Genomic DNA, 115,747 nt, shown 5'->3' with positions numbered 1-115,747 from the left:
CGCTTTAATAGGGTGTAGCACATAACCACAATTTATTGATTGATTGATTGATTTGCCTGTTTACTCCCCCCCCCCCCCCCCCCCCTTTTTTTTATTGAGATGAAAAAACTCACGAATAACTTTAAACTAGCACATAAATAAATAAATAAATAAAGGCAAAACTTTTCTTTGTTCATCTGGGGCGCAAAATCGGCGACGCTGAGCTTTGTCGTGCTCCTCCGAGATGGGAGTGCTGATTCTCCCGAGACTCTGCAGTGCGCCACAGCGCTGCGCCTCTGGTGCTGCAGATTGCGTGAGAAGCGGAGCTGCCGTCCAAAGGGGAGGGTCTCGGTCTTCTGGACAATCCTAAATCTGCTTGGTCAAGTCACGCGAAGGCAACAGCCTCTGGAAAAGACACAAGGGTTTTAAACTTGCAGAACAAAGAGCGCAGACACTTTTTTTCTCCACCCTGCTTGGGCACGAAGGTGCACATATTTGCGCGCTATAGCTTCTGTAAATGCGAGGATCTTGGGGCTTTGGAGTCATGCAATCTGTCACTCAGGCTTCATTCACTGCAGTCATGTAACACCGTGGGGCCATTCCGAACTGCCACACAGGCGAGAATCCACCTAAAGCAGGCAAAGAAAGTTACGAAAACTGAAACTTAGGAACAAGGTGAACCAGTCACCCTTTCTGTCACGCAGCAGGTCCCAGAGGTTTTGCAAGGATAAGAACAAGGTGGATGGAGTTTCTGGGCAAAACTATTAATTCATTTTAACAAAAGAGGTCACTGCAGTAAAAAGGGCTTTTAGATCTGTGATCATGTGTGGTAATCTTCAAATATCTTCTTTAATATGTAAAGAAACGTAACTGCACAATGATCTGCTGAAGTTAATTTTCTTATTACAATGAAGTAGCTCTATTTTTATTCACAAATATGTCAAATTTTTTAATAGCCTTACATACTGGTTGTACCAATATATTTTATATCATTATCGTAACACCATAAATAAATTATAAAACAGGTTTATAATGCAGTTATGGAGAGAAAAGATTATGTTTACCTTGCATTAAAACCTTACAAATGCCATACAGTTGCAAGATTTTGCCAAGCTGAGTGAGTGGGTAAGGAAGTAACAGAAACACATCTTTCAGCAGTGTCAGAGTTCAACAATATGAAAAGAATAAATATTAACTTTAATGCAGTCCAGTGAACCTAAGTAAATCCAAAATCTGGAACAGCATTGGAGTATCCCTTTGGCATTATATACACCACTTGAAGTGTTTCCGAATCAAATGGATCACGTTTCAATTGTTGCATTTGTAAGTTGTGTGATGGGTGTCAATAAGCCCCAGGGATAAAACTGAACCCGATTTGAGATGAATGCGACTGAGATTGTGTGCGGACCGCCTGACATGGGAGCTTTTACAGAGAATACTGTGTTTACAGTGGCTGCAGGAGTGTGTGTCACATCAAAAATGGTGAGCAGTATTCAACAACTGTAAATGCCACAAACTTGGGGAGCAGGTGAGGAAAGATGTGGGAGCATTGATGTGAGTGACAGGAGAGTTGCTGTGGTGAGGTGCACATTCTTAACAGGATTAAAGAGATTATTTGCTACAACAGGAAGCCATCAGCTGTGCTACTGTATAGATACTAAGCTGTGTGTACAAATGACCAAAGAGATCACAGTGATAGGCTGTACATTGGCCTGAAGGTGCTTGGTCTAAGTTTGCAAATGTGTCCATTTCAGAGAAGTAGGACTGGGAGTAGAAAAAACAAGAAAAAAAATGTTTTGCCCTCAGCCATATACCTCTTAAAGAATTCTTGGACATAAAAGCTGGTGTAATGACTGTGAAGGTTGGTAAGTTTCTACTCACGCAAAGGTTGTCACGCACACACCTTGAGAGCAGGTGTGTACTGCCTAAGTGTGTGATCGTGGTTCTTTGCATACCAGTGCTGTGAGGAGGCTGGTTTTTTTCTGTGTGTTAGTTTCGTGATTTAGAATCAGCTGAGAAATAAAGCACACCACTCTGGTTCTTATAATGCTATAATTTGTTTTTTTTTTTTAAAACTCTATAAAATAATAATGATGAATGATATTTATTAGATGATAATAATCCACACGAACGACTACAATCATACAATACTTGCTTAAACCATCCGATAATCAGTCAACCCAATTTTTGCTGCATAAAACAGTGGAGGTATACCTGGTCTAGGATAGCTGTACTGACAGCTGTACAGTACCTCCAGGGAAATAAAACAGAAAATAGGAATTTCCCTTCAATGGTCTTAAAGGAAGAATCATGTTTAATTCTTATCACCTTTGTCTGTGGAGTTTCCCTTGTAACTCTTGTCAACAACAGGTCTCTTTTTCATGGGTCTATTGATTAGTTATGGCACCTGTTTTGTGTTGCTCTTACATTAAATTGTGGCTCATTAGCTGATTTTGAAAATTTTGCCCCAACTTGAGCAACACATACAATAATATTCTAAATCTTAGTGTATTCAACAATTGCGAGTCAAGCCCCGGGGCTTTACATTTCCCATGTCTTTCATCACCATTTCTTTTTTTCATCTTTGGAAAGATTCTTTTTGAGCCACATCAGAGGATGCAATCATTTTCATTTTCACAGAAGTACTTCTCTTGATTAGTAACCTGAGTTTCATGTGTGAAATCACTGTGTGCCCTTCTAATGCTTATTCAGCTTCTCCTTTAATTGTGAATTCAAAAGGTAAACCTCAAAGTAACACAAATGTACAGCACGTTTACTATAAATGAGACCAAAGCCCGACCAGTAGGACATCAGCAAACAGGCTCCTGGCCTTGCGTGTGCCCCATCGAGCAAAACTTAATAGGATTATTTTGGGCTGCAGGTCATGACACCACACAGGAATGTTGCCTATGAGCTAATACACATATGCCGCATAGGTATTAATATGAAGCTAAACCTGTAAGTTTGCATCAAACACTCCACAGGCTAGCATGAGCCATATTTATGGATTAGCTCATGCCTCACATAACTGCATTTATGCTTTATCATATCATCTGTTGCATTTGATATGATCAAAGGTCTTCAGCTAATATGACAGCTTAATAATGTAGAGAAGAATTCCCGCTCAACTTCTCTTAACAACATAATAAAACACAAAGCATGCTTACCTGTGTGTTTAATGAACATACAATGTACCATTCTTTGCTGTACGCAAGGTGTAAAAGTTATTTTTGTCACATTAGATTTTAGTCTACAGCTCCCCTGCGCATGTTAAATGTTTATGACTATCTATTGAGCAATGCATCATATTTGATTAGGTAAGTAGCTTATTTATTACACAGTGTTTTATTTATTTAGGGTCTTTGTTTTAGTTACAGATCCCATTTGATTTTTTTCCACTGTATTTTAGGGACGTGTGTATCATGACATTTGTAATTTGGAGACTGGAAAGAAATTTTTTTAAAATGAAATTACATACACTTGTCAAGTGAAAAGTGAAGATTAATATTCCACCACTATTCTGAATGTGAGAATGTTCTGATTTTGATACAGGTCAGTTAAAGAGTGACCCTGCTGTCACCCAGTGAAATTGCTGTTTTATCAAAAACCCAAGCCAAGCAACTAAACATGCATAATATGTCCTTTGGTGCTGAACACACCACTGTTCTGTTTGAAAGGATGGTAAGATTTATGTAAATGCAAAAATAGCAGGAAAAGTGGTGGTGGACTTATTTTGAAACCTAATGCTTTTGTTTCACTTTGTTTTAACTTTAAGTTTAAGCACTACATAATACTTGATTATGTTTAGAATCCTGGTTTGAGTTAACAACATGCCCACAGATCATAACTCTGCATGTTAAAATGATACTTAAGGCTTCTTAGTTCATTAAAATGTGCTCACATGAGGTCCTGAACAAATGCCCAGTTTGGATAAGTTTTTGAATAAGTTGCTGCAGTCAGAGGAACTGTTAGTGTAACAACTTTGACAAAAAAATCAGCGATTATAGCCAAGGAATGAGGTTTTGCTTAGAGGTGATAAATCTTATTTGAAATACAGTATTTTCTGATTAGCACATATTATATATACCAGTATTACTCAGGTTTTAGGAACATTCACTAAACATGGACACGACACATTAGGAAAATGCATATGGATTTGTCACTGCAGTAATTTCGCAATATATGGCCTCCTTCCCATTTTCACCATCACCCCTGTATGCTACACAAAAACAAACTAGCCAACATTTTGGAAGGCTGGCACTAATATGCTCACCAAAAACAAAAAACAAAAACATATTAAATGCTGTAAGGGGAAACCCTAAACATAATGAAAAGCTGGGATATCTGCAGGGTCGTGCGCCTGCTGCACTTCATCAAACAGTAATTTCATTAACCTCATATTTAAATGTGAATTTTTTGTCTGCACAATTTTAAAAGTGAAAAGTGTCGTTTTTTTTTAGCATTGAATGTGAAAATATTGGGATTAGGTTTTATGTCATGTTCTTGCAATATAAAACAATTCGCCTGAATGACACAACAATATGACTTTTGGTACCAGCACAAATGTGAACTGAATAAACAGAACAGCTAGGAAATGGTGGTGGTGAAATGTTGTTGTTTTTGGTTGATTTGAATTACACACTGTAGAGCACACAGTGCAGTTGTCTTGTAATTCCGACCTTTTTTGTGAAATACACCAAATTCACCAGATTTTCAGGGTTGATCTTACAATAAATGTATCCAATGTACACTCTGTTCATTGTATTTATAATCAGTGTTAAACTGATGTTAAAGTTTAACATTCAAAGCTCTAAGAACTGAAAACATATATCTCACTTATAAAAATCTATAGTACTAAGTGTTCTCTTTCTTTAAAGTGATCTTAGGACAGTTCAGAAGTGATAAAACTACATTTTATCTAAAGGCCAATGACTAGAGCAAGTGATTACACCATTTTAGAGGACACAAAGTCAGTTTAATCTTTTAGGTCAAAAAAAGAAGGCAGAACCAAAAGATAACATGTCAGGGAGGTCATTGAAATGTGCTGTCTTTCACACGCAACCATAAACACTTTGCATTGTCCCTAAGGGAAAAAAAAAAAAACTTTTCACACGAATTGTGTGCGTCTGTGTTTGCATGCCGAGGAGGCAAATATTTTATGTGAGTAATGGTGAGGAGGTGGTGTGTGTGTGTGTGTGGGGAGGGGGCTGCTGGATCACCTTCCCTTCCTCACCAGGCGTAAATACCGCATTAGTAACTGAGCTAATGGTTGATGATGTCCCCTCCCTCCTATCCCCATAACTCTCCTCTGTCCTTATGCAAGACGGTATACTGGCGAGTTGTGGCAGGAACAATAGTTGCGTGCGGAAATATCTCGGTCATTCATCTTTCTGTCACCTCTTCCTGAGCGGAGCACGAAGGTGTCATAACTGAAGGAACAGGCAAAGAGAGAGAGCGATCATAAAGAAAAAAAAAAAAGCTTGAGATCGCGTGTCTGGGTTGAGTTATGACCCGCGCTGCAAAAAGTAAACAAAAGCAGAGCATAAAAAAAGAGAAGCCTAAAACTAAACAAATAAATACACACACACGCACAAATATGTATATATAAACTTGCCCCCACCTGGCCCTGAATGATCTGAATTGAATCAGATAAAGATAGAAAGTAGTCTGGTAGACTCTTTTGCACCACCACCACACACACGACACAAATGACAGCAAATGATCATTGCATACTTCCATGAACTTAGTCCCTGGATCCAGAAACATATTTGGATGTGAATCAGTTAATTATATTCTGCTGAGGTAACCTAGATGATATCTTCCATTTTTTCCCTATTTCAATTTGATATGTAATTAGATTTGATGGGAAATATAAAATTCTGCCTTTTCTTACAATGGTAAATAATCTTTGCAGAAATTCCTGAATCCAGATCAAGTCCAGATTGACTCCAAATCGGTTCTAAGAAGACCTAACCCCCAACTAATAATGTATTCATGCAAATACATACATAACATTTTGAGTAATCCTGCAAACAAACAAGCAAAATCAACAGCATAACCTCCTTCTTGGCGGTATCAATATGCAATATGCATAAAAAAGACAAAAAAGAGTCGCTGAATGTTGCAAGCTTTGTATTGTGTTAGTTTTGTTGGTTATGGAATATCTGCTGACTGACTGATTGCTGTAGCTGAAAAAGAGTAAATGAGCTTTGGGGTCATGACACTGTAAGTGTCTAGTCCTGGCCTGATGCTGGCGCCTAGGTTAAAAAAAAATCTCCAGCTTCATGCAAGAAAATATTCAAGGCTCCTTGAGTCAATACCATTAACATTGTCTATGCAAAATGTAAAGGGACTTTACATGGTGTCAAACCCACTGCAAACTATGACAGCCAATTAGACTGTAAGCCTGTTTTCAGGCTCTAATTACTGCTCTGATAAATGGACCGTGTACTATTCCTTTACCACTAAACAATCATCAATAGCACTTTTGTACATGTGGCACCACTGCTGAAGGTCCTCCCCGTTTTCTGTTTGTTTGTTTATTTTTGTTTTTTTCTGTAGGATAAACAGTGTATAGGTTTCTTTTGCAATTGTTAGCTGATCTTCGTTTCTATTTTTTTTTTTTTTTTTTTTTTTGTCTATGGAGAAATAAGATATGGTTAAGCTTGGCACGCAAAGCAAGTCACGCATGACACAATTTAACCTCTTCTGCCCCGTTCACACACAAACGCGAACGCAAGCACACATACACAATGCCCCCACCATAACCTTCATTCTTTCTGCAGTACAAACCAACGGCCTGTCAACGAGCCGATCGTCTACAGGTTAAACCAAAGATCGCGATTTTAAGAGGTTTCACTCTGCTTTATTTTAAAGAACTGACCCGAGTAGTGGCTTGTATTGAAATTTCACCTATTGTATTCACGTCGATGACAAATATATTTACGGAAACTGTTGTGGATAACCATACGCACCGAACTGGGTCTTTTATATTTAACAAAAGTATAAAGACTTGATGAAATGAATGATAGTTCATTTTGGTTAAATTTAAATAAAAAGTAAAAAAACAACAACAAAAACTTCAAAATACTTTTTTATTATTGTTATTAATAAAGTCAGAAAACGCCCAGATAACTTCCACTAGTACTTCTTAGCACGTTGGATTTGACACGAGGAAAACAGTAAGAAAAAATAAACTAGCAGAAGTTCAGGCCTAAATGTTGCGGCCAGGAAACTAAATATTTTCTTCCTGAGTGAGTGCTCCCTCGATAGACGATCTGCGGGTTAATCATTGTGCATTGCGTGCAGACTGTGTTTGCTCGGACAGAGCCAAGGGTCGGGAGGTTGTGTACAGAAAGAGCTGAGGGAGGTATCCTTCACCCTTCTCTATCATAACAATCATCGGCCGTTTTTTTAGACAGCACGCAAAGTTGTGCAAAAAACGGGAAAGAAAAGTTTGCATTTGTGCAATCATGGAGCGATTATGCATTTGTAGCCAGCTAGATATCCTTTGCAGTGCATAATGTCCTTTTCAGAAGCAGTGCAGCCCTGCACAAGTTAAAACAAAATCTGGAAGAAAAATTAATAATAAACTATACTGAGAATGCATCTAATGAGTCACACATCAGATCCTTATAATACAAAATGTCCCATATCATAATTTTTTTCAGTCATTCACAGTATTAATGTAGATTATGATTAAATAAAGTGACAGTTGTGCTCTGGGGTAACCCAGGTACACTGACCAATGTAAATTCACCTGCAGAGCAAAACTGAAGAGCAATGAAACATTTTTTGATGACGATTGAGTCCATTAGAATATGACAGCTTTTACTAAACCTGCCAGTTTGCTATAACTGTCCCAAAATCTGTTTGTGAAAAGGGCTACCACATTCTTTAGCAGCTTTAGGGACAAAGAAAGAACTTACTAGATGATGATTAAATTTCTGATTTGCTAGTGGGACTAAAGAGACTGGCAAACTTAATCATGAGCCAAAAGCCAAACAGGCCACGTCCTTATAACTGCACTTTTATTTATTTTTTTATATCAGTAGAACCTGATTGCTTGGGTCTTCTCTTAGTCGCAAAATCTATGTTCTCCAGGCACCGGAGAACATAGATTTTATAGAGATGAGTGAAGTACATGTTTAAGTCAACCACTGCTATCAGCCCCAAGTAAACAATCATCTTATAAAGCCCACCTTGTTTTCATGTGGCTCACGAATTAACCGTGCATGTACTGCCAGAAAAGGGTGCTGCCACGTCCTTTGTACATTGTACTTTGAACACTTGACTGTTTTCTTTATTTTAGTTATTTTGTTTGTTTTGACTGTTTTCTGCACCCCAAAGTCTTTTCCAGAATTGTTTTTACTATCAGCATAACCTAAAATAACTTAAAGCATATTGCTGTTCTTCTGCACTACGCTTTAATTCTGTGGTGAGAAACCGTCACATTAAAATGTCTTGATATTTGTTATTTATTTATACATAGTGATTTCTCTCAGAATTCAAGTTTGTGCAAATCCAAAGAGATGAATAATTTCTTCATTTGAAGAAGCTCTGGTTTTTGCAGGTACACTTGTAGCACTGAGACTATTGTGTGCCAAACTTTATCTCCTTAATCAGTTTTCTTTGCCATCAGTTAATCATTTGTGCATGCCAAGGCTCAGACATACTGGTTTCATTACACGTGGTGGGAAAAAGGAGGCTGGATGACAACACTGTGGCTGATAGTGCTGACTTAGCCGGTGGGCAGTGGTATTAATTACACAGCCACCAGCCCGTTTTTGTACCAGAGGGAATAGGTTTAATTGTGTGCATTGTAAAGCACTCCAATATCTGATCTTCCTCTGTCTCAACATGCTCTTTTATGCACTGCAGTAAGTGACAAGAAGAAAGATAAGAATAAGGACTGACAAATCTGGCCAGTGGCTTTGTGAGTGTGTTTGTACGTTGGCATTTATGCATGCACATGCAGCTATAGCTGACAGGGTCAGACTGTGAGCAGTTATTTTTATCTTACATGCAGGGATGACATGTGAGGTGTGTTGGTACAGTTGTAAAACATGAAAATGAGCAATCCAGGAAGAGATAGATACTGACAGTGCTGACAGTGCCAGCTTGTGTTTGTCGTGCTGGCGTGTGTGATAAGTGAGGGCAGTAATCCTTCAGATTGTTAGCTCACAAGCTTCATACAGCAGGAGACCAAAGATGGCGTTCATGAAACTGGAATGCTAAAGAGACACAACAGAAAGTACAGAAGAAACTGCCACACCTAGCTTATGTATATATCACAATGCTTGTGAGCGTGTTATTTGCTGCTGCAGGTATGTGTGAAGGTATGGTAGATGTCAGTGGTGTGAAAATGACAGAGAGAAGAATCTAGATACTTGTTGCCAATGGGTGTAACCTGTCTTAAATAAATAAATGTTGATTTCTGCAGGGCAACAAGGATTGCCATCCACCCATAACAGCATCTTACAAACACCATAACAAAGCTTTGACTTTCTTCTGTAGATCTCTTTTAAAAAAAAAAAAAAAAGTTATAAATTAGAGACGAAGGAAATGCTACTGATATAATATGACATGTGATGAGTCTGCGCTCCAAATGAGGTTACAAATACATCTGCCAACAGCCCATTACCCTGCCTGTCGGATTAGAAATTATTCTGTTTTGATGTCAAGCCAGTTTTCCAAATGTAATTTGTGAGCAAATAAAAACCCTTTCTATTACACATTTGTAATGTCAGACTGAACAGCTTTGATGTTGCACAAAAATTGTTCCCTATAGTTTAGTTACAAACTTGCTTGAAGCATTTAACAAACACATTTTGTTGTATTAACTTGTAGGTTTAATCTCAACTCAAGAACAATGAAATTCAAAATTATTATTTCCACAGATTCCTGCTTATATTTGTTACATTACAAGAGATTTGAATATGCTTTAGTGTCCTGAGGTCAGAACCTTTTAACTTCCATCCTACAAACTGGCTGGGCAAAATCTTGCAAGTAAAGTACTGTGCAAAAGTCTTGAGGCACCCCTCATTTCTTTAGATTTGCTTCCAAGGAGCCAGAGAGAAAGTCTGACAACTTGGAAGCAAATTAAAGTGGTCTTGGACAATGGTTATCCAGGCTATCTTAAGGCCTTAAAAAGTCTTTCTTTATATGTTGTCTGCTTTTTCGCTGATTTTGCGGTCCAGTCTCTGTGCCTGTCTCCAGTCTTTTTCACAGTGGTGTGGAAAAGTGTTTGCCTTCTTCCTGAATTCCTGTTTCTTTTTTGTACATTTGTTAAAAGCCTACATGACCCTGTGTGAAAAGGTGACGGCCACCTAAACCTAATAACTGGTTCAGCCACCTTAGCAGCAACAACTGCAATCAAGGATTTGAGACACAGGCGATGAGTATTTACAGCAGTAGGGGAGGAATTTTGGCACATAGCGAGCCTTCCAGGTCCTGAGACAGCCCCAGATCATCACACTACCATCACCATATTGGTACTGTTGGTATGATGTTCCTTTTCTGAAATGCTGTGTTACTTTTACCCTAGACACACACCTTCCTTTTGTCTTGTCAGTCCACAAAACATTTTCCTAAAAGTATTGGGGATCATCAGGATGTTTTCTGGCAACACTGAGATGAGCCTTTATATGCTGTCATGTGACCCAGGGTCAAAAGAGATTGAGCTCAACTGCTCAATACTGAATACTGGATAAATAAAATAAATTAAAGTAAATATGGTTAAGTTAACCAGTTTAATAGATCAGAATATAGAATAACAGGGATTCTAATAAGCCTATAGAGTCTGATCCTAGTGTGTGTGGGTGCATGTGCATGTGTATGTGGTGCAGGATGGTGGTGAAGGTGACACACTGGAGCCACTAACCTCAGAGAATGCCTCACTTACAAAATGACTGACTGGATTTAATACAAGATTTCATAAAATAAATACAATTAAATAAATGGTGTTTAGCACAGAGTTTTAAAAAGTAAAGGTATTCCTCTGTATTTGAATTGAAACAGGATTATTTTACATAAATGTTTATGTAAAAATATGTGCTAAAGACAAATCCAGCTGCAGTAGAATTACATAAACTGAATAAAACATGAAGTGAATTATATCCATATGTGACTGAGTGTTTAAATGTGATGTGAATGTTAAGAATAGCAAAGAAAATGTAATGAAGTGATTTTAAAGTTTAATATTTTTGTTAAATCTTATGTAAGTCAGATAGATAGAGAGGGATAGGCAAGGTGTGGGTGGACATCAGATGATTAAATGCCAGCAACTTGATTGGATGGCAAAAATGTGAAGATGTGACGTCCAGTAAAGGAAGGGGGAGAAAGGGAGAGCAGTTGTAAAAGTGGGGTGTAAAAGAGATTTGGGGTTCTTCCCTTTTGTCTTCTGCGAGATGACCAGTTCAGAAGACTGGATCTAAGAGGTTCACAGCTGAAAAGTCCAGCAGAGGCTCTAGAGGGGGAACCAAAGTCCAACCTGTGAACCTGTGAATTGATTTTGGAATTTTTGGCTTTTCAGCTTCTCATTTTTGCCATGTTAGATGGTTAATTCAAAGGATTTTGATTTACATCATACTTCCACTGAATGCTCAGCTGTTTTCCTATTGGGCGATTATCATCAACTTGGAACATAAAGATAAGTGCATCTTTGGATCTAACTGTGCCCATCCTTTCTCTAACCTCCCTCCACTAAAGATAAGAACAAACTCAGCATTAGCTCAGAGTAGGTAAATTAAATGAGTATAGTTTAAGTGATTTGATTATTGATTTTTACTATTTGATTTAAGATTTGGCTTTGCTCTTGCTAAATTTCTTTAGAAAGAAAGTGTACTTTACTGATCCCCGTGGGGAAATTCCCCTCTGCATTTAACCCATTCACTCAGTGAAGCAGTGGGCAGCCATTGGGCGCCCAGGGAGCAGTGTGTAGGGACGGTACCTTGCTCAGGGGTACCTCAGGGTAGCCGTTCAGGGGAAATCAAACCCCCGACCTTCCGATCATGGGGCCACCACTCTACCTACTGAGCTATCCCTGCCCCCTTTTTAATAAATCTTAATAAAATTTCCTGCAATTAAAGTCCAAATTTTGGACTTTCTCTTTTTAGCCTTTTATGAAACCGTAAAGGCAGAAGTCTGAATATTATTCTTTATTAGTGCAAATAGCTCTTACAGGTTACCCTAGCATAATAAAACAATCTTTCCTTGGAGCCTGCTGCCCAGGCTACTAAAATCATCCCAGAAATAACAAGTGCCCCAATCAACAGGAGAGCTACCTGTTACAACTGATAGGCTTTGACCTGCAAGGATACTCAGGTTGCTTCACATCAGGGTTAGCAGGGAAGACACCTGGATGACATTACATGGGCTCCAGACTCCAGCATTATCTACTGGGTAAGCATCAGGGATTAGTATTTATACAGGAACTGAACTTCCTGTATAAGGATTTTTTTGTGAGCTTAACCAAACAGTTTTTGGATACTGAACCCAAGACTCTGAGAAGTCAACAGCTGGCATATGTAGATCCATCGGGGCAATAAAAGGAAAGATGTTCTTGCATGGGTGTGGTGCCAACTATGTAGTTGCTTTAGTTTCTTGCTCACAAAGGTAGGTGAGTGTGCAGGTATGCTACTTTGCATTCCAGTTCCCGTAGCATGACTCATGTATTTTCTTTCAAGCAATCAGTGGTAAGGACCAGCACACATGTTGGGGAGATATTTTGCATAAACATAGGTAGAAGTGGCTGCAGCAATCTGTTTTTTTAAATAATGATCTATATTGAGGCTAAAAATTTGGTAAATAAAGATGACAGAGTTCGACCTAAAGTAATGTAAAGTTTTTTTTTTTATCTCTGTGTGAGATCGAATTTCCAGTTATTAAAGTATATGCTTCAGATCTTCTTGGTTTATTCAGTGTTATTGAGTTCCTGGCTCCACATAAGAAAGTCAGACACTGCTAGACACATGAATGAAAACCTTTTTGTGGGTGACAGCTTCTTGAAAAGAAAGTTTCCTGCTGAGGACAAGTTTCTTTTAAGTTTACAACAGAGAAGAACTCTGGTGGTATGAACATGAGAGCTGTGTACTCAGTTTGACTTTGAGTCTTGTTGAAGTCTAAGAACAAAGCCTGAGAGGAGAGTTGTATGTGTATGTGTTGGGAGTGGGAGTGTCCTTTTGTAAATGACTTAGCATTTTTTTTTTTAGGTTGTGAATATTTCACCCTAAATTCTGACGAATTACACGAACTACTCAATAAGTCTTCAGCTATATTATGAAATGCTACGAGTCAGAACACAGACATGCTGGATATCTTTTTTTTTGTCCAGTCACTAACTAAATGTTATTGAATGTTGTTATGTTATGCCATGTTATTTGTCAGCACCACAAACACGATCAACTGGTTCAGTTAGACACTCCAGTTAGCTGAAGGAAGGCCTTCACAAAATTTCTCCTTAAAAGTTGTGAATTTAAATATGGGAAATAAATGGAACGCTAACGTTTTTGGTACTCCTGTGTTGACTTTATTTATTGAAATCTGGAGATTGTTTAATTACCAAATACAAACGTACATTTGTCTTCATCTGTTGCTGTATGTTGTGTTCTAGTTAGAAAATGTTACATGTTAAACAACAATTGACTGTCTGCATGGATTTCCGATGGCAATGGTCTGCTAGTATAACTACAGAAAACCACAAAGAACCATTCACTGTGATACAAATGTGAATCTGGTCTTCATTTAGAATAGAATAGAATAGAATAGAATTCAACTTTATTGTCATTGCACATGTCACAGGTACAAGGCAACGAAATGCATTTAAATTTTACATCAGCACTGTGTAAATATTTGAGCAGAATATATGAGGTTAAGCTTCTTTAGCAAAACATATCAGTATCAACAATACACAGCAATCACCCTTAGGTCATAGAGCTGAGTCAACAGTGTGTCAGCAGTGATTCAAAGTTATGCAACAAAGGAATGTGAACATAACAAAGAATGAAGTTGTATTACAGTAACCAAGAGCTCAATACAAAACATTATAGTTTTCTCACCGCAAGGAAGTCGTTCTCTTAATGCAGCTCTCAAAACAGTGAAGGCATTTTTCCTAACACAGACTCACCTGTGCAAAACACACTACAACAATCAGAACTTTTTTCATATACGTCAAAACATGAAAAGTCAATCACTCACTCCAACTCTGTGATGAATGAATTAAAACCAATCATTGTGGTTTTAAGACAACAAATTGATTTTTTAGTTTTTATCAAAATCTCATTGACTTTGAGTACTGCAAAAAAGCAGGCGTAATGTAGAGTAAAAAGTATTCAGACACAAAAATGAAGTGTGAATGATCCATTTGAACATTTTTAAAACTGCTGAAATGGAGGAAAGCAATATGACACTTGTGAACTACATGCATCAGGAAACAGACAAATCTGAGCCATAGCATAAACTACTGTATAGTCCAGTCACACTAGATACAGTCAGCAGCTGCTTTATAAGTTATGCTTGTTCAACAGCTCATTAATGCAAATATCTAATCAACTTATCACGAGTCAGCAATTCAAAGCATGTAGGCATGCATACATGGTCAAGACAGCGTGCTGAGGATCAGACCGAACATCAGGAAATCAGGTGACTGAAAGTGGAATGATTGTTGGTCTACGTGTTTGAAAGAAAGAAAGAATATTCTGACAGCATGGGTTTTCTTTCCTTTGCTGAGTATACTATTATGAGTCAAGAAGGAAATGCCACTGTGCTGTAAGGATAAACTAAAGAAAGAGACATAATGAAACGCCCTCACAGCCAGTTGATGTTTCCTGATTTTTGTGATGTACTATAAAACAAAACTCCTTTTCAACTGTCTGTCAAACGTTTTTTCTCAGAGGAAATTTTCCTTCCTTCTTTCCCTTTGACAGTATCTCTCAAAGCATAGCATAGGATGTGCAGATTAAACCTAGCTCAATCTATCCATGAAGCTAAATGATGCAATGAGTTAAACTGCAGGAATGTCTTAAAGATCTCAAAGACGTCGATGACCTCTCATTTACTCTTCTAAATACAGGTAAAAATGAGCTTTTTATACTTAGCCCGAAAAATTGCATGCAACCAGATACTTACTCTATATAGCATTTCCTTGGCCTGCAGGAATACTGTGAGGAATCTTGGTGTTTTCTTCGATCAGGATATGTCCTAAAAAAATATGTATGACTCCATTGTTTAAAGTATCTCTCTAGAAACATCCTGAGTGATACTGAAAAACTTGTTTGTCATTTTGCTGCTTCTAGGCTGGCTCCATGCCAAACAAATTAAAAATCCTTCTCCTCACATACAAGGCCTTGAATATTCCAGCCATATCTTATCTCAAGGACCTCATAGTACCATATCCCTGGCTCTCTTTCATAGTGTGTGTGTGTGTTTGTCCTGTTTTCCTCCAGTCACCCCAACCAATTGCGGCAGATGGCTGCCCCTCCAAGAGCCTGGTTCTGGTGGAGGTTTTTTTCCTGTTAAAAGGAAGCTTTTCCTTTCCACTGTCACCAAGTGCTTGCTCACATGGGGTTGTTTGACTGTTGGGGTTTTCTTTGTATTATCGTAGGAGTTTTACCTTACAATACAAAGCGCCCGTCAAGCACATTAACCAGTTAAATAATCTAACAACAGGATCTGTTGCATCTTAAGATGTTGAGGTCTAGAATGTGTACACACTCAACTCTTGTTGATAACGTCAGTGTCCTCACTGATTTCAGGGGAAGTTTTTAATCCTTCTCATATTGTGTTCTCAAACAAATGGAACTTGTTCTGATATACTCACAGGGCTAAAGGATTTTGTGATCACAAGTCACTGATGAAGTGAAGATCATAACCCTTGTCTATGTGCAAATATGGACAAACTCCAGATATTTATTGAACTCTGCCTGACAGCTTTGGGCTTTTACCAGTCAATCAATATTGTGATGTCAATGCTTTGCAGTCTTTTTGCATTTTTTCAGGTGTGTCTTGTTTTTCTGGTTTGTATTTTTTTAAATAAAATTTTCATTTTTTATTTCATTTTAAATTAATTGCTTTGAGTTATTTTTAGTTTTTATGAGTTTCACACAGTTTCACTTGAGTTAGATATTTGATTTTGAAGGCCTGTGACACACAGTCATAATATCTAAATCTCAGGTGACATACTGTATGTACCAAGACGTCCTGCCTGACAAACTCTAAAGATAAATGCATTTGTTGCATATTTTCTAAAATGCCCTTTTATTAGTTTATTCATTTTTTTATTTATTAAAGCTAACTGCATTTTATTTAGTGGTCGTTTTTAGTTTAGTTTTACCTAATTATAATTACCTTCAGCTGATGTAACAGTGTGTAACATTTCCTTTTTTTTAAGCAAAAATTGTTTCATTGCTTGAGAGTTAAAAACCCCCACAAATTGGCATTTTAGTCATCCTAGACCTGTATTTTTCTATCAAAGTATTTTAAAGTGCTGTTAAACCAAATCTAAACATCAGGTCATGGGGAAGCTGAATGAGCTTTTTCAGGTTTTGCCTTCTTTCACAGTTTTTTTTTTATTTTTATTGCTTACACATTTAAAGATAAAGCAACAGTGCTGATATAAATGTAACAGTGCTTGACATGTAACTGGAGACCAAATGGGAATTTGGCAAGGCAGTGTTAGTTTTCAAACATTCAAAGACATGCTCACAATTATCTGTATTCACTCGGATTAATGTTAGAGCTAGGTCTGCTTGATTATTGGGCGAGTTGGGAGGTCGCCTTGTAATCGGAAGGTTCGAGCCCCGGCTTGGACAGTCTCGGTCGTTGTGTCCTTGGGCAAGACACTTCACCCGTTGCCTACTGGTGGTGGTCAGAGGGCCCGATGGCGCCAGTGTCCGGCAGCCTCGCCTCTGTCAGTGCGCCCCAGGGCGGCTGTGGCTACAATGTAGCTTGCCATCACCAGTGTGTGAATGGGTGGATGACTGAATATGTAAAGCGCTTTGGGGACCTTAGGGACTAGTAAAGTGCTATACAAATACAAGCCATTTTACCATTTATTACTGTTTAATTATTACCCCCCCCACACACACACACACATTGTCTTTTTTTTTTTTACACAGAGCTCTCAAGTTCACATCATCATTTTTATATTTGTATGATTATGTCAGTGGATGAGTTTAATATTCATTTGAATTCCACTTCAGATGTTCTCAGATTGAACAAGTCGTTGCATGTTGATTATAAAGTTGGAGACCATTGCCTGCAAGGGTAATGCAAGCAATTGTCAAAACTATTGGATGTTTTAATAGATGTTTCTTAACATTTGGCACATGTAAAAAGGAAATGCTACAGAAAAACATGCCCCTGGCCAACATTTGTGTAAAAAGCTGTTACAACCTGTGGCTCATAAATAACTACTGAAAAAAAATCTGACTCTGCTCTCCACGCCACTTTCCAGCCAGTTCCAGGCAGCTGCTGTCTAAGCAAGATCTTTGTTATGGTGGGAGTCGTTTCGTAACACTAGTGGTGTCTGCACATTGTTTGCCAAGCTCTAATTGAATTATCACCCCCTTTTCCAAAGCAGGCCACTTGGAAATTCCACCATTATAGATACCAATATCATGCGCTAAAATCCTGCCTGCCTAGGCCAAAAACAACACTTTGTGATGCTGTGCGTGTCAGTGCCTATGTGTGTGTGGTTGTGGTCTGCACCAGTGTCAGCAAGATAACTGGCTTTGCGTGTATCAGCCTCGACAATCAAAGTGATTTGTACTGAGATTGAATGCTCCAGGTGTCTGAAGCAAATCTTTTACCCACATCAGTGCCATCAGTTGATTTAATGGTTTGTTGACATGCCATCACGGTTCTCACTTTTATGCAACACATTATTGGGAAGCAGATGTAGTTCAACTGACTTTGAAAGCTGCAGCAGCACTGTTGACAGGAGGTGTTACAACTTGCATTTGTTTTGAAGAATGTGACGACTGTGGGAACACACTTCATTAAAGGAATATTTTTATTATTTTTTTAAACCATGACGTGAGCCACTGTGTAATGCTGCTATTAAGGAGCTGTCAGGGAAGTAATTGACAGGGGATTGAAAACTGGCAGCTGTGAGAAGGTTTTCCAAACATTAATCAGTGTTCTTCAGATGCTTATAAACACTAGTGACAGTGTGAAAAAGGCTAATAGATGTTATGATGAATTGAAGCTGAAGTACTGCATGTGCTCGTGTTTATACTAATTTAGGAAATTAACTGAACAGAGCAAGAAAGACTCTGGAACAACTTGTTCAGAGTCTGATTGGGGAATAATAATTTTCTGCACATACCATGAGAAAAATGAGCATTTGGTCAAAGTCCAGGTTGCTAATGCAGAACACATTTTGCACGAGAACATCTAAAGTAATGTAAAAATGCCTGTTTTTAAGGGACCGCCGTTTAACCTCAGCATGTTAAGAGGGCTCGCTAAGCTTGAGTCTGTAATCTTTAAAAACAGTAGAGGCTTTATGTATCCATGGTAATATTATAACACATACACTGTGTGGATATTGTTTTTACAATTTTTTATAAATTAGTGTGAAAATGAAAATCACTAAAATGACCATTTAAAGGTAATTTTTTAAACACACATCTACATCCCACTTCTGGTTTGGCAGAATCTGCAGATGCAGCTTGTAGCAATGCTCATGCAAATTCAGACCACACACCATTACCTCCACAGGCATGCTGAAATGATCTGTATGTAAACATGCCATGTTTTTTCTTGCAGTTTCAGTACAAAACTATCCAAGGCCTAAAAACTCTGTTTGCATTAGGAGTGTGTGTGTGTTATTTTGATAGTCTTGTGTCTCCTGTGCTTTGTATCGGCTTTTACTTCCCCTGTCTCATTTCCTGATTTGTTGCAGCTGTCTTCCTTGGTGTTTCCCATCTTCCTAATTATCTGGTGTGTATTTAAATTCTCAGCTTCCGTATGCTCTTTGTTGTGTCCTCTCTTGCAGTTTTTTTTTCTTTTTGAGTAGTTGTTGATTTGGTTTCCTTGTTCCTGTACCTGCATTATTTTGTATTATGATTAAAGGACATGGGAAGTAAGTAATGAAACTGCTTGCAAGTTTATTTCTTACTTTCCAAGTCCTGTGTTCCTGCCTGCATGCCAGAATGGCAGGCAGGAGTCTGACCTCATAATTAGTTTGTGGGTTACTATGTTTTTTGTCTGTTGTTTTTTCTGTTGTTGTTGTTGTTGTTGTTGTTGTTGTTTTTTTGTTTTTTTTTTTAACCCTGCAGTAGTTTTATGATTTAAGCTTTCTTTGTGTATTAAAGTCACCAGTGACCATCTTTGGACAAAGGGTGGAGTGCTTATTATCAGCTTGTATTAGCAAGGTGCATCCAAAGCATTCCACAGACAACTTCTAATCGATGCTAACAATTAAACAATCTGATAAAATCATGGAAAAGCAGCCTTTGATTTGCAGCCATTTGCAGCTTAATTTTTCAGCATCAGAGGTTTGTGCTTGGTCTAAAACTATGTGAGTGTGAGTGAACAAGCAAATGGTGTAGGTGTAAACCATGGTCTTGAACTTGGAGTTGGTGATTCTCATTCTTGCTGCTTCACACTTGGCAGCAAACTGCTGGAGGTCACCAACACTCCGATTCAGGGATGAGTTACTGCCCCAAGTTAGAGGAGTTCAAGTATCTTGTGATCTTGTTCATGAGTAAAGGGCGAGTTGATGCGAGATTGGCAGATGGATTGGGGCAGCATGTGCTGGTACCAAGGTGTCAATTTACAGGTCAGTCTATGTTCCTAACCTCACCTGTAGTCACGAGCTCTGGGTAGTGACTGAAAAATTAGGTTGCAGATAAGCAGCAAAAATGTGTTCATAACTGAGCTCTCACTTAGAAACAGTGCGAAGAGCTCTGTGCTTCAAGAGGGACATGGAGTAGAGTCGCTACTCCTCCACATCAAAAGGCGACAGTCGAGGTGTTTCGGGTATTGACTATGATGCCTCCTGGACGCCTCCTAGGTGAGGTGTTCTGGGCATGTCCTACTGGGAGGAGGCCCCGGGGCACACCCACGACTTACTGGAGAGATTACATCTCTTGGCTGGCTTGGGAACATCTCTAGAAGAGTTAGCTGGGGTGAGGGAAGTTTAGGCTTCTCTGCTCAGACTATGACCCGAACCCAGATAAGCGGCAAAATAGATGGATGGACACTCATGAAAAGATTTTCCACATAGTCACTCAGTGGCATATATGTTTACACCTGTCATTTAAAATTTACATGCCTCTAAGCACGTAAAATGAAAAAAAAAAAAAACATGCTGTAAAAGTGTCATTGCCACAGGCAAGATGGGGAGATCAACCAAAAAGATAAAGGTGTTGTCCTCACGCAAGCAACTCTGCAACCAGAGGCAACACTCTTTTTTTTTTCCTTTTCTCTAAAAACAAGAGAGAGCAAGAGAGAGAGAGCACTGAACTTGCTCATCCGGTTTTTCACACTCTTCACTCTACAGCGTGCATGCGAACGGCTTGTAAATAACAGAGGAAACCAAGGTGTATAGAGAGCAAGTGCCTCAGGGCAGGGGAGTTTACACAGTGTGTTGCCATTAATCCGCCCTCTCAGATTTTTCTATCCAATTCTGCCATAATGATGCCAATCAACGGGAACTTTCCTGTGAAGCTAAGTAAAAGATCTTGGCAACTCTTTTATATGCATTCCTCACACATGTGATATTGTTTCTGTGCTAAACCATCCAGGAGACACTACTGTGGAGAATCAAATCAAGCATGTCTCATTCTCATGGCAAATTAATCATGCTTTTATAACACTGAAAAGCACTTTCTACATTGATACTGGGCTGCATTTATATAGTGCGTTTATCAAGTCTTTTCAGCTACTTGAAATACTTTTTATAGTACAAGTTAGACCAGGGGTGGGCAATTCCAGGCCTCGAGGGCCGGTGTCCTGCAGGTTTTAGATCTCACCTTGGGTCAACACACCTGAATCACATGATTAGTTCGTTACCAGGCCTCTGGAGAACTTCAGGACATGTTGAGGAGGTAATTTAGCCATTTAAATCAGCTGTGTTGGTTCAAGGACACGTCTAAAACCTGCAGGGACACCGGCCCTCGAGGCCTGGAGTAGCCCACCCCTGAGTTAGACTCAACGATTCACACACGGTAGTTATTCTATATACTATCACACACAAACAGAAACACCATAAAGCATGGTTTTTATGATGCCCATAATGTCCACATGGTGCATTGGAGAGGATTTTGCGGTTTGGTATTTTGGCAAAGGACATGATGACATTGTGATTAAGAGAGAATGAGATCTAACCACAAACCTTCAATTTAGTATATGACCCTATTGCATTTGCAAACATTTATCTAAACACCAAAGTTCTGTGAGCTTACATTTGTACTTCATCGAAAATGGCAAAGAAATCCTAATGAACATCAGAACCAATCCAGTGTGTAGACAGCTTCTTTTCACAGGATGACAAAATAGCCACTGTTGTAATGTCAGGTCATGATTAAGGGATCAGTGGCCACTCAAACAGACACCTGCAGGACAACAGATAATACATACTGATCATGGGATTGGTGGCTTGCTTTTGACACAGCTAATAGGTTCATTACTCATCAGACAAGCTCAAATTCTCAGGCCTCTTAACAGCTCCATTATGAAAAGAATGATAGAAGTCGGCCTTCATTCGGAAGAGGGTGTGCCCAGAGACAAGGACTGGAAGAGGAACAGGCTTCAGAGAGTAAACTAGGGTGCTTAGTACTTGGCCTCAGGCACGTACCTAAGATTTAAGAATGAGTTAGCGTGTCAAGATAGCGTGTCTTGCAGCAGACCACGCCTGCACCTGTCAGGTGTTCTGTGGCATGCCTAAGTTTCGTGAGGGAGCTCTTGTGTGCGTGTCTGCATGTAATATGTGTTTGTTCGCCTTCTTCTTGTTGCACGTAGCTGAATACCACAACGATGATGGGCACTTGTGATTTACCTAGCTCTTGGAATAGGTACAGATCCCTAGAAACAACAAAATATTTATCAAGAAGTGCAGTGGTTTCACCTGCCAGGCCATCTAGCATCCTCACCCTTTTGCTGACACATGAAATCTGGTTAAAGATGCCAAGATTTTTGCATCAAATACCTGAATCATCTTTGTCTGTCTTGGTGTGTTCTCTGGAGTTGCACTGACTTTGTTACAACATGCTCTTAGGTTCAGCATTGTTATATTTTTTGGGTCACTTTTTAAAAATTGTATAATTTATATTTAAAGCAGAAATTATTATAATATTGTAGGCAATACCTGTAGGATGCTGCCATAAAGTATAAATTACCCCAGATGTGCAGGTAAAAGTTGCTTTTACATGCCTCTTCCTCTTAAAATACACTTTCTGTCATAAAGGTTTTAACAAAAGGTAAAAAAAAATGTAGCTCTTCCTAAAAGCTTTTCAAACCAACTTCCTTGAGTTCATTGTTAATTTTGCTATTGCCAGTTTTGGACGAGTAGTTTATTGGATTAAAGTGCTGACATACAATGAAAACAGTAATGTTATGGAGTTGCAAACCAAAGCAATGTGCTGAAAGACACTTTAAAGCTCTGTGGAGCTTAGGCAAAATTTCAAATTAAGTGTAGCCTTGCTAGTATAAGCAGCATTTTTGTAAACTAGTCACATGATGCATTATGAATATAAAAATATTCATTCAAGTCTATTTAATTCAATTTTATTTTTTTAGAGCTAAATAGCAAAAACATCCGATTCAAATTGCTTAATATTTTAAGGCAACTTTTAAGTTTGCGTTCTTATAACAATGGAAGTAGAAGGGCTGATTTTTGTAATTGATTTTTAATGTTTTTGTGTGTTTTGCCCAGCTACTGATTGAAATTTGCCTCCACTCCAAATAGCCATTGGCTGATTATCATTTGGACAAACAACATGAATTAAACACGTTAAATGTATATATACATTATATATTTATATGAGAGAAATATTTGTGTTTGTGTTACCTAGTGGCCATGCAGCAAGTGAAAAACATAATCGCAAACAACAAGATTCTGGGTTTGACCCAACTTCTCCGCAGCTTCTTTTGCAGGTCCTCTGGGCTCATCTTTCTCACACAGGGTTCACTTAGCAGAATTACAGTCTAGTTTGTCTAGTAGAATGGATTTTCTATAGATGTGATTGTATGTGTTTCAGATCTCTAATCACCTGTGACCTGGATGGTCTACTTACATGCATGCATATTCTTGGATACTATGGGAGAAAAAACCAATGAATGAATGAATAAACACAGAGACTGAGAAGAGGTGAGTGGAAAAGAAATGCTCACCATTTACATGCACAAACTGGATTCTGTCAGATATGATTCAAACCACTACAGTGCAGCTCCTTTAATGCCAGAGTTATAGTCTTTGAAGTGAAATATTGTGGTCAAAGCTATCGAATGCTGCACCGAGGTCTCACAGGACAATTGCTCCACTGTGTTTTACAAGTGCTGTAGAAAGATGTCGTGTTTTCTCCTCGCTCTTTATTTGCCATCATTTTGGTACAGGCTGATCTCTCCATAGAATGATGCAACAGAAGTGGACCACTTTTTTTTTGATGATTTTTGGCAACATCTTTGCCTGAGGCTCATTTGTACCTTGTTGTGAACACTTTTTCTCAATAAACTTCTCTGCATGACAGACTTGAATAGAATAGCTCTTTACTGTGACTGCACATGTACAATGAAATAATGTTGTTTTTTGTTGTTTTTTTTTCCAGAATCCGATTATTAAGTGATGACGTGACGAATCCTACTTCCGGGCCTAAAGTAGTCGGCTTTTGTGTTGTTAACATATTTAATGCTTTGTATTTTCTTCTATTTAATCTCAAAAAGCTCCTAAAAAAAAAGTCAGTGATCACTGTTGACCTCCCCCGGCTTTTATTACCGCTAATCATTTATTTAAGCTCAGTTTTTAAAACCTTACAATGTAACTACAGCACAGCCCATGCAGCAGTATATGAATGACTAACCTCGTATTGTGGATGGATTATCTCAGTTGTTCTCCTGGCTGAAGTTTGGTCCTTTTACAGCATCCTGCCATGCGATTACATTTGTTCTTGACCACCGAGAACACTCACGTTAACTTTTATCGAGTGGAAAAAAGTTAGCTTGTTTATATTAGGCTAACATAGCTGTGTCGCTAGCGGTCACGTAGCACATCATTATATACCAGCTAGCCAAACTTCAGTAACCCTACAAACGTCACTGCTGTTTAGTTTTCTGTCTTCATTTATGTTGGAAGTGATAAGAAAGCTGTACGTTTTAATTTGTTTCCAAAACCCCGCAGTCAGGACATGCTATATTGTATTTAGGTGGAAGCTAGCGAGCTAACTTCCTGCTAACTTCTAACTCCGTTAAATGTCATAAATTCCGTTTTCATGGATGCCTGGATGTTAAACTCAGTTGTTACACCTGGTAGAGCAGAACGCTGATCATTTTAGTGAAGATGAAAGACTTAAGACAGTTTTTAACTCTCAGTAATGCCACAGTGATCATTTGATATATGGACCTGCAGCAGAGTTTAGGCCCAGACACAGCTAGTGACGTCAGACTGAACGATCGGATTGAAATGTAGATAATAATATGCTTAAATCCTGGAGAGTGTTCTTCACTTACAGTACCTGGATGTCGAGACAGTTTTTTTTAATCACAGAAATGAAGCCATGATCACCCACCACTGTTGTCTTCTACAGACTTTTGGCAGTTTTTTATTTAACTAATCCCAATTTTCTTGCCATGCCTCCAGTAGACTTTTTTTGTTGTTGTTTGTTTTTAGAGAAGGATTAGGATAAGGATTCTATATAATGAAATTATTCTGAATGAACTGTCTTATCACATATGGGTCCTTGTGGCTATCATTACTCAGGGGTTAATGCAATATTTATGTTCCTCCCCTTGAACCGAAGCCCATATGCATCATATAACTGTAGCTGTGGTTTTTGACCATGGGTAGGATGACTGTGCCAGTGTCCCACAATTTATAGTCCTAAGCATATTTCCTGAAAAGATCTGCATAGTTTACTTTTTGTCACAGTCTGGCTGAGGCAGACTGTATATGTTTGCAAGAGATGACTTAAACGCAGACCAAAAACTGAACGTGACGTGGATTTAACAAAAAACAAGCCGTTTATTGAGGCTAGGAAACAAGGTACAAGCAAAGGGCATGGGTGAAACTAAACAATAACCTAAACTGGGTGAACTAAAACTAAACATGGTGAACTGACATGGATACCTGAAGTTGTGACGTGGATGAGCAGACGACCTGACAAGGAATGACTGAAGACACACGGACTAAATACACACAGGATAATGAGGGAAATGGAAACACATGGGGAAACAGCTGACACACATGAACATAACAACGTCACAAGGGGAGAGTAAACTAAAAACATTGACCATAGGAACACAGGACCCCTTCAGAATAAAACAGGAAACGCAGACATGACAACCTGAACTTGACAATGTAAGACACAGACATGAAACACATGAAGGGCAAGGGAGACTTAACAGGGGTTGGAAGACACAAGGGGAATCTAATAACAAATGAACTAGAAAAGCTAATGAGCTTAATCATATACTATAAACATCAAAATAAACTAAAACTCAAAACACTGGGTCATAAGACCCAAGATCGTGACACTTTTATCTAAGGCTGGTATCTGACTCTTCTGTCTTTCGCTACGTGGTTGTTTCATGGGTAACAAAGAAGAGATGAATGATAAATGTGGAGCTATGCTGACTTTCTGCTGAACCCTGCACAATTCTGAAGCTATTTTTATACCTTTTGTGAAAAGGAGTTTACTTATCCTACTCTGCTATTTTTTTTTGTTTTTTTGCTGTTGTTGTTTTTGGGTTTTTTGGTTTTTACATTTACAGCATTAAACTAAATCTCAGGTACCTGGTAATAGAATAAATGCGTGTACCATATTAGAACATGAACAAAGAAAAAAGAAGTATAGACCAGCAAGTCTACATACAACACTTAAATTAGAATGAAATTCTAAGTCCAAAATATGGACTGACAAATAATTTTTTGAAATGTGCAAATCACACATATGGTGATGGCTGTTTGCCCCTTGACCTTTGCTTTCTACTGGGGAGTCACATCCTCTGGATAGTCATATAAAGACACCCCAATCCTCCTTTTTCTGACAACAGAAAATGTTTGAGTCATTTTAGCATACAGCACATAACCCATTTCCATCAAAATGTCACAAACAACATCAATTTTAAGAACTGTCTCAATATACCTAGCTTGATTTTATGGTGTCACAAAAAAATGGGAAAAGAGAGAAATGAGGACATGAAACAAAGGATCTGGCACTGGACGCAAACCGGGGATGTTGTGGTTCATTGTCAGGTCACCAGGCTGCCCCACATTTTAATGTTTATATTGGTGCACATGTATATTTCCTTCTATGGTGGATTATATAACCTTAATAATCAAAATCTTAACATTTATTTCTTTTTTTCCCTTTTTTTTCTTTCACAAAATAGTTTTTGCATCTTGGTGTTATTCTGGACTGTGTAACGGGAGTTACTACATGTAGAAAATCATCTTACAGTTTGGGGAATACCAGAATTGAATCTCTAAAATGCTTTTCTGGTCTTTTGATTTACTAGGTTACTGGGAGACCATCTTTGGCTCTTGATACGCATATCAAACAAATGATATTAAAACATGGTATTTCACAAAAAGGGATCATATTAACTCTATTAACTTTCTACGTTGCATACTGAAACACACATCCATTTGCATCTCCAGAATCAGCCGAAGTTTACACACGCTTCTCTCACTCAACTGTTTGAAGTGACAGCCCTGCCGTGCATGAGGTGTATTTATGGATAGCCCATAGTGTGCCAGCACGGAAATTCCTCTCATTCTAGGAAACATCTGGCCAAATTTTATCTCTTGTATCTTTAGTCTCATCTGAAGATGCCAGCAAATAGTTACACAATTCTACTAACTGTAGAACATCAGTGGAGTCTGGCATCCCAACAGCATGGACTGAGAATACTTCTAAGGTCTGTTATTATAACATGGGTTGGTAGAGATATGAGTATAAGAGCAGTCTTAAAGGAGATCTCAGGTATACATTCATATGAAACCCACTTAGATTTTATCTTGCATGCTTGCCAGAGTAAGGAAATAAAAGCTCACGTGAATTAGAACGCAAGTCAATGTAAAATATTAAAATGTAAAATAAGGAAGAGCCCGTTTTTGTTGATCTTCTGTGATGGAGGAGACAAATCTATTGTGAGTGATGGTATGTGAACTTCATGCATCAAGATGCACTCTGGTGACCTTGCCTCTACTGTCCTCTACAGGCTGAGAAAGAGGCTTCCAATTGCATGACAAGCGGTGAAGGAAATGAGATAATCTCTTTCAGTCTCCTGCCTTTCTCTTACTGACATGGTTCTTAAATTGTTTCATGTTGTTTTTCCTGATCCCGTTTGCACGGCAGGGGGTGGAGCTGTTAAGTGAGAAGTCTGTCACGAAGTGAAACACACACACACACACGTAACAGACACTGATATATGTGTGTGTGTGTGTAAATGCATATATATTAAAAAAAAGTTTTTTAAATATATATATATATATATATATATATATATATATATATATATATATATATATATGTATATATATATATATAAATAATATGTGTGGTGAACCAGATCACAGCACAAATCAAACATATTTCACAATCTCTTAAGTTGTGGGGTGCACAAGCTCAAACAGGCCCTCGCTGTCAGCCTGCACTCTATAATTATCCCTACAGCTCTGTACCCCAAGACATTTCACCTCTGACCTCTAATTGTTACACCTTTCATAATAACATGCAGCCACGCGATGGTTCAACAGTCAGCGCTGAACATAATGATGAGCACCAGCCTGTACATGAATGCTAGGATAATTCATGTATGCTCAGAAACATGGAGAAATATAAACACCTTCTAAGTATGTGATGGTTTGGTGGCAGGGCCCTTTGATCAGGTAAGTAAAAACCTGGGTGGGATTCACAAAGCAAATTAAAGAACGCAACGCTTTGCTTTGAGAAAGCACCATCTGAGAATTAGCACCCTCTGCTGGTGGCACTGAATAAATCCACACTTGGTTTGAAAGTCAGAATCATCTTTATTTGGCCAAGTTTGTGCACACAAGCAGGGAATTTGAGTCTGGCTATACTCTTTTTAGTGGTGAGTAGTTAGTGCACTATGTCTCAGAAGGTTTCTGGATTTCAAACTACTGTTGGCTGGGTCTTTCTTTGTGAGTTGTGCTTGTGTCCGTTTTTCACAATTACTCAAGCTTGCTTTTTCAGTGCAGCAACAGTGCATGTTAGAGTTGGAATTGGTATGAGTGTAGTCTGTTTTTTACCCAGTGTCATCTGGGACAGGCTCCAACCCCCTTGGGACATAAATTGGAAAAGTGTGAGTATGAGTGGGCTATAAATTTGGCAATTGCTATTAATCGATTTATGGCACAAAAACCCTCAGGTTGTCTTTTCAAACTGAATTAGTGATTATTATGTTATTATTAGTATTATTATTATTATTATTATTATTATACACATTTATTCAGCACCAAAATCATCCAGATGAAAATACTAGAGTCTCAAATTAGTTTACTGAGTTTTCCATTGTAATGTACTTATAGTGGACACATTTTAAACTGTGTTCATATTTTCATATGGGGAGGATAAATCCTGATAGCGATGCTCCTGGTTGCTCCTAGCAACCTTGTTAAAACATTTTTCATATAAAAATTTTATTATGCTGAACTGAAGTAAAATAGACCATTTAGGGCGATTATTAGCTGTTTTATATTTGTGTATATATTATTGCTCTGTGTAATTTGAGAATTCTGCATAGTGTGCTGTTTCTAGAGTTAGAGCTCCTGGCTCTACTCTTTTGGGACCTCTTGGGCTTTAATTTCCACATCTGCTTTATTTTGTTGTGCTCCTTCTTCCTGATGTTGCTGTCCACTGATATTGTCTAGGAAATTATCAGTCCTTTAGCACATAAACACAGTATAGTGATCAGTATAAGGTGAAGAAAGCTGCTTCTGGTCAGATGGAAAAAAACACACAAACACAAAAGAGTGGATTTGGCAAAATGAAATGGCTGGCGGTGGACAGATGTAAGGGTATCAATGGTTACAATAAACAGCATGAATGTTGTGTCACAAGACACGATAAGATGACTGATCAGTTTCTTTTCACTAACTCATCTACCAAGGCATTTTAGAGAGTATAGCAGCTGTGGCAGTTTGTCTTATAACAACAGCTGTAATCTCGACATTTTGACTTTACTCTCAAAATAATCAGTAATATATATGTTTTTTAACATGGCTCTCATTCTCCTCTGTAACTTTTGCTACATGCTTTGTTGAAAACCAACTAATTATTACATCTTTTGAAACTGATGGACAACAAATTCAAATTGAAAACTACAAAATAACTACATTAAGACAAACCTTGACAAGCACTCAGTTTAGCCTTTTCATAATTTACTTAAAAAAATAAAATAAAATAGAATAAAATGAAATAAAATAAAATAAAATAAAATAAAATAAATGACCAGCCGTCTTCTTGTCTGTCTTGCTGGCTCATCCTCCAATTTTAAAAGATGTTCAACATTCTTCTTGAACATGTTCATAATGAACCCATTAAACAAGTGAGTTTAAAGATTATTATGTGTCCATTTTTTACTTTTTAAAATCATTTACATCACTTCATATTATTTCTAAGTGGTACATATCAGGTGATTTCTATGTGTTAAATGTTTTTTCTATTAAAATTGATCTTCTTTAATTTTAATTTTAACAATACCATACTCATATATCTTTATTTTCTGAAGACCCCCTCAGAGGTTAGCTGCACAGTCAGTGTTCATGGCTGGATGCCACAGGCAGGTGCTGAGGAGGGTAACAGCGCAGGGCCTGGGTCCTCATACCAGTGCCCTGGAGGCAAACTGTGAGTGGCACAGCAGAGCTTTCGTGAACAGACTCAGAAACAGGAAGAGATGTAGACGATAAAGTCGGTCGTTTGAAGTGGTTCTGCTCAGAGGCACAGCTCAGAGACTCAGACATAAAGGCTCACGCGGCATGTCCTGCACGCACACCCTTCACTCTCACATCCACTTGAAAGGCAGCAAAACAGCGCTTGCAGTGGTCAAAGCATCAGATTTCAAAATTTAGGTTGCTCTCTTTTACTGTCTGTACCATTGTTGAGAGTTCAAGCAAGGCTCATCCCAGCCATAAGTTTAATAATTATGTACACGCTAACATTTTGACCGCCAGCATCCGTTATCCTCTAAGCAAAGAGTCAGGATTGATATGTTGTTTGCTGGGATCAAGTAATTGTTACTCTGAGGTGGACGTTAGAGGTCAGGTATTAAGCATGTGATCTCCTTTTCCAGAGCCCCACTCTACAAAATCTGCTTCCCCGCTGTTATGAGGAGGACTGTCCAGAGAGATTCCCCGCTGCTCCCCAAACACCTTCTCTTGCAGTTCGATTATGTCATTTCGGATGTCAGCCATCATTAGCAAAAGAAAGTCAAAGGAGCCAGGTGGACCCTAGAGACAGGCGAGAAATTGATTGGTTAGTTAATTAATTGTGCACGTGCAGCCTGAAAATGAAGGAAAAGCTGAAAGCCCCCGAAACAGTGCAGCTCCTTGAATGGTCACTAAATCATTACTCCAAATGTCAGTTAGCCCCCATAACTAGTTTACCCTTTACATCACAGCTGTAAGCTCACTCTTTTAAATTTATTCTAGACTTAAATATATGGGGTTGCAGCCACAAAGGGATTTAGCAAGTAGCTGTCTGCTAGTATTTACCACCTTTTGCCCATGTTTGTGGCATTTGTTCCTTTTAAAACATGTTCAGTGAAATTATCTGATGAATAATGTGGACTAATATTACAACAGACTCTCCAAAAAGTCTGTGTTCCAGTTTTCATGGTACATTTTTGCATGTTATTTTTATGCTACATTGCACTTATTAGCAGGTACTGAGTGTTTGACTGATGCACACTTAAGGTGTATGGATGCAGCTTGTTAACCAACCTTGCCAGACTTTGTTTTTTTAACCCTCTTATCCAAATATGATCACTTCTAGCACCTAAAACGCTTAGACTAAAGCTTTACACCAGGGCTACGTAAACAAGTAGGTGATTTCACAGTGGCTATGCCTATCATTGATATAGTGTGTTATAATCCATACATCTATAATGACTTACAGGTGGGCCTCTGGGACCTGGAGCTCCTCTGTCACCCTGTAGATGAGAAACAGCACGCACTGATTGAGTTTTAACCTTTTAAACTGTATTCAGCTTGCTTGCTTCCATGGACAATAAGACTCATAACAGGGTGTACTGTAGCTTCATGCATGGGAAGAGCATCAGTGGTGAGTTTAAATGTCAGAATGGTGAGACGAGGTATAAGAAACAGTTAAAAAACAAAAAACCGTAATAAATGTTGTTAAGTTTGCTTTTCAGAGCAGGGTCTATTAAGAGTGCATTTGAAATGTGTGAGCCAGACACAGACAGGCACAAGATGGCGACTGGCGATGGTGACACAAAAGCATACAAAGACACATAAGCAAAATAAAGTTGCTATAACAACCTTTAATCCATCTCTTCCTGGCGCCCCGGGTGGTCCCTGTATAAACGATTGAGAGATGGGTTTAAGAACAGCAGGTTTTCTTTTAATCACAGCAACAGTTACCTGCTTAAACTATTATCATACAGTTCATCTATTCATCTTTGAGCTACCTCTTTCCACTGATGCAGTACTGGTGTCTGACACAGAACAGATTTTTTTCAAGGCAAAGCAAGTTTGCTAGTTCCAAGTAGTGATTACTGATATCAGTGACTATTGGAGGCTCTGCTGCAAAAAAAAAGACTCATAAATTGCAGGTACAGTCTTCAGATTCATAGTGAATAGCAACTTATGCTGCCAACATTACTTGTAGGATTTGGTTGCTAATCCGCTGGAAATGGATTAATAATACGTCTCTACATAAATCAAGACAGAACTGGATGCGTCTCAGCACCAGTCATGTCACTGCGCCAGTGGAAAAGTGATTGAAGTGGGAGGTAAAGCCTGTAAGAACACCTAAATTATGGTGCCAGTTTCTTTCCTTACCACTGCCCCCCTGCGGCCTCTCTTTATGTGCTTTAGGTCAGGCTCTGGACCCATAGGTCCCATGTCTCCCCGAGGGCCAGGAGGTCCAGGAGGGCCCCTCTCCCCAAGGTCACCTCTCATTCCAGGTTGCCCTGGGTGTCCTGGTAGAGACAGAAGAAAAATATAGTAACCTTTAAGAGCGAACATCATCTGTTCAGAACATTTCATTTGATTATTTTCCAGTAAATCTATTAGGTAAATAGCCAAAATATTCTCCACTGTAATACAGTGTCTGTAACTAGAGGTGGATCTGTCTCTAGGATTTCCATCAGTTTCATATTACCTGGGACGCCAGGAGCTCCTGGAGGGCCAGGAAGACCAGAAAGGCATGGGCCATCAGGTTTTTTTCCTGCTCGTCCCAGACTTGGTTTATTACTGCTGTTGGCCAAGCCAGGTACCTTCAAAAGAATAGAAGAAAGTTGAAACTAAAATGAATTTAAAGGTCAGATGTGTGGTCCAACACAGTTTGACTGTGTGAACAATTGAATAATTTCTTTAACATCCTCAGTTTTTTATGCAACTATTAAGTCTTGCTCACTTTTTAGCCATCATCATTTACAATAAATGGTCTGATTGACTGACTGAAAGAGTTCATGCTTGAATGCTTGATTCAGTCATTTGGTTTAACTGCTGTTACATAGAGATGTTACCTGGTTGGGTGAGTGTGTATTTCCCAGCTTGAGTTTCAGCTGCAGTAAACTATTTTTCATGTTCATAAAATCTTGACAGGTGAATGAGCAGGTACCAGAACTCATCAAGGTATCTGACTTCCCTGATGAGCTCACTGCAACAAAAAAGCAAGGAAATAAAATTCTCAAACTGTACTGCATGCTGTTAAGTTAAATAACAGAAGAAAGAAGTTCAGTCAATTTTTTTGAATTCATATGAGTTTAAATACCACCACAAGCAGTACTGTAATTGTAATTGTAATTACTGTAATTGATTTTTGTTTTCGTGTTCTTACTTTTTTTCTTTGTCTCTCTTTTATGTCTGTCTCTTAACTTCCATTTTTCCACTGTCCACATTTTTCATGGTTATTTCCTTCTGTATTTTGCCTTCACCTGTGTCTGATCTCCATCTTTTCAACCCTGGGTTTATATCTTCCTGTCTTCCCTCTATCAGTTGCCAGTGTGTTTGCTCTGTGTTTGTTTTTCCTGTTGTAACTCATGCTCCTGTTTTTGGTTTGGTTTTATTTTCATTCTTTAACCTTGTGTTTCTTTCTTTTAAAAAAAAAGTTTTTGATGTTTTTTGCATCACCTAATAAAATGGGTTCTTGTCATTTACTTTCCTGGCTTTGCATCCTAAGTTTGTCATGCATCTACTCACAGTTGCAGTTATTCAAACAACCTTCTTCTGTTCAACCTCACATAAAATCTCACATCTATCTTTGTTATAACATAATCTGCCCTACCACCAGCTGGAAGCGATATCTTATTTAAAACAGCCAAAGGCCTAAAAGAATCTGCTACAAGTTCTGTTTACTAGGGGTGCAACGATACACAAAATTCACGGTTCGGTTCGGTTCGATACTTTGGTGTCATGGTTCGATATTTTTTCGATACAAAAAAATGTTCATGCCTTTTTAATTTGTCATTTATTAAATTTATAAATATATATTTTAACTCAAAAGTACAGTTTTTAAATTTAATGTTGCTGAAACAAAAGTAATTAAAAAAATGAATATATCTCAGGGCTCTCAAAATTTCAAAATCCCTGGTAGCCCTTCGGGCAGGGACTCTTCAGTTTTTGGTAGCCCAAAATAAATGTAAGTAGCCCGAATAAAAAAAGAGAGCAATTTTTTGATTGATGTTTTGTTTCCTTTACAATATTATACATTAAAGTATAATATTGTAAAGGAAACAAAACATTAATCAAAAAATTGTTGAAAAACACATTACAACATTGTATAAAAATTACAATCATCAACTCAAATACTTGGTTCTAATTGAACAGAAATTTCTATGAACTTGTAAGAACTGTGTAGGACATGAATCCGTCTGTGTCAGATCCTGAATTTGAAATTTCCACTGAAGTCACGGGTAAGAGACAAGTGGAACCAAGATCGAGGCCATTTGCTTTTTGAAGTTTGCAAAGACTGCTAAATTGTGCCAGTGGTAGTTCACTCTTTGCAACATAGTACGCTGTTCTAAACAGATTTTTCAGGTTTATTTTTAGTATGTTATTTGCAATTGGTGTTTGTTCTGGGAAAGATATTGCAGACTGAGCAATAATGCATTTCTTGCATTTCTCATGGGTTCTAATGGGGGCCTTTCTTAAAATGACTGGTCCCAGTAACAAAGGCGCTTGTCGACTCAGAAATCGAGAGAAAACCAACAACACACCCGGCAGAACATTATGTTATTTACACGGGTGCACATAAGTGGTCCGCATGTGCGCATTCGCTGTCAAAATAAAAGACGCGCACCAGATAAGAAGTTGCAACGCGCGTTTGCGTCCATATAAAAAGCACTGTTTTTGTCCGCTAGAGTGGGATTTTCACGGCACATTCCGCACCACATCTCTGTGCGTTCATCATTTGTTTGAAGCCAGCTCACCTCCTGCAACCACTTTTCCGAGAATACGTGCTTCTTTTGTAGTTCGGACTCCTTCTGACATTTGTTTGGAGGTGGAGGAACACCAAAGTAATTGCTTAAAGGAGCTTCTTCAACATCTTTAAGAGTTCTAAACAAATGTCTGTCCTCCTCCAGAAAATCTTATGTATGCAAACACGCGTTGCAACTTCATATCTTGTGCGCGTTTTTTTTTTTTTTTTTTTTGACAGCGAATGCGCACCTGCGGACCACTTATGTGCAGCCCCGGTTATATAGCTCGTCATATTGCAGCCACAGAAATTCTTTTGTCCATGAAACCATAAAGCTGCACTTTCTTTTTGCCTTATAGGCTGATTTGTCATAACTTTTCCGTTTTGTGGTAAACTTTTCTTTGGCTGTCACTTCTTCACCCTGACCTCTCTTATTTGGCTCAGCAGAACTAAAATATATATCCTGCTACTTATACACACACACACACATACACACACATAACGGTCAGTGATTCTCTGCGCGATCAACCTCTCATATGTTTAAGCTTGTTGCGGGAGATTTCACTTGTCATGTTTGCATAGTAAGCTAACGATTGATAAGACAATGTCAGAGGAATTGGTGCACAAATTATCATCACTCACCAATCAGTACTGTCGCTCTCTATACACAATTCCGCGATTGCAAAGTGAAAACAAAAAACAAGCGCAAATTCAAACGCGATTTCAATATGTCACATACTGACAGTGGCTCACCGATGCCAATGACATAATTACCCAGCTACATTTCCGAAAGAATGCAAAAGCATTGACATATATTTTTCCTTCCTACAATAGCCCGACGGGCAGGGCAGAGAGATTTTGGACTGGAAAAATCGCTAGCCCCGGGACGTCGGGCTAGCAATTTTGCAAGCCCTGTATCTGATTGAGGAATCACTCATCTTTGGAAAAGAGAGTTTATTACAGAGAAATGGCTCTTTCCAAAATAAAAGCTATACTATACGCTTCTTCTGGGCTATATTCTCAGCAGCATATTGTAGCGGGTCAGGGCTGTTCGGGGTTCTGTTTGTACAGTTATGTTTTGTTTATGTTGCCATAGTGACAGGTGACGCCCTCTCGCTGCCACGGTGTGTCCTTCCGGGGTCAGAGGGCGCCCTGTGTGTTGTTGTTGTTGTTGCTGTGCGGTTGCCGCGCTGAGCAGTTAGCTAGCGGCAGTGTTCTTCTGCAGATGTCAATAAACGGCTGTGCTCCCTGGCTAGCTCACGGGAAACAAGACCAAACGACACCTCCGTCTCCTCGTTGTCTGTGCTCGCCACATTGGTGTCAGAAGTGGGATGATGGTGGCACCCCATGTTCTAACCAGAGTGACTTTCCCCCCGCCGGTCGTGACCGGCCGGTGCGCCAAAAGAAGGCACCTGGACATTTGCAGGACTTTGTGTGGGGTAATGGGGTCGTCGGGGACGACTGACCCCTTAGGTGGGGGCTATGTAGAGGGTCAGGGCTGGTCGGGGTTCTGTTTGTACAGTTATGTTTTGTTTATGTTGCCATAGTGACGGGTGACGCCCTCTCGCTGCGACGGTGTGTCCTTCCGGGGTCAGAGGGCGCCCTGTGTGTTGTAGTTGTTGTTGTTGCTGTTGCCGCGCTGAGCAGTTAGCTAGCGGCAGTGTTCTTCTGCAGATGTCAATAAACGGCTGTGCTCCCTGGCTAGCTCACGGGAAGCAAGACCAAACGATACCTCCGTCTCCTCCTTGTCTGAGCTCGCCACAATATTAAACATATCAGGTCCCCATAAGGAGAATCATGTGCTAACGGCTGTCTAAATGACTCGGGTAAAGTTTGTAGCATGCATGCTTGTTGTTTTTGTCTGCTTCCACTTGTCTTTGCACTAGGATGATGTCGGCGTAAATGTGCAGTCATATTCGTTGTGTTCCCACTAGTGCTGTCAGCGTTAATCTCGTTGAAATGACGTTAACGCCACAACACGGCAAATCTCCGTTAACCAGCTACCCCTGATCGCCCTGTGCATGGGGCGCTAACACACTAGCTCCCACCCATGTAATTGAGCATTGCGTGGCACATCCAACATACTGTTTTACTTTAGTCCATGATGCGCTTACTTTCAGGGTCATACGTCACATGAAAACCAAAATAATTCCAAACGCAAGATCTGAATGAGGGTGGGGGAGGTTCAATTTGCCATGTTGCAAGGAGAGCTTAACTTCTGTCTCGCTAGCTTGCCCTGCGCTCTTCCTTCTGGCAATGCTGTCTGTGTTGAACGCTCAGTGGATCTGCGCTCGACAGTGCAGCCTAGGCGGAGTAGTCAAACGCAGATTCACTGAGCGCTCAACACAGACAGCATTGTCAGAAGGAAAGTTGATAAAATAAATTACAAATTTTGTATTGTTCGATACATATGCATACCGAACCGAAAGCACTGTTACGAACGGTTCAATATCGATACGAATATCGTTGCACCCCTACTGTTTACAGCGATCAATTTATTTATAAGCACATTTGAAAACAACAAAGGTTGACCAAAGCGCTCTACAACTAAAATGAACGAAACAGAGCAGGAAAAATAGAAGACAAACATGAAAAAAACCCATAAAGCTCAAAATGATGCGATGATGAGTTACAGTGGCACAGAAACTTACAGTTGTGTATGGGGATGCAAGAGCGTTGATCCGATGCAAGTATGTAACCACTGCGACAGCGACACTCAAAGCTGCCCACTGTGTTCACACACTCGTGGTCACACAGACTGCTGCCTGGGGCCTCACACTCATCAATGTCTGCATATTTTTGTGTGATAGAGACAGAAAGGGGAAGAAAGTAGTAAAGATAAAGTTAGTTTACAGTAAATCTCAAGTAAAATTTGAATGTTTAATTCCTACACTTACACATAGTAATTTCTGTCCATTTGTGTGTTTTCAGGTTAATCTTTTATTGTAGAATTTGAAAGATGAAAGTCACTTTGAGGTGTTAAATGTAATTAAGAGCTTTTTAGAATTACTTTTCCAGGTCCTGGTCTAAGCCCAGAAAGCTGATGGTAATAGAGAGAAAATGTTTTGCTGCACAAAACCACAAGAGGGAGCTATTTCACCTGTTTAGTTCCAAACCACACTTGTTACTTAGATCACTTTCAAGAATAAAGACGTGTGGTGCAGTGAATGACAAATAGCCTATGCAAAAGCATAGTTAATTGTTTTTTCCCAGAGATACTGATAATGAAAACTGACCCAGGCAGTATGGAGATTTGTGGTTGCGGTGTCTTTCTCGGTCAAAGCGATATCCAGGATAGCACGTGCAGACAACTCGTCCAAAGTTATCAGTGCACTGCTGCTCGCAAGGTGACGCAGCACACACATCCACACCTATAAAGAGGAGTGTGGTGTGAGCATTTTATACAGCTTCATTACTGCTTTGTTTCATTCATAGAGTTTCAGAACAAGTAAAGAAACATCTCAAAAAGGGTTTACACATATCACAGTAGGATGGGTGTAACACAAGCAAAACATTTACAAAGTAATGTACAAAGTTTCCATACAAGCCATTTCACTCTGCATGGCTTTATTCAGTTTCATTAAGTTCATGCTTTACAGTATCTAATCACAATGAATGTTGGAGTTTATATACGCCACTGCAACCTAGAGTTGCTTGCTTGTTATTCTGCTGTTTATATGTATTTCCCCATCGTGGGAGGGGCTGTCAAAGCAGAGACACCCAGACCTCCCTCTCCCCAAACACCTCCTTCAGCTCTTCTAAGGGTGAAACAAGGAAACCAGGCACGAGACGTAATGTCTCCAGTATGTCCCGGGTATGCTCCAGGGTCTCCTCCTGGTAGAACATATCCAAAACACTTCATCTAAGAGGCACCCAGGAACCACCTCAACTGGCTCCATATAATGTGATAGAGTAGCAGCTCTCCTCTGAGCTCCTCCTGAATGACTGAGCCTTTAACCCAATCTTTAAGCCTGCGACTAGTCACACTAAGTCTAGGATTTCATCTAATAAGTGCATTGTCAGATTTTCAACAGAGTAGTTCATGTCGTAGTTAGTATAGAATATAACTGAAATCCTACAGCAGCCTGCATTAAACTTGTGTGCTATTAGGCCAAAGGAACCATTAAACTGAAACATTAAAATGCAGTTATTTGATCTCTTCTCTGGGTTTCTGTGCCTCACTTATAGCCTCTGGCTGGGGCTGTAAGCACCACAGCATTTGGAGATTTTAATGGCATGTCAAACAAAGTTAAGCACTGATTTATTTTTGTTTATATACTTTGTTATAATTTTATTGTTGCTCAAGTTGACTCAAGTTCAAATTTTAACCTGCTGTAAGAAACATACTACAGATATGATCATATCTATTGTCTATCTTCAGTCTCTCCTTATATATCAGCTATTCACAAATAATTTAGGGAAGCATTCGTTCTTCATGGGGTCATGGAAGAACAGCACCGTCTAGTGTCTGATGCTAATTACTGTTACCATCTGGAAGCACAGGATTACAGTTTTAGAAAGAAACGAAATTGTTTAGCAATGCTTTTCACCAGCCCGTGAGATCATGGCCATGAAAGCTGACAACTTTCACAAGAATCAGATGTTTGTTATGAAAAATCACAGTTGTCAGTTGTCTTTGCCAAGACATATTATTTTTTATGTGCCGTTTGTTTCAGGTGACTGAAGTGTACAAGCTGTATGAAAGGACTGCTAAACTGACAAAGGTGTTCCACATTATGTTTTGTACAGTTTGGTGTGTTTATAAACTGCCTTCGAGGAAAACAAAATTGCATCAGATTTGAAACATGTGGATCCAGATGTGAGAGTTTATGAGCAAAACTTATGCGATGGAGCAAATGGTTTACCTACTTTCAGGTATGCACTGGCCCATCACAAATCTGAATCCTTTACAGCACTTCCTCCTGAAAGAAGAAAAGGAGAATATTCAACGCCAATTTCAGATCAGCTGGGAAAGCCATTTTATTTTATTTTTTTTATACATGAGAAGAGTGATACCGCCGTTATATGTTTGATAAATAAAAAGCCGTACCCAGATGTTGATTTGCTCGGAGAGAAACAGAAAACCCCCATATGTAATAAAAAGTCTGCAAACCAGCACTTCTACAGTCAAACCAAATGTTTCAGTTGATGTTGACTTTGTTACATATTGGATCACGTAATCAGACAATTACAGAGTGGTAAATGAAACAGCAAAAACAGGATAACTGCTGTGATGAATCTGCATTTTAACTGTGTAGCGCATTGCACTGATGAAAAACAGGCCTGCATGATGCACTTTTCTATATAAATGTGATTTGTTGCCCATCAAGTAGAAATGGCTGTTTTAATTAGTAAAGAGCCAAGAAGCAAAATCTGCTTAGTAGAGTCAAAAAATCTTTGCTTCAGAGAGCAGTAATTAAATTGAATAATTTCAGCACTGCAGTTTTATAAGTTTGTTGCTGTTCACGTGAACTTTGTAAAATAAAAAATATTTGGAAAGTGTACACCGCGAGCCAACTGTTGTAGTATTTAAACAGTGTATAAGTGTATAAGTGCAGCTGAAGATAAACGTGAGGACAACAATGACATCCTGCCACCCTCACTGACAACTAACACATCATCATTTAGAGCAGCGGTCCCCAACCTTTTTTTGCACCACGGACCGGTTTATGCCCGACAATATTTTCATGGACCGGCCTTTAAGGTGTTGCGGATAAATACAACAAAATAAAACTAGTACCGGTACCGAAAAAAAGAAGATTTATTCATAACACACGTGAAAAGACCCAGGAAAACCGAGTAAACGATAAAAACGATAACAAAATAACGCTGAAAACCGATAAAAACCCTGAAAACTATACATTTCACACCTGAGACTCAACTCTCGCGGCCCGGTACCAAACGACTCACGGACCGGTACCGGTCTAAGGCCCGGGGGTTGGGGACCGCTGATTTAGAGGAAGGTATTCAGCACTAGCAGCAGCAAAACACTAAAAAGTAAAGAGCAGCTTATTTTATATGCATTATTAACCTGCATCAAAACAGTATTGGAAATGAGAGAGGCCATCCTTTACAAATAATAGTAGACTTAGAGTCAACTAACTAACTATTGCAATAATAAATAAACCCAAGAACTCGAGTTCATTTTGGCAATCTGCTGACAAATGAGCTAGTTGCTCATTTGTCAGCAGGTCATCAAAGCTGCCTGAGGGCTACTGGTCTGTTTCTCAGTTTCACTACAGTTTTAAAAAAGTAGGTAAAAACAAGCTACAGTTACTTCTTATTCTGAATTTTAGTCACAGTACTTAAACTATGAATTCATTAAAAAAAAAAAAAAAAAAAACCAACTTGTTTACAGTCTACTTTTGTGATGTAAACTCCTAAAGTCTTGTAGATGCATTTTTCCCTAAGTCAGCATTGCACAAAAATAATTGGGCAAGAAATTTTCTCACACTTGATTTAGGGTGTTTGGAAATGACAGTCGTTCAGCAATCCCACAACAATCCACCACATGTTACAAGCATCACAGCTGGAAAAAAACAGAGGAAATGGCTCAGAATTTCTAGCAGCACAGCATGCAACAAATATCACACATGCATGCTTGAAAAAACACAGATGAATTCCCAACTCCTATCCTGAAAACTGCAAGCTGTTACCGGAGGGGATTTAGCATGCTGCTTCAGTCAAGGTCCCCTCAAGACAATAAGTTGCTTTTATTTTCTTCCAGCCTCCATGCAGTGTAACCTTAAATCACTATGAGATCCCCCTCCCTCTCTTGAATGAAAAATAACCTATAAAATAGCGAGGCCAGCCTAAACTGATGAGATCCAGATGAGAGTGGCTTTAATCTGCAGCCTGTAGCGTGGAGTGTTGAGAGGGATGTATAAAGCCAGGCTCTGAGCTGAGGTGGAGAAAGGAAAGTGAATACTGAGATGAAGATTGTCACTCATTGCATCAGTCAGTCAATCCATCAATCAATCACTCAGTCAGTGATCCAAGTTGGGCTAATGTGATGCAGATGTACGTCTGAGCAGGAGGGTTTCTTGGATTTATATCGTTGGCATGACAGCAGCTAAAAAGATTATTTAGCTTGAAGATTAAAGTAGATCTGGTTCTGATCAACTTTAGAACAGCTGTAATTTAGGACTACACATATGGCTTAACGACCCTATTTATTTGTTTCAGCAACCCATGGGTTTGTAAAAGTAGAGGAAAACATGGTGCATAACCAAAGAAAAGAAATGGCCCAGTGCATGCATAAAACTACACACACCCCTCTATGCTCTTTTTTCTTTCTCACCCTGAAAACTTATCTGAAATCTTGTGACTCCTTCACTTTCTCTTCTTGAAACAATTTAATAATTCTTGAACTGCTACAGTATGAAGCAACGTGTTATGTAAGCCACTGTTTTTCTCTCCTCTGCTACGTTCTTCCTTCTTGTCTTGATCATTTTTCATTCACGTGCGCTCCTTCTCTCTCATTGGTTGTGCATGTTGACGATCACATATTGAAAGCCAGAGGTGTAGAGTGTCTGGTTCACCACCACCGCAGATTCAGCTTTAATCCTGAGCTGTTTTTGCAGGTTTGTTTTGTTAGCTATTAGCTGAGTTACCAGAAGACATGTTTTTGGTTGTGGTGTTAATCATTGACTGTTGAGTCTTTTTTATTTTAGGACAGAAGGCAGAATCCAAAGAAGCAGCACTTGGCTGGTTCAAGACCTTCTCTCTCATTTGTTTGTTTTGGCCAGGGCTTCCATCTCCCTTATTTGTGTTCGGTTTTTGCATCATTAAATTTGCTTTGAACTCCCAACAGCTCGTGGCTTCTCATAGTTTATGGGTTCCTCTGAGCCAGTAATTTAGGGACCGTAACAGCCACTCTGAACTTTACATGTATGGCTTTGACGCAATGCACACTTTCACCCTGTTTGCAAATGTTTTTCCCTTGAATTTTAGCCAAGCTGTTCATATTCCCCACAGGGTAAAATCCTGGAACACTTCCTACCTGACAAACTAATTGCATTCCCATAAGCATCGACTGCTTACTGCTTTTAGTGCTAATTAGGCAATAATAACACGTTAAGACAATAAAACCAATAGCCCAACATCAGTTTTGTTCTCGTCCTTTTTTAAAGACCAACTTTGAACTCAAATTAGACTAAACAATCACATTGCTTGACAATTTTTGCTGATGAAATTGTGAGTTGTGTGTGCAACTCTTTTAACATAAGTCACCCATAACACCCTTCTCTGTGCAGATGTGTATACACAAATATGCATAAGGCTGTAGAAGTGTAATTCCAGTGTCTGCTCATTTCAACAACAAACCAAAACAACTGACAAATGTGTGCTGTGTCATGAGTCATCTTAATATAACAGGGAAAAAAAGGTGTCATAAATATAAGAAAGTGTTCATAAAATTAGTCATAAACACAGTGGCATGCAAAGGTCTGGACACATAAGACGCAACTTAGCAAAGAATTAATTCCATAATTGATATAGAGACACTTTGATACTAGAAGCAAGTTTGGAAGGAATAAAATAAAATAGTTTCACCAATAAGATGATACCTAAAATGCTACAAGCCAAACACGCTGGCTTGTTTCTGCATGGTGTTCAGTGGGTCCTTAAAAAAAAGAGAAAACGGTGCAAATGGAGGACAAAAGGAGAAGTGGCAAGCCTATAAAAGAACCAACTAAAGAAGATGAACAGTACCTGAAAGTCCTAACCTTAAGAAATAGGAAAAGGAAATCCAGATAAGACCTGAGACAGGACCTGAGAGCTGCATCTGGCCTTTCAGCTGATCCTTCTATTGCCCAACAAAACCTCATCAGAAACGGTCTCACTGGAAGGGTGCAGACCAGGGGAAGGCAGGGGTATGCAAAAAATATAGAATAACTGGAGGTAAAATGAGTAGCAACTTGTCTTATGGACCGATGAATCCAAATGTGACATTTTGGGGTCAAATCCTTGTCAAAATGTGCAGAAGAGGTTGGTAGAGAAGTACAACAGTAATTGTCTACAGCCATCTGTAAAACATGGTGGCGGCTCTCCCCTGGTTTGGAGCTGCATTGTCAAAATGTTTGGAATTAGAAATGCGGAAAAGTATCATCAGATTTTCATTCGCCATGCAATACCATCTGGAAAGCATCTGATAGGCAACAGGTTCATTTTTCAGCACGGCAATGATCCTAAACACACTGCCAATCCAGTAAAAGCTTAGCTGGATAGAAAAACACACAGTGGAATACTACCAGTCATCGACTGGGCTGCTTGGAGCCTGGACCTCAACATTATTGAAGCAGTGTGGGATCATCTTGACAAAGAACAGAACAAAAGTCAGCCAACATCCAAAGAAGAGCTTTGAAATGTCCTTCAAGAAGCTTGGAGAACCATTCCTGAAGACCATTTAAAAAATTACAATAAAGCTTGTTCAAAAGAATTCACGCTGTTGAAGAATAAAGGTGGCCATATTGACTTTCAGGGTTGTTAGAATTGTAAAAACTCTGTTGGTGACTTATATACTCTGTTTCCATGTATGATTGCACATATGCTGCAGCAAGAGTACTGACAGGGACTAGAAAGAGAGAGCATATTTCTCCTATACTGGCTTCCCTTCTTTGGCTATTAAATCCAGATTTAATTCAAAACCCTGCTCCTCACATACAATGTCTTAAATAATCAGGCCCCATCTTATCTTAATGACCTTATAGTACCATATCACCCCATTAGAACGCTTCAGTCTTGCACTGCAGGCTTCCTTGTTGTTCCTACAGTATTTAAATGTAGAATGGGAGGCAGAGCCTTCAGTTTTCAGGCCCCGCTTCTGTGGAACCAGCTTCCAGTTTGAAGACAGATCTCTACTTTTAAGATCAGGCTTAAAACTTTCCTTGCTAAAGCATATAGTTAGGGCTGGATCAGGTGACCCTGAATAATAATAATAATACTAATAATAATAATACTAATAATAATAATAATACTACTACTACTACTACTACTACTACTACTACTACTACTACTAATAATAATAATAATAATAATAATGGATTGGATTTATATAGCGCTTTTCAAGGCACCCAAAGCACTTTACAATTCCATTATTCATTCACTCTCACATTCACACACTGGTGGAGGCAAGCTACAGTTGTAGCCACAGCTACCCTGGGGCAGACTGACAGAAGCGAGGCTGCCATATCGCGCCATCGGCCCCTCTGACCAACACCAGTAGGCGGTAGGGTAAAGTGTCTTGCCCAAGGACACAACGACCAGGACAGAGAGCCCGGGGGTCGAACCCGGGGTTACAGATGCGCTTCAAAACCTTGTGCGCCACGGTTGCCCCTAAGTCCGAATCCTCTCTTAGTTATGCTGCAAAAGGTGTATGTTGCTGGGGGATTCCCATAATGCATTGAGTATTTCTTCTTCACTCACCTTTCTCACTCACAATGTGTTAATAGACCTCTCTGCATTGAATCGTGCTTGTTATTAATCTCTGGCTCTCTTCCACAGCATGTCTTTTGTCCTGTCTTCCTTCTCCCTGAGCCTGGTTCTGCTTCAGGTTTCTTCCTGTTAAAAGGGAGTTTTTTCTTCCCGCTGTCGCCAAAGTGCTTGCTCATTGGGGGTTATATGATTGTTAGGTTTTTCTCTGTATGTAGGGTCTACCTTACAATATAAAGCGCCTTGAGGCAAATGTTGTTGTGACTTGGTTCTGTTAAATAAAATAAAATTGAATTGAATAGTTCTCTGTAAAATAATAAAAAAGAAACCTAGGGGTAGCTCAAGTACTGTGTCCTTTATATTTTATCTAATGGTATGTCTTTAAATTTCATTTTTTGCACATTGTTTACCTGCTTGTAAGTATATTTGACTATGCTAATTTAATTCCAGAACAAAACATATTTTCATGATAATAGTGCTGATAATATGTAAAGTACAGTTGAGCTTTTAAAATGTTGGCAGAACACTTCACAAGTACTTGTTGAATGGCCTAAGATGTTCATAAACCCTCTATCTCCTGTGGAGATAAACAGTGTTTGAACTTCTCTACCAAGCCCTTGTTTGTCAGTCTTCACCGAAGCATATCCATCACCTTTGATGTGTGTGTTGTATTTGAGGAGTTATGATACAAATGTGTAGAGAAAAAACAAATCTGAATGGTAACAGAATCTGGTCAGCAATAGTGAATACTAACTGAACTCACTGCACATCTGTAAACTGTACATACATAAGCAGCATGTCAGTCTGAGCAGCTCTCCCCTGGGTGTCTCTGGTGGGTGGGACAGTGGAGGCTGAGGCGTCTGGACAAGAAGTTGAGGGTGGAGGAAGAAGTGACCCGTGTGTTTTTGTTTTGGAATGTGAAAGTATGTCGGTCAGCATGACACAGCCTCTAAAACACACCCCATTAAACTGGAATCAGTCTGAGCTTTGTGTGTGTGAATGTAAAGGTTTGTGCGCTGGGAATCTGAGTGTGTTTCTCATTCTCTTCATTATATATAATAGTTTTAGAAGTTGTAGTGTAATTTTGTTGGCAAGAAATGTTTTATATTGGCACCAAATATTAGCAATTAGTGTCATTTAATTAAAAGAAAAAATGTCGGGATCTGCCTGCCAAAAGTCAGACATTGTTAAGCATGCATGCTCATGTCTGTGAGAATATAGAATACATGTGTATATATGGTCTTATGTGCAGGAGAGTCTGTGTGAGGGCTTGGATGCCATCCAGTAATCTTGCAGCCTTTTAATGTCAGTCAGGATTTATAAGCGAACCAAACGATGATGTTAGCAAGCACCCTCTCCGCTTTTTTTCCATGTCCTCTCAGTGCACTTTGCTTCACTCTCCTTATATTCAATCCGTGATTTGAAACACGTCAATTTATATTCAGCCCGTCCTATCAGCATTACTACTTGTTGACATAATCTGTCTCGCTCTCTCATCTGCTCAGACTGACATGATGCTGGCCTCCTGTTGCTCTCCAGCCAAGAAACCTGATGAGGTGTCTACCTTTTCCATCTTCATTTCACGCAGATGAATATTGTTCCATCCTCCATAAGACTTGCTGAGGCCAGGAATGGTCACAACCTTTTACAACAACCTTTAAACTGCGGTGTCAATAAGGACCAGCTGTTTGCTGAACTTCAAATGATGCTTCTTTTCCCCCACAGATACTATGAAGAAACCATTAAGGGGACACAACAACTTCCCAAAGAATGTAACTTAACACAAAGTGTCCCATTTTAACAAATCCTTTTGTCCAGAGTAGGAAGCAACAGTGTCCACATGTATGGACTATTTGGACCTCAAAAAATGAATCCTGTCAACTTTAGTAATATTCTCAATGTTCCTTTAGCCCTACAAAAAGCAGCTAAATGCAATGACAGAGGTCACTAAGACATCAACAGCACATTAACCGTCATGATCATCCAACAACTTTCTCAAACATTAATCAAAGTTATGGCCACGTGAAGCTGACCAACAAATAGAGACATATTTTCACATGCAGCCAATTTAGAATCAAAAATTAAACTAACAAATATCTCTTTGGACAGTGGGAGAAAACATGGAAAGGCTCCAGCTGACCAGTAGGTTAGAAGCCAGAAACCTCTTGCTGTGAGGTGACAGTGCTAGAAAAATGATACCTGAAAACTCCTGGGCTTCCTACTACCTGATCACCAACAGCATGCTCGTGTGCTAAAATAAGATGGTAAAAAATAAAACTGCCAAACATGTTCATGTGGGCATTGTTACAGGCATTGCTAAAGTGTGGAAATATTGTGGATCTATATTTGCAGAGTACTGTTTATATGTGATAGTTTATCTCTTTACTGTGATAGGAGCTGTGCCAGTTAGAGCCACTTGCCTGCAGCACACAAGAGTTCAGTTTTGGCCCCTTTCAGCTTCCTAGAATTTTATAACACTTTGAAAAAGACAGCAGCATTATAAGCACATCGTACTACGGTGGCCCTGAGAGTCCAAACGGACTGCAACTTAAGAAAACACCAGCAATAAGAAAAATGCTGCAAAAGCACACAAAGCACAATGGAAATGGGAAAAACGACAACGGAAATAGGAAAAAACACAAGGGAAGTGTTTCTGGGGAGACAATAACCTGACGGACCAGTTGCAGGAACCCAAAACATGGTAGGCGTGTTTTATCATGATTCATATAATACTGATGACGTATTTCTAGGCTAATAGTTAGGCTAACACACTTACCTCTCATCTTTTCTTTCCTCACAAAACCAATAGATCCTCCTCTTCTTTTAAGTGTCTTCCAGCGCAATTCTTAGCATATTTTGGTTCCTGCAACTGGTCCGTCGGGTTATCTCCCCAGAAACACTTCCCTTGTGCTTTTGAAAATCTGTTTTTTTTTTTCCCATTTGTGTTTTGTTTGCTTTGTAACCTTAGTAGATCAAAATATGGACCTACAGTACCTGTAATTGCCAATAAGTATTATTACTTGTATCCCATAAAGCACACAAATACAAATGAAAGTACAGTTTCATAATTTTCTTAAGAAATAGCAAATAGCTTTTCTTCAAGTGTTTTCTTCTTCCAGTGTGTGAATGTGTGTGTGAATGGGTGGATGATTGTGTATAGTGTAAAGCGCTTTGGGGTCCTTAGGACCAAGTAAAGCGCTATACAAATACAGACCATTTACCATTTACCATTCTTAACAGTCATAAACAATGAATCTACTAAAACAAATAAGCAGCCACAACACTGCAGTGTTGAAAAGATTTTTAATGAAAGCTAGGAATAAACTGATCAGTTTTCCACTGTTATTGTGTTGGATAGAAAAGTTTATATTAAAGGTGCAGCATGATTTGGATGTTTATGTTTTCATTATCTGTTCTGCCCTATGAAGTTAGCTTACAGGAACCCATGGCCTTGTTACGACCCCGGTTCACCCACAACTCACTAACAGGCCTACATGTACTGCTTCGTGTTAGCTGGCCTACGCTACTGACATTTCTGGCTCTCCAAGTCTACAATAAAATATAAACACTTTATCTTGTAATTAGTAGTATTAAGAAAATACATGGGTGATAGAGAGGTCTGGACAGGATTTGGGCAGCCTCTTTTGGCTTTTGTTGATATACTGTCAGTGCGGATGTAATTAACTGTGACAGCTGGCTGCTGTTTTTGACAGCTTGTGTATCTAGAGGACAATTAATTACCACACACAAATCATTGGAATTCGATTGGGCACTACATGGTTTGTGCTTATCCAATAAAAGACCTTGATTAATGATCTGTGATTGATACTCACACATCCTGCAGACAAGATTCCCCAAATTCTTGTTAATTTTGGGAGGTTAAAAGAGAGCAATGCAAAATCTATTAAAAAAAAATAATGACTCAACGGTGTCTGTTGATAGTTTAGCTTTGTTTAAATGTTTAAATGCAACCTCCAGGAAGTCATAAGTTCTCCATATTATAGCATACAAACTTTGGTTCTGTCCATCTTCTCCAAACAGTCAATTTTGCTGCGGGTGGCTGACCCGTCAGCTTCCTGCCCAGCATGGGGTACAGGCAGGGCCATGTAGGATCCCAGCCTGCTGTGGGAGCTGTTGCCAAAACCAGCATGGCGGCATTGGAAGAAACTCGAGGACAGTTTCCAGAGGCAGGCCTTGCGGTAGATCATTTTACACTGAAGATTATGTACTTTAGCAAGGGGTCTCCTTCCAAGAGGGGAATGTTCATTGTTATGTTTTTAAATCCGACAGTACCTTGATTTATTTTTGCATTTACAGGCGGGAAAGTTCTGCAGAGGATATTACTTGTAGCACATAGAGAGAACAGTGGTCCCGACAGTAGGTCAGTGCGTGTATGACACTTACCATGAATATTGCTCCAGTCACTGTGCATTACAACTGCCTTTCATTTAACTGAGTGCTATTGTTTTGCAGAGTTTATACAGGGAAGAATGGGTAATAGGTCTTAGCATTGTCTTTGGAAATGAGTCTTATCTTATTTCCCATATCTTGCCTCAAGGTGCCAAGATATGTGATGAACTGAGGCAGATGTTAAGATGTGGCAGGAAATATCAAGAAATAAAAATAAAGGAGGTGGACATTGATAAGAGGTTTAAAGACAGGGACGAAGGTTTTTGTTGGTTTAGAGTTCTCCCTCTTGGGACTCTTGTTGGAGGAACACAGGAAGTGGAGCTCAGTGAAGGTCAACAGCCCCTTGACATACTAGGACAAGAGACTGTTAATGTGTGAATATACGTGTGTACATCTTGTCATTTTGATGGATGCTGCTTACTGATGTGGCATATATGTGTCACAACTGTGTTACAACATGTGCATCAGCTGTGATGTAAATGATTTATTTGCTCAACAAGTCTCACAGTCGCAGGCAGTTCAGTAACTTGGCCGGCTGTGGTGGGTACAACGATGTGATGATGAATTACACTGAAGCACATTAGCACAGTGAGACTGAACAACAGAGCACAATTTTGGAAGGAAGCCACATTTATCTTTAAGTCTTTATATATATATGTTCTTCTGAGAGTCGCTATTGTCCATTTTCTCTGTTGAGATTTGTAATTTTCTTTTCAATGTGTTGCTAGTCTTCTTGTGGTTCAACTCTTTGAAGAAAATTTTATAAGGTGTTCTTTCCATAAGCCCTTTGTGTGGGTTTTTAAATCTGCACTGAAAGCACATTCATAGTACACAAGTTCATACTTTTCTACCCATTGTTCCACATCACAACTGAGACATCAAGACAATTCCAACTACTTGTCCTTCAGAAATATTCCCAGGATCTCTGTCTCCACAAATTAAACAAAACCCGTCCTTACGTCAGCTTCCCCCTAAAGGTGTGATGGTGTTGTCCACATCACAAGTACATCTCTTAGTGTTAGTGTATAATTGTATGTGTGTGTTCTTTTCAACTCGTGTAAGTATACACATGTGAAGGTGTTGAGCACGAGCACATCCTCTCTGTTTATTTGCTCTGCCAGCCCACTTCCAGGACCCAGGCCTCAGGGGAACCATCAGATCTCTGGTCTAACAGAGGACGCTTTGACAGGGAGCCCAGGAGGCCTGAGCCACTTCCACCAGAGTGCAGTCTGACCTGCACTTCTCCTCCCCTGTGTTATGCCTCACCTCTCCCCATTTGCCACGATTTCTCCTGCCTTCCTCCTGCCCTGACTCACTTTAAAAAAAAAAAAAACCTCTTAAACTCTTCCCTTAATTTTTCACTATACAATTTCTTAACAACAGAGTAACAGCAGCAAACTCTTAATTCTATGCAAAGGAAAACATGCTTGCTGGAATTTGTGAAACAATTCCTAAACCAGACCCCTTACGTCTTGTTTGCACTTTGTGCCATCATACAGAAAACCTCAGACCACAGACGAGTTGGTCAGCTTAACCTGACAATGTCATTGTGATATTTTGTAAATGGTGTTTTGTCATGCATGATTTCCTGGAAAACTGCTTGCCTGAATTTCATGATTCATTTTCAAATTTCATGGCAGATTGTTAAACTAAGGACTGTGGTTTTAATTCAAAACAAAATTGGTTAGTAAGTGCCCATTTGTTAAAGGACTGGGACACTTATGAGGCAATGTGGGATTTTTGCTTCATTTTGCTGGGGGAAAAATTTCATGTAAAAAAGTTTGCTTCAGTCATTCAGATTTCCCTACCTCTTATTCTCATGTCATTTCAGAGCAGCCACTTGTGCCTGAACTCATTTGCTTTGTCTTCCAGCCTTTTATTGTAGCAGAACTTAAAACTGAAATTTACCTACAGAAAGGTCATGCTGTGAGACAACGCTGCTAATTATTCCACCACCACCGCACCACCCATCAGCCTATTGTCAGAGCCATGAGAAATTGTAATGAAGACCCTAGAATACAAAAAGTACTCTTACCCAACCTGTAAAATATAATAAAAACAAAGCAAAGTACTGATAATCACTTTTCCTCTGTTCAAATCCCAAAGTCAAGCTAAGCCATAATCCTAGCAGGTCAGCTGATATCAGTGGTATCAGTGGTAGCCTTCATCAGCTGATGCCTTTCTATCTAGCATATCATTTTATAATTATGTTCATCCAAAATAATTAAATTTTATATCTATAACAGTTAGTTATGAAATAAGCTGAGCTGCCCTGTCCACAGCTGCTGTGTACCTACATGCTGCTTTGTGGCCCACCACAACTCTTTTCATATTGTGACACATTTATTAAGTATCATACTTGTTGTCACGGATACCTACTCTGTTCTGTGCTTGGGGTTTGCTCTCACTACAGCCTGATTTCCATGTGTGCACAATGACGGGTATCCAAGAGTGGGGCCAAACTTCCAAATGTAAATTCATTCAGATGGAAATAACAATCATGTGACTAACACATGACACTTTTTCTCAAATGTGGTGATATGTGTATATATCTGAGCTCCACGTTCAGCAAACACGGCACTTGTTCAAACAAACTGGCAGCAACAAATAGTATATATATCTACAAATATTTTTGCCTCCTTTCCCAGCAAAAAAGCAATAAATGTTAAATATTAAATGCATCAGACTTCAGGGCCAGAAAAAAATGACCTTCTTTTTCATCTGGAAATGATGACAGACACTGAACAGCAAGTCATTTTTTGCCAAAAACACAAGATAAAATCACCACATATTTGAAATCTATGTAAATGTCTGAAGGGGGAAAAAAGCAAAATTTAATAAAGTGATGTGACAGCAGTTGAAAAACAACTTTCAGCTTGGCTTAAAATCTCAATAAATGACTTTTCCAGGCTCTGGGAAAGTTTTACCTCCATAAGCATCAAAAGATGAAAAATGTAAAAAATAATAACCCACCTTGTTGCAGCTCAAATGATCTCTGCATCAGTTTTATGCATAACTCTTTTACAATGTTGGCAGCCATAATCACCATTCTTAAAACATCAGCTGTTAACTCTTAAATTATCTTAAAACAAAATGAACAGAGCAAAGCAATTTCCAGTCATTTGGACTCTGCTTGTTGGAGTTTGAATCAGAACAGCACTGTACCTGACTAAGGGCTGAGACTGAGAAAGCCTCATCACTTGATGAGAGTGTCTCAGAGCTCTGCCTGTGGTCTCTGGCCTTTGTGACCCTGTCGTGGCTCAGTGTCTCTGCAGGAATGTGGCATCTCTGACCCGCTGAGCTGCTTTTCTGTGACAGACACATGTATGATCTGCTTTGTCCAAGTCTACAGGGACATGAAAGTATTTGGCATTTTACCTGACATGAAAAAAGAGCTTGAATGGAGAACACATGGGGAAGGAGATGAAGAGGACTTGACAAATTACATGTTTATGCATGTTTATAGCTATATTTCTATGGAGGCATTTCAGAGTAAATGTTTAAAATGCTGCCAAAAGCAAAATGTAAATATAAAAAAATCTTGTTTTTTTTTGCTTCTTGGTTAAATTTGAATCAAGAGGTTTCTGACTCGTAAGCAGAGCCAGACAGGAAAGCACATACACCTTAAATAGTAAATGATTGATCACCATTGATATTCTATAACAGCTAAACACGTCTATCCCTCTAATTGGCAACAATTTTACAGTTGGAGTTTCAGTGTTTGTAGCAGCTGTAATGTTTCAGACCTCAAAAAGTCTTTGATTTACTCACTGGCCCACTGATACCAGATGTTAGTGCCTCTTTCCCACATCACGAAGGCATCTTGGGAGACCACAAGAAATATTGTCATTTACCAAACCGATGTGTTTCCATCACATTACTCACTGTATCATATTTTGGCTTAGCATACTGGCAGAAATTTAGGTGAATGAAAATCCAGCAGTGGACTGGCAAACTCAGACTAGTGCTTTATGTGTGACAAAGAGAGAGACGCTATCAAAAGTAACACTTATTTTTTTTTGTATGGATACTATTTACTTTAACATATTAATATGGAAGTAAAACACTGAGATGAAAATAAGTGTAAGAAAGAGTGGTGGGCATTCTGAGAGAAGGGCAACCAGGGACCAAAGAGGAATGGCTAAGTGCGAGATAAGGGTGAGGGAGCAGCTAAACATTGAGGTCAACCTAACGACAGACCCCTCATAATGATGTGTCTGGTTGAGTTTACATGCCAGACAGGAAAAAGCTGCTTCTTAAGGAGGACCTTTTACTAAAAATCTCACAAGAGACTAAAAGTAATGAACTGATAAAACCAAAAAGTTCTTCCAGATCTTCTAAATGGCCTCACGACTTCGTTGATCTTGGAAAACTTTGAAGGCATTGCAAGATTTATCACTGTTTTTATCTGCAGCTCCCCAGTTGTTGAATTCCACACCCCCACCATTCCCTATATTAATTTTTTGCTGCACAATACACGTTTCATGCACACAGGCACATGCACACAGCTGGGCTTGTCGAATTCAGACAATACCACAACAACAATGTCGTTCCGGTCTGTTATCAATTGGCTGGTGATTTGTTTTGTTGAGGTATTAATAGTGACAGGGTGGCCATAAAAGGGCAGAACAGAGCTAATCTAGAGCAGATTGTTTGCCAAAAAACAGCCATTGTGCTTGTCCAGAGGGCCGTTCAGGTGTGCGCTAATCAGAAAAAGATGGAATATGATTAGTGGAGTTTTTGGGGAGGTCCAACTCTGGTCTAAAGCCTTCCAAAGACAAGTATGCCTCCATTAAACACAGGAAGCATAACTTCGAAAAATCATAAAAGGTTTTTTTTCTGACAAAAGGTGTTTCTCATTGTAATGAAACATAGGTATAGGTATACAGCTTCATAGAAAAAAATTATTTGCCGACTCCAAGTGTGAGAAAAATGAACAGGTTAATGTTCCCTCAGCTTGGGGTTTGTTGATCGTAATCCAAAGTACACAGACAGAAAACGCCAAAGGGAGAAAAGTGAGTGATAGTTTGAATAGGTTGCCTCTGCGGACTCCTGGATGCAATGCAAACAACCTCTAAGAGGATCGAATTCAGTCCACTATTTTTTTCCACTTGATGAGAGTTTCTCTGAGATATTAAGAGCTTGAGGGTAAATTTGACCTTATCTAATGTGTGATGTGGACTGCGCTGAGCTGTCAGTACCTTTCTTTCAGTATAAAAATCCCCAGAAATCACACATATACTCTGTAGGTATCAAATATGTGCACACATATGTTTACGGTTTAGCTCATTTTGTCCCACTCATTGAAACTATACATCTATGTACAAACTAAGACAACATTTACCCTTATGGACACACGCTCACCAGCATAAAGGATGATCTCATTTATGGGCACCTGTACACACAATCATTCAAAGGCAGCTACTCACATAAAAGTATCAAATGTAGTGATATTCAATCCAGAGATCTACGAAGCACACGTGCACACAGAGGGATGCATATGTTCCTTATTACTGTACCTGTTTTAGAGTGAAATTAAATCACCTCCTTCCATTCTTCAGTCAGGGGGTTTCCTGCTGTTTGACATGACGGATTTTAGCACCTAATTTCACTGTTTACTGTTTTTCCATTTTTGTATTAATTCTGTCACTAAAAGACAAGGCTGCCGGGCCTGCTGGTGAAATATAAGTTATTCTGTGATTGATGATTAAAGCATGTACAAACAGCACATTCATCATGAAAACAGAAAATAAATATAGCAATCAGTTTCAATAAGGTCTTTAGGGAATCCTTTGGAGAAAGGATGAAACTCCCTTAGTTGCCTCAAAAATGGCACATTTCAACTCAACTGAGAAACACTGAGTTTCTTTTCTTTCTTTTTCTTTTTTCTTTCTTTTTTTTTTAAGCAACATGTTTTTATAGCTTGTTTTATGGCTTGTAAGCAGAGGGAACCACTGCATGCAGTTCCTTGTAGGTCTTTAGATACAAGCCACACACATCATAATGTAGCACTCAGAAGAGAGAAAACATATGGGCATGCCCACACATACACTCCTGCTTCTCATCACCTGCTACAGAGAGCAGCTTTCTTTACAACCATGCACAGCTGATGCGTCTTGCCTGTTTTTTTTCTTCATCGCCACATTTGTTTTACACGTGCTATCGTCGCCACTGCAGGAAATTATAGAAAAGAAAGGTTAAAACTTTTAAACATGTCTTTTAGTTCTTCTTTGCCTGGATTACTGTTAGGAGCAGTTTGTATTTGATTTCCTTCTATCAATATTCACAGCACTTTAGGCAAGAATGTGAGTTTTAGCTCTTCTTGTGACATGGGATTATCATTTTATCATCACACACAATATAGATGTTTCTTCTGTGTGGATGAGTTTTCCGGTTTCTATTTTCATACACCAGTTTTAATTCTACTAACCAATCATGTCTGAGAAGGCTCGAGCATGACAAACACTGCATTGCCAAAATGCAATCTCAATCTCTGAAGATGTTTTAGGTTTTTATTATCTCGGACCTGGAAATGTACCGCTTTCACTGGAAGACCTGAGAGCCGCTGTCCACAGACAATAGCTGAAGGCTTGCCAAATGTATATGTCTGATTTATATGTCTAGAGGAAGTAAAACAAATGCAAAAAACAATACCCTGTCAAAGTAAACATAAAGCACATTTATGGCTAAATTGTATTTAGATGCGTTTCAGGCCTTAGGTACAAAGTGGACTCTGGCGTAACTGAACAGAAATACACTAAATTAAACACAAATGTGAAAATGCCAATTCAATGTTCTTTTTATTCAGTTATACATGAATAAAATATCAAGAATTAGCTCCATCAAGATAAAGAGTTAGTTGTGCCCGTTCTATTGTCAAGTGCTATTGAATCATTTTAAAGGAGTCGAATAAGAACAACTATATAATTAAATAAAACAGCTGTGCAACTTATACTGATTACAAACGTCACATCTGTTTCATGTATAAGTTTACATGCTGTTCATCAGTCCACAATGATCAGGTTATGCTGTCTGTTGCCATATTCCATGACTTTTTCCACCTTTCTTTGCCTTTAATGATGAATGAACTGTTACTCAGGTTTTTGAAAATGCATAAATTAAAAATGTGTCCAAAAATAAATGCATGGAAAAACACATGCTTTATAGGTATTCTGGTGATGACTTTTCTTCGCATCCTCCAGTTCTTTCATCTAGACTTCCCTCTGTCTCATTTCTGTTTTAACATGTCGGTGTCCCTGTTTTCCTCAGTCTGACATCTTGTGAAGTTCCCTCTACATTCAACACAAATCAGCTTGCATGCTCTCCATGAGTATGCTTCATCACCACAACCTGGATGACTGATGTTATTAAAAAATAGTGACAAGTCAGAACATATATGACATGTATACTGCTTAGTGTTAACAGGGGTCCCAATTTGTTATCTCTCTCCCCCACATATTTACATAATGCCCCCAGATTTGCAAGACTACAAAAACCTTTGTGGTATCTGAAATCTCTAACGTTTCTAATGCTTCTGATCCAATAAGGGAAACTGAAAAGTTGGGAATGGAGGGATAGTGGATAGATAGAAGGGGTAAGGACCCTTAGAGAGGAAGTAGAAACTGAGAAAATATGTGATAAATGTGATAAAAGGAAACAGGAGACAGTATGATAAAATGTTAGGGAGGAAGGACACAGGAAGGTTGAAAGAAAAAAACAAAGCATGACGGGCCAGAATGGATGGATGTGTCAAGGGATAACATGAGGAGTAGATAAAAAATAGAAAAAGTTCAAGTGACAGTAATGGATTCAGAGTGTGATGAATGAAAGAAAAGAGTTTGAAATGAGAGTGAATGTCATGTGGATGTGAGCAGAGCAGAGGTGATGTCCTCCTAAGGGAACATCTCATTCACCCAGAGCGACCCGTCAGCAGAGCCTCACTCAGCACTCCACCACATGTAGTCATCTAGGTGGGAAGCCAGCTACAGGAGAGAAAGGAAAAACACACAGCACAACCTGCCTGCACGCTCTGATTTCCACTTTCTGATCTTTTTATAGACCTTTACAGGCGAATCCCCCACTGAGGCGAACTCTCCAACTGCCAGTGCGCAGCTTTCTTCCATATGGATCAAAAAGATGCCTCTCTTTCCAAAGTCACACAACACCTCCTTTACTTTTCTTTCTTTTTTTGTCATCTTGGCACCTTTCTTTAGCTCTCCCTGCTGTGCATGTTTTTGTTTCTTTTTAGTCATACATTTGCATTAATAAGGGATATACTGGTTGCTTATGGACCAGCACGAAATGCAAATGGTTGTTTTATAACGACTACTGCAAAATTGTGTTTTTCTCCAGATTTTATCATAATTACACAAGCTACAATTTATGTCAAAATAAATTTGTTAAATATGGGCAAAATCTGGGTAAAATATTGCATATCACTGCATTAATCTTCCTTACATAAACAAAGAAATCTCTTTCTAAACTCCAAGGCTGAAAAAAAGTGAAAACTACATAATGGACGTTTCCTGAATGGATGGTTTCTTGAACACTTGGCATAGCATCAAGCCAAAACTGGGCAGGAAAAACAGTTTGGGGGGATCATGAGTCTCTTCTTGTTCTTTTTACTGCTCTTTCCCAAGTTTCTGGAGTTTTCTTTGTGCAAAATGTCAACTTGCTATCAAAGAAACATGCACGCAGAGGCTGTTATATAACTTATCTAAGTTATTTAAATTGATGAATGCATGTTGGGTGAATGCCAGTAGTAGCATGCCAAATTATATTAGTTCTCATGTCGTGAGTGCCATTTCAAAATTTGCTTGATGACTCATTTCCGTTGTTTGTGTTTTGCTGTTGATTTTTTTTTTAACAACTAGTGATTTCAGTACTTTTTCAATATACATTTTATTCCAACTAAGCCTTCAAGCTACCCCATTTAATATCACTAAGTATCTAAGAATGTGAAGAGTCCCTTTAGGATTCAGAGCTGAGGCAAAAGCCAAATCTAATGCAATAAATCCAAAGGAGAAGAGAGGGAGTTTAAGACACTGACATAACACAAGGTGTCACAGAGCAAAGTTCACACAAAGAGACACACAAGGATCACCATCATCACAATCTATCAGCCTCTCAATGAGTTAATCAATCACCTCAGCATGTCAATCAGTCAGTCAACAAATTGGTCAGTCAGTTAGACATTGAATGATTTGGTCTATATGAACTTTGAAGTTAGGGAGTCATTCACCCGGAAATAAGTGTTAGTTCAGTTTTTACTGCTGAAACTTTACACGCACTCCTCACTCAGCGGGACTGTGACACCAGAGACGTTCCCTTGTGGCCTCATCTTACCCTTTCCCAGGACACAAAGGTCCTAAGAGGTGAAATTATCAGGACAGAAGCAAAGGCTGCTGGGTCAAATCAAGAGCGACTAAAGTGTTTCCTGTCACACTTAGTTCTTTTTCCCTAAAGAGATCAGCCGTTATCATTTTTGACAAGGACAAAGACGGGACCAGTTTCTCAACACTAACACAACACTAACATATCTGGTTAGCACAAAAACTGTCAAAGCTGTGTAATCACATTCTCTTCAAACCAGCATCTAACATGTAAAAAAACTTGTTGTTTATTACATTTGACCTGACCTCTACCCCAGCATTAATACTGAGGCTACTAGACGGAGGCCTGGCTTGTGTCTCCCCAGAGCAAAGCAGAGCTCAACTAGAAAGAGGGAAGCTGGAGAGTGGAGATGGAGATGGAGTCCAGGCATGGAGGTGAGTCAGACTCCGTCGGGTCCCAGAAATGAACACTTTAAATGTTTCTGGGTGACACATAGGGCGGCTGTGGGTGGAGGGGGTTGTGTTTGGACTTGGTGCTTGGGAAGGAATCTATGCCTCTTACTGAGCACTTTGAAAGTTTCCATACATGTAAATATTTTCACCTCATCTGTTCTGACCAAAAGATATAGAAAGTAAAAGAAACATGCTGAACTTTTGTTTAGCAGGATGTTCTAATTGTGCTATAAATATACATACACTGTGGCATGACCTTTAAAACCACTGCTATCCACTCTTCAAGCATTTCGTGACAGGACTACATGTCTGCTACAGAATATGATTACAAGAACGGGAATCATCTGGGAAACATAAATGACATGTGTACCAATCTTTCTAGGAGATGTTTAAATATTCCTCTACATAGCTGAAAACGTTGACTGGCTGGTGGCACAAGATGAACAGTCAGGTACACGGCAGAGGGTGTTACCCAAGCAGTGCTCAGTTTCATGGTAATCAAATCAACAGTTACGGGGATATTTTAGTCTGGACCAACGAACTGAAATAACCTGCTATCAAATTGACTTTAGAGCCACATCACTGTGTAGTTAAAACCAAACTTGGACGGATCATTCTTTCCTTAATAAAATGGATTTTCTGCACAGAAATGTATTGTTTAAAATCAAAAGAGAAACTCTGGCCAAAACTGCTTTTTGGAAACTGCATACAGCTTTCATCTGATATGAAATGCATTTGAATGCCAGGTACTGCAGTCGGCATGCAATCACAGAGGCAAAACAGCAGGATTATTGAAGGAAGGAAGCAGTTGTGGTTAGAAATTTAAGGATGAATTAAACTAAACCTCATAATGTTAAAGCTTGTATTATACCTTTGACCAGTGGAGCGCTTCAGCATGTGTGTTCCTTCACTTCTAGCCTAAACATAGGCAAACATCATATTAAATACAGTTAACAGGTCATTTATACAGGGGTTAACGTTAGAACATACATTTGCCAGTAATATTCTGGCCTGCTTTTAGATCCTCCATGCTGACTTGAAGTGAGGACCGCGAGTGAAGAATTACCTCTATGGACGATTTTCAGACAAACAGAAAAGACGAATAGTGAAGGTGAAGGAAAAAATGTGTGGAAAGGCTCAAGATCGTAGTGATATCAGAGACCCCGCAAAGAAGCTTTAGAGGGAAAAATTCAGCCAACATGACCAAGGACTTTGTGACTCACACCTGAGATATTCCTGGAACCAAAGTCAGGGAATGATTGCAAATGCAGTCAACTGCACAGCATTTACTGACTTTAGAAATTCCTCCCACATATGGCTACAACTTTCTAATGTTGTCAAATAAAATAATATGTAAAGCTGCAGTTCTTTCTTCAATAGCCACTGAATTCAGTAATTCTCTCTAAATATAGTAGTAATTTTACTGATGGTGACAGAACATGCTGTTTTCAGCGCAATAGTAAAACCCAGAATCAAATATTCTTTCTACAAGAAATGTGCATAGAGTTGTGAAGAGAGTCTCATGCTTATGACGATGTGACGCTTTTGGCTGAGCTGTTGTCTTAACTAGCTGTACACTTTGTTTCAGTGGATAGTAATAATAATAGTTCTAATTATTAGCAATGCTAAGTCATCTTGTTCCAGTGTATTTAACTGAAGGCAAACTTCTCTGCACCTGATTTCCTGATTTCCTGAACTCACACTACAACAAATGAAATAGACAAAAAGTTTGTTATGGGTTGAACTTTTAAGCCTCATTGAACACAGAAATCTGGTAAAAGTACTACGTTTATCATGCTATTCTATGTCTTACTGAGCACTTTCACACACTGCTTTTATTCTATTCTCACAGACATCAGTGGATGTTTTAGAGAAAATTTGTGGTTCTTACCCAAAACTTTGACATGCAGACTGGCGTAGCTGGAGACTGAACCAATGACCCTCCAAATGAAGGAGAACTCACTCTACCTAGCCACAGCCACCAATTGCAAAGGAAATGTCCACATCCTCTCTATACTTGAAAAAACCATTATGTTATCCTACAGTCTGTAAATTAATCCCAAAGATGAATACCGCTTAAGAACTTCTCGGATATGATGGAATAAAAAACTATAATGATCCCGTTGGGAGGGATGGATCATTGTAACAACAAAAGTAGCATAAAGTATGGAAACAATTAGGATCAACCATGTCTCCCTAACATTTATCACCATCCCCTACTTTGCATACTGTAGCATGATGTTATGGGTGTTATCTACTGCAGTAATGAGCCCTGCAGGGTATTTAAACTAGAAAATGTCAATCATGTGAAAAAATTTGTTTATAGTTTAGTGGAGCACATCAGTCTTCCATCTGACTCCACAGCTGAGAGCGCTTAAAGCACGAGGGCAGAAAATTAACTCCCATCATCATAAACCTGCAGTAATTGCCAACACAGACAATACAGAGACAATTCATACATTCTCATGTATAAACATGCAAACTGGCACTCACACTCACTCAGAAACAGGGTACAAATCATGTACATTTGGCTTGGCCAGGCTGAAATTTGACCACCAGTGAAGACAGAATAAGAACACAAAGTGGGTAGAACAATAGAAATGCAGAAATTGAGCTGATTCATCTTCATTGCTGTGAAAGCCACAGTGGCGAGGGGACATGCGGTCTTTGTTTAGATGGTGAGTTTAGTTCTGCACAACACCAGGAATCCCCCCTGAGACCGAGACATGTCATTTACATTTCAGGCATTCAACTAACATTAAGGCAGATGGAATACAGCAGAGGAAGGCAACACCAAAGCTGAGATAATCAGCGAAATAAACATTGACAGCAACCACTTGCAATACATGGTGAGTCAGAGCTTCATTGTGCTGACAACAGTTTGGACTAATTTGTATTTATTTAATGAATGCAATACCAGATTCATAAGCGAATGTCCAATATTTGTGAAATATGACTGTCAAACATTAAAAGATCCTTTTCATAAAAGTGAAACAGCTCGTGGTAAGAGCAACCATGATTTAAATTCCATAATTTCCTTTGCTGTTTTCACAGCAACTAAGCTCATTTTCTTTGGAAGGTGTGAATTTTTCCAAACGCCTAACATGTCTTCTTCAATAAAAGCTATAGAAATAGCACATATTCCCAGATTATTTGAATATGAGAGACCAGTGCCAGGTAAAGAAATACAATCCCTGAGAACCAGAAATTCCTGGAAAATGTACAGCCTGTCTGGACACTGCAATGCTGCGGGTTTAGATTAGACTGTCAAACTGACCCGGTGTGGGTCACATACAATTGAAAGACTTCAATTGTCCACTTATGGCTTAGCCACGACAACTCAGCATGGCAGGCCTGTCAATCTGTGGGTTTCTTTACATGTACAGAGGTCATGTGAGGTTATAATATAAACTATTTTCAGCAGAATTGCATTTGGTATTCTACGGAGGTCTTTGTAAAGAGAGGGAGTCAGCATTGTCGCCTCAGAATAGTGTAGGCTTTCTCACTCAAGGCTATGACAAAATACTGTAAGATTGTGGATGGAACCTGCGTTTTGTCTCACATATTAGATTAATCAGTGATTTGACATCGCCCAACATTCCAACATGTATCATCCTTCTGGAAGACTAGGGCAGATGCATGGTTTTGCTTAACCAGAAAGACTATCATGAAACAATTTTGTCACTGCTCAGTGACAAAAATACTCATGACCCTGTGAAATGAGACCCAGGTAGTGGTTACCGGAAGAGGGTGATATATTGTCTGAAGTAGTCAGAACAAGAAAATGCTATTAACCCAGGGAAAGCTACGCCAAGTCTGTATAGTTTACCAAAGATACATAAACAGGGTGTACCTTTAAGACCAATTGTCTGTATGATCAATTCAATCACCTATAGCATCTCAAAGTTTCTGGCTTTGATCCTCAACCCGTTGGTAGGTAGCTATAAACACCACATCAAGAACACCCTGGTTTTGTTGAGAAGGTAAGAGATGTTATTATGGAGGATGTTACATCTCTCTTCACTTGTGTTCCAGTCACTGAAGCAGTGGTGGTAATTCGTAAGAGATTACAAGATAACTCTAATCTCAGCAACAGGACCACTCTCAGCATTGACCGAGTGTGTTTGCTTTTGGAACTGTGTCTTCATTCTACATATTTCACATACAATGGTCAGTAATACAGGCCGATGGGTCTGCCATGGGTTCCCCAGTTTCACCCGTTGTGGCCAACGTGTACATGCAAGAAGTGGAAAACAGGACTCTGTTATCCTACCCTGGAACACCACCAAGTCAGTGGTTCAGGAATGTCGATGACACCTGGGTGAAAATCAAATGTGAGGACGTAACACAACTCACTGATCACATTAACTCGGTGGACAACACATCAAGTTCACCAAGCAGGAGATGGTAAGTGGCAGAGTAGCCTTCTTAGACTGAGAGATTTCCATGAGTAATTGGGGACGTTTAAAAGTTGTAAAATGTGTACCGTAAACCTGCGCATACACATCAGTATTCAAGGTTTGACTCTTGTTGCGGTTATCCCAGCTGGACATTTGTCAAAGCTGGGAAGGCGCCTAAAGAAAGCTCCAGGTGACCATTGATCAATGACAATTGACCATTGATCAGTTGACATTGATCAATGGTCTTTGTCAGTGGTTGTTGATCAATGGTCTTAATAATTTGCATATTAATGGTTATGAAACTGACCTCACAACCCATTGTTTGCCAGTGGTGCCTTTTTCCGTTATTGTGCAAATATACTGTTTATAAGTTGGGGAAACCTGCAGTCAGCTGAGACTGAAGAAGTCACTTGATTGACAAAATGTTTCTCCCACTGAAAACATTACGTCCACATGAACAGAATCAACTTTTGGGGATTACAGGGGTGTGTCCTGCCTTTTGGCTTGTGACTGCTGAACAAGACTCCAGTTTCTAAACAACCCTAATTGAATTAACAAGATGGATGGATGGATTAATGGAAGGGCAGATAGATACAATAGAATGATTTTCCTAGGATTCTATACGACCAAGCATTTTTGCAACCAGAGGGGCTGCCCCTTGCTGACCATTTAAGAATATAACTAAAGAGTGGCTGTATCCACCCTGCATATAGAGTTTATGCCCCATCATCAAAAGGGCAATTTTCCAAAAGCTTATCTCTATCCCAATTAATAGGTTGCCAGTCTATGGCTGAGTAAACAGAGAGAGATAAACTAAAATATATGCACACATAGGACCAATTTTAAATCACCAGTTAATATAACAGAGACCTTTAAACTCCACACAGAAGGGCCCCAGTCATCCAGCAAATTCAAACCCAGGACCTTAATGCTGCGAGGAGGTAGTACTAACTACTGCAATACCATAAAGCTGTGAAATAAAGCAACAACGAAATAACACTGTGACTTCCCAAACTGCATTGTCATTGAGCATGCCCATAACTAAAAATACCCAGGATAATTTAGACAGTTAGGTTTAAATGCTCCAAATTATTTGTAATTGTCTTCCTTATTATAGTGATGGCCAATTAAGATGTCATGTGTGTAGCTCTTCATCAGCATGCTGTAATATTTTAGTTGATTAAATGATTTATTCTTATCTTGTAACAATTGCACATTTGCTAACTCGGATATATAAAAAAGTGCATGTTCTGTATTATCTGCCCAGATATACCACTTTGGCTATAGCACATGCTAATTCAATGCAGGTTCCTCCTGATGTTGCTCACATGTGTAAAATAATATAAAAAGCAATAAAACAACAGGATTCATGAGTGACTGAGCCAAACAAGACCTCACACAATTGAAGTTGCCACTTTATCTGCTCCATTTATCCCTTTTAGGGAATAAATCTGGCTCTAATGCATGTTATCAGTACAAGAGGGATACACTGCAGTTCTTTGACCTTAAGCCTTTTAGAACATGTTCATTCATCACAATACTAGCCACTGCAAGCTTGACTGGTCAAGTCCAGTAGATGGTGACAAAAAATAAGAGAGAGTAAAAGCCAGTTGCACTAAAATTGATGTTGCTCATGGATAAGTCTGACACACAGAGCAGCAGTAACTAACAGTAATTGTCTAGAGAAATGTGCTGGATAAAATCCAGACGATTGATAAATCTATGACGGACGATGAAAAACAAATATGCGAGTCTCATGAAGTACCTCTTTTAATACAGATGAATACGTGGTGTGGCACTCATCAGTTATGTCTGGACAACATACAGCCTACGCTAAAACAGAATTGAACGTCATATATTATATACACAATGAACCAATCTGGTTTCCCCCTGAAGTCATCTGTGAAATCTTTTTGATCCAGGTCTGTGCTGAACAGAGAACAAAGAAAAGCATGGCAAGGAAAATACAACCTCATCTAATCCACCTCCTCCAGCACCACAGATCTCTCATAGAGCCAGAAATTAAACAAGACACAGAGCCTGTTACAGTCTAACCTTGAAAGCAAACAGATCACATGGTCTGGCCTCACACCAGACCTGGTGCCTCATTTATTAAAAGATATTCTTACACCAACAAGCAAACCTCAGCCAAAGTTTGGCTTCAGACAAAACTTATCTCGGTGTCAGCATTAGTGATCCATGTTAACGTTTTCATGTTGTGTGTGATGTATCAGGAGGTGAAAGTCTTATAAAGTACCATAATGTCTGCATAACCTTTGTTTCAAAACACACAGAATACAATGTCAAACATTTTCTGGAGATTATGAGTAATAAAGAAAAAGCACGAGAGAGGGGCCAGTTACTTCAGGTAATATTTCATAACTTTAGAGGATTGCTCCACACTATATCCCTCTAATCTTTGTTCAACTTTACTTGACTTTGTACATATTACATAAAAACTGCCTTTATTAAATGCTGATTCAATAGCTCAACCAAATTTGGTGTTGTTAATTAAAGAGGTTTTTGTCCTTCTCTATGTATAGTATAATAAAAATAGCTAATCACTTCACAGACTGTTTCTACTTTTTAGGTTAAAATACAGGCCTTACTCCCAGGGGAAGGGGGATTCTTTCCCGAAATGTTTTAGCTTTGGACCCAAACTCAAGTTCTGTTTTATTGTCACAGGGCCAGGAGAGTGGAAATCATCTCCGTGCTGATGGAAACTTCAGGGAAAACAACGTTAGTGTTGCTAAACACTGAAATTATACATTCTCTAGCACTTATCAAAGAGAATCAACAACACAAGTTAAAAAAAAAAAAAAAAGAATGTTCTGAAAGGTTATCTGACACGTTTATCTTCACCGAGGATCGTCATTTATTCTCTATGCAATGACCCTTGGGAATTTTTTTATTTTTCACTCCCAAGTGGATATGTAGAGTTTCCAAAAGGGGATAAACTATGTGGATTTGTGGAAATGACACAGCAGAGTGATTTAGTGGTTGCAGAAACTGTTCCATAACCTCAGAATAATTCATGTTCAAATTCGCCCTACAGGGATTAACAGGCGCTCATCCTTTCCTTTCACTCTTCTAGGGAAAACAATAGATATAAATGTATGATATAGAGTAACTGACTGTTGTCACACTTAGTGGCCAAGATTTTAGGCCCTCGGGGGTCCAAGGAAAATCCATATGTATGATCTGAGTGACAGCTGCACAGCTTACCTGAAGCAAGTGCCATTCTTCCCATCGGCCCTAATGCAGGGATATTCCACCGTCAAGATTTTATTATCAGGACACTCCATTCTAAGCAAAAAAAGGAAAAAGGAAATATGATTGATTGGCACTGTTACACCAGCAGTGTTAAGCTACATAGTAATAAAACATGGTGTGGGGAAGTACAAGCAAAAAGAGATCCAAGGTTGGATTTGAAAAGGGGGATGTTACAGTTTAGCATGGAATTCCCCTATATTCAAAGTTTGATACCACAGGGAATCCAAGCTATTATTTGAAAGTACAGTTACATAAAAGACCGGTGTGAATCTAGTCTGCATGTATGCAAATGCATGGCATTATTGGAGCCCAACTGATTTTTTAAAATTTAGATTTCAGTTTTTGAATTGATATTTGAGGGTTTACCCTGATTCACTTTTAAAAGTATATATGAAAAATCTTCTGTTCTTTACAGTTGCAGTTTCTCCACCTGGATAAGTTTATGCTTTTATTTGTTTTATATTTTTGTAAATTAAAGTATAAATTTTGCAGTGTTTTAATCAAATAAACAAGATACTTAATGTCTTTTGACTTGCACTTACTTGATAATAAAATTATATTGTTAACGTAAACTCTAAACTAAATGAATACAAATTTTACTGAAAAGGTTTTGGTGAACTTGGTATTGACCAAGAAAGGTTTAGAGTGGCCAGATTTACAATGGATAAATCATACAGTTTGGATATTGCTAGACTATTACAGGCAACTATTTATTTGATATTTGTGATATTGCTTACAACACTTTGACTGTCTGGTAACATTTTTCTGTCAGTTTTCAATATCATAAGACATAACAGAAGAATCCCGAAGAATATTGTTAATTTAGAAACATAATCCCAAATAACTACTCTGACATTTTCATAAAAACTTAACAGCCAAAGAAACAGACTAATATATCAATACAGTCATATTTCCTGTGTGCACAGCCACTACTAACACTACCAGAGGTAGTAATGTGCTCGAGCAAGAAGGGCATCAATCACAGCGGTAATTTTCATTTCTCCGTAATAGAATCCGATGAACACACATACCCTGGAAACATAAATCTGAAGATGCAATCCCCATGTTTTCATGTGCTTGGACAAACGAAACTCTGGTTAATTACCCCGTGTTTAACCTGTTGCTTTGCGGTTTAGTGGTTTCCTCTTGTCTTCTACAGAATATTAGGAGCATGTGCTCCATTCCCATTGACTCCTCACCTCCTGACCTACTCTCTCCGGGCATCTTAACAGCATCTGTCATATTATGTCTGAGCACAAGCAACATTTGGCTCTCCTCACCGCAACCGATTTCAACCATTTGGACTTTCCCTTTGCTTTTTGCATTTCCTTGAAAATCACATTAGATTAGACGCGCTGCAGCGGTTCATCCAGGGGTCTCCGTGACAGGCTGCTCACAGAGCATGTCGCAAAGACCAGAAACCCATAAAACGTAGACTAAACTCTGTTATGATTTCTGGCACCGTATGCTAATCTGACAATGAAATAACTGTTTTGAGGTTTAATTGAATGCCAAACAAATGTAATGAGTGGAGTGGTAGCTGCCAAGAAACTTGCAGAGCTTCAATCTCACATTAATTCATAAAACCATCGTAAAGCATAAATAAACGATAAGTCAAACATTTTCGTGCAGAAATTTGTGCTACTTTTGAAACTTTTTATACTTCAAGATAGAAACGCACATGATACAACTTCTCTTAATTATGAGCGCAGCAGACATAGTTTCATCATCACACTGCCGTTCATTAACAATAAACAATATTGCTTATATGTGACCCACAACTAATATCTCTGAGACTTACCCTGAGGTGTCCATTGCAAGCGTCGTCCTGATGGAGCTGGCACCAGATTCCCAGAGGAAAACGACACAGAAAACGCCAAATGGTAAAAGAGTCGCACCATAAAGTTGACCCATGTCCCTTTTTGCGCTCCGGGACAAATGATCTTCTCGAGTGAAAACGCCTTAACATCCGCCAAACGCCACTGTTTTCATCTGTCAGTGACCCGCGCGGGTAGTGCCATCAAAATATCACAAATCCCTGTCAAGTATCCCGCAGAGGAGACGCACATGGAGCCTGTAGGATAATAAGTGCTGCGCAGTGCGTCCGAAGCCCCCTTCCCAACTTTACGCACTAAGGCAAAGACCTCTTGGAGAGCTACTGAAGGGTTTACAGCTCACTGTGTTCTCACTAATCCCCCCTGGATTTACATTCCAGCCTCCAAAGAAGCGATTTAACGCAACTGAGTATACAACCTTACTCCCCATTGGTGGTGATGACGTTAAACATAATAATGATAAAACAATAAATTGGCTAAACAGCATACATGAACCTAAATGACCCCCAGGCTTTACCGCTGTATTTGATAAATACATTCCTTGGAAGAAAGTCAAGCACCCGTGGCGTTGTAAAGACTTTTTAAAAATGCTTTAATAAGATTAAAACTATAACTGGTGTAGGAAAAAAAAAATCAAACTACTAGGCTGGCCTGATGAACTGCTCAGAGCATACAAAAATATCAAGAAAATGCAAAAATATGTTCGCAATAAAGCAAAGCTTCCAGTTAGACATTTGAAATGTGGACATTGTGAGTTTATCTCCAAACAGTTTCATCATGTTTGGATTTCATTTTGGAAACAGCTTTACTGAGTCTGTCTTGCCTTACTCAGAAAATCAGAAATGCACTTTGACTGGTGGAGTAGAATGTTGTTTCCTGGGAGCGGCAGCCCCCTGATAGATTTTTTAGAGAGATCCATGAAACATGCATTAATAGTAATAATAGTTTTGTAAATAAAGCATTGCTCTGGTCAGTGGCCTGAATTTATATTTGGTAAACATTGTTTAAATTTAGATTTGAATACTTAATTCATAGAGCTCATGAGCTCTAACCTTCTAACCTCTTTGGCACCAAAATGACTTGACTTGACTTTACTTCAGTCTATTTTATTGTCTTGCTGCCATTCTATAAGACCCAGTAACGGGTTGGGTGTAATTGATCAGACACTCTTCTTTCATAGTATGCAAAGGTTTGAATGTCATCTGCATACTAGACCAGGAAGTTTGTTGAGTGAGTTTGTGAAGTCTCAGAGCCAGGGAATTATTTATTTCTTTGGTGTTTGCAATATCTAGCAAAGGGTGGAGTGATTTCTAATAAAAAAGAAACAAACGAACAAATTCCTGGTGTCAGCAGAGGCTGGACTTGGTTTAGGTCCCAGAAATGAAACCACAATCTCCAAGATCGCTCCAGATCTAAAACTTGCTAATTTCATGAGATGCTCAATGCATGGTTTCCAACTTGCAGCCAGTCAAAGACAAATTGTCTCCTCTGTTGTTGTCCTGTGAGCTAATGCAGAACACTGAAAACATTTTATATGCTGTAAATAGGCATTCAATTTCTTGCAAATTGTATAGAGCATCAAACTGAAGTTACTGTTGACTGCTGACAATCTGTCACTGTGGACAATTCTAGAACTGAACATGGTCAGTGCAATTAAAGCACATTTGTCCATTTGCTTGGCTTGGAAAATATCCTGAAGGTGGAGTGGGTACAATTTATAATGCACCCTATATGATTTTTTTTTCTCTTTTTTTTGTAAATAGCCCCTGTGCAGAGGTCAGTTTCTATGCATACTAATTATCCACCCATTATTTTTAATCATACTTGCAATCACAGCCTGATTGCCCAACGTAACATTTGCCATGGGCTTTTAGCAGTGGATTGTGTGTCACTATCTGATTAAGTCACCATACTATCCAGCAAAATGTTTGTTATTTTTTACGTTATGATAAATTTCACTATGCATCATGACATTAAAGGAAGTCTTGTTAACTGTACATTTAATTTCTTTTTATTAGGAATGAAAAAATCTTCCTCCTTTCCTTTGCAGGTCTTTTATATCACTATTTAATTCAAGATGAGAAGATTCCGTACCTTTATTTGTCTGCTTGATATATGGCTAATACAAAACAACATTAATACTAATTAGAACTCAACCTGAAAGAGTAATTGAATGAAATCAGAGCCAGATTGTGGAGTGTAGATCAAAATCTTGTTCTTACAACATGAATCTAACGTGGGGGAAAACTATTACCAATCCTGTGATACACTTTTGCAGCATATTACACATACATACATCAGTGTACTAATAATGACATATAGGAGGGTAGTTCATCTTAATTTCACTTACCCAACATAAGCTCCTACACTAAAGATTAAGAACACTTTAGGGGATTTTGCTGCCCGTGAATGGGATACAAATATTTTAGGGAGAGCTGCTTAGTTACCAACTGCATGCCTGTGTTTCTGTGGGCAGCTTTTGATGATTCACTGGAAGAAATAGTTGTGAGCGACGATCTGCCCAACAGTCACCTTAGAGGGAAGCACAACACACTGGCCAGAGGATGGTTCAGGCGATGTTAGCTAACTCTGTACTCAGTTGTCTGTTACACCGTCACTCCCCTGGGTACGCGGGATTCCTGGCCACCATTCAATAGAAACAGCTGGTTTTATTCACCGCAAATGAATCACACTAGAAATACACATGCACTCACTTATACTAGCACTGTATACATGTATACACATAGTAACATGGTCTCTCACATCAAATTAAACTGCACAATCTCCTTTGGCTCCATTCCCTCTAGAATCAAATAAATTCATAAAATACATAAAGTAACATTATTACAGAACCACAGCAAAAAGGCAGCTGTTGAAACTACGGCCTCTGCTTCATTATTACGACCACACAGGCCACGGTTTCTCTTTTCCCACGAAGGAGAGTCTCCTTTCTCCATTTTCCTTGGTTGTGGTTTTTATTTAGTGTTTTTGTATATGCACATAAGCAGGCAGGAACAAATGTGTTTTTCATCGAGGTCTGAGGCTGCATTCTGCTTCGTTACCAACTTCTTGTCACTCATGGATAAGACCAGCCAGTTGTGAAACACATGAAATGAAAGACACATTCAGAGGGAATTTAAGGCTCTTAGTAAAAAAACAGTCTGCTATTCTGCTGTGTTGCTCATTTTAAATTGCACCTGAGAAGTTAGTGCTTACTTTTATCACCTGAGCATTACTTGAATGTTGTCAATGAATAATTGCTTGTAATCAGCTTTAACTACACTGAATGTGTACTGAAGCACTTATCTAACATATAGGTGAACAGGCAGTGCTAACTCTCAGTAGGATTTAAGACTGACCTCAAATGATTTAATGCTAAAAATGTGGTGCTCATATATCAAAGACTTTTGTTTAAGTTAACAGTTTTTGCTGTTAAACATCTCTTTGTTTTTACCAAGTCCTGCATGAGCCAAATGCACTAAAGTCACTTCAAAGATGTTTTTCATTGGTTTTGGCTGATACCAGCAAAGCATCTGAAACAGCTGATCGTTACCCACTAATGTTGTTCTTTTGATACATGTCTAAGAATGTTGAGCATGTCCACAATGAGACATAAGGAGCTCCAGGAGTACATCCCTGAATGATATTATCTGTGTTGGATACATAGAGGACATTAATCTCTCTTAAAGCCTTGTCTTGTCTTTCAGACAAATCCATGCAAGTTGAGGCTAAACATCTGAACACAGAAACACGAGAATGAGCCATTAGAACATGTCAGGGAGCAAACAGTCAGAGGATTCATAGGCGCAGGTGCACTGTTCAAAAAGTGGGTTTTATCTAACCCCAAAATACTTAAACCTTTCATGCATGAATTATGACAACCTCAATCAGGATTTTCTTTTCATCTTTAGGCATAAAAAATATTTTTTTCAAAGAGTTTGTTACATGCCCAGTTAGGTGGACAACATACGTTTTGACTTATGAATTTGACAAATGAATAAATAATATACACTGTGTAAAAGGTTTATGTGCCAGTATACCATCATCACTGACACAAATACAAGAACACAACCTTTGAATAGCTATCCACTGTAGTGACCACTATGCGTGAAAGGGTTATAAAAGAAAAAATAAGCTAATTTGAAAACAATTTGTCTAATAATATGTGACTGCAACAGGAAAGAACTCTAATGTGGTAATGGTGCAGTATACTGTGAATCCTTAAACCTGTATGTCTGACTGATTTATTTCAATTGTGTGGCTGTTGTTACACTGTGCATGATTTAAAAAGAGAGACCTATTTTGTGGCTGTAATCATTTATTATTTGTATCTGGGTTTAAAATGTCTCAGTTGATGTTGGCAAAGGTGGAGTACATCCAGGACATGTTGTCAGCGCTAACACAGAAAAACAGCAGGTACAAACCTAAACCTTTTCCTGCTACTAGTGCTAACCAATTCGAGCTTTAAACTCAAACAAATGAAAAATAGGATTCAATCATATTCAGTCATTCTTTATAAACATATAGGTATTTATTATTAAAGTATGATGACTTTCTGTTTTCATTATTTCTTTGAAAATGTAGACAACAACCTTACTGTTTTACTTTTTTAACTAGTTGGATTTTTCATTGTCAGATATATATACATACTTATATTGTGTTTCACGAGGTAATTACACAGGAATACTTTTTTTATTTTGGTCAATTAGATCTTAAATGAAGTAATTATCAGAGGCATGACGTGTTAGAAAGGTTAAAAATTACTTTGACTAATTGTACTTCATTATAGTATTTAGTTGCTTATTTATTTTTGCAGGCACTCAAACTTCTTTATAGCTACTGAACAAGTAATATTTGCAAAAAACGTCTCCATTGCCAGGTAAACACAGCAGAAAAGTGATGAGCTCATACCACAGAGCTGCACAGACATAACTTATTTTTATGAGTGTGTTCCAAAGACAAATCATTGTAAAGCTTCTCTGTTTTTAGCACACAGATCTATGTGAAACTGATTTAGTAATAATTGCACTCTTCCAGTTAAAACATAGGTTGTCATAAAATACTGACAAGAAGAGTCGTGAATCATGTTTCTGGTTGGGACTCTTATGCAATTCTGTTTCTATTGTATTGTGTTTAGAAAGTGAGGGAGTTTACAAAATATGCACATTGCATGCCCTTCTTATCACTGGTAAACACCTGAATCTCCAAGCCAAACAACACAGAAGTAATCCATTAGTGCTAGGAAGGACGATGTGGAAAAAGTTCTTTTGTAATCTGACTGATGTTGCACAATTCAAATGTTTTGTTGCTGGATTTAGCAGTGCTAAAATTTAATACACTGACACTTGACTGAACTTTCTACAAATGCCTTAGCAAGCTTTTTGCTCCTTTTTTTAAATTATTTCTGACAATTTGTTGTTTTTATTGCAGCAGACAGCAGTAGGCTTTGCAGAAACCTTTTCCCAGCAGCCACATACTCCGGTCTTTTTATTGCATCTCGTTTTTACATTTTGTCAAGTGTTGAGGTCAGTGTCTTGCAGTACCTGCCTTAATTCAGTCGTCTCTCACTAACATGGACCTGGGAACCTCTGAGTGCTGGGACAAGGTAGGGACTTATATAAACACAGCAGCATTGCTTCTTATTGTTTCATGAAATTCAAACTGGAAAAAGCAGCCCCTATAAAAAGCTCCAGAGATGTAATGCAGCCAGTGGAAAATTATTTTTCTAGTTTATTTTATAAGGTTTTATCCTCCCACCTTCCAATTGCTGTTCAACATCTGATTTTCAACTTGAGATCCAGGCCCCCTTTGGAAAATATGATATTTTGCTGCAGGTTTGCTGTATTGAATAAAATGGAGCTACATGTATGAATCGTTTAGGCGTTTACCACAACAGTTAAACTACTCTAGTGTCTCGGTTTCCATTTGCCTGCAGTTTATCAAGCACAACAAATTATCAAATCCTGTTCCCCAAGCCTTTTTTCTACATGACCCTTGTATAAGAAAAACTACTTAAGTACTTTCTTATTTTCCACCACTGCTGAGCAGAACCACGCTCTTTGACGTCCTTGATTCTTCTCCTTTTGTTGTGTCTGGCTGCTGCTCAGACAGAGTTGATATAAAATCACTCTTTCTGGATAACATCAGCTTTCTTCTTGTGTTTCATCTAGAGATGTTAAACAAGAAAGACACTGCACGCAAAAAAATCCTGAATAGAAATTTATATAAGTGTTTTGTAACGGCAAAGCTGGTGAGTGTCCTGACACTGCTCAAAGCCAAGGTAAAATTAAACACCAACCGGTTTTTACTGGTAGTTCTGTGCAGCAGTATTTATATCACAGTCACCATTAAAATTACTGTTTAGACTCTGTCCTGATTAATTTTGGTGGGAGCCTTTTTTTTTTTTTTTAATGTCCAAATAACTGCCCAGAGGCAAGTCAGAATTGCTGCCAAGTGGCACTGTATGACTTGCTTCTAGAAGGACTTTGTCTCATCTGTGTTCCTGTAGTCCCTGTTTTTCACACATCGTTCACTGTACACTTTACAAAAGTAAATCAAAAGCGTGCCTCTTTTGCTGCAAATGTGTTTTTAATAGACCTAATACTCAAGACAACTTTTTTGTGACTGTGATACAGTACATAAATTGTGCAGCTGCCTATAAACAATACCATGAGGGTCAATTCACGCATTGTCTGGGATTTTAAAATCCTTGCAGTATTTCACCCCACACACAGAGACCACATGCTAGCGTCGTGCTGCAGCAAGACCTCACATGCAGCTAAGATTTAGTGCGCACCTCTAATCGCCTGTCATTGTTACTCTCTGATCTGATTATCTCTATGTTTCTGGGGAGCATTTTAATTGAAGTATAGCAATTAACTGAAGTGGTCTGCTGCTGAGTGGACAGTGAGCAGACCTCAGTTTTGATCCAGTGTGTTAGTACACTGAAACTGAAACCTAAATACGGACGCTGACTCCCCTGTCGCCCTGTCTTTTACTTTGGTCACAACATCACCATCACAGTTAATTAAGAAATAAAATGTTCCCCATGAGTGTGAATGGAAGGATGAATAATGTCTTTTACATTGTGTGTGTTCTACCACCATCTCTCTGTGTGACTTACTGCATGCAGGAATTTGTCTCAGGGCCACACAGCTGCACCTGGTATGGTGCCGTCTGATTCACGACAAGAGTTTCGCATTATCTTTCCAGTGGTGTTTAATTTGCAGTTTAACAACGCAGAATTACACATTTTTCTCATTCTGCACCCCGCTTCATGCTGGCAGCATATAAATTAAAAGTCAGTCGGAAGACTAGAGTTCCAACTACGCACACTATTTCACTGTTATGTATCTTGTTTCTGTCTCCATGTGGTCTAGTTTATCTAAAGGGATAGATCCCTGCCAGGTACAGATTCTTGCTGTGGCAATGCATACTTGAAATTCAACAGGCATGTTACAGTAGCTCAAGGACTTTTGGAAATTCTATCATTTTATAAGGATTCTGATACAGAGAACTAAATGCTGGTACATCAGTCCCCCTCAATATTTGCATTGCAGTTCAGTCAGGGGTCTTTGTAAGCATCATAAACCTTGTGAGTCTCCATGTTCAGAAAATTGTTGAGGGCAGAATCTAAAAGGCCCGCTTTTCCAGGCTCTGACCCTGCTGTGTTGTTGCTCTGCTCAGTGTGTGAAGAAAGGTCCGTCCTCTCCCACAACTTGTAACCCCTCTCATCCAAGGAGGTCATGGCCGTGTTGGGAGGCATTCCAGACGTAGCTGCTCTTTCTAGCCCATTAAACCAATCAGTGAACACACACAAAGTGTTAGCTTTGTCTGCATGGCCGAGCAAGGGTGCTACTATAGCGGGACTCCCCCCCTGCCTGCCTGATCGGGATTTAATGTAGGGTTAACCCCCTACATCAGTTTACACAGCTTTTTTTTTAAGCCACTTAACAATCTGAGTACCAGTGGCATGATTGATGGAGGTCACACATGGGGCAGAACTTCTTTTTTTTTTTAAGAAACCAGAGGGTGCATTCTGTTCCAATTTCACAATAAGAACTAATAACAATGTTATCATTAGGGAGTATTTGAGCGATTACTTCATGTGGTTCACTGCAGTAATTCAAATTTTTATCTTGCTGTCAGGAGTTGGACAACACCGCTCTCATATGTTTGCAAAGTATGCAAGTAACAAAACCTTTCCATTATCTCTAGTTGAGGTATCTGTTTGATTTGTCCCAAAACTGGCTGAATTGTGGTCTAGACACAGTCTTGGTCACCTGCAACTTCTTTTAATAATATTTTTATTAGACACAGAAGAAGATAGTTGTTTGTCTTTCAATAGAAACCTTTATCTAACTTTTAGTAAGCCTCCATTCGTCAATAATAATAATAAAATTATAATAATGGAATAAATTTCATTTATTGCAATCTGCTTTTACACCTGCTGGCTATATGCAGTTGGACAAGCTTATTTCAGAACCCAAACAACAGATGGTGGCACGTTCATATATTTTACTTTAAGTGAACCGGTTTAGTGTATTTCATTACATCTAATAAAGCATCGCTATTTATCCCTTTTTTGTTGTTCTGTAGATTGCTTCATCATACCATCATCTGGCAAGCCAAGTCATATCCGTCACAGTTGGCACAGTGTGAGTACACAGCCGCTGTGCTGGACGGGGTGACGTGTTACGGTCTGAGTTGTGTCAAAGCCACATTTTGCTTGTGAGAGCGTGTGTTTTCAGCTGCTGACTGCTGGGTGCACCTGTGAGAGCAAAATAATCTCCCCATTTCAAAGCTTTCTACAAACTATAAATCATGGCAGAACTCAAAGAGGCAAAATGGTAGTATATGAATTCACAACTGTGAATAATTGTTTTAGCCGGACCGCAGCTTTTGATGACGGCTATTTATTTTTGAAAGACGAGATGATTGCGTAAAGGTTAGGGCAACATTTGAGTGGACTTGTACAATTTCTCCCCCACTGCTGTTATAAATGAGCATTTCCTTGTTTGGCTAGGGTTGTGTTACACATTGAAAGAAAAAATACAGTAATATTATTTTGTGTTTTTTACAGAGCGGTTTCCTCTTTGCAAGAAAAGAGGAGGTTGTGTGAGGGATAAAACACAATGCGGCGTCCTAACAGCTTATTTATCATCAGTTTCATTACAGCTGCATTTAGAAATCCAACAGCTGTTTCAAAACCAAAAAATATATGAAGAGCTTTTTTTCTATGCAGCATTTCCCAAACTTTTTTTTTTCTACTCATAGACTTTCATGGGTTTGGGGATTGTTTTTTTATATTATTCATGTCCTTCCTGTGTTTTTTCTTCCTTTGTTTGCCCCTTGTTCTGCCTTCTTTGTCATGATTAAGTTCACCTGGTTCTTATTAAGCCTCTCCTTCATATATAGTATATTCCTCCTCAGCCTTTAGCTGTGTTTGCGTTGTCCAATCTTTCACTCACTCCCTCTATTATATAGTGATTTCTCCATGGTAGACTAACTAGCAAACAATTGTAGACAGCTGTTGATACATTACATGGGTGTGCCAGTCTTACATAATCATGATCCCGATATTCATAATTATCTTTGATGCTTAAACAAGGGCAGAACATCTGCAACACATTTGAGGCCTACCATTTTTTAAATACACACTGTAACTCACAAATCTCTGCACAACATTTAATTAAAGATGCATGCCACACATCTGTGCACACCTAACTTTATTTACAACATACGTGAAGCATATCCTCCTACCAGAGCATGATGAAGATGCATCTGTGGAATTACGTCAGATAAATTAAAACTACATTTTGTTTTTTAAACAACAGCATCCCCACAGTTGCTTTGGCTCTGAAAATATTCCACAAGAGAGCTATTTAACAACATATTACTGACATATTCATAGTTTAGAGTAACAACTAATGTGTGTTAGGTGTTTTACCTTGTAAATCATTCTGCTCAGGCACAGGAGAACACGGACCGTTTTATAGTTCTGTACAATAATTTTTGATTTTGTTAGGTGATGCTTTTGTAACACCTACAGTGTTACAGGATAAGGGAAACAACATACCCTCAGTGTGGTGTGTTATAAAGTGAATGAATGCATAATTCAAACACATTTTTTCTGTTTATGTATTTTATTCTCTGTGCATTTTCAATTAAATCCATGGCAGTCTTTCTCATTATCTTGTCTGCATTTGGATCAGCTTCATATATTTAATTCAAATGTGACAACAGACCGAAGCTAAAGTAGACGTCTGTCTACTTTAGCTTGATAATTTGAATCAGTTCAAATGAAAAAAGCAGTAAAAACTAAAAGTTAGCTCTACAGATGGTTGGAAGTGATCAGTGCCAAGCAGTAATCAATTACTCATTACACATTAATCACTGGAAAAACATACAACAATTCATTATTTAATGGTCAGCAAAATAAATATATTATATTATTCAAACCATCGTATTTGATCTTATTGTTACTAAACGTGTAAAAAGAGAAAGCAGAACATTACGGTTTAATAAGCAGTCTCACAGTTCAAAGACGTGCAGCAGCTGATTTTCATGCCCTGTAATGACTGCACTGTTAGCATTTTAATTAACCACATTAAATGCTTTATTTTCAGTTGTCACAATTTAGAAAACTCCAAGTCAGTTTACCCTAGGCCACAATAGCTCATACCCAGCCTGCTGCAGTCATTAGCTGTCACCATCAACCTGAAAGTGATCAGTAATGTGATCACAGAGGGTTGCACTCTTCACACAACAACCACAAACATGATGTAACAGTCTGAGCAGTCTCGTGGCTCAACAGACATTTGGTTCTTAACAATTTGTGTACAAAATAATCCACCATTGTAACTCGACAAATGCAGAGACACTAATAGAAACAAGCCTCCACTCTGAACTAATAAAGAGATTCCATTAGTTCAAAACCACTAAACCACATTTAATGTTGATCTTCTTGTGTCTTTGTTTCAGTCCGTTGCATCATAACCTTTTTTTGTTCTTTGGAAACTCATCTTTAATTTTAGTTTTCGTTGTATTTGTACTTAAAAAACAAAACAAATAAAACAATATACTATTTATACCATATTACACGGCCATATTTCAAAGAGAGTCATTTAAAAATATTATAATTATAATGAAGTTTCATGAACTTTATACATTAAATTCAATCATTTTCAAACACTTTCAAAGTAGCGTTTAGTTGGGGACCCTCATAATTTGACACCCCTCATAATCCTCTAGAATACTTTGTTCCAAACTGACCATCTCCTGGATCTTGCAGCATGAACCCTGATTCAAGATTCAAGATTCAAGATTCTTTATTTGTCACATGCATAGTTATACAAGTACAACACGCACTGAAATGCATCCTGACACGCTCCTCGACTGTGCAAAAGGGGAGAGAAGAACATTATATACATTTATTAAAATAAATGAGATCCAATTTGGTAAAAGACTAGTTTGCTAAAAACATTTGTTAATAATAACAAAATGTTAGATTCTGAGTTTGGCTCGTGTGTTTGAATATTTTACTTTTACTTTGAAATAAAACACACATCAATTGGGATTAACAACCAAACCACCAAAACCAGTTGGAAACACTCCAGTTGTTTTTACAGCAGACACTAAAGCTGTTTAGCAGTGGTCAGTAATCAGGCATCTTACAGCACACTTTTAATCTTCCATAATTAGTCTCTTATTACATATAACTGGCCTCAGACGTATTGTTATATCATCTATTATTTATCGTGTTTTAATCACTGTGCTTGTTGCTCCGTCTTGCTGCCTGATCTCATTCTGTACTTTTCAGCCTTTCCTGGTTTCTGGATCTGTTTTTTTCTTCTTTTTGATTTTTCTTGAAGCAGTTGTTTAATTTTCAGATTTACATTACCAGAAGTGTTTCGAAACAACTATTTGAAGCAATTGTTCCATTTGCGATCGATAAACACTGTCGTGTGCCTCACTTTCTGCAAGAATTTAGAGCATTATAACAACATAACAAGCCCACACGGTTACAGTGTTTGCTTCTGAGAAAGAATGATGTTGGTCATGAAAACTCATGAAATGGCAAAAAATGTTTAAAGGGCAAATAAAGAGTTTTCGTTTACTATTGTTATTGTTTTTATACATCAATGCACCGGTCACCTCTCTAATTACAGCAGGGTGATGAATCAAACTAAGTATCTAGAGTCCACATTAAAACCAGTTTAAGTTTCCAAATTAGTAGAATACTTGACATTATAGGCACTTTCTAGTTTATTTTGCAATATTAGCTTTTGTTTATGAGGTCTTTATGTTATGAATGGAACATGTTTTTGACCAATCAGATTGGTTGGTTAAAGCTACCTGTTGTTTTACAGTTTCCTTTTGCTCGCATTGCATGACGAAAAGAAGGGGAGAGAGAGATGCAGTGTTCCTGTGGTCACTGACCCACATAAAAGCCCCCCTCCCATTATTCCATTTATGAGGATGAATATGCACACATCCCTGCAGACTTACAGGTCAAACCTTGTAGACCCAATACAGATATATGAGATGCAATGTAAATAAATACCGAACAAACTGGACTCCTGTTTTTTTTTAACAAGCCAGGCATTATTCTACAAAGCAGGCAGTTTGGAAACGGGTCTGAGTTGGTTATGTTAAAACTTTAAAGGTACCAGTAAGCAGGAGCAGATGGGGACAGCAGGCAAGTCTTTTGTGGTGCGGCCCTCAAATTGCTCCATCTAAATGTTTGGTTTTATTATTTGGCTGTCTTTACTGTTCCCTGTAAAATTTGGATTTTGTGAACATCGTCATCAGGATAAAATGCAGAAACAAGGACAGTGTCGTTAAAAACTGATGATTTGCAGATAAATTAAAGCCATTTTGTTTTGTTAACAATACAATAATGAACAAGAGTTGGTCTTCTGTAGAAAAAGTGCGCTGAAGAGATCAGTTGCGAAACCTCGACAGCAGACATCTGTACCTAAGTGCAACTGTCTTTCTAACTCTAAAGTCTAACTCTGGATGAAAAGAAAACACAAACATTCCCCTGAAAGCTTTCACATCGTCAGCTTATAGTTCACAAATTCCCTAACTGATTTTGTTTGTACTTTTACTGTGCCCACGTGTCTTTTATTTTGCACAGAACAACAGTCCACAATGCTGAGAACAGATGGACAAACCCTTTTTCACATGTCTGTGAAGCTTTTCTGTTGAACAAAGCTAAGAAGGAAAACATCCTTGCAGCTGTATTTCTGGTTATGGCCGTTGAACTCACAGGACTCATTACTCATCAGTTAATTAGTGCAGAGTACACCACATGAAGGTTACATCATCTTTTTAAACTTGTTTTTGGTTAACTTTGTTTTCATGTTCTAACATTTTGTTGTAGTGCACTTTATGATGTTTATCTTGAAAGGTGCTATACAAATTAAAAAATATACTTTACTTATTTACTCGAATGATTAATATGCAGTGACTTATATTTGGTGAGAGATGGCAGACACATTGGCCAAAGGACACTGAAGAACTGCCAGGCAGGAACAAAGGAGGAAGATGACAGCCTCAAGGTTTACTGCAGATTAAAATAACAAATAATTTATATTCTAATGATCCTGACTGTGGTGTTTTTGTCTGCTTGTGAGCATATTTTCATATACATTAGGTGGTACAAAAACCAGGAAAAGAGAATGTTCAGTGAGACCTTTTTTTTTTTTTAAATTAAGAAACGACAAAATAGCCTATAAAGTTAATTTAATTCTTCTGAAATTAGCTTTTTGGCCTGGGAACCAGGCACTGTGCATAGCTTCCTCTCTAATCATCAGGCTCTCGTTTTGCTTGCAGCATGCCATCTAAACAAGAAGGCTCTTTGTGTCAGACAGCAGAGGCAGAAAAAAAAAAGAAACAGTGGTAATTTTCCAGCTCTGTTAAACTAAGATATTGTTCTCATGTGTAGATTGCGGTTCTGTCAAGTTAATTAGATAAACATCAGAGAGAGGTTTGTTTCTGAGAGTTTAGCACCTTTTGTGAAATACAGGCACTCGTATGTGCGTGCAACTTTTTTGACTGTGTTTATGTGTGGCACAGGACTGTGACTGAATCTGCATGGTCATCAGATGTTCACCTTACAACACATTGCAGAGTAAAGGCAGATAAAATGTTAACAGGGAACAACAATTAGTCTAGTCATAGTCATGACCACAGATACAAAGATGGTCAAACTGAGCTCCTGTTTGATTTTGTTTTACTTTTTAAGCTTTCCTTATTAGTCTCTCTGTGATTTACATTAGTGCCAAACACAGGAACATTTGTCTCATTCTCTTTGATTTGACTGACTGAAACATCATGAGATATGATTTTAATTCAAAATAATATGCAGTGAAGGTAATAAAATATAAAAGAAAGCACTTACAACATGTACTGTAACTGCGTAGTAAAATACAGTAAAAAGTAATTGTGGGTTTTCCTTCTCTGTTTTCTAGCCAATGTAAAACACTCAGTTGACCTTCTGCATATCACATGTTGAGCCCGAAACATTTCCCGTAACATCATTGTCACATAATCATCTGACTCCCATTATTGGTTTACTCTTATTTATTTATTTTCCCTGGCAGACGAACAGAGCAGAGGTGATGTAGAGTCGACACAGTCTGCTGGCTGGGAGTGGTGTATATGGAGCCTTCGATCAGCAGCTCAGAAATTAAAACAAGACTCATAATGACTGAATTAAGAATGCATACAGTACACATCAGTGCCTTCATTCTTTGTAGGTTTTTTATTCATGTCTCTTTATACATGTTTTATTCTTGTACCATTCTTGACACCTGATAACTATGGATGTGAGAATGAGAAATGATGTCCCTTTATAGGGATGTGGTTCTTATTTCTTATAATGCTATATAACTGACGAACCTTTTTTTATATTATCATTTAATTGGCATAGAAATCCTTTATTGTCTCGCCAGAAAATGGACCAACATTGTGGATGTCTCATAATATATCAAATGACAAAGTGAATAATCCTTGTATTACCCAAGGAAAATCATTAAATTTTGACATTAATCTGTTTTGGATGTGGTCAATTCCATTGTTTTCAGTTGTATTTCTCCTACAGTGAAGTATTTAGAAAATAAGTCTCATGAGATATTGAACTGGTTTGACATTCTTTAGAGTTAAAACCACAAATGTCATCCTTTCTATTCTTCAACTGCTTTAAAATTGTGTGGAGTTTTAAAGAATGTCTTTTCGTGCAGATAGGCCTGTCAGCAAACACAACAATAAAGATAGTCTAAGTAGAAATGAATCTCATCTGTTTTTGCTTAAACTGGCCCATTGTTTACACAGAGCAGAGAGAGGCACACTGAGTCCAGCTGCTCTGGAATATTTGAGTTTCACTGTCTTCAACACATCTTCATTGTAGTGCTCACCAGCCCTCTCTGCAGCTGTAGTCATGCACCATGCTGTTCCCCTGAATGCACACCAAACCTTCTTTAGGGTAGTGTAGATCTGTGCTAACATGCTATGCCTTTTCAGACACTGACAATTTGATATCTTTCATTAGCTATTATCACCTTCAGCCCAAGTGTAAGAGTCTATGAAAGTAGTGGCAAATGAATTGTATCATTTGTCAGTCATTAGTTAAAGAAAAAACTGAATTAAAATGATACAATTTGTGAGGATGCATTGTTTCAAAGAGAAGAAAACTCATTAAAGGACTGCAAGAAAATTATGAACTTGGTTGAGAAGGTTCTTTTTTTTTTTTTACACAACAGCTATGGGATAGATAAAAGAATAAATAGCAAAATGTAAACTTAAGAAAAACATGAAACTTTTTATTATGCAAATAAAATAAGCATATTTTTACTTTATTTCAAAATGTAGACTGAAATATAAATAATAATACCTAACAGCGATAAATGACTGGATTGATATTAAAGCAAGTGATGATGAAATGTAAAGAAAACTCATGCAACAACTGATAAAACATGTATGTATTGCACTTCGTAAGAGTCATAGATGCCTACTTTGGGATTGTGAGAGGACTGCTGTTTAAGACCTTTGCAGCTGCCCCTGCAAGAGCATGATCACTCTTACCTAAACCTTGAACGTACATCCGTGCTGTAAAAACAGGAGCATTGTTTTATCATCACCATTACTTTGGTTTAATTATTGTGAGCCTCATCAGTGCATCGTAAATACATTCCAATTGTTCTTTGTAAGTGTTTAAACACTCTGAGCCAAATGAGTAAGAGTTTGCAATGGGTCTTGGCAGTGATTAGTTAGTTTGAGCCCCCACCCAGTTTTTGGACCTTTCCTATAGTCTTCAAATGGTTAGTCAAGAACTCAGTAAGCATGTCAACATGTTTACACCCTTTTTCTGCCAATCTCTGAGAAACATGAACGGTTTTCATGTCTACTCCAATCCGCCAAGCATTTGATCCAGTGCAGTTGGACTTGAGACCTCTGACCGTGCTGCGATTTTAAGGCACAGAGCAACCTGAGCCAGAGGGGTTAAAGTTCTGAGCTGGCACAAAGGGGCGTGAAACTTGGTCTAATCGTGACACACTGTTCATTAATCATGGTTACAGAGACTTCTAATAAAGAAAAGGAGGCGGATCTGATCCTAGCTCTAGTTCTCTGATCCTGTACCAGGTTGCAGTGGGCTCCAGATGTGAGGGTGGACTGTGAAGTCGCTCACACACCCATCTCCAAGCACGCAAAATGCCTTGTGCATAACATGATGTGCAATGAGACATGTGTTTGCTTTGAAACAATGTAGGTCAAATGTTGCTTTCTTGTGTTATCAATATGGATGGAGAAGTTCTCACCTGGAAAACGCAGCTGCTGTGAACTTCACAAACATCTTGTGAAGTCAACAAGAGCAGCAGCTGTTTCTTCTGTCAGTGTGCTGTTCATTACATGAATACAAGGACACATGCCCAAACTCTTCAGGTAAGTTTGAGTCATGTAGATGTGACCTCACTGACAAACGCCAGGTTTCACAAGTTTTTCAGTTACAGTTTTCAGCCTGCAGATGTTTTGTCTCAGACAGCCTCTAGATGGCAATGTTCACACGGATGTATTTAATACTCATGGTTTGTTCATGGTTTGAAAAAAAATTGCCTGATGAAAGCTCACTTCAAAGCATCTGCTTTAAAGCAGAAGTTAATGTGCAAAAATTAACAGATAACAGAAAATATAGAAAATATAAAACCTTTATCTATATATAATATAACTTACATCAGTTGTAATACATAATACATATCTGTCTGTTTCATCTTTTGCACACATCTGTTTAAAACTTACCTAGAGAAAAGCACATGCAGTATGGATAACATTATTGTTATCAATTATAGCTGTGTCTTTCTTTCCAGTGCGGCATTTTCAGATCTTTGCTGTGATTCTCAATGATCTAACTAGTAATAATGCTCGTGTGCTTATCAATAATAAAGAGTTATCTTATCTTATCTTAATAAACAAACGGCTTCATTTGTGTTGTAAAAACATAATTTATGAAAAACTGAAATTGTTGTTGCAACTATGGTTCATTAGTAACTGTCAGTACAATTAAGCTGGTATTAAAAGCACATGTTTACTCATAATATTAGAAAATGTGAGTTTTTTTTATTTGATCCAGTTGGTGCACACAGGACCGAGTCGCAGCTGGAGGCTCAGCAGCTGCTCTGCTTCATAGCAGACATCTTGATTGTCACAGAAGGGAAAGCACAGGTGTAATGGTATGAAGGTTGAGTTTTGCTTAGGGAGATCCCTCTTCTGTGTATTCATGTTTAATATCATGGCTTAATGGAACAATTAATGGAACTGAGCCACCGTTATTATTTGCCTCCCATGTTTCAGCCTCAGGTGCTACTCACTGCTTTCTATCTATAAAGAAAACTGAAGTTCCCAAGAAGTGTGAGATTTTGGTTTTTACATTTCACTGATGTACAGCGTACAATAAGAAAACACCTATTGACACTGAAGTAATACATGCAAATATATAATGAATTGCATTACCCCCTATGTGTCTTTAGGTCACTCCATTACCAGGGCTGTTCTGTCATTTTGTTTTCATAATTTTGTATAGAATAATCTTTTGTTTGTGGAAAACACATCTATAGTACTTCTATACTTCAGAGTCAGGAAAAAAAAAGCAAAATGTAGATATTCCTCTTGGGAATTTGCTGTTTTAGCTTTATTGATTGATGTTTTAATATTATTAAACACATAGGGCCTGTTATGAGAAGGCCAAGGCTCTCTGACTGAAGACAGGTTACCTGCTGTGTCTTGCTTTGTCTCTGCCCAGGAAGGGGTAGAAAGGTGAGGGAAAGTATAAAGTTGGAAGTGTAACTTCATTCTGGGATTTTGTTCGAGACTGTGGTCAGATCAAATCTGATATATTTCTGAAAGATATTTGCTTTCTTGGAACTGCCCTCTGCATGCATCATTAAAAAAGGTTGGTCAGAATTACATCATTAGAGTTCAGTGACCAAAGAAACTGAACAGTGAGTAGATGTGAGTGGAAAGTTGTTTTGTTTGTTCACTCCCGGTGGACTTTTTCAGTACTCCTGAAGAAGACAGAAACTTTTTAATCTTGTTTGTCGTGGAGGGGCAGCAAAACAGTTGATTTGAGAACATAGGCGGCACGCCTCAACGTTCAATTTAGTCTAATAAAACAGAGAAGGTGGACACGTCACCTCCACCCCGGTTCTAAAAGGCCCTGCTGTCTCTTCAGGTGAAGGCAGGTGCTCAGTGACAGGCAGTAAATGTCAGAACGTGGGTCTAGTAAAGGCAGCCAAGCGAAGCAGTGAGTCATGGGTGCATCCTGTTGTGCTGTGATGTTCAAACTCTGTGAGGCTAGAGATCATTACTGTCTAACTTGCTGAAGGGTATATTGTGTCTAAGTAAACCCACACAAAACATCAATGATGCTTTTACCTGCACACAAATTAATAAAACTTTGCACTATGTTCTGTTTCAGAGAGGAATTATTAATAATATCTACTCAGAGGTCATTCAGAGTGTTGAACAGAAAGGTAGACATGTGGACACACTGTGGATCAATACAGCATATTAATGGAGGGTTGTTTAGGGACTATGAGTGAGGGACAGCAGCTCACTGCTCTCTGCGCTGGTGTGAGAACACAGAGTCCAGGTCAGTAACAGTGCAGGTAGCTTATTTTAGACCACTAATTTCTTACAGTAGAGAAGGTACAACATTTGCCTTTGTGGTTCACTGTGTAGCAAAATCGCACGCACGCACGCACACACACACACACACACACAATGTAAGGCAAGAGAAATTTAGAACCACTTTCACATAAGAAACTCTTCATTGGTTATTAGTTGTTTACTGTTACAATACGATACTTTATTAAAGGTCAATTCTGTTGTACCAAGATATGAAAAACTAGCTGAATCAATTAATGATAAATCAAGACAGTGTATACCTAGTGCTGGTCCCAATAAACTCTTTGCCAAATTAGTTTTTTGCACCACCTGTCACAAATTATTCAATCAAGGTTTTCTGTAAATACACTCCCTGCTTCCTTTATCCATTAAATTTCTTTTTAACTCTTTGTCATTTACCATTTATTGTGTTTTCTGTGATCATTTTCTTTAACATTCATCTGGTTATTAGTACATTTTGTTTTAGTGTATTTTTGGTTTTTACTTTTTTGTACTGCGATTTTGCCTGCCCTTTATTTGCATTGCTTCCCATCTGTCTACCTAATAGTAAATAATTTGATTTATTATTACTAATATAAAACTGATGTGTCACAAAAAGATGAGACCTCTTTCTAACTTCAGCTCATCTGTTAAGTCATAGGTAGCCAGGTTGTTGCAAAGATTAATAGATATAAATGTTTCTATTTGCTTAGAAATGAGTGTCTGATCATATCAGAATAATGTAATCAGGTTTGCGGTGAAAACAGGAAGCTAATACATTTTATGATTATTATTTGGACTTATCTCTTTCACTTACACATCTTAATGGTTTCAAAGTAATAAATGTTCTGTCTCTCAGCAACAGATTCAGGGAACCTGAGTGGCAGAGTTGCTGCAGGCCCACACAGAGAGAACTGCGAACAGATCAGCAAAATCTCATTTATTTAGTCTCCCTCAGGCGAGTGGGCAGATCAGAGGAATGGAGAAAGAGAAGCATGTCTGTATCAAATGCTTTACAGCCCCACACCAGCAGGTTTCATTTGTGTCCCTTTTCACTAAAAAGGTTTATGTGCTTTCATGTTCAAATGATTTATTCCCATTACAGCACCACAGAAACACTTCGGAGGGGAAAAAACATCCAAAGTCAAATAAAGTTAACATATGTTGGAATACAGAGGATACTAATAATCCACTAGTAGATTTAAATTATTTACCAGTTACATTTCGTATGCATATATTAAGTTATATCAAAAGCTAAAAAAAAAAAAGGCTCTAAAACCATGCTTACCTGAAAATAAATATACTGAATAAATCAAGCAAATTAAGGTTTTACATGGGACCATGTATATGTAATATAATCTGAGGTTTCAAACATATCTACAGCATTTTCACGCCCCACTTCATGGATCAGGTGCAGAATACAAAGCCTGACCTGATATGATGTGTATAATTGGGTGCAAGAATGTGTTTTCCAGCCAACTAGTTTCAGATGTCATGAACACTTGAGACATAACTCTGTGTGCTGGTGTGTGATAGCAGTCACATTCAGTTGGTGATCTGATATGACATAAGATCACCCCAGGAGCTAGATTGCATCACCATTAGATTGCACATCCTATGGATATTTATAACTCGTTGGGTGGACGTCACAATGCTGGCAACAAGAAACAGTGACTGGAAGATTTTGTCATGAAGTTTACATTTACCACATTTCTGTCAACACCACATAATTTGAATGCAACCAGGTTTAGTCCAGGGGGCAGGTTTCAATCTACTAACTATCATTTAGTGACTGTCTCTATGGAGTGTTAGTTGGAAAAATGACACACAATTATCATTATTATTATCATTATTATTATTATTATTATTATTATTATTTGACATTTCTTTTATTGAGCGCAGAACCTTGAGCTGTGAAGTGAAAAAGAAACGTTTCCATTTTCCCATAAAGTCATAATAATGGCTGAGGGCATTAGTCAGTTATTCACCATTTTTCACTCTGGAGCTGCTCCAGTATTTATTTCAGGGATGTCATACAGCTGTTCAGCGTCACAGTAAATGTATCAACCTATTTTCTTCCACTTATTTAATTCAGGGCTGTGAGGCTGTAAATTGTACATTTCAATGTGATTAATGCAATTACCAGTTTCAAAAGACCTCTTTAAGCGACATCTCTCAGCAGCTACTGAATGGATTATCGTGAAATGTTGAGCAAGCATTCGTGTTTCTCAGGTAATTACCTGAGAAACACGAACGAGATACTGTAGCTTAATTAAGCTACAGTATCTGGACTAGCATCAACACACAGCCACAAAGACATGTGACATCATCTGTGAAGAAACAAATTAGCCAGAGAATCTACAATAGTATCTACAATACTATCTGAACTGTGATATCATCTCTTCAGGTCATGCATTTGCCTTTGTTGATGACACCTAGCAATAACGGCAACAGGCTTTGTCCGTTAATTGCCTAGCAACAGCTCTAACTGACCTCAAACTCAACAGTGCACCTATCTGGATCCCCAGCAACCAGACTAGCCAAGTTTGAAGTGGATCAGATGACTAGTTGTTCAAAAAGAAATAGAAAACATCAGCTCCACTTCATGGACAGAACTAATGGATCGATCAAGCTAAATACAAAATACAAAATAACTTCATGTTTTAAATTTTCTTCTTTTGGCTGCTCCCTTTAGGGGTCTCCAGAGCTGATCATCTGCTTCCATCTCATCCTTCTCTGTCACACCATGTCCTCTGTAACTCCATTCATGAATCATCTCTGTGGTCTTAATCTTATCCTCCTGCCTGATTGTAATATATTCACAATTCATCTTCTGCACATGCCATCCTTCTGTCACAAACCACCCCTGACACTCCATCCTCTCCATCCTGCTCTTTCTTATTCACCTCTCTTGTGCACTGTCCATTGCTTTGGCTGGTTGACCCCAGGTATTTAAATGCAGCCACCTTCACTACTTCTACTCCTTGCAACATCATAGTTTTACAGACACGCCCTCAGCCACACACGTCTCCTGACTGGAAATAGTGACTGAGAAGCTAAAATCATGAGGAAAGTGTATGCTGAGATCAAAAAGGGCAGACACCGAGGGCCATTAGAAAAACTTTTTCAGTTACAACAGTCACCCCCTGGTGGCCATTAATAAAAATCAGGTAGAAGAATTGTTGCTTGGCATTGTGAGCATTTACATTCCAACAGCAAAAGCATCTTCACTAAAACGTAAACATTACAACTCAAAGCCGACATGAAACAACAAGCCTTGTACTGTGGCAGTAGGAAAATCCTCACGGACATTGGTAATGAGCTAGCATGCACAACGAAACACCTGACATTGTCACAGCTGAATGAAAGTTAGTAACTGTTAATTTTATTATTTAAACCAGTGCGTTTGTAATATGTTTCTGTATGATCATACCATCAAGAAACAGTTTTATTGATCAATAAGAATCTATTATACTTTGGAAAAAAATCCTTTATTGATTTTTGTTTTTTTTAATCCTATGAAAACATACAGTACACAGCTCAGACATAAGACAAGTCACCGTAGGCATTCCCATGGTCAATATACTACACATACAAACACACAATTCCTTAATAAAATTTTATAATTAAAGAATCATTTTTATATATGAGAATGCTCCCAAATGATGTTAATAACTATACATCTTTATATATATATATATATATATATATATATTCTAGTATCTTTTAATGTGAAATTCTTATCAAAAACAGAAGTGGTTTCCTTAGTTTTGTTATTTGCTCCCTAATTTTTTACTTATCTAATCGTAAGTACTGTAGGTAATCTTATCTATTTTAGATAATGCTTAGTAACAAAAACATCAAAACAGCTGCTATGGACGGATGCTGCACAATAACAGTAAGTCATGCTGCTACAGTAAAACAGGGGGCTGAAAAATGTGCAGGTTTTATAATAATTTGCTCTTCATTAATGTTAAATATGCATATACATAATACATAATATGAAAGTACAATGTTTATCTGAATTAAAATCAAAATGTCCCCTCATTTGTAATTCTAGTGGCTATAAAGAAAACTAAATATGTTTCCCTGTTTTTTTTGTTGTTGCTCATAACAAAAAACGGAATAAAGGTTAAGAAGTCACAATGGAAAGAATCACAAAAGTAAATGCATGGTTTAAAATATTATTGATACAGAGAAAACAGCTTCACAGCTGTCCTTAAAATATATGTAATGATTTGGATGCAGATGAGGTGTTCTTTTTTTTTTTAACTTGTACAAGTCTGTCAATGTACATAGAAAATCATGAAGAGTTATTATTTAATAATCGTTTTTTGATAATTGGCCAAAATTGTGATCATAGCTATTGAAATCATCCTCACTAGTCAGCAAAGGGTGTCCCACGCTGTGTCAGTCATTCACACTCTCACTCTTACAGCGCATCTGACCGGATGGTATGCCAGCGAGTAGTTTCTATTTGCCCCCGACTGCAAATTTCCCTCCAGTGTTTCTGTCCCTCCTCTGAAGCATCAGTGCCAATCAGCACCCGACCCAGAATGCTGCTCTTAGTGTAGAGGCGCCCCTGTAGATAAATCAAGAAAATGAAGATGCGACAGAGATCTCAGAATAATACGATACTGGTTGGTGACTTTTGTAGAACTTCCTACCTGCATGACGATGAATTCAAGCACCAGTGGTAGCTGATTTATGTCACCGGGAGGCAGGTCAAACAGGAATGGTGCGTTCCAGATGGGGTTTGGACCACTGGCCCCTTTAGTCTCCTTAGTACCAATTACCTTCCCATCCTGACGCAAGTTAATGACAACATAGTGGTCTGTTGGAATAAAATTACATCCTTAGTTATGATTATAATCAGATTGAATCAGTTTATTAAATTACATTTCCTTTCTAGAAAGGTCAACAAATAAAAAGGAGCAGCAAACATCAGTTACAGGAACATTTTCAATTGGTGCTAACAAACCAAAGCAACCTCACTGCAGGGCTGTGTTGCTAGATTCACATAAAATGATTTGCAACAGTTTATTTATATCCTTAAAATTCCCTCTGCTCTCCTCTCTTCTCTAACTGTTGCATATCTGCATGATCACTTATAAATACATAATCTCAATAATCCAGTCAAGCGTACTAATTCGATTTACTAAAACTAAAAGCAATGTGCAATCGTGCATCTGCAAAGCCCATTATTCATATATTTGACACGGGTGATTTGATGTTAAAGCTCACAAGAAACACATAACTGACTTTATGCTTCAAAGTGTCAGTTTAGGTTGTTGTTTTTACTTTGACACGATTTCCTACTTCCTCCTCTGCTCTTCAGCGAGGCTTTAAATCGGATGGCACAGACGGGGGGAAATGACACCAGGGCGATTTGTTCCTAATCTGATTATATAACAAAGCAATCAGATCTGGTCTGTCTGACCATAGATGGGCAAACAGGAGACAGAACAATAGATCTGTATACTTACAATGTGCTAATGGGAAATTTAACCCTTCTCCTTTACTTGGAGGAGATTATGGTTTACTTCAAAACACCACAGAGCGATCAAGCATTACATTTTATTAGTATTTTTTCTGGACTATTAAAATACATTTAAAAAAAATGTTATGATTATTATAAGGGTTCACTATCTTTTTGGTTTGTAAATTTGGATTGTCCCGGGTTATATCATTTGGAAAATGAGGTGGGCAGTAAAAACATAGACTAAGGCTTCAAAAGTTTACAGTACATGTGAATCAAAGAGTCCATCGAAATCCCAAGGCACAGTGAAAGTGAAGTGGGATCCCTGGTCCCCATGCCCAAAGTACTTCACCAGCTTGTCTCACCGACACCACTGGGCAGGAGTGAAGCCAGAGGAAACTGGTTATGGTCCTTGGGTCCAAATTGGTCCTCTGATGTATTAAATTCGATTCAATTTTATTTATATAAATGCCAAATCACAACAACAGTTGCCTCAAGGGGCTTTGATCTGGGCATAGGGACGGAAGACTAATCAGATCATAACCAGCCAGGCAGTAGAGTGTGTGTGACTTGTATATTAAGAAATACAAACATGTACTTTTTACTGCTCAGTGCAGAGAAAACTATATGCAATTTTTTAAAATGCAAAATGTATGAAAGGGTTAATAATCCACACTTAACATATAAGAAAATGTTCATAACACACTTGTGAGCTAGCTTTGTTGAGGGTGGGTAGAGTTGTCTTTTTTCCTTCTTTCCTCTACCAGCTGACACAGATCAAAAGGCAGGGTACGCTCTAGACAGGTTATCAGTCCATCACAGACATAACACAAGAAACAGACAACCACACACTCTCACATCCACACCTTAGGCAAATTTATGAGCAGTAATGTCATTATAATTATAATCTTGAGCAGTGACCAATTAACCTAACAAGCATATCCCTGGACTGTGGCAGAAAACCCAGTCAGGAACGAAGAAACATTGCAGTGCATTCCAGTGCACCACTCTGCCACCTTATTACTAAAACAACATTAATATTACACTATCTAATTATTACAGAAGCCTTCAGTATTGTGATATTCACACTGAACCACTGATTTTTTAAAAACAAAAAACAAGCAGAGCAGGACGAGCAGGACAAAACGTTTGTTGCTTTTGGTAATCTTTAGGATTAAACAGATTTAATTTGGGGTCAGCGTTTTGGGAGGAATTTCTCAAAGGTAATACCAAATGCCTACAGAGTAAAAAACATAAAATGCACAAAGTCAGAGGCTTTGATAAAGTAAAAAATCAAAGTCAAAATGTAGTTGGGTTAGTCAGTCAGTTTGGGACACTTTAGTGTGAAATTAAAGATGACACAGGTATCTGGCAGAAAAACCAGTACTTCACATCCAGAGATAATAATCCATTAACTTATCAAATAAAGTGCTGCTGTTATTTGATGGCACCTGACAATGACATCAATTAACTGTGAGCTGAGTTATCGCGAGTTTCCCACCAATAGTCAGTGTTTGTGTCTTTTAATTATGGTTTTGATTAAAACCGGGCTTTAAGGAAGGCAATGGCAAAAATAGTCTATTTTGTAATTTAGGTATGATGCTTCCTCCCACAGCCCAAAGACATGCAATTAGTGGTGTTAGTTTTAAATGGACATTCTAAATTGCCCATAGGTGTGAGTGTCAGAGTGAATGGTTTTTACTGTCTCTCTGTGTTAGTCCTGCGACATTCGGGCAAACTGTCTTGGGTATATCCTGTCCCTCGCTCTATGGTAGCTGGGATAGGCTTTAGCCAGCAGAATGGATGAATGGATAAAGGTATGAGTGTAGTCTTCACCTGGAGCTCCTGGGATCCTTGTGAGCTTGGCCAGATTCTCAGCCTTTCGAACCATCACCTTGATGCGCTGGGCCAGTGTCTGGTACTGCAGCAGGATGAACAGTTGCCCCAAAGCCCGTGGCACACACACAGAGCTCTTCCTGCGGCCCAGCGTTTCCTGAGAACTCACACTCTAAGGGTAGAAAGGACGGAAAGACGAAGAGATAGAAATGTGAGGCTTAGGAAGAAGGGAAAAAGTTTTCTTTCACTCAGCAGATGTTTGCTTCATCTGTTTGGGGAACTGTGGATAAAAACCAAGGGAAAGAGGTGATTCAAGCAGTAAAACCAGAAGTACTCATGAATATGCTTCTATAGTGCTATCACTGAGTGAGTCGATCAAAGCAGTAAGGCTCAGATCTGTGAAAATCAATGTTTTAGTTCTCAATCAATGGGGTTTGCTGTGAATCATTGCCTGTTAATATAAAGGAACAGGTCAGAAATTTAAATCTGAATGAGTTTCTGCAAAACATCATACGACATCTTGGGTTCACCTGCCAGAGGAACTCAGCAGGGCTAAATCTACGCCACTTTTTCAGTCACTTAAATCAAATCATCGATATTAGAGGTTGTCTTTTGTGTGCAGCTGTCATGCTTGAGGATTCCATTTGACCAGTCATCCTTAAACAATAAAGACATCCATGCACTGTGAATAGAAGCAATAGCTCATCTTTAAATCTGATACAAATTTTAATCTGACTTCATGTCAGCTTTCATTAGCTTTCATTGGTTGGTGAGTCACATACTGCTGTCAAGCTGCCGTGTTAGCCCGTCAGCGACTTGCTGATGCTGGGTAGCAGAGTGTGAAGTCAATTTCATTCAACAAGTGAGTTTTGGTTCACTGCCTCTGACTGTCACTAACACTGTCACTCAGTAGCACTGCCTTGTGGGAAGGTTTATCCTTCTTTTTCTGATTTTCTGTCAAACATGTACTGCAGTTAGATCCATAAATTTTTGGACGATGACACAGTTTTGCCTCTCAATGGATCTAACAATTATTTTTTTCGGTTTAGGAATTACAAACATTTTTACACATAGTAACCTGTTTTCAGAGCATAAAAAAATTGAACAATTGACTGAAAAGCAGTTTCAGGGTGCAGTGAGGCATGTCCCCACATTATTGGCAAAATAAGCAGAAAAAAGATCTGGGGTTGATTCTAAGCTTCTAGTGCATTTACAGTAGCAGCTGTTATTTGAATATAAGGTTACAAAGAAATATAAGTGCAAGTGAGGGCCATCAAATAAACAACCTGGTGGATTTTTTAAAAATAAGGAATGCACCGGTCATCTGAGCAACACCAAAGGGCATGAAAGACCACAAAAGTCAACTAAAATTTAGTTGACTTTGAAGTTGGGGTTCTTTTTCTGAAATGCATCTTATTTCTCTTTCACTACAAGGAAAAAGGCTTGATGCTACCACCTTTTAACCCCTCCTGGATTATGGTTATATAATTTATATGAATGCCTCTGCTCATTCTCTCCATCTTTTGGACTTTTGGACTGTTGACTGGTCCTCATTCCCCATTTGCAGGAAGGTTCATTGGTTTAATTTTTATCTATAAATCTATTTGCATACTCGCCTCTTATTTATCAGATTACATGTTACATAAACATTTTAGTCATAGTCTACAGTCTCAAGAATTCATTACATTCAGTGTTCCATCAGTTTGTGCAGAACTTGGAAAGAACACTTTCTCCTTTTCTGCCTCGTCATCATTGGATACATTGCAGAAGTACTTGCAGCTCTCTCAATTGATTTCACTTATAGACTTTGAAATTAAAAATGAATTCCCAGTTCCTAGTGAAAGCTTCATCCTGTTCTAAATGTTTTAGATCAGTTCTACTCTTGCGCTATGTGATATCTTTAGAATAGAATATAATTAATATGGTCATTACAGCTCTGGCTGTAAACGTAGTAGTCCCACCCAACTGCTGTTGGCTTTTAAGAAGAGGGTCACCTTATAGGAATCAGTCCCAGTCGGAGATAGAGAAGGATTATTTTGAACTGTGAATTATGCAAAGCTACTATAGCAGAGTCCAAAAATAAAAAAAAAACAAAAAAAAACTGCAGAAGATCATAACACAGTTTCATGACACAATTGGTCTTTTCAAAAAGCATTGGTCATTTTATACTCTGTTTAAAGACAGCTTACTAAATGTTCAACAAATGTTCATCATTAGTTTGAAGCCATTGGGCTTGTGTAGGCCGTCCCTTCAGGAAGCCTACACAAACATTTTTATCAGACTTTTTGGAGAAAGAAAATCCTTGAAGTGTAAAATAGAACAGAGGTCTCACAACTCAGGATTACAATACGTGATTTACATTGTTAATGCAAATATGAGATTGTTTGGGAGTCGGTTCCATAATCAAGTTTTGCAACTATATCATTGTATAAAAATATTTAATTTTCTCTGTAATTAAAAAAAATCCCAAAGCAAATTCTTTTTCACCCACAGAATATATTTTACATGAAAACATCGCGTTATGTAATTTTCTGGCTGTTATTTTTGCAAACAGACTATGAAAGTCTCTTCTTAATTGTAAATCATCTCGAGTTATATAACAAACAGATTCTATGAATCATCCAATAATTTCCAAAAAACAGATGCCTAAAGAGACTCTGAAATATTTTCCCCCAACCTAATTTCTGTGTATAAGTAGGAACAATTGACTGCACATTGATATTCTGTAAGCAACAACTTATATTAGCTTCCCATTACATCAGATAAATTCAGGTTTATTTATACCATAGAGCGGGACATCACACAAAAGTTGCCTCAAGGCACTTTATACAGTAAGGTAAAGTGCTCTTTCACCCACAGGTGTGGTGCTCGCTCACTCGACCGGCCCTCCAAGCTTAGTGACACACTTGGGAACATCAGGTAGTGCTTATAAGAAAGGAAAAAATCTATGTTTTACACCAGTTCAACACTATTAACCTTAAACCTATAAAGTAAAAAGGTCACTTTCCATTTGTGAGAGTTTGCACTTTTAACCTTCTTTCTGTAACATGAATGCTTTTTGCCCCCCAGTAGCTGAAAGGTTATTTGCTATGTAACAAGAAGTTGCATTACATTAAAGGGAAAGTAATAAGTTAATTGTAACAGCTGACTGATGCAGTGATACAATATAATACGATACTTAGATTATTTTTGTAGACTTTCTGCATCCTGGTGGGAAATATTATGTGAAACTCCAACTCTGCAGCTTTCTGCTACTAATGCCAGCTAAGCAAGCAAAACGGTTCTCTGGTTTGTTTATTTGTTTGTTGTTTGTTTTTCAGAAAGGCTTCCCTAATGTTATTTATTTTTCCCTTCCTATACTCAGCGATACTGGAGAAAGTGGAAATTTGCCAGGAACGCTACAGGACTGTGATTTAAAGTGAAAACAAAGAGTGCATTTACATGAAACAAATCAAAGTTTGCAGGTCATCCTGATCACTCCACTTTTGCTTGAACATATCAGCCCCTCATTCCCATAAAATGTCAAAATAACTAAGGCAATGCAGATGAATGATTAGCAATATTTCAGCTGATCCCATTACACTGATAAAGAAAACTAGCCCTTTACTATCTATGCAGAAGATTTCTACAGCTTCCAATGCACAGTTGATATATACATGAACAAGAATACACAAGAATTATTCAGATTGCTGAGCAGCTGTGTTTTTTCTAAGTAAACTCCCACTTTGTATGCACACACCTTTGTGCCAGGCAGCTGCTGTTACTAAGAAAGAGGAAGGTAAAGGTGTGTTTATGTGGAGAGTTTGAATCAGGTATAAAGGTGAGAGACTGAGGTGGGTATACCCAGCTGATTGTCACTTTACTGTAAAAAGCAAGTTGGCACACCTCAAGAGAATCCAGCACGTCTCAGTGTGACCTGAAACACTAGGCTCACCTCCCTTCAAAAGCTTGTTATTAATGTCTCCTGGCAGAGTATCAGCAGAGCCGCAGAGGCCACAGCGTGGGCACACTGCCCATTTGCTGCACTCTACTTGTTTGCTCTGCAGTGGCGAACAACAGCGTCACCATGACTAACAACAGTGGAAAAACAGGCTAATGGGAGAGCTGATTAGATGCTACATTCCTTCATGGGAAAACAATGATACGTGTTATTTATGACTGAAGTGTAGTTTTCCCTGTCTATTAAATCAAATGAAAATGGAGACTGAAATTATACTATCAAGTCAATGAAACCAGGAGAACAAAAGTAAATTTACTTGATTGAAATTTTGACTGAGTTAGGGCAGACACGGTACTTTTAATATGTGAGGAACCAACTGTTCTGCAGACTTTGATGTGTCATATCATGTATAATGTTGCTTTTTTTCACTGAAAACAAACGTTCACCCAGGGCTGCTACAATATCTGACTTTCATCACACATATAAATTGTAATAATAGCATTTTCACAAGATTTACAGAAAATTAATCACTAAAAATACATTTACACTTGAACTGTAAAAACGGCAGCTAAATGAACCGAGAAAATCTAAAATAGAATCACTTGCAGGAAGCAATGGAGAGAGTTTATAACTACTCCCTCTAACATACCATCACTGATCATGTGTACAGTTGTAGTCATGTATCTAAAGAGTTGGCATTGGTTTGTTAACTGCCCTAGATTTTGGTGGTTACCAAAATGCCAATCTGGGTAAGTACTCAAGGACTCCCCACCCAGATGTCCACCTTTAGCAGGCAGCACTGTCCATTTCCTGCTTGATTATAATTTGCGAAATCTACATTAAATTGCATTTAATATGACTGGACTGCAATAGAACCCATATACTCATTAGGAAATTGTTGCATCTTAGTTTGAGTGAGCAGTCCAGTCATTTTGTCTGTTTTCCCTTTGATTTCTGTTAAACTAACGATCTGGTGGCTGTAGCTTCATACTTTCTAAGCAAACACAGGTGGCGAAGAGACAGTTTCAGATGTAACTCTTTACTTTGTGCTCTTTATTTCTATTGAAGTTCTAAAGTCCTGAATGTCTCCAAAAGTTGATTCTGTTCATCTGGCCGTAGCGTTTTTTAGTGGGAGAAACATTTCGTCACTCATCCAAGTGACTTCTTCAGTCTCAGCTGACTGCAGGTTTCCCCAATCTTATAAACAGTACATTTGCATAATGACATTTGCATAATGACTGAAACCAGCCCACTGAAGGAAAAAAGTCCTGAATGCTGTTAGGAGATATTTAAAAAATAATAATTTTCATTTGTTTTTGTATTGTTACCAGATAAAGCATTACCACATACTCTCTATGGCATTTCTCTATGCTCCCTGGTACTGTGCATTTATTTTAGGTCTCTTTTAATCTCAAGTTCAAGTGTTTAAAGTCACTTTCTACAAGCATAAGGGTCAGAGAAGCTTTTATGGACAATCTGTTGTGTTTTGGAACTTGCATTGCCCCTTTTTTAATTGTAATTGTAATACCTATGCCAAATAAATTTCATGATCAAATCATCTCACCATATACCTTTTTCAGCTTGCTCTTAGTTGGGCAGAGCTGCCTGGTGTAGGTGGTGGCAATATCAGGCTCCCAGTCCAACTTCTCACAAGGCAACTCCACTATCCCCAGCGCAGCCTCTCTTAGACCAGAGAAGTCCCTACTGTAGACAGCCAGTTTCAAGGTACAGGTCCGCAGCTCTTCCACAGAGCTCACCTGCAGTGCAAAGCTCTGGTTGTGGAGCTCTGGGCTGAGGCTGCGTCGTCGTGAGGATATCTGCTGTGGGGAAGGGCAAAGTGGAGGAAGGCTTGCCCTAACAAACACCCCACTGCGCCTTCGACTGACCCCCAAGAGACCTAGGATGTTGACCACCAGGGTGCCACAAGCAGAAGAGAAGACCACGGAGAAGTGAAGGAGTGGAGCTGGTTTGGGAGGGGAGAGAGAGTTAGAGCCATACTGTGATGGACAAGGCTCTCCCTCCTCCACAGGAGGTCTGACGGCGCTTGCAGTCAGACAACTGCTCTCACTGTAAATAAAATTTTCACCAGTCACAGTGCAGCGCCGGCCGATTGCTCGACGGGATTTAGGCACAAAACTCAACCTGGTGAGAGAAGGCAAAGAGGCTCGGCCATGTCTTGGAGGTTTATTGGGTGAGCAGGGAACTGCAGGAGTGCTGAGGCGCCGCAGTGGAAAAGAAGATCTAGGAGATTTTACCAGGTCAGCTGACCTGGTAGGGCTGGAGTCAAAGGGCAGAGCAGTGAGGTCATCTTCAGAGGGAGAAGAGCTGCTCTTAGAGAAAGAAAATTCAAACACATCCCCATCCAATTCTTCATATTGCTGTTTCACAATTTGCGTACAGGGAGAAGGAGTCAGTGTCACAGTCACACACTCTGCAGGATGAGGAGACAAAAAAACTGCTTCTTTGTCCTCCAATGAGGCTTTCTTCCTTTTGCGATAGCAAAGGATGCAGCCAAGAACTAGACAATAGCAGAATACAGCTAGACCCACAGCCAGCAGGATCTGCAAGTGAACTAGAAAAAAGGTATAAATATAAAACATTAATATTATGTCGTAAAAATGCAAAAACTAGAAAGGAACAGGAAATCAAAGCACACAGGTATAGATACAGGTATTTGAAACGTGAAGCAAATGATTGTGTTTGACTGAAGGCTCAGAAAATTGAAGGAATATTCATTACAAACAAAGTTACTGCAAAACATCATCTTGTTGTGGCTGCATTCTGGAGGAATTGTCATCATGATAACGGTATAATTTATATTGTTGTAGTTGCATTTTTGATCCAAGGGAGCACTGCACTGCTGTAAGATCAATTATTTCTGTTTTTATTTATCTTAGAAGCATCCATGTTTAAAAAATAAAACAGGTTATTGCATACTGTAACATCACCTTTCGTTTGCATCAAGTTATTATGATGAGCTAAAAGTCCACTTTGGTGTTTTAAACACCTTTAAAACATGAAAGAATATCAAAACAACCACAGACTGAAGCTGTTAAAACAGAGCCCTGATGCTGATTTAATGTCAGATAATGGGATAATGTATTGAGATGACTCATGCATCAAACACACTCGTGGACAGGGCAGTAAGCATGATTATTGTGAGGTAAACAACCAACAATGTCAACAGTAAACCATTACTTGTGTTTTTGAAAGTATTAAGAGTAGGTCCACCACAGTTTTGCTATGAAGAGGTGTTACGGTCTTACCCCCAAAAGGAGTGTCTCCCTCACATCTATAAAATTGCTTATCACAGGAGACTTAGAGAGTCAACGCACTCTGCACCCTTTAACGCCACAATTATTACTTACCACAATTATTCACTTATTACATTAAGATGGGATCACAATCAAAGCAGATCAATTTCAGCCCTGTCAAAGTCCAGGAGCAGGGAGCTCCTCACTCTGCCTCAGTCATGACAGTACAGAGTGGGTGGATGCAGCAGTGATGTTGAAAATTAAAGGCTGATGGGATTGCTCTAAAATATGAGTCAGCCTGACCAGCCAGTGGACATTATTGCCAACCAAATGATGTAATGGTGAAACCTGAGTAGAGATAAATCAGCATTTAATGCAGATTTCTTTTTTTCTTGTTTTTAATCCTGAAGGATGTGTGTGCATTTTGACATGGTATGCATCATAGCTAATCCTACACTAAACATTTTTAAATGGCATGCAAATAACTGAATTAAGATCACTGTACTTCCTAGGTTGTTTTTTTTATTGTTATTTATTTATTTATCCATTTGTTTTATCTTCTCGGCATACCAAATTATCTAAAACAACTGTAACCAGGATATGTTCCCACTCTGTTTTTGCAGTTCATGTATCAGTGCAAAAACAAACTGATTTTTAAAGCTGTTTCTATTTTCCTCTCGGTTATTTTTCGTGTTTGAAATCTTTTTAACAGCCATAAGTGGAAAAAACAAACAAACAAGCAATCAAATAAAAAAAAAACAACGATGTTATGCTCTGATATTTTTCCCTGTATGAAGAATAGACCATCGGGACTAAGGTACAAATTAAAGCAAACACAGACTGTTCATTGACAAAATTAGTAAAATCTAAAAAAGACACCGAACATTTCCTACCTGCCAGCGTGTACTGCGACATGTTCCCACGCCGTTTGGTTTGTGTGTGGAGTCACTGTGAGCACCGTTTATGAGAGTGGTTCATCGCCAGTGCGCAGGAACCTGAAGCCTTTCAGCCAATAGATTCATCGGGTAACTGGGCTTTTATTTCAGTTGCACTGACCGTGCATTGAAGGCATAAAAAGGTGCTGCCTCCTTACTACAGTTCAGCCAACCGACGTTACTGTTCACTTTACAAATTTATGAGGCACAGCAGCTAGGTTTATGCTAGATGTCCTGCAACTGTAACCAAATTAAAAGTAAAACAAATGCTCAGGCAGAATATCATATTAAAATTCATGCATGTCTATCAATAAGTCAGATACGGCGTGCTATTGATTACATCCATCTCTAAGTAACGATCTTCCGTGACAATAGTAAGGGACTGTTTGAAAATTACTGTAAGCTGAAGTCGAAGAAAAAGAGAATGTGCTAAACTAGTTACAGTTAAATCTTTGAATGTGATTTATTGAAATCAGGTATTTGACCATATGCTTTTTTTTTTGCAAGCCTTAAAAAACTTAAACGGCTAAATCTTAACGGCTTCAATTTTTTATGTTATAAACCAAGCACACCCCCAATGACATTGCACTCTGATTGGAGCTCTCTCCACCTGCAGAATACACACACACACACACGCACGCACGCACACACACACACACACACACACACAAACAAAACTGTTCAAGAACAAAACACCTAAGATAATGGCTGCTACAAATTTCTTATCAAGTGTCATAGGGATACACAAGAGCATCCCACATAATACCAGAGATTCTGCTGCAAAGATCCTAGTACCAAACATCACAGGACACACCCAGAGGATCACGGGTCCATGCCCAATAAATCAGTACATTATCTGGACACAATATTAGGTAAGTGGGTTTTAATATTGTGGCTAATTATTGCCATCGTTTGGGCCATCAGATTTTTTGCAAGTCAGCTGTGAAAAACAGTAGAAATAGCTGCACCAATCCAGATTTATTTGTATATAAACACCCCATTAAACCACATTGAATATTAATCAAACCTGCATTTCCTCCAAGCCACATCTTTAAGGTGCCCTGCAACAATGCTACGCAATGCTACAAGTTACTTTACATTTACTAAGAAGCTGCTTTTGGTGACAAATCGAGTATATAACGCACTGTGTAGAACTTGCAGGCACTTAGAAGGAGACAGATGCCTCATTTCGAGCTACACACCCCATAATTATCACCACCATTACTACATTAAAAAAAATAAATACAAATTCAAATTGAACTATAAATAAGACTAAGACTTTTCCTTTTCACCTATCTCCACACTGTGTCACACCCTTTTAATCTTCAAGAGAGAAAAAACAGTCTGTCCTCAAAATCCTCAGTCTTAGAGAGAAATTATATGCCCGAAAGCAACAATGTCCAGCCATGAACCATGGGTATTGTTGTGCTATAAATACATTTATCTTAAGGCGAAAATGGGCCTTGACGGAAGCTTTATGCTCTTCCAGATTAAAATATTACATATCCTGGAGGGTCACTTTTTCTGAGCTTTTGTAAGGATGAATCAACTATAATATGACTGCAAATTAATAAGATAATATTTTTGTACGTGAACATTTTAGGGCAACTGAGTATGGTCATTCTGAAATTATCGGTTATGAAAGAGACTGATATTTGAAACACATTTGCAATAGAAATGAAAATCTGTGTGTGCATTCATGGTCTAACTGGGAATGTGGATGTGCTTAGAAAAAGATCATAAGATTTTGATCCATCTGGAACTTTGGCAATATTTCATACCTGACCTCAAAATTGAGCTCAGATTGGCCATTTGGATGTGCTGAGAGGTAACTGCATTAGAGCAAAAGCACATTTTTAAATGCAATAATTTTAAAAATGCCACAGACAATTGAAAAAATATTGACTGTCAAATTTTAGCAGTATGCTTACAGCAACAACAAATATTTTAAGGTCAGCCTAATACACACACACACACACACTCAAATGGTTTTAGAGGACTTCTCCCTGAAGCAAGAGTGATAGTCAGCTGTGATTATCACAACTGACTATCATACGGGAGAAAAAACACAGGAATCTTATGTGCATTTATTTATGATTAGCATATTATGGTTCTGAAATATAAACTGATGTGATTAAATGGTAAGTGGCCTGTATTTGTATAGCGCTTTACTAGTCCCTAAGGACCCCAAAGTGCTTTACACATCCAGTCGTGGCAAGCTACATTGCAGCCACAGCCACCCTGGGGCGCACTGACAGAGGCAAGGCTGCGGGACACTGGCGCCACCGGGCCCTCTGACCACTACCAGTAGGCAACGGGTGAAGTGTCTCGCCCAAGGACACAACGACCGAGACTGTCCAAGCCGGGGCTCGAACCGGCAACCTTCAAACTACAAGACGAACTCCCAACTCTTGAGCCACGATCGCCCCTTTAGCCATTGGTAAAGTGAGCATGGGTCTAACACAATAAAATCCTCATTTGCCATGGCTTTAGTTGACTTACCTACAAACATTAAGTAGGTAGTAAAATCAAAAAGAATCATAGCACATTCTCCCTGCAGAGAAATACCTGAATGGAGGACAATACAATTTTAATTTTGGCTCACTGTTTCCACTTGGGAGTACAACTTTTTTTCACTTGCACATAAACTGCACATAAACAGTTGTATGAAACATCATCCTTCCCATAAGGAGGTAGAGAGAAACAATAAGATGCTACCTAGGATGGTTGGGGTTGTCCCCTCAGCTTGTTGAGGAATGGTCTGTCATAGATTACAGACAGACACCCATTCTTTCTATGAAACACTGAGTTCCCAAGTGCATTAGAAAAGCACTATATTTTAAATAAAAAACAGGCAATTTACAATGTATCTAGAATTTAAAGATCAGGCTTAAAACTTTTTTTAATAAAGCTTGTACCTTGAACCATCCCTTAGTTTTAGGCTCAAACTGGAACAAGACTTCATGTGATGCACTGAAAATTTCTTCTCCACTCACCTCTATTTACTCCCCACATGTTTATATACCACTTCAACATTAAAGGTTGTCTTCTCTTTTCCTTAGTCTGGCTCACTGTGCTCTCTTTTCACAACCACAATCAGAATCAGTGTTTCTATACAAATCAAGTATGTGTATATGTACACATGCTTAGCCAAGTGTGTATATTTACAAGGACTTGGGCTCTGGTTCTCTCTTTGCTCTCGCTGTACTAAACAGAATAGACAAACGTACAACACATAAGATAGCAACGCAGAAAATAACATGTATAGCATTTTTGTATTTATATTTATATGTGCAATGGTGCAGAGTGCAAAGGTGTTAGGATAAAGTATGGAATAAATAAGGGCTGGGTAACTGGTTACCATATACAGGAGGTAAAATAACTACTGAACACATCACACATTTTCAACTTAAATTTGAAGTAAATTTGTCAATATTTCCAAAGGTGCTATTAACATGAAATTCTCACCAGAGAAGAGATATGCAAATAAATCAATCAGTCTTCAAACCCTGAAGGTTTCATGGGCCCCTTCTTTTTGTTCTATCAGTCCATTTCAGCTGGATTCAGGCTGGGCAATTCTAGCAGGTTTATTTTATTTCTCTGAAACCAGTTGAGAGTTTCCTTGGTTGTGCGTTGGGATCATTGTCTTGCTGAAATGTCCACCCTCATTTTCATCTTCATCATCCTGGTAGGTGGTAGCATATCTTTATTGAGATCCTCACACCATGATGTGCACATCACCCCCAAAATACCATACCAATATGTTTGACCTCCAAACATGGTGTGCATTATGGCATCCAAAGAGTTGAATTCTGGTCTCATCTGTCCAGACTATATTCTCCCAGTGTTTCACAAGCTTGTCTAAATGTTGTTCAGTAAACTTTAAACACACGTAAACATGCTTTTTCTTTAGCAACGGAGTCTTGCATGTTGCGCGTGCAAACAGCCTGTGGTTCATGCATTTAAAGTTTGAGGGCATTAATTACTTATTTTCTGTGAAACAACTGTACCTGTTGATTCCACATCTTTCTGTTGCCCTTGGCTCTTGAACAACTCTTCTGATAATTCTTTTCACTCCTCTGTCTGAAATCTTGCAGGAGCACCCTGTCATTGCCAGTTTGGTGAAATTATGTTCTTTCCAATTCTGGATTATGGCCCCAACAGAATTCACTGGAACCTTCAGTAGTTTAGAAATTCTTCTGTAACCAATTCCATCACTTTTTTGCAACAGAAGATTGCAAAGTTCCTGCGAGAGCTCATTGTCAACCCACCATAAGATGTAATTGCTGATAGATTTGTGCTGGTGTCATGATTTCCCATGCCTTTTTGGATCTCCCTCTCTTTCTTCCCTGTGTCTTTTCTTATTATCACAACTAACTTAATTTATGAACATCTATGACTTGATTTCTTTGAATGTTTGGGTTAGATGGGTGGTAATTTCATGTCAATAGCACCCTTAGAAATATATTTATTTAGAAAATTGGTGACATTATTATAATGTGTTTTTACTCACTGTATCCAGTATTTTTTCTTTCACTGCTATGTTGAAAGTTGGTGGTACGTTTTCATACTGAGACAATAAAACTAAATGTAAATGAGATTTTTCTTTTTGGATGAAATGGCTGTTTCAACTCACGTGCTCTCCTGCAGGCCTTTATTTTTAACTGACAAATGCAAGTTCCTTCTCAAAATCTAAAGCATAGCAAGTCTCAGCCTGGGAATTTTTAAGTAATTGGTTGTGATGCACACGCAGGACATAAAACAAAGGCTCTATCTCCTGTTGAGAGCTGCCAATCTACCGGTGTGCATTTACAGGAAAATGTTTGCTGATTAAATGGCCAGTTCATGTGTCGAGCATTTTCACTCGTCCTCTGTCAACTTCCACTGGGTGTTGGTCAGCTGGATGATGAAATCCCTACATCACTCATTTAAAATGCTCCTTTTGTTCCTTTACATTGTGTCATCCTGAGCGTCACAGGTTTACTCATTTCAGCCGCCTGCTCTGATTAGTAACTGCAGAAAGTCTTCTGCACATGCTGCAGCTGCATTTACCTTAGGACTGGCCTCCTTCCAGTAAGAACTGCAGTCTAGTTCTTGGTTGAAGACGCAAACACGCATACACTACTGTATAGTCAATAAATCCTGCTTAATTTAAGACTTTTAGTGCAATTATAAAGATCAGTCATAATATTTTTACCACCACTATGACAGTTAAACTCTTTCAGCCAGTTTTGCTCACGTTCCTCTGCATGAGAAAATATTTTGTATGGACCTTAAAGGAAACGCTGTTGCTAAAGTAACAGTTAATGGGCATCCACATAACAATGAGAACTCTTACAACTCACCTGAATAAAAATAACTTAACTGGTGCTGCTATTGTTTTATCTAAAGTCTAGAAAGTGTTTAATTTGAATTGCAGATGAAGAATCACATGATCATTCACTGCCATCTGCTGGAGATTTAAGTTGTCTACACGATAGATGGTAACATTCATATTGGTATATAATATTGTCTATAACACCTGTCTCAGAAACGAAGAGGTCTGAAATATTCAAATATTTAATGCCATAAAGGGAAAAAAATACACACATCAGGTGTGATGAAGAAAGGGATGTGTAAGAAGTACAGCAAGCTATCCATATCTGTGGTCTTGGAAGCTATGAAGTAAAGACTTAAAGTCTTGGCTAGCCACTTTAAGAAAGATAGAAGAGAGAGAAACCAGAATAAAACAGATAATTCCACTGACCCATCCAAGGTGTACTCTCAGTGGGAACAATATGAGAACATCCCCATCAAAGCTGTAGAAGGAGCAATACTAGAAGCGCATATGGGAGGAGGATGCAACACATAACAATCATATACCAAGTGAGTACTTGAGCAACTTGTTGCAGTCTTCTAAACAACTGGAGTTCTTTTTAAGACAAAGAGTCACCTTCTGCAAGTTATAAGGAATGCATGTTTAAGACATTTCCACATTGTGTGTATTATAGTCTGTTAGTGAAGTGGGTTTGTTGAAAACCTCCTGACCTTTTTTCCCACTCTTGCAGACTGGATAACTGTTTTTGTCATGCAATTGGATTGCACTTTGTCAAGCCGCTACCCTAAGACCTGTCCAACTTGGGTGTCCCACCTGAAGGCTATGCTTCTGCTGGTCTAGCTCTTAGGGTCACTGACACAGCAAACCCCATGACCACGTTAAGGTGGCAAACCCTCAGGGGGAAAACTTAAAAATAAAATAAAATAATCTTCATCAGATTATAACAACTAAAAACATGACATTTACCTCAACTGGATGACCTATATCAAATATACTCCAACCCAACAATAACACTTCTCACTATTGCCAATATTAACAAAACTAAAAAGGGTAAGCCAAGTTATTTAAAAAAGGTAAATTTACCAAGTCTTGAAAAATAAAACAGAAAAATAGAATACAAAATAAAGAATAAAATAAATGATCCATCCAGATCTTTGCAACCAACAAAATAATATTTATCTTAATTGCATGGCCTAATTCTCAAATAAATTTGCAAATTAAAGTAGGAATAAAAGCCAGATTTACAAAACAAAAAAGGGTTGGCATAGTAATTTTAAAAACCACAACAATTCACCATGTCTACTAATTTGTACAACACAACAGATTTAGAACAGAACACTTGAACTTTTTTCTTCTTTTTTTCTTATCTTAAGCTTGCTTGTTTTACAAGGAACTGAACTCTGTTTGGAACTGAACTGCTCTCCCACAATGCTGAAGACACACCAATTACCCATACTGTTACATAAAATGTGTGCAGCTCAGACAGTGTTGGGATAATTTCATTTTGGATATCCTTAGATGTGTATTTTGCATCTTTTGGGATTCCCTTAGCAATGCTTACTAGCTTCTCATCCTTCTCTCATCACACTGCAAAAACAGTTATACTTGATACAAGCCAAATATTCTCAAATCTGACAAAATTTTCTTATTTTGAGGGGAAAAAATCTGCCAATGGGGTAAGCAAAAGTTGCTTGACTAGAATTCTTAAAACTAGCAAATTAAACTGCTGTATGCCTTTTAACTAGACAAAACTGTCTAAAATGTATGCTTAATTGAAGAAAATGTGACTTATAAGGAAAGACACTTTGATATTTAGAAAATCTGTACCTAAATTGAGTATTATGCTTTCTTTAACAAGCTATTTTCAAGAATTTTTTGCTTACTTTAAGATTCTACATCTAATGTAGATTTTCCACATAACAAAAAAAAAAAAAAAAAAAAACAACTTACTATAGGACAAATTTTCTTAAAACTGAATTGTTTCTTTCTTGATTGAACTAACTATTAGAAATATATTTCACCTCTGAGAACAATAATTAGCAAAAATTCCTGAGAATAAGACACCATCTCTTCAAAAAGCTACTAAAAATAAGGGACTTCATCTTAAATTAAGACAGCAGACACACTCTTAGTTTTTGCACTTTTATTGACACAGCAATGGGTCAGTAACTCAATTTTAACAGTACTGAGGTCTGTTCCAGGAGAATCATGTCTAACATTATCTACATTTCAGCAGGGTACTGTGTAACATCGCCAATATAAAAAGTGTATATTCCAGATACTCTTAACAGGAATAATACCAGTATAACATACACTGACTTCCACTCACCAAGCGCCTTCCTGTAAGCTATCATGCAGTTTCCTTCAGAGACAAGCAGAACTGGACAAGCCATGAAGTCTACATGACAGAAAAGAAAGAAGATTAGAACAAGACCTTAAGAAACACCATTTTTTTAAATTTGCATTACAGTTTAAAATAGATCAAATTTTTTTGTAGGTTTTATTAACATCAACATGTTATGGGGATCTGAACTTTAAGAATATTTAGACCGACTCCACAGTAAAATATATAAAAGGAAAGCATGAGTAACTGCAAAATACACCAATATATAAATATAGAATATTGCAGCCTTACCTTTAGGACATGGAAAAAAGCCTCACTACAGACGCCCAGCTTCTTAGGTGGTACTGTGCTGGAAGGGAAAAGCATTGGAAGGGCTCTGAACACAGCTGCTGCATGTTCCACTGGTTTGAAAAAAGAAAATTAAGACAGGGCAACACCATTAAGCATTGCAAATAATGTAATTTGCAAAGCATAAATATAGACAAATCAAGATACTGTAGCATTACCTCCATTCAAAGTTTTTGGCAGCTTCATAACTTTCTTCATGACACCATAGAACTGCACCTTCGAGTAGAAGATTTCCCATCTATCCTTCATCTCAGAAATGTATTTCGAGTTGGATGGTTGAATAATTCTCTGCAGGTCATCCAGGACCTGAAAAATACAAACAGAAACCCAACTAAGAGATCTATCTAGCTCTGTGTGTGGTCTTGACAATAACTGATAACAATCAAAATGTCCCCAAAGGAATAACAGGATGGCTAAAAGAAATAAGTGCTGCTTACATGATCCAGATCTCTGAAACAAAGGTATGCCTCTAGTATCTTCACTGCTCTGTCCTGCTCCTTTACAGCATTGGTTTGGTTTTTGGGTCTTTTATATATCTTGGAGAGTCTTGTAGTGTCTTGCCTGAGTTTTTTGGCTGTCAAAGAAGTCAGCTGAACCAGCTAAACACACAGAGCAGAGGTGTGTAAATTATTTATTGCAACAGTAAGGCTTTATATATCTGTTATTGGTGCAAAACAAAACAAAAACACCAAAAATATATCTGTAAATTAGATCAACAAATTAACTAACCACCTATCCTCAAATTGTTCATTCATCCTGTCAGGTTGTCACTATTAAATGGAATGCAAAGATTCCAACATAAACAATGAAGTAGATGGGTTCTATTGTTAGCGGAATTTTTAAGAAAATAAAAAAAGTATCCTTTAAACCACATATACACTCAAGGTGTATTAAGAGGGTGCATTAAATCATACTTATATTCTTCATCAATGCCATCCTGGTGGTGCACTGGGATGCCCATCGATCTAACTGGTGATTTATCTAGAATAATAGTTGATGCACTGGACTCCCCACTGCTGTCACTTATTGCAACGCTTTCATTCCCATCCTTTCTTGGCTTCTTCGAGGGAGGTTTTTTGCCCTTCCTTGGACTTTTAACATTGGAGAGTCTCTTCATTAGCTTTTTAGCAACATGCTCCTAACAGGTACAAACAGTAATAATTAAGAGATGATAACACACATCATCCATGATTAACACAGAGTGATAGTGAGCAAATGCTGCTTACCCAGTCACCCCACGTTTCTTTAAGCATTGGGTAGTACTCCATCAATTGCTTTGTTAGGCATCAACCTCATGTTTGCTGGGATATCTGGAGTCCTCAGCTGCTTTTGCTATCGAAATCATGTTTGTCATGGTGTTTCTTACGAGTCGACAAAAGAGTTCCTTTGACAAAGGTTCAGCACACTCTGTCCCCAGCTGCTTCTGTTCAAAGTAGGAACGTCGAGCTTGCTCAAGTTCACTGTCTGTGAAGACTATGTACTCTGGGTTGGACATAGTTACAAACTTAGAAGTGCTGGGTTCCTCTCTGGAGAAGTCACCATCTCCAGTGGTTGTTAGCGTTTTTTCAACAGCAGTCTTGTTCTAAAATACAGTGTACACAGGGCTAATTTTCACATAAAATTGCACAAGAACTTTAGGTCTCTACACATGAAAGAAAATACAACACAATATCAGTAAGTGTTAAATATGTAGGCCACTTGATTTAAGTCAAAACTAAAGAAGATGATCAACATCTCTTCTACTTTCTGTTAAGTGAGCATTGGTGGAATTACTTGAAACTGCATAAAACAAACTGGTGTGTTCTCAGTTTTGTCACGCAGCGATAGGACATAACTTACTTCTTCACATTTGTGCACTGCAAGCCATAGAGCCCGACGTCTGAGGAAATGTTCAGCACCAGGAAACAGATCTTTGATGTCATCTCGTGAAAGTGATGAGAGCAGGTCTTCTCCAACATTTGCTTCTGCAATAGGAGTTTCCAATTATCACTACATTGCATTATCCTGGTGTGCAAGCCAGCTGACAGCTTTCCTTGTGTAACAGACAGGAAACATAATTTAATATTTACCATTTAAAACCATGACTCTATTCCATTATTCTCCCTCCTCACTGCTCCACAGGTTCTAAATTACTTTCCTCCCATTGACTGGTAAAAGTAATATATTTGTGATACATCAATTAAATACATGTATACATATAAATGTATTTTTTTGCTTCCTGAGCTAAAGTATATAATGAAACTAGAAAGCAAAAATTTCAGAAGAAATTTTAAGTGTGTTTAAAGTTTGCTCAGAGTTGAAAGCTGAGGCGGGGCTTTGTGTCGGGGTCTGACAAACACGTCCTCCAGTCGAGTCGGCTCAGCAGACAGGCTCACAATGGTGCTTTTTGGATCGAGAAGAAAAAACTTCTCTGCCAGACTGAAAGTGTGAGAAGAACAATGGACTAGTACCCCATTGATTGTAGAAATATAGACCTTTTTTTGTTTGTTTGTTTTTTACTTGTTAATTATCTCACGAGTCGCTATTATTTTGACGACAGAGACTTGCTATTTCCTTTTTGCTCTGCCCTGCCTGACACTGGGCCATTTGCATACGTGACTGGATGTTTGCCCAGGGGGAGAGATCTCTGCCGAGTGCTGTTTAAGCCTACGCAGAACAGAGCACAAACAGACCACGGAGTGGAAAGAGCGAACAAGAGGTGAAAGCTATCATCTCATCTGTGCCTTTTCCAGTGGATTTTTCATCTGCTAAATCTTGTCCATATTCAGTTTGTGGGTAATCTATTATTTTCTTTCTCAGCTTCTAAAAGTTTGGTTTAAGGGGCGTTGCCCCCTTCTTGCCCCAGCGTAGGCCCCTGGCTATTAACAAGGAAAAAAAAATAGGACTTTTTGGGCAATCCGAACGTGTATTTTTGTGTGTTGTTTTGGGCGGGTTTTTCTTCACAAAATCGTATTCAAATCTTTAGACAACCGTGCTTGACGGTCCCAAAGATGAGCCTAGCGGCATATTTATTATTTTTTCTCCTCTGTAGTCGGATTGAGGCAAACTTTGCGTCTTCACCAAGGATAATATTCACAGAAAAAGGTAGGTAATATTTGTTTTCTTCAGTTCTACATCAATACTTTAAATGTCAGGATAAAGTTATAAACCCAGAAACACAAAAGAAAGGGGAAAATCTTAATTTTGAAGTATAGAAAGAATGTGTGCACTATAATTTTTGTTCATGGGAACAAATAAAAATATAAAACAATTTTGACTTTTTTTTTTTTTTTAAATCAAAATTCTGACTTTAATCTCAGGATTCTGACATTTTTGTCAGAATTCTAGAAAACAAGAAAAAAAAAAGACATGCCCACTTTTTTTCCCCAGTGGCCCTAATCCTCTTCTGTAGGACATCGTTCAATAAGTGAATTCATCAGAAATTAAATTCAATTAAAAAATTTAAAAAAAAAAAACATTTTAATTTATTTCAGTGCCTAATGTTAAATAAAACTATTTATGTAGCATAATTTCAAAACTCTAGATTTGTGGCTTTTAAATGAAAAGTCAAGCCTTCTTCTAGAGACAATCGCCAACTGTGGCCACAAGATGTCAGTATTTGAAGGGATTGTGCAAGCAGCCAACTAGATAGAATGCTTATTGAGGTACAGAGAGACACGCTTTGACTTTGGTTTAATTGAAGTGTAGATTTCACTTTACAAGAACTACTTACTTTGATTTTCTAAGGAACGCCACTGCTTTAGATAAAGAAATACAGTGATATGTAAGTTGTTAGTTTGTGGCTGAATGGTCGATACTCAGCGATGTTAGTTGTTAATAAGTTGCTGTGTTGTGTCGGTGTAAGCTAAAATATTATTAAAGCACCGTTGATTTTTAGTTGTGATGTAAGTGGTTTTTCAAAAGTGGTCAAAAAATGACCACTAATTTTCAAGATTGATTAAATGAAAGCTAATGAATCTAGATTTAGACTGCGATGTTGATTTAACATACTGGCTTCAACTTTTGTTTGTTGTGGTGGCAGTGATGTTGTGTTTCTTTAAATAGTTAAAAGACAGCTCTGCAGGAAAAAAGGTGTAAATGAAATGCAAACACATGAAGATAGAGTCGATATCATTTAATCCATTAAGTGTGAGTAATGTGATCGAAAGTGGTGACAATGGTAATGTTATGAATTAAAATGAGATATTGTGCTACACAATGTTGCTTCATTTGTTCATCTGTCCAAAGTATTTGCTA

At 38.4% G+C, this 115,747-nt stretch overlaps 3 protein-coding genes across 3 annotated transcripts in view; 1 reads left to right on the top strand and 2 right to left on the bottom strand.

Moving 5' to 3' along the window:
- Positions 1-28,148: 28,148 nt before the first annotated feature.
- Positions 28,149-69,307, bottom strand: LOC120721393 (collagen and calcium-binding EGF domain-containing protein 1-like). The gene is made up of 11 exons (XM_040011685.1): positions 68,861-69,307; positions 67,012-67,092; positions 39,630-39,682; positions 37,997-38,131; positions 37,412-37,549; positions 32,869-33,002; positions 32,502-32,616; positions 32,180-32,319; positions 31,658-31,693; positions 31,273-31,308; positions 28,149-30,607 (listed from the first exon to the last, which is right to left on the bottom strand). Exons 1-11 carry the CDS (start codon positions 68,971-68,973, stop codon positions 30,419-30,421), a joined length of 1,170 nt encoding a protein of 389 aa, XP_039867619.1. The 5' UTR covers positions 68,974-69,307; the 3' UTR covers positions 28,149-30,418.
- Positions 69,308-92,162: 22,855 nt separating this feature from the next.
- LOC120721628 (synaptotagmin-5) lies at positions 92,163-103,843 on the bottom strand. The gene is made up of 5 exons (XM_040012102.1): positions 103,461-103,843; positions 100,885-101,885; positions 95,374-95,545; positions 92,726-92,892; positions 92,163-92,640 (listed from the first exon to the last, which is right to left on the bottom strand). Exons 1-5 carry the CDS (start codon positions 103,480-103,482, stop codon positions 92,491-92,493), a joined length of 1,512 nt encoding a protein of 503 aa, XP_039868036.1. The 5' UTR covers positions 103,483-103,843; the 3' UTR covers positions 92,163-92,490.
- A 10,029-nt stretch (positions 103,844-113,872) lies between these two features.
- Positions 113,873-115,747, top strand: part of LOC120720923 (semaphorin-7A-like) — a 7,975-nt gene continuing 6,100 nt past the window's right edge. The window contains exons 1-3 of the mRNA XM_040010791.1: positions 113,873-113,937; positions 114,051-114,209; positions 114,543-114,595. Coding sequence (XP_039866725.1) covers positions 113,888-113,937; positions 114,051-114,209; positions 114,543-114,595 — 262 coding nt within the window. The 5' untranslated portion in view covers positions 113,873-113,887. The remainder of the gene's footprint in view (positions 113,938-114,050; positions 114,210-114,542; positions 114,596-115,747) is intronic.

The sequence above is a fragment of the Simochromis diagramma genome, unplaced genomic scaffold, assembly GCF_900408965.1.
Source record: "Simochromis diagramma unplaced genomic scaffold, fSimDia1.1 OVJJ01000603.1, whole genome shotgun sequence".
NCBI classification, from domain to species: domain Eukaryota; kingdom Metazoa; phylum Chordata; class Actinopteri; order Cichliformes; family Cichlidae; genus Simochromis; species Simochromis diagramma.
This window is presented reverse-complemented; position numbering and strand designations above follow the sequence as displayed.

Bases quoted from the DNA above. Each gene is read 5' to 3' on its own strand.
- LOC120721393 (XM_040011685.1), bottom strand. From the start codon at position 68,973: ATGGGTCAACTTTATGGTGCGACTCTTTTACCATTTGGCGTTTTCTGT. The intron at 32,320-32,501 runs GTAATATGAAAC...TGTCTCTACCAG, and splicing joins AGGAGCTCCTGGCGTCCCAG to GACACCCAGGGCAACCTGGA. The intron at 30,608-31,272 runs GTAAGTCATTAT...GCCTGTCTCTAG, and splicing joins CAGGTCCCAGAGGCCCACCT to GGTCCACCTGGCTCCTTTGA.
- LOC120721628 (XM_040012102.1), bottom strand. From the start codon at position 103,482: ATGTCGCAGTACACGCTGGCAG. The intron at 101,886-103,460 runs GTAGGAAATGTT...CCTTTTTTCTAG, and splicing joins GTCGCAGTACACGCTGGCAG to TTCACTTGCAGATCCTGCTG. The intron at 92,641-92,725 runs GTAGGAAGTTCT...ATTTATCTACAG, and splicing joins TTGAATTCATCGTCATGCAG to GGGCGCCTCTACACTAAGAG.